General features: G+C 31.6%; 3 protein-coding genes across 4 annotated transcripts in view; 2 read left to right on the forward strand and 1 right to left on the reverse strand.

The window, feature by feature from the left end:
- Positions 1 to 11,144: 11,144 nt before the first annotated feature.
- LOC145255707 (uncharacterized) lies at positions 11,145 to 116,225 on the forward strand. Of its 2 annotated transcripts, none has more exons than XM_080114294.1 (3): positions 11,145 to 11,472; positions 103,920 to 110,168; positions 114,536 to 116,225. In XM_080114294.1, exons 2-3 carry the CDS (start codon positions 103,969 to 103,971, stop codon positions 115,101 to 115,103), a joined length of 6,768 nt encoding a protein of 2,255 aa, XP_079970420.1. In that variant the 5' UTR covers positions 11,145 to 11,472; positions 103,920 to 103,968; the 3' UTR covers positions 115,104 to 116,225. The 2 variants fall into 2 exon arrangements, with proteins under 2 accessions (XP_079970420.1, XP_079970421.1); XM_080114295.1 differs by lacking the exon at positions 11,145 to 11,472 and adding an exon at positions 67,648 to 67,766.
- On the forward strand, positions 99,849 to 100,298 carry LOC145255514 (uncharacterized). The gene has a single exon (XM_080113976.1). It carries the CDS (start codon positions 99,849 to 99,851, stop codon positions 100,296 to 100,298), a length of 450 nt encoding a protein of 149 aa, XP_079970102.1.
- A 16,268-nt stretch (positions 116,226 to 132,493) lies between the features above and the next one.
- The window catches only part of LOC145255708 (glutamate receptor U1-like), a 99,743-nt gene continuing 88,057 nt past the window's right edge, over positions 132,494 to 144,179 (reverse strand). Inside the window, exons 5-6 of the mRNA XM_080114297.1 lie at positions 135,008 to 135,762; positions 132,494 to 132,747 (exon numbers count right to left, since the gene is read on the reverse strand). Of these exons, the coding sequence (XP_079970423.1) occupies positions 132,685 to 132,747; positions 135,008 to 135,762 (818 nt within the window). The 3' untranslated portion in view covers positions 132,494 to 132,684. The remainder of the gene's footprint in view (positions 132,748 to 135,007; positions 135,763 to 144,179) is intronic.

Below are 144,179 nucleotides of genomic sequence, written 5' to 3' on the forward strand. Positions count from 1 at the left end.
TCAGATTGTTGGCGGGCCTATGATAGACTGGGTACTGAAGGGTACCGGCACTTAAGCGTCAACCACAGGTACCATTTTGTGGATCCAAGCACAGGTGCTACTACAAACAAAAATGAGTGTGGTACCTGTACACATAGCTGAGTTCATTTGGCGGCAGAAGTTTTCCAGAAATCCACTAGAAAGTCTGTTTTGCCATATTACGGAAAGTATTCCCTTTAATTGCTTAATTGTACTGTTTTCTATTTTTATAAAAATGACCCCTATGGTAAAATTTTTACATTAGGTTCACCTCCACAATTTTCTTTAAAATGACGACTGTAAAAGGTTTTTGGGTACTTGTACAGTTCAATCAAGACATTAAAAATGAAAATATCGAAAAAAAGGTTATATTGTACGTATCTGTTTTGGACTGAAGATCTCCAAAAAAAAATTTCATTTCATTTTATCGAGTAGTTTTTTTTTTCTTTTACAGCGGAAAAACATGTTTTTATGAGAGCATGTTGAAGTCAGCCAATCAGCCATTATGGAAATGCCACGGATAACTAAATGTAAAGTGCCGAGACTCCCTCCCCATCTTTATTACTAGCTTTTCTTCCTAAAAATCGAACCTTTTGCTCGGTATCATAAGAAATTGTTTCTTTGCTTTAAAAAAAAAAAACTACTCGATGAAATTAAGTGGATTTTATTTAGAATTTGTTCCATAACGGATACGTACAATATAACCTTTTTTCAATATTTTCATTTTTAATGTCTTGATTAAACTGTACAAGTACCGGTTTTCGACTATGGTGAACAAGAAAATTTCATTTAAATTTTGCAGAGATAACTAATTTGGAGACCTGTATTATGCGCTCTAATTCATTGGCTGCTATGTTTGTAAGCGTGTGCTATAAACAAATCCACTTTTCTGCGACTGGCCAGTTTTGGTACTACTACACTTTATCACTGAAAATGCAGACATCAACTATTCAGAATCTGAATTAAGAATAACTGGGGTCTACCATTAATATTGATGTGAGACTCTGGTTTTTCACTTTATGAATTTCTTTGATGTATGACTTAAAATTTTCTTGTATTCTTTGTTTTTCTTCTCCCACAAAAAACATAAGCATCTAGAGTATATTTTGGAGGTAAAAAGAATATTTGACATCTTGTTATTATTGAAACATTAGAGAAATATTTTATGGTCAAGATAGTGATGCTGTATGTCCAAAGAATAAAATTAAGCCCTTAATCCAAAAAATTGAACTTTAAAGAAAAATTAATTTTTTTATTAAATTAAATGACGATAACCCTAACCCAATCACTCTCAGATGATAATTGTTTGTAGAGTTTTGGTGAAAACATGAATATACCCAAAAAGGAAATTAAGCCATAGACCACTGAAAACCATAGTTTTAAACATTATTGTTTCATTATGTAAACAATTAAATAACAATTCTAATAAGCGTTTACGACTCTTTTGGCCAAAATTAGGTCAAAACAGTGCTTAAACCAAGTATGCCCAAATAATTAAGTTGTTGATAAATATCTTTTCATTATTTAATGAATCAAATGACAATCCAACTAGCATTCAACTATTCTTGGGTGGTAATTTTTAGCTGAAATATGGAATTTCTCCATTATATAGGCACATTGTGCATCAGAATTGTAATATACACAAAAGAGTCAATAAATTTTATCAAATATAATATAACAAGCAAAATATTTCTAATACAAATGCAGAAAATATAGAGAAAAACCGATGGATCTGGATGTATTTTTGTATGTGAGAGTCCATGTATGAATGAATAAATGTGAAAGCTTTTTTATTTATCACTATCATGTTATCAAAATGTCTTACTGCTATTCAAATTAATAATACAATGTAATATTTTAAAATGCGGAATATAGTATACAGAAAATATTAAATAACAGTTATTTACATTTCTAATCTAATTATTTTTAACCAGTAAATAATAAATTAGTATTTGCTGTTATTCATTTATAATGTCATTGTTCTAATACAACAGTAATTAAAGTTATTTAATAAAAAAGAATAAATTACTAAAACCTTTCTTGAAATATTTGTTCATTAATTTTCAAGGGAGGTAATTTGAATTAAACTAATAGCACTATGTAGATAGATATACTTACAAAACAAGCAGTTCATTGAGAAGAGAGAGGATATCAGCTTGCTTGTGTACTCTTCCTTTCTTTCCCTTTCCATCCTGTTAGCGATAGAATATTTGGTTTTTGTTTGTTTTTAATCCTGCAAACTAACGTTTCATATTTGTGTTTAAATGTTCCTTTGCAGCCTTTTCCTAAAAGGAAATAAAACTCGAGTTTCAACAGATTGATTTGTCTTTCTTTTCATTTCTTTACAGTCTTATATAAATTTGCATCAAATTTAAAAAATGTTTTAATTTATTCATATGAAAAGTTAATGTCATTACAAAAAACTCATGAATGAAATGTTTATTATCTGGAATTTTGGTTTCACTTATTTCAAGTGCAAAGCTTTACAAAGCAATAGTAAACTGACAAAGCCAACTAATAACCAAATATAAAATTGTTATTGGATAAGATCCATGTAATAAAAAGATAAAGTTTATGCAATTCCAGAATATTAAGGATTTGCACTTATTTGTGCGAACTGTAAAGTGCTAGGTTCAAGTCATATTAGGGAAATGTCAAACTAATAATTAAATGTCACATATATAATTCAAATATTCAAATATTCCAAATACTATACTTAAATTTTATTTGATATATATGTATTGTAACTATTACTTTGTGAATGTTTGGTTTGATGACTTCCTAACGAAACCTGATTGTTTTAAGTTGTTCATAAATTTGAAAGTGGTTTTAAACTTGCGATACATCTTAAATGAATATTAACACATTTCTATATATCTCCTGCTCAACAAGATAAAGGTGAATTATAGCTACATAACTTGAAAACCTATTTCATTAAATAATACTGGTCAATTGTGTCTGTGAATCTTTTTGATCCCTTTTTACATTTCAGACTAATTTTTTAATTTGAGACTGGAACTGGTATATGTATTTGCTATACTTGTTGTGTACCATAATACATACGATTTCTTCTGGAGCCATCTCAAGGGATTGGTATTGAGTAAAGAACATGCAATGGTTTTCACAGGAATCTTGTGATTAGTCATAGTATTAATAGAATATTAGTATTAAAAGCATTTTAGGATGTTTTCATTGTGATTGGTTGTAGTATTAATTTATTAATGGATGTCTTTACTTTTTATGTACAGAGCTACTCATATATGTTTTAATTTGTCTACAAGAAATTTGTAAAAGTTGAGAGTGAAGCTTAAAATGATTAGTTTTTCAATGTTGAGCTATTGTGTTAGTGTCAGATAAGTTCATAGTGCGGCATCTTAGCAAAGTTGTGGTAGTTAAGCATATATATACATATATATATATATATATATATATATATATATATATATATATATATATATATATATATACATATATATATGCTTTTCATTGTCAGGGATAGTCACCGAGGCGACATTTAAACTGAAATACTAGGTTCGTCTTACTGAAAGGCTTGGTTGAAGTGGAAGTATTCTTGATGTGGTTTTAGGTTTTAAATTTGCTATAATAAATAAGTTTTCTATTTTTACTTGGATCACGATGTATATTTTTTTTTATTAATCCTACTTATTAATATGTGTTGATTACATATACTATTTTATTATTTAGTTAATTTCATTAAAATAATCTGCCAATTCCAGTCAGACATTTGAAAATCTGGAACTTAGAAAGAATCAAAGAAAAGACATGCAAACAAAAGTTATATTATTTAATGAAATATATTAAAAAAAAAATACTGCCCAGATATAGATATTTAAAAATACATAACTTTTAGATATTTTTTCTTTATAAACTTATATTAGAAGATTATTTTCTGTTCTTTTCTGTATATATTTCCTCTATGGTATGTATTAACTCCTATGTGTACACTAGAAAACTATTGGCTGATTAAGCAATGTTTACAAAGTAAATCTGTGTATAATATTAGATATTAGAATCTAGAATAAAGCTGGCCATTGCTTATATTATGATGATCAATACGTGCTGAAATAACGTTGTTAAACATAAATGTATATTTGTGCATACATAGACTAGAGTTAACATAACATTAAACTATGCTTGTCAAGTTCCATTTTTCAATTTTTATCCCTTATCGGTTATTTTTCTGGCTAAAAATCAACACGTTCCACAGGTCTGAATACTCCATATATCAAATGTCAAGTATGTAGACCAGGAATTGACAAAGATATTTCAAGATGGAGATTTACTATAAATGCAGTGTGAAATGATATGCTATGCAATTATACACAGTGTAGAAAATATGCACAAATAAAACTGTGCATAAGAGTAGAATCAAATTAATGATCCAATAAGAAAACAGAAACAAAAAGATTAGTTGATTAATAAAAGTTCTTATTTTAAATAAGTATAAATACTGTTTAAAAGGCAATAATGTGTGTGAAAGATTATAACATATACAAAATCATAGGTGTGTGCGAACAGTAATAATGTGCATACAAACATGACTGTAAATGAAAGGTGATAATGTATGTAAGAGAAATGCGTGTGACAGGTGATAGCATACGTCTAAAAATAAATGTGAGAAAAGTGATAACACACATATATGAAAAGAATGTACAAACATACATCCAATTAGAAATGTATGTGAAAGGTGATAAGGCATGTACAAACATAAAAAATATGTGAAAGGTTATAACGCACATGCAAACAAATATATGTTAAAGGTGATAACGTATGTGTGTGAAAAGTATTAACATATGTACAAACAATATGTGTGTGAAATGTGATAACTTATATATGATTACATTGAATTATATATGAAATTGAAAGTGATAGTTTATATATACAAAGAAAAAAAGGCAATGAGAATATTTAGAATGATAAAAAATACAAGGTTATAAGACCACCTTCCTCCACCTATATGATGTGACAGATAAACAGATTTAACAGTTGAATATTTGATTTGGGCCCCCAACACTTTATTAAATCTCACCGCCTTCGAAATTTAAAAGGGTTACCTACATTTCTTGCAAATTAAGCCAGGGAATGTTATCAAACTGAAACTGGACAAAAAAGAATATATATATATATGAGAACAAAGGAGATTTATTTTTAATTTTAATATGGCTCCTTTGAAATAATTTGAAAGTTTAAAATATTTAGGGCCTCTTCTATTTGAAGTGATATAAGTTATTATTATTATCAACATGAATTATTTTAAAGGGAATATTATTTGGAAATCAACTAAAAAGCAATTTATTTTGCTTTACCTACTCATTTATGATCTATTGGGTTTAAAAATACAATATTTAAAAGAAGCTTTAAGCAATTTAATTTACCATGAAGTAAAACAATTTACATTTAATTATGTTGATTATGATGGACAGGAAGAAAGTACATAACTGAACCAGAAACGAGTAAATGATGAATACCTTGGAAGAAACCACATCTAATGTAATGGCTAAAATGTAAGTTTTAAATGGATAAGCCAAGTATTTGGCCCTTACTTATTTTCGGTCTGGTTGCATACATACTTTCTGATCATAATCAATATATGGTAGAACATGAATTATTTTAGTTGGTTACTATTTACAACTAATTAAATGCTTAAAACTTTAATTAGTAAACATTAATTTCTGGATTTGTTTTTACAATCAACAGATATATGAAAAAGTGGTCAAAAATTCAAATATATAACAAATAATGTTAGCAATGGCAAGATAAATTACTCTTCTACCTACCTGAAAAAGTTTTTAGTGTTTTTACTCGCTTTAAAACGTTTAATCGATTCGAACAACATGTAGTGTTAAACCATAGCCATGAAGTGGAAATATGGTGGCGAGCTGACACCTAAGTGTGTGAAGATTTTATAATGATTTAAAAAAAAATACAAAATACTGTTAGAAACTCAATATATGTTACTATAGGTAAAACAAAATAAATTGTTTTGGTTAGTTTTCCCAACTGTGTTTCGTTAAAAATAATTTCTGTTCTGGTTCTTATTTAGAGTGTAACAATTAAAAACAAAAATACAGAAAATAGGGACATATCTTTATGATTTACATCTGTCACTGAACGAAGATTCCAAAAATCACGTAAATTGATTAAACATTTTTTTTAACTAAAAAAATCAAATTTTATGACAACCAATCGAGAGTTGTCATGTTGTTTTAGAATGTGTTAAAATTTTAGGTTGACAACTGAATTCGATTACCAAAATTTTGTTTGTATTAAAATTGAAACCTTTTAATTGCTAAAAATCCTAAATTTTGATTTTCTTGTTAAAAAAAAAACACTACTTGATCAATTTATTTAATTTTTGGAAGGTAATATCTTCGTTTTGTGACTGGCACATAAGAAGGCAATGTAAGCTCTACATTTTCTAACCACAACAAATTCGAGTTAATTCAAAAGCATTTTTATAATGGAATAATTTTGAGTAACTTCATACCTCTTTTCATATAGATACTCCAAAAAGTTGTCAACTTGACATATTTCTGCTAATGGATACAAATACACAGTAGAATATTTAAGGCTTAAAATGGCTATCACACATGCATACATATACCTTTCTTTCTGGTCTTTTATTATCTATCTCTGTTTTCTTAACCCTCCATCTTTTCCTTTTTATTCCTATTTTTCAACACAGACCATAATCCACACCTCTATTTGATCTTCTCTACATTCAACTAAATTTTTTTCCTTTTTCCTATTTTTAACATGTGACAGAACCTCCTGATATTAATTCCCTATAACACTGAGGATATGATATTTTCATTGCAAACTTTACTTTCGTATAAGCTGTATTGCTTGATGAGGTCTCTAGTAACTAACTGACCGAAACATGTTCATGAAAGTGTAGCAACATATTACTGCTTATATAATATATATGTATATATCATATAAATACTGCTTATATATATATATATATATATATATATATATATATATATATATATATATATCATAATTTAGGAATTTAAATTTTATGATTTGAAACGGTTAAATTTCAAATATAGAATTTTTATTGTATGCAAAACAAAAAATAAAGTTTAATAAATATATTTTCTTAACCCACGAGTTTTTAATGTTTATTCATCCCCTCAGAGGAAAAATATTAGCAAATATTATAAGTTCCAATCACATGGCTTCAATTTGCAGTAGCATTGGCAAATCATCTATTGTAAAGTATTTAGAAAGCTGTTTTTGCTGCAATACGATGCTGTTTATCATTAAGCAAAGTAATGTGACGGAAGTTGTTATGATTCACAGCAAAACAATTGAGATAGCAATTGATGGTGTATTATAACCAACACTTTCTATTTGTAATGATTTCATCAAGTGTTCATCAAATGTGTTCTCATTCCTTTTTTGACATGGGAATCCAATCACATGCATAAAAGTCTTGAATAAGCATATTGTAAAAATGTATTTAATTAATAAAACCCCCATGCTTAGATATAACCATTACAACCGTGATAAAAACAATGAATAATAGAAGGTAATGAGGAATAAAAAATAAAGTAAAAAGGTTAATGACTGTGATATTAATGATAATTGATAATAATGATTTGTAATAATTATATTGATTGTTAGTGTAGAAATAGACATAACAACCAGGATAGTTAATAATTGTAATAATAGTAAGGTACCAATACCTAAAGTAAAATTTTAAAAATTAAAAAAATGCAAAAAGTAAAGAATTCTAAAAAATAAAAGATTTTCTTCCTTATCTCTTAATCTCTTTACAAATCTATGTAGGGATGGTATTGGGAGAGCGGGGATGCATAAGAAGGCAATGTAAGCTCTATATTTTCTGACCACGACAAATTCGAGTTAATTCAAAAGCATTTTCATAATGGAATAATTTTTATATAGATATTCCAAAAAGTTGTCAACTTGACATACTTCTGCTAATGGACCAAAATACACAGTAGAATGTTTAAGGGTTAAGACGGCTATCACACACACATACATATACCTTTCTTTCTGGTCTTTTATTATCTCTATCTCTGTTTTCTTAACCCTCCATCTTTTCCTTTTTATTCCTATATTTCAACACAGACCATAATCTACACCTTCTCTACATTCAACTAAATCTTATTCCTTATTCCTATTTTTAACAACATGTGACGGAACCTCCTGATATTAATTTCCTATGACACTAAAGACCTGATATTTTCATTGCAAACTTTGCTTTTGCATAAGTTGTATTGCTTATGAGGTTTCTAGTTACTAGTAATTAACTGACCAAAACATGTTCATGAATGTGTAGCAACATATTACTCCTTATATAAAAACAAATAGAAAGTATAAGTTTCCCTACTTTGGTATTGAGTACTCTTGTGTTAACCTCATTAAACTTCGTTGGTTATTTTACCTCTGGAAAATATTAACCTTGGATTATATTTATACTAGCAGTTCAGCCCGGCTTTGGTCGGGCCCTATGTACTGTCCATAACTTTATGTTAATATATATATATATATATATATATATATATATATATATATATATATATATATATATATATATTAAAAAGTGTGACTCATGTCCAGGTAACTTACATCTAAAATTCCAAGTGTTTCGACCCAAAATTGGTGGAGGAGTTTGGTAGAATCTGAAAAGGTACACTCTTTCAACTTTGACCTCTTGGCTGCTATATTTTCGCACAAAAACTAATTAAAAAGCTTGTTGCATGTCTGACTACCCTTTATATAAAATTTCAAATGTCTACACCCAAAATTGGCTGAATAGTTTGCTAGACTGCAAACGTCAAATCTTTTGAACTTTGACCTCTTGGCAGCCAATTTCTCATCCAAAATCGATTAAAAACATTGCCCTATGTCTGAATACACTTTATATAAAATCTTAAATGTTTAGACCAAAAATTGGCTGAGTAATTTGGTAGACCACAGAAGTAAAATTTTTTAAAACTTTGACTCCTATTTTGACCTCTCAAAATTTATTTTTTTGGGCTCAAATCAAATACAATGTTTGATCCATATCCAAGTAATCTACATCTAAAATTTCAAGTGTTTAAACCCAAAATTGGCAGAGGAGTTTGGTAGAGTTTTCAAAGGTCAAATCGTTAAACTTTTACCCCTTGACAGTCAAATTTCTGTCCGAAAACAAATTAAAAAAAGATTTTCCCAAATCTCAATACCCCTTATCAGTCTGTAGACTGAAAATTGACAGAGTAGCTTGGTATGGAAATGCACACGCACACACACACACACACACACACACACACACACACACACACACACACACACACACACAATTTCGCATTTATATATCTCTATATATCTATAAAAGTAAAAATGCGTGTGTGTGTGTGCGTGTGTACTCATTTCCTTACCAAATAACTGTCTATTTTTCGGTCTAGAGACTCGAGATTTGACTTAAGGAGTATTGAGATTTGGGAAAATCTTTTCAATCAGTTTTTGGTCAGAAATTTGGCTGTCAAGGGTTCAAAGTTCAATGATTTGACCTTTGAAAACTCTATCAAACTCCTCCGCCAATTTTGGGTCTAAACATTTTAAAATTTAAATGTAAGTTACTTGGATATGAATCAAACTTTTTAATTAAATTTGAGACCAAAACAATAAATGTTAAGGGATCAAAATTGGAGTCAAAGTTAAAAAAAAAAAAATTGACCTTTGCGGTCTCTACCAAATTACTCGGCCAATTTCTTGTCTAAACATTTGAAATTTTACATAAAGAGTATTCAGACATAGGGCACGCTTTTTAATCAGTTTGGGTCGAAAATTTGGCTGCCAAGGGCAAGGGGTCAAAGTTCAAAAGTTTGCGATGTCTAGCAAACTACTCAGCCAATTTTGGGTCTAAATATTTTAAATTCATACATAACGGGTATTCAGACATGCAGCAAGCATTTCAATAAGTTTTGGGGCGAAAGTTTTGCTGCCAAGAGGTCAAAGTTTAAAGAATTTACCTTTGCAGATTCTACCAAAATCCTCTGCCAATTTCGGGGCTAAACGCTTGAAATTTTAGATGTAGGTAACTTGGACATGAGTAAAAATTTGTATTTTCATTTGAGACCAAAATAATAAATGTTAAGGGGTCAAAATTGAGGTCAAAGTTTAAAATATATATATATACCCATAAATTATTTCACTTATCTTCAAGTTGTAAATAAAAATGTATATAAAATAAGTATTTATATTGTTTAAAAAAAAATGAAACCTTCTTTTTTTTTCAATAATCTTTCTATACTCCTATGAATTCGTTTTTCTTTTGTAGGTATTGATAATCATATTAAAAAGCGGGTTTTTTTCCCTATTTATTTAAAAAGAAAATACAATTTTGTTATATATGAGTTGTAGAAATGGATTCACTAGCAAAAGATCTAGCTAATTTGCATATTCTTGTAAACATTCATTTTAATTAATTCCGTATTAGTTTTTTCGGTTTTCTTATGGGATGATCATCTTTAGTTAATTATTACGTGTAATTATATTCATGCAGATATTCTACATGATTTATACTTGCATAATATTTGCGTAAAATGTTTACAGTAAACACAAAATAGTTTCCATATATATTTATGCGTACATATATATGTTCGTTTAATCTATAAAAGTAAACGTGCCTGTGTGACTGTGTGTGTAGATTTTCCCACGCAATAACTCTGTCAATTTTCAGTTTACAGACATGAAATTTGATATACAGGATACTAAGATTTGGGAAAATCTTTGTAATCTATGTTCGGACAGAAATGTGGCTGTTAAGGGGTCAAAGTTCAACGATTTGGCCTTTTTTTTTTTTTTCATAAAATAGAAAGAATTCTCTTTGTTATGGTCACCGTATCTAAAATCGAAAATAGCGAACCGGTGTTATTTTATTTATTTATTATTTTTTAAATCTGTTTTCTATATGCCCCCCCCCCCCAAGTATTAAAATTAAAATTTGTATAACTATTTTTATTTCCTCTATTTGCTTTGGTGTACTTGAAACGAAAAAAATCTTCACAGAATTAAAAAAAATCTTCACAGAATTTTAAAATAAACAAACAAACCGACTTTTCTTCATTCGGTTGAAAACTCATTCCGACTTTTCATAAAACCCCTGTGTATCAATCATAATCCGTGTTCTTAAAGATTACCGTAAAATCAATAATGTTTCATTCATCATTGTTACGATTAATTTATGTATAAAATTAATTTTTACATTTCCAGTTGATATCTTTGGTTTAATTTGACTTGTCTAGAGAAAAAGTACAAATAAATAGTAAAATAATATTTTTTCTTTCGCCTTAAATGAGATATTGTTTGAAAATTCAGTTTTACTTCAAACTACTATACGTCAAACGTGTGCAAAAAAATACACGACGCTGATTGGATAACTAGACAAACACATCCACGACGGTGTATTTTCACGTGAGTACCTTTTATTAAGTTAAATCTCGCACCACAGCCATATTGTGTGTACATTATAGTTACATTATATTTAACTTTTTACTTTGGTGATGTATTTAATTCAGCTGTGGTGAATTGTCTCTGAATTTTAATGCATCTTCATTTACGAGTGTGATCAACAAAGAGCGGTAAAAATAACAAGTGTCGGGTGGACGTGACGTCATAACGGGTGATGAAGTGAAAATCGGTCAATAATTAATCTATCATTTTTAAGTAAAAATATTTTTAAATTATATTTAGAAAAAAATGGAAACAAAAGGCAAATTTTATTATTTTTATGGAATATTATTCAAAGTTTAACATTTGTTTGTGTTTAAGTAAATAATTGTACGTTAGGTTAATGTTATTGAAAGTCTAACGTTCGTTCTCATTCTGATTGTGTAAAATTTGAAAATAATTTTATTCGAAATCAGCTCTCTGGACTGTTCGGCATTGCTCAGAAATATGTTTTACGTAATTTTTTGTTATATTTTTCTATCTTTTTATTTATTTATTTTCTTTGTTTTAAAAAACAAAAATGCCCATTATTATGATTTTTGAAAATACGATATTGAATTATTACGTTTTGTTACGTTTTAGTCATTAAATTATTAATTCAACCAAAGTTAACTAATTGAAAAACAAAACAAAAAAAATCAAAAAAAACTATAACTAATTTTTTAAAGTTAATTTTATTTTGATCTATTAAAAAAAAATCCAACTTTTGTTCAGTCTTTTAATATATGAGAATTTGCTAAGAATGTTATAGTCAGAAAATGAATTTCTATTCGACAGTTTAAATGCTTCCAAATTATTTTCAGATGTTAAAGGAGCACGAAGTTATTTATTTATCGATCAATTAATAAAAGATGCAGAAGAATATGCGACACGAAGTCGGCAGCAAACGATTTTCATATATAAGATAAATAAAATGTTATTGTTTCATTGTTTTGAATTTGTTTTTAGTATTATAAAATATACTTCATGAAACATTGATTATTTTATTTTATTTTTTAGAAAAGTATTTTTTATCTGTTTGCTGCGGAATTCGTGTCGCCTACTGCATCACAAAAATGGCTGACTTTTTAAATGAAAAAAAAAACAAAAAAAAAACGCGAAAATGGATTCTGCATTAATGAACTGCGTAATTATTTTTTAAATATGATTTTTTACATTTAATTTTCGTATTTTATGCTCTTTCATTTTTCGATATCAATAAATGATTGATAGTAAGCACACAAAAAAATATTCACATCACAAAGGAAAGTGGAGACATTAAGTGAGCACATCGTTTCATTCTGCAAAATTATAATATTAACGATTTTTTGGTGTAACATATGATCTTGCTTATAAAAATCGATTATTTTTAACATTTTAACTTTAATGGGTACCAACTATTTGTGATCAGTTTAATCTCGCATTTCAACCGGTTAAAAGTACAAAAATAATACGCCATATTATTTTGACCCTGTTCTATTTTCACTGATTTTTAAAACTTTAGTTTTAGTTTTCAGATATTTGTGCAGTATTTTTTCTTTTCTGAATTTTTAGATGAAAAGTTGTTATTCAATTTATTTGGATTCTTCAGACTATTGTTTTCATATTGAGTCATTTTCACAAATGATTCAACACGTTCCACAAGATACACCTGAAGAAAGTCGGAGGTTACATTGCTTGAAACATTATGAAAACAACACTCAAGATGAGAACAGTAGTCCAAAGAATCCAAACAATACATATTATTTCTTCTGTCCTTTATCTAGTTTTACCCTTATATTAAAAAAATGACTGAAAAATAAAATGAACAAAATGGAACAAAAATTTTATCTACACTTATGTATTAGGTTTAAAACACCTTATGTAAATTCATCAAGTATTTTTTTTTTTTTTACAAGAAAAACACATTTTAATGGCAAAATGTCTCGTCTATCATTTCCTGCTTAGATTAAGGTCAGTGGACAAAGGATAGTCATCATATATATAATAATACCAGGTAGAAATCGTTTACCAATCAAATATTATTTTATAAAACCAAAAAATAATGAGTTCTTTTAACCTAAACGGTACATGCCTAGGTGTGTCAGAAATTTCGTGAAAAATAGTGAATAATTCCACCCCATTTTTCCAAGCTTATAACTACTCGAAAAATGTAATTCGAGCCCTATTTTTTTAAAATCAAAGGAGCAAGGACCAAGGTTTCATTAACAAAAAAACAAAAAAAAACGTGTTTTTTTTTAAAAAAAGGTTTTAAACTTCGGACTTTACAGGTAAATTTCTAAAAAAAACACTATTTTTTTTGTTTTAAATTCGAATATATTATTTATTGACCATTTCTCTTCAATTTGTGATATATAACACTTTGGTGAGTAAATTAATTATTTACTTTTTAATAGACATTTCAAAATGGGAGGCGTGAATTATTCGACCCCCTGTCTTTCCAAGCTTATAACTACTCGAAATATGTAATTCAAGCCCTAATTTTTTTTTCAATTAAAGGAGCAAGGACCAAGGTTTCATTAAAAAAAAAAACGAAAGAAAAAACAAATAATGTGGTTTAAAAAAAAAAGAAAAAAGGTTTTAAACTTCGAACTTTACAGGTAAATTTCGAAAAAACACTACTTTTTTTTGTTTTAAATTTGAATATATTATTTATTGACCTTTTCTCTTCAATTTGTGATATATAAGACTTTGGTGAGTAAATTAATTATTTACTTTTTAATAGACACTTTTAAATGGGGAGGGGGGCGTGAATTAAAAAAAAACATTTGTCTAAAATATTATATTCGGTTTATTGGAAAGAGCATAAAATTTTACATTGACCCTGAAAATATCGTAAAAATAGAATCAATAGAAAAAATTTGATAGATTTTTAAAGTTTAAAAATGGAAAAATATTGAGTTCGTAAAATTCATTACTGTTTTTTTTTAAAATAAAAAAAAATATTTCTATTACTTTTAAAACAACTTTAATAGTTTATTTTGAAGTATAATCCATAAAGAAAATAAACAACCCACTTTTTAAAAGAGAAATTACGAGTTTTTTATATTTTATTCGCAGTTCGTGTTAGGGGTGTCAAAAATTCCTACAAAAATTCTGATACACCAAGTACATGCCTAATAAAGTTTTTGTAATTGAGCATATATATTTGTTTACAAAAACATACAAAAAACAATGAATGTTGCTAAATATTATTTTGAATTCTTAAACTTTTTTTATCAATTTTTATTTATTTATTTTTGGCAAACTAATTAGATATTTTGAAAATATATTTATTTACAGAAATATACAAAAAAAAACGAAAGTAAAATAAAATGTAACTATATTAAAAAAAAACACATGTTGGAAATAAAAATTAATTGATAAAAGTTTACGAATAATCAGAATTCAAAACAATATTTCATGTTTCTATAAATAAATATATATTCAAAGCATTTAGATAAATGAAATAAACACTTAAAGTTTTATAAACTGAAATACAATGCAATGCATTCATTATTTTTATATTTCTGTAAAAAATATATATTTTTTAAATATCTAAACAGTTTATCAAAATATATAACATTAACTTGAATAAAGTCATTTAAAAAAATGCGATAAAACATGTGTAATAAAAAATAAGTAAGCAGTTTTGTAAAAAGCGGGGGTATTGTTTTCATTTTGTGCTTCCATACCTCTGTTGAGAAATGCGGGCACCCTCTGGCAACGTGTTTGAAAGTTAAAGTACTGTGCTATGCTCAATTACCAAAGTTTTTGTGCAATTATAATTTTTTAATTGGAATAAAATTGTACTGTTTTAATTTGAAAATGTTACAGAGGAAAAAGAGATGAAAAAATCCAAACAAATAACTGGTATTAAAGTTAACAAAATAATTTCTTTTCGTGTTTTCAAGTCTTTTATTTGTATTTCAATTACAGATTTCGTTGAAATACTCTTACTCAGAATTAAAAAAAAAAAAAAATGGCAAGCAGACATTTTAATAGACATCTCTGAAGTTTGATAGGTTTTTGTCTTTTGGGATAAAACCATAAAAAAATATACAACTAACTGTTCCAAAAGCAATTAAATTTACTTTTCTACCTCATTAAAATAAGATGGTGAAAAAGAAAAAGTACTTGGACCTCGGAGATGTCTGTCAGATTGGAATCACTCATTTTTTTATCCAGAGTCGATTTGAACAAAACCTTTAATTGAAATTAAAACATGCAGTAATTATGTAGGTAGGTAGAAAAGTAACTTTTATTGACTTTAGTAACGATCATCTGTTGTATTTTTTTACCTATTTTTCTTGTTAAATATACTGTTCAATCAGTTTTTTCTTTTGTAACTATTTTGTTTGAAGTACCCAAAATGATTGCTTACACGTTACAAAAAAACAAAACGTTTACAATAATTACAATTTAACGAAAATAAATAAAAATGAAAAAAATAGAATATTTGTAATATATTTCAATTACAATTATAAAAATAATGCTAATTTTTATTATTTGTTAATTAATATTTGCAAAATATGAACGAAAAAAATATTGTAATATATTTCAATAAATAATTATTTGTTACTACAAAACATCAGAAAACAATTTTACAAAATCAAAATAATGTAAAAGTAAATCACAAGCATATTGTAGCTATTAGAGTTTAAATGTTCAATTTAATCAAAAGATCATTTCATTAAAATATAACTTAATAATGAATAGGAAATCAACAATGACAAAAATAAATTTGGTTTATTTGGATTACCTCATCTTGGGTGTTAGTTTTACAATGTTTTCGCCAATGTAATATTTGACCTTCTTCAAATGCATATTTTCGATCTTGTAAATTTTTGTCGACTTCAATAAAATATATGTAATTTTGAACATTAAAAGTAGTTTATTTTATTTTGATATATTTTTAAAATGTTTAAATGAATAATAACCTCAAAGGAAAAATGGCCTCAATATATAAAACAACTGACTGAGAGTAGGTTCAAAGCATTCCCTTGAATAATGGTGAGAAAAAATACATTTTCAATATTTATTAGAAAATATAGCCATATATACTTGACCTTAAGATACACAATGGAGAAACCAAGGTCATGTACAACAAATATGCTACAAAAGCTTCAGTCACAGTAAATGGTTAAAATATTAAGTTAATATCTATGTTTACCTAGAGAAGATGGTGAGAAGCAATGCTAATATCATGCCTGAAATCAAATGGCAAGTAAAGTAAATGTAAAGCTCAAAGTGTATATATTTGTATGAAAAAATAACTAGTTCTGTTAATGAATATTAGTTGGTGTCAGAATTATGGATAGAAGTTTTAGTATCTGTACCTCACATGCTACATACTCAGCCATCACATGTCCTCACCTGTCTTCTGAATCTCTAATGTGCTGGTTTCAAGTGCTAAACGATGATGCATCATTTCAGAGGTGGTGATGTGAACATGACCTTGCTAGTTGGAGGTTTTTCATGACTAAGTCATCAGCAAGGGTGCACAAGTTCTGACAAGCCTTAATGACTACATGTTCACTGCTGCTATAACAAGCTGCTGAATAGAGGAAAATTGACTTTGATGAAACTTGGAGAAAGATTGGCACCACCAGACTTGTTCAGGTCAAGATAAAATTCATGAGAATGAACAGAACATCAATGTCTATTCTAGTTCTATCTTTGTCTAGCTTAGAAAGGACAGGGTAAAGCTGATAGAAATGTTACTGATGGAATTTCACAGAAGATCCATGAAGAGATAGCATGATAATATCCAAAAGGAAAAAAAAACTTGTACATACAGGAAACTTTCAAGAGCTGCCACATGGAGTATATATATACCTGATACTTTAAGATCTGTGAGATAAGGTAGAGGCACATTGCACTAAGAAAGGACATACTCTGTTACATGAATGACAGGATTTCTTGTCAATAAGCTTATTTATACTTTTGGGCAACACCATTCCAAATCACTGTGATATAAATGTGTGCAGCAACAATCATGATGGTGTAGAATGGAAACTTCTATACGTCAATGTACTATCACAAGAAGTGATGAAATAGATATTAACATTAGCAATACCAAATAATTTTTTCTTTACATCCAAGAAACGCTAATTAAACAATGTTAAAAAGAGCATAAAAAAGTAAAATCGGTTCATTAGAACTGGAGTTATGACCATTCAAAGTGTCAGAAAATGCATGGTTCACTGGACATCTTAACTCAGTCCTATTCAAATGCATATAAGCTTGTGACTGAACATGGTAGGAAATTTGCACAATTTACAGAACGACCCATTTTTAAAAAGCTGTATCTTTAGATCTTTTGAGGATATTATGATGAAATTTGGAACACATTATCACAACACCATGATGGTTAAAATGATTGTATTTATGACCATCTAAATTGGTAACTTGCATACTAATTAGTGTATTTAAGTTTTATTTTCACGGTTTTAAGAAGAAACATCAAAAAACAGCTAAAAATGATAGGTGAAGCTTTATCATCATGTGAAGTATTTTTCTGATGGACATTTGTCATCACACCATAAAAAATCCAAGATAGCAACCAGATCATCCAAGATGGGCATTACGAGATGATCCATACAAAGTATTAACAAAATATGGCTTGTAGCATAAAGGAAAATTTATACAAATTGCAATTATAATGTTTTCAAGCACATTAAACTATGTATCATCATTAAAACTTGCAATTAAGTATTTTATTTTTATATATGACTTTGAAGGAAACATGATGACTAAAGAATATGTGAACCAAATACATTGGAGGTTTGTAACAAGCATAATCTAAAAGTACTGGGATTTGTAGGAATCAGAGGTTTTGAAGCTCATTGTACAATGAATTCCTGTTTTTCTAGTTCAGTTTTAGTAATATTTCTTGATTTTACTCTCTTTTAATCAAATCAGTTTATAAATTTTGACTCAATATATCCGGATATTGAACAGAATATTTTAAAATTTCCAGCACATTGAAAATTTTTGAAACTGAACAATTTGTGGCAAATTTTCCCATTAATTGAAGAATGTATTCATTTGACAACTTTATGATTTTTATATCCATGTTTAACTCGGTTAATTATGCAAAAATTCCACCAGCTAATACTAATATTTAAGATTTGAGAATTACCAGAATGCAAAATTTCACCCGCAACAAAATAACATGTTTCAATTTTATTCTTAGTCCTATAATTTGAAAACATTTATTTCGTTTGACCCTCTAGCATTCTAATGATATAAATATACCTTAAAAAAGGAGTTTGGTATATTTGCACAGCTACTGATAAAAAGAATAATGATTAAAAATTAAAAAAAGAAACAACAGAAAAGATTTTATCCGAAAAAAAATATACACCGGAAAGTATGTTTAAAAATCATAAAACATCTGAAAGCTTCATAGAAAATACACAAAAATTATATTTAAAATACTAATGCTGATATAAAAAAGAAAAAAAAAAGATATGCAAGAAAGATACCATGCAATTATTTTTATTGTATTTTTACACTATCTTTTGTTTATTATATTGTAAGGTGAAAGTACAAAATAGTTATAAAACACCCTCTCCATGTTAAGAATGGGTTTCTAAATAATGTTATTATTTCAGCACAGTATCTTCTCTGCATAAGTATCGAAAAAATATTTGAAATGTTATAATTAAATATTGTTTAATATTTCTAGACCTTGCCAGTAGATAATAAAAATAAATAAAAGAATAAATAAATAGTTGTAAGTCAGTTTGAAGATACACAAATGTTTTGTTATGAATATTTTGTGTGTCATGCCACAAAAAATATCGTTATTGGCATTCATCATTTCTAAAGATGCATAAAGTGTTCAATCAATTTTCTTCAAATTTTAGGACAAAAGAAATTAATATATTGGCTATTAAATACTGTTTGAACAAAGTTTTTATCTTGACTTTGACCTAGTTTTTACTACAAATCCCCAACTTTGAGATGTTCCAACTTTGACTGGAAAGACACCTGTGTTTCATACTAATTCTGTGGCAAAATACCTTTTCCTTGATCGACTAAAGAAAATGGAAAACGTCATCGACTGAAAGAACTTCTTATGTGAACAGACCCCAACTGCATAGTTGCGAAAAGTCATCTATTGCTAGCAGACATGCTATGTGTTTTTGCTATTAGTTGGATTTCAATAGCGATTTCTTGGAATATACACATCATAACAAAATATTAAAATATCATTTTAAAGAAAAATTTATTGTCAATCTAGTCATATAAGTTTTATTTTGTTGGACGTTCGAGAAGTCTACTAATTACTGATTTAAAGACTTTGTCAGATTAAGTAGCAGCGTATGTGTTGTCCAGCACTGAATAGTATGTTTTCTGGTCTTGCTATTAACATCACCTGAATTGATTGGAATGCAGAGGTGGGTAATGATTAGGCCTATGACAAGAGAATATTCTTTTCATTATTTTGACTCTTGAATATATATCAGTTAATATCTTATATGTATTTAGGTAGAGTGATATGGTTTTCGATAGATTAACTGTCTGTGTCGGATATGATAAGAATATTCTCTTGTCATAGCACTAGTAATGATGCACTAAAACTGGAAGGAGAAAAGCAGTGTTTTCTGCAATACTGTGACCAATGAGTAAGGATTATGAATGTTGTAATTTGCCATTTACAACATTCATAATCTTTCCTGATTGGCAATCATCTAGGAAAGCATAAGACTTGATGTTGAATGCAACGGAATATACTATGGGCAAATTGGTTACATAAATGAGCAAAATCAATTTTAATCTTGATCCACAGAGCAAAAAGAACATTTCTAATTGCAGGTAAAGGAAGCAACTACGTTGAGACAATAAAAACATCAGAATAAAGTTCACCATGGACAGGCTGAAAGATCCTTACATCACAAATGTTTTTCATGCTACAGTTGGTGATAAATTTGAAGCACTGCTCATACTAGATGAAGATTTAGAAGCTTCACCACCACTTTCAATATTGTCATGAAGGAAAGAGTGATTGACCTTCTTGGATAACATTGCTCAAAACTGCAACTCTAGGCTACAGATAAAACATCAAGAATGTGTGATAGAATAACATACCTGGAGCAAACAAGAGTACAAATGAAAAAAACCCCCCAGCTTATTGAAACATTTGCAAAGAGATTAGGAATGGCATGAACAAAGGTAAAAGAAAACTGGATTAAGAATGAATACATTAAAATTAAAGGCAGTATACAATAAGGCATTTCAAGTAATGAGAGACTTTGGAAGATATTTAATAGTCTGTGGCATCTAAAAAAGGAGATCATGAAATTCGTTGAAATTTGGTCATTTTAATCACAAGCAATTGTCATTAATATCAGTTTCTTTATTAAAACTATAAAACCTAGCTTTATACATTTCTAACAAATTTACTTAAAAATCGTAGTTAAAGTGCTCACACAAGAGTTAATACATTCTCTCAGTGAATGAGAGTTGTTTGGAAACTATTGGCCAATATTTTAATTCATTGTAAAAAAAGCTCAATGAATAAATGCTTGTTTCTGATATCAGTCATTATTTTCTAAACTACCTATTACATATTAAATATCTAAAAACGTGTTTAGCAATCAATAAAAAAGAATTTTTGTAGTGTCATCACAAGAGTCAATTGCTAAATGAAACTTTCACTAAATATAGAGAGATTATGTGTGTAAGTCAATGACTGGGAAGTAATGTTTATCAAAATGAGCACCCATCTTGCTTCATGTACTTAGGTTTCAAAAACATTTTAGTCAGACTGTTACCATGGTTTCTATGTTTCACTTATCATCCTACATGAAAAAGCAAAAATCTAGTTCAATTTACTCTGTAAATTCAGTATTGAAACCTTTGTTTTTTTGAAATTCAAATGCTAAATAACTCATAAATCAACAAGCAAACTTGTATCTTACCAGAGTATTTGTTAGTAATCGTTATCAAGCACTCCTCATCAACGTCAGGCTCTTTATGAATACTTAAAAATCCAGTCTCCAATTGTTAACTGACCCCCCTCCCTCTCTCTACTAAAACTGTAGAAAGTTTTTTCATAGATATCTTTCATGTAAGGCGACTATTATGGTTAGCAAACCAACCACAAACCATTCTGCATGTTCTACTTTTTATGTCAAACCACAATATAAGATTTTGGTTTATTATAGGTACAAGTCTGCATTTTAATTTTGGCATATAAACATATCAGATGTGATGCAGGTGTACACAGTAACGTTTTAAATTGTAAATCTTTATTTTGATCACTTGTGTTACTCAAAAAATTCTTTTTCGATTTGTTTGATCTCTTAAATTGCAAGTAGAAAATTATTTTTCCTAAAGTTTTTTTTTTGATAATTTAACTTCAAATTATTTAGAATTATCAAAGTACCTGTTTCCAATACAAGAGATATGATCTTTTAATTTTATAAACAAAACTTACATCTGAAATCGCTGGTTTCAAAACGATAGAACAAAAAATCATATTGTCTACATTTCTTATTTTGACCTATCTGCGATATCCTAATTTAACTTAATTAAGCAACCAATATATCACGCCTATAAAATACCTCTAGATGTCATACTTTGTCAAAATTGTAGTGTCTACACAAGAGTCAATACATTCTATACTACAATATGACAATTTTTGAAATTCGTTTAACAATTCACAGAAGTGGAAAAATTGATTTTTGAATATCAGCAGAAAGGTCTAACTTATCCAAGATTCAGATATCTGATTTTTAAGAATATAGTTGAATAAACCTTAAAATTTGAAGGAGCATTTTTTTAAAATACAGTAAAATTGATGATTTTCAAATATTAAATGCATAAACATCTTTTAAACATTTTTCCTAACATAAGGGCAGAAATTTAATTTCCAAACAATGAAAAATGCTTTAGTTGTGTAAAAGATTTTAGATCTTAGAAAGAAATAATATTCCAATCTAAAAAAACATCAGGTACATTTTTTTTTTTTTGCAAGAAGTTGCAAGCTTGGGATCAATTGTTTCTAAAACTTAGGCACTTAAGGATTTTATAAAAATTAAACATTTATCAGAATTTGATAAAGTATTTGCAAATTTATGATGAAAAACGCCATCAATGCCAATAGCCAAATTTCAAGGAAAAATACCTTTTTTTGTAAAATATTTATAGATATAACTATATAGACACTCATAGATAACTGATTATGGAAATTTTTTTTTACATCTAAATCCTTCCCTTAGTATACATAAACATCTGTATTTTCAATTTTTACAATACCAAATATGATTCCGTTGAAAGTGGTAAAAATGCTCAGATTGATGTTAAAATATTTGGTAAAAATATTAGTTCAGTTAATCAGTTAGGCATACAAAAAATTATTTCAATTATTAAATATAGTGATGCAAAGCCCTCAATAATAGTCATATGTAACAAACATTGATAAAGAATTTGTCCGAGTCTTGCACTGTTGTCATATTGAATGTACATTAACAAGAAGTGCAATCATGTTTCACATATCTTATACATTTCAACGTTTGAGTCTTTATGCTATAATTAGAAAATACTGTGATGCCATTCTTGTGAAAATTTCAAGTGTGTTCAGTCTAATTGAATATTGTTTAGGTGATGAATCAGATTTATAAGAATATGCTTATTCAAGACTTTTGTGCGTGTGATTGGATTCCCATGTCAAAAAAGGAATGAGAACACATTTGATGAACACTTGATGAAATCATTACAAATAGAAAGTGTTGGTTATAATACACCATCAGTTGCTATCTCAATTGTTTTGCTGTGAATCATGACAACGTCTGTCACATTACTTTGCTTAATGATAGACAGCATCTTATTGCAGCAAGAACAGCTTTCTAAATACTTTACAATAGATGATTTGCCAATGCTGCTGCAAATTGAAGCCATGTGATTGGAACTGAAAAAATCTCTGCAATCAGACCTGTGTTTGTTTTCTCAAATCAACCAAGAAATCACATTCTTTACTAATGTGATCAATACACTAGTTCTTTAGACAAGATAGTGTAACATATTAAAAGAGTTGTCCAATGAACAGTATTTCTTTGCCATCATACACTAAAAACTAAGATTATCATTATTAATTAGTTTGCAATATAGTCCTATCCTATTGGGTTGAATGAGAAATCTCATCCGACTTGATTATTTCTCAGTTATCAATTACTTATGGATTGACTTCTTGGTGAAAAAACCCTGCTGAATACATATTAAGTAATTAATGTTAACATGAGTCGTATTGCAGTAATGATGAGATACTTGAGTCACTTTGTATCAGATTCACTATTTTGCTATCAACTATTGACAGCTCAATCTAAATTAAGAGCAGCTGGGGTCTACCATTAATATTGATGTGAGACTCTGGTTTTTCACTTTATGAATTTCTTTGATGTATGACTTAAAATTTTCTTGCCTTCTTTATTTTTCTTCTCCCACATAAAACATAAGCATCTAGAGTATATTTTGGAGGTAAAAAGATTATTTGACATCTTGTTATTATTGAAACATTAGAGAAATATTTTATGGTCAAGATAGTGATGCTGTATGTCCAAAGAATAAAATTAAGCTCTTAATCCAAAACATTGAACTTTTAAGAAAAATTTATTTTTTTATTAAATTGAATGACGATAACCCTAACCCAATCACTCTCAGATAATAATTGTTTGTAGAGTTTTGGTGAAAACATTAATATTATTGAATATACCCAAATAACGAAATTAAGCCATAGACCATCAAAAACCATAGTTTTAAAAATTATTGTTTCATTATGTAAAGAATTAAATGACAATTCTAACAAGCGTTAACAACTCTTAGATGATAAATTTGGGCCAAAATTAGGTCAAAACAGTGCTTAAGCCAAGTATGCCCAAATAATGAAATTCGGCTGCAAACAACTGAAAATTAAGTTGTTGAGAAAATCATTATTTAACGAATCAAATGACAATCTAACTACTCTTAGGTGATAATTTTTAGCTGAAATATGGAACTTTTCCATTATTGGATGTTATAGGCACATTGTGTATACACAAAAGAGTCAATACATTTTATCAAATATGACAAACTATATATTTCTCATGTAAATGTAGAATATATAGAGCGAAACTGATGGATTTGGATGTATTTTTGTATGTGAGAGTCCACATATAAATGAATAAATGTGAAAGCTTTTTTTATTTATCACTATTATGTTATCAAAATGGCTTACTGTTATTCAAGTTAATAATACAATGTAATATTTTAAAATACTGAATATAGTACACAGAAAAGATTAAATAACAGCAATTTAAATTTCTAATCTAATTATTTTTAACCAGTACATAATAAATTAGTATTTGGTGTTATTCATTTATTATTATATTATTCCAAATATGTGCACTATTTTTGTTAATACAGCAGTAATTAAAGTGATTTAATAAAAAAATGATAAATTACTAAAACCTTTCTTAACATATTTGTTCGTTAATTTTCAAAAGAGGTAATTTAGATTAAACTAATAGCACTGGATAGATAGATATACTTACAAAACAAGCAGAGTTCATAGAGAAGAGAGAGGATAACAGCTTGGTCATGCATTCTTCCTTTCTTTCTCTTTCCATCCCGTTGGTGAAAGAACATTTTATTTTTTTTATTTGTTTTTAAATCAAACGACGTTTCATATTTGTGTTTAAATATTCCTTTGCAGCCTTTTCCTTAAAGGAAATAACTTGAGTTTCAACAGATTGATTTGTCTTTCTTTTCATTTCTTTCCAGTCTTATTTAAAATATAAATTTGCATAAAATTTACAAAATGTTTTAATTTATTCATATGAAAAGTTAATGTCATTACAAAAAACTCATGAATGAAATGTTTATTATCTGGAATTTTGGTTTCACTTATTTCAAGTGCAAAGCTTTACAAAGCAATAGTAAACTGACAAAGCCAACTAATAACCAAATATAAAATTGTTATTGGATAAGATTCATGTAATAAAAAAATAAAGTTTATGCAATTCCAGAATACTAAGTATATGCACTTATTTGTGCGAACTGTAAAGTGCTAGGTTCAAGTTATGCCAGGAAATGTCAAACTAATAATTAAATGTCACATTAATAATTCAAATATTCCAAATACTATACTTATATTTTATTTGATATATATGTATGTAACTATTACTTTGTGGGTGTTTGTTTTGTATGACTTCCTAAGGAAAGCTAGTTGTTTTAAATTGTTCATACATTGCAAAGTGGTTTCAAATTTGGCATACATTTTAAATGAACAGTAATACATTTCTATATATCTCCTGCTCAACAAGATAAGGATGAATTATAGCTACATAACTTGAAAACCTATTTCATTAAATAATACTGGTTAATTGTGTCTGTGAATCTTTTTGATCCCTTTTTACATTTCAGACTAATTTTTTAATTTGAGACTGGAACTGGTATATGTATTTGCTATACTTGTTGTGTACCATAATACATACGATTTCTTCTGGAGCCATCTCGAGGGATTGGTATTGAGTAAAGAGCATGCAATGGTTTTCACAGGAATCTTGTGATTAGTCGTAGTATTAATAGAATATTAGTATTAAAAGCATTTTAGGATGTTTTCATTGTGATTGGTTGTAGTATTAATTTATTAATGGATGTCTTTACTTTTTATGTACAGAGCTACTCATATATGTTTTAATTTGTCTACAAGAAATTTGTAAAAGTTGAGAGTGAAGCTTAAAATGATTAGTTTTTCAATGTTGGGCTATTGTGTTAGTGTCAGATAAGTTCATAGTGTGGCATCTTAGCAAAGTTGTGGTAGTTAAGCATATATATATGTTTTTTTTTTCATTGTTAGGAATAGTCACCGAGGAGACATTTAAACTGATGTCTTATCGAAAGGCTTGGTTGGCGTGGAAGAATTCTTGATGTGGTTTTAGGTTTTAAATTTGCTATAATAAATAAGTTTTCTATTCTTATCAATCTTACTTTTTAATATGTGTTCTATTTTATTATTTAGGTAATTTCAGTAAAATAATCTGCCAGTTCCAGTCAGACATTTGAAAATCTGGAATTTAGAAAGAATCAAAGAAAAGACATGCAAACAAAGTTATATTATTTAATGAAATATATCTTCAAAATAATACTGCCCAGATATAGATATTTTAATATACATAACATGTAGATATTTATTTTTATAAACTTATATTAGATTATTTTCTGTTCTTGTCATATTTCCTCTATGGTATGTATTAACTCCTATGTGTACACTAGAAAACTATTGGCTGATTAAGCAATGTTTACAAAGTAAATCTGTGTATAATATTAGAATCTAGAATAAAGCTGATACTAATGGCCATTGCTTATATGATGATGATCAATATGTGCTGTAGTAAAAATAACGTTGTTAAACATAAATGTATATTTGTGCATACATAGAGTTTACACATTACATTAAACTTTGCCTGCCAAGTTCCATTTTTCAATTTTTATCCCTTATCGGTTATTTTTATGGTTAAAAATCAACAGGTTCCACAAATATGAATACTCCATATATCAAATGTCAAGTATGTAGACCAAGAATTGACAAAGATATTTCAAGATGGAGATTTACTCTAAATGCAGTGTGAAATGATATGCTATGCAATTAATTATACACAATGTAGAAAATATGCACAAATAGAACTGTGTGTAAGAGTAGAATTAAATTAATGATCCAGTAAGAAAACAGAAAAAAAAACGATTAGTTGATTAATAAAAGTTCTTATTTTAAAGGAATTTGCAAATAAGTATAAACACAGACTGGTGTGAAAGGCGATAATGCATGCCAAAGGGATATAACTAGGGCCATGACAAAAGTATATTCTTTTTATTATTTTGACTCAAGTATATAAATCAGTTAATATCATGTTCTTATATAGAGTGATGTGGCTCTCAATTGATTAATTTTGTCTGTGTCGGATATATACTCAGGAGTGAAAACAATGATAATAGTCTATTATCATAGCCATAGTTATAACATATATGCAATCATGAGTGTGTGCAAACTGATAATGTGTGTACAAAAATAACTGTAAGTGAAAGGTGATAATGTATGTAAAAGAAATGTATGCAATAAGTGATAACATACCTTCAGAAATAAATGTGAGAAAATGATAACGTACATACACACGTATGTGAAAAGTATGTACAGAACCGAAATGTGTGATAGGTAATCCTGCCAGTTTCAATATTCCTACAAAACCCCTGTACAGAGTGTTATCAACTAGCTAGGATGTGTCACACACGGAAACACATTATCACTAGGTATGAACCAAATGGAAATAAGACATATTTAAATTTAAAAAGTGGTTCTCTGTTCCTAACTCTGCTTTAAATCTAAGTTTAACAGTAAACAATATGCAGTGATTCAAAAGATTGCATGAAATTATATGATTTATTAAATGGGGATAGTGATAAAACATGCATGACAAAACAAGAGAGAACAAATGAGATACCACCGGTTTGTGGAAATAACATAAATTCAAGATGTCCAAAAATGGGCTTGAAAATAGACAATGTTCTGGTTTTGCAGAAATAAAAAACTTTGGGAACAAAACAAGTTCAAAGTGTTATAACATGGTTTTGAAAACTGTTAATACTTCAATGTGAATTGAGAAAAGTCTCTCAAAATGAAAAGCAATTAAAAAAGTACTTATATTTTTTTAATATGAGTGCCAAAGATATTGATATTTCTTCAATAAAGAAGATGAAGTGTCCAATTATGCGATTGAGATGATCACCAGCTAGGTTTTGAGTTCAAAGACAATATATTAATTAAACATAAATGTATATTTGTGCATACATAGAGTTTACACAATTACATTAAGCTACGCCTGCCAAGTTCTATTTTTCAATTTTTATCCCTTAACGGTAACTTTTCTGGTTAAAAATCAACAGGTTCTACAAGTCTGAATACTCCATATATCAAGTTTCAAGTATGTAGACCAAAAATTGACAAAGATATTTCAAGATGGAGATTTACTCTAAATGCAGTGTGAAATACTACACCATGCAATTATACATAATTGTAATATATTAATTTAACATACAATCAGAAATGTATGTGCAAGGTGATAAGGCATGTACAAACATAAAAATATGTGAAAGGTTATAACGTACTTACAAACAAATGTATTAAAGGTGATAACGTATGTATGAATATAAATGTGTGTGAAATGTGATAACTTATATACAATCACAGATGTATGTAATATATGATAACGTACATCAAAAATAAATGTGTGTGAAAAGTGAAAACATACGTATGAACATGTCTGAAATGTAATAACGTATGTACAACACTAATATGTGAAAGGTGATAACGTATGTACACACACAAATGTGATAACTTATGTACACACACAAAGGTGATAATGTAGGCATGAGCATAAATGTGCATGAAAGGTGATAACATATGTGCAAACATATATGTATGTGAAGATACCCTTTTAAAAGAAATTTCTTGTTTTGTGTTGTGTTAATAAAAAGTAACACTTTTGGATTATTACCTGTTCTATCCAGGATATTAAGTTCTTTGGATTGTAGCTCTATCTAAGATATCAAACACTTCTGTAAGTAATGAGACTCTCAGAGCACTCTTAAAACCGATTTTATACTCCCCCTTCTAGAAAAGAAATTATTTAAGTGATCAGTGAATAAAAAAAAGCAGGAGGCTTGCAGATCGCTACTAAAAGCACTAAATATAATTAAGGATGGCTCCAGAGTACTACTAAACTGCCCTTTCTTTGTAGTTACAAACATAAAATAAATTCACACTATTTTTCTACTTCATTTCAACATGAAAAGTTTGCTAGAAATAACATCATGATGTTAAAGTTTGAGAGAGTGACATTGTGATAAACAAAGTCAAAATTTTTGTATAATATATTAAAAAAGCTGATGTTGATTACAATTCCCAGCAAAGTCTCCACCATGAAACACAAAACATATTTTTTCCATTTTTCTCTTGTTTGCTAATGAACAAAACTATCCTTTTGTTCTTTTTGTTCTACTTCCCTTTCTTTCTACATTTTTTTTTACTGGTTCAATATCATCTAATAGAAAAATATTTTCATTTTATTCTCTCTGATTTTCTCCCTTTTCCTCATACTTTGTAAATGTGCAAATGTTACATAGTTACCATTATATTACTTAAACAGGAAATAAATAGATAAATAATGCTCCCTTCCTCTTCCAAAAACTTCCATACTTTAGGAATTTATCAAATGTTAAATTATCATCTAATAAGTTTAAACCTCAATTGTGTACTCATAAGTCTAAATTAGTTGGAATAAAACATGATAAATACATCTTGCTCACACCATCCCCAGTTTCAACTTTTTCCTTTTCTTCTAAAGTAGTTTAAACATTAGTATCATATACTCATTATTATAAAATTATAAAAAATTAATCAAATCAAAGCAATGATTGCAGATCCACAAAACAGGCTCTCTCAAAAACTTGAAAATTTCACTCTCTTTCTACCTAGCCTAGAGCGACTTATATATTCAAAAATATAGTTATTTCATTAAGTAACTTGCATCTATAATTAATTAGTTGTTATAAAGCATCTGTCTAAATACACTGTATTTAAAATATTTTCAATTAAAACTTACAATTTGCAAAGTTAAGCCAAGAAAGTATTTTAGTATTGCAAGAAATTCGTAAATCTTACATACTAATTTTTAAAGTAAAATGATATTAATGGATTTGTGTTGCAAGGTTGTATCATCTGAGAAGTGTATGATCACATACACAATGCAGCTAGCACTCGTCATTGTTGTTTTGATCAATTCACATGGACATGAGACTTTTTTACAATGGAGGATTTATTAGCTTTGGGACAGAGTGACAATATGGCTACAGATATCAGAGATACATACATTAAGAGATTGCCCACTGTGATAGAGAAACGGATGGCTTTTGTTGCCATTTTATACTAAAGCTCACCTCACTTCCATTTGGAATTTTTAAGATCAGCAGTTTTTTGTAACTATTTCACTTAAGGGACTGGTAGAAAACAGACTTGAGTTCACTTTCTCGGGAATGATATCAGATCTTTAACTTTTGTTTACCTTTTAGTTGCTTAGGATATCTTTTAACTCCTGATCCTTCATTTATCCTAAGAAGTCTATTGCTCACACTCTTAACTCGAATTAAGGGTTTTCATGATGCAAAAATTAGATTTTTGTCTAAAATGAAAAACCACCTAATGTATGGTTGCTTATTTACAGTTCGCTTGGTTTCTTCTTACTTGAATATATTTCTTAGTTTACTGTTATAAATTCTGAATGTGTTCTATATATTATTCTTTTAAAGTAATTAACACATAGTTTGATCAGTTTACACCCATAGTTTAAAATGTGGTATGTTGAATACCAGAATAACCATCGACATCATGAAATCATCAGGAGCACAGATTATTTTTCCATATATTCAAAACTTTAAGGAAAGTCTTTATTTTCTTTCATGCCATCAGATATATGGCTTCACTGCAAAAACGTCATTTAAAACCATTCATGGCGACATCCTTCCATCTATTCCTCTACCATCACCTCAGACACATTGTACATAGTTTATGTACAAAACTGGAACCAACGTTCAGGAAAAATGCCATAGAATTTTAGTACTAATTGAAAAAACAAGACTATCAATAAGAGGAATATATTCGATTCATAGCTTTGAAACCAAGTGTGTCTGAGGAAATCCAATGTATATGATATAATTACATAAATTAATATATTGGTCTTTGAACTCCAAACCTAGCTGGTGGTCATTTCAATCACATAATTGAACATTTCATCTTTATTGAAAAATATCAATATCTTTGGCATCCATATTCTAAAAAGAAAATGAGTACTTTTTTAATTGCTTTTCATCTCCAGAGACTTTTCTCAATTCACATTGAAGTATTAACAGTTTTCAAAACCATGTTATAACACTTTGAACTTGTTTTGTTACCAAAGTTTTTTTATCTCTGCAAAACCAGAACATTTTTCAAGCTCATTTTTGGACATCTTGAATTTATGTTATTCCCAGAAACCGCCAGTATCTCGTTTGATCTCTCTTGTTTTGGCATGCAATCTTTTGAATCACTGTGGGTTCTTCAGCATATTGTTTATTATTATCTTTGAGACTTAAAGCAGAGCAGACAACCACTTTTTAAATTTAAATATGTCTTGTTTCCATTTGGTTCATACCTGGTGATAATGTGTTTCCATGTGTGACATTCCTAGCTAGTTAATACCACTCTGTACAGGGGTTTTGTTAGAATATTGAAACTGGCAGGATGTTGCCAGAATAAAACGATCCTGTTGCCATGGCTACACATTAGTTCATACAAGAAAAGTAACCGTGCACTTTTTACTAATGATGCTGTTATAAGTAACAACCCTAACCGCAAATGAACTGAATGATCACCAGATAGTGTTTTAAAGATATGTTCTTAAAAGCACGATTTGACTTGGACTTGCTACCTGATGCTCCAGAAGTTTGTGATCATTTCACATTAAATTCATATGTGAAAGTTAAAAATTGAAACATTAAAGTTTAAAATATTGATGTTTTTCTTTTTATCATCAACTTTTTCAGGTTGTTTATATGTAATCACCTAAAACAATTAAAATATCTTTTTTTTGTGTGTGAATTGTTGTTGGCATTGTTGTTGTTATTAAGTAATGTGGACTTTTGTATAGTCTCACAAAATCATGTCTCAGGATTGTCTGGTTCACATGGAGTCCTCCATGTTGATTACAGCTATTTTACCCCTGATACTGAGAACAGTAAAACTCAGTAGTTGTATGTAAAGTTTGGCACAAATCACACAAAGGAATGGAGCAGAGGGGACGTTACCACTACCACTGCATTGATTAGCAATTCAGCACTTTACACATCTTTTCTTGCCATATGCAGAAGTAGAGACGACAAGAGGATGACGGATCCTGACAGTGATTCCTTCTGAATTTTTACTAGAGACTTGTTAACCTGATAGCTCTGACACAACCACATTAGGGAAAGATTGAACTTTTGAAGGAATAAGGTTTATATGACCTCTTAAATAAACTTCCAAAATAATTCAGAAAAATTACAATCATAAAATAATTGATAAAATAGATTGAATTTGAATGATAGCGAAATATTATATCTACAAATTATAAACATGAATGAAATTTTTTTTGCTCTTTCAATATGGGATCTACCAAACAGTTACCAATTTTCTATGTGATCTACCAAACAGTTACTGACTTTCTATGTGATCTACCAAACAGTTACTAATGTTGTATATGATCTACCAAACAGTTACTACTTTCGTATGTGATCTACCAAATAGTTACTAATTTTCTATGTGATCTACCAAACAGTTACTACTTTCGTATGTGATCTACCAAACAGTTACTAATTTTGTATATGATCTACCAAAGAGTTAATAATTCCTTATGTGATCTACCAAACAGTTACTAATTTCGTATGTGATCTACCAAATGGTTACTAATTTTGTATATGATCTACCAAACAGTTACTAATTCCATATGTGATCTACCAAACAGTTACTAATTTTGTATGTGATCTACCAAACAGAATTCCATATGTGATCTACAAAAACAGTTACTAATTTCGTATGTGATCTACCAAACAGTTACTAATTCCATATGTGAGCTACCAAACGGTTATTAATTTTATATGTGATCTATGAATCAGTTACTAATTCCATATGTGATCTACTAAACAGTTACTAATTCCATGTGATCTACCAAACAGTTACTAATTTCGTATGTGATCTACCAAATGGTTACTAATTTTGTATGTGATCTACTAAACAGTTACTAATACCATATGTGATCTACCAAACAGTTACTAATTTCGTATGTGATCTACCAAACAGTTACTAATTTCGTATGTGATCTACCAAACAGTTACTAATTTTTATGTGATCTACCAAATGGTTACTAATTTTGTATGTGATCTACCAAATGGTTACTAATTTTGTATGTGATCTACCAAATGGTTACTAATTTTGTATGTGATCGACTAAACAGTTACTAATACCATATGTGATCGACAAAACAGTTACTAATTTCGTATGTGATCTATCAAATGGTTACTAATTTTGTATGTGATCTACCAAACAGTTACTAATTTTTGTATGTGATCGACAAAACAGTTACTAATTCCATATGTGATCTACCAAGCAGTTACTAATTTTTATGTGATCTACCAAATGGTTACTAATTTTGTATGTGATCTACCAAATGGTTACTAATTTTGTATATGATCTACTAAACAGTTACTAATACCATATGTGATCTACCAAACAGTTACTAATTTTTATGTGATCTACCAAATGGTTACTAATTTTGTATATGATCTACTAAACAGTTACTAATACCATATGTGATCTACCAAACAGTTACTAATTTTTATGTGATCTACCAAATGGTTACTAATTTTGTATGTGATCTACCAAATGGTTACTAATTTTGTATATGATCTACTAAACAGTTACTAATACCATATGTGATCTACCAAACAGTTACTAATTTTGTATGTGATCTACCAAATGGTTACTAATTTTGTATATGATCTACTAAACAGTTACTAATACCATATGTGATCTACCAAACAGTTACTAATTTCGTATGTGATCTATCAAATGGTTACTAATTTTGTATGTGATCTACCAAACAGTTACTAATTTCGTATGTGATCTACCAAACAGTTACTAATTTTTATGTGATCTACCAAATGGTTACTAATTTTGTATGTGATCTACCAAATGGTTACTAATTTTGTATGTGATCTACCAAATGGTTACTAATTTTGTATGTGATCGACTAAACAGTTACTAATACCATATGTGATCGACAAAACAGTTACTAATTTCGTATGTGATCTATCAAATGGTTACTAATTTTGTATGTGATCTACCAAACAGTTACTAATTTTTGTATGTGATCGACAAAACAGTTACTAATTCCATATGTGATCTACCAAGCAGTTACTAATTTTTATGTGATCTACCAAATGGTTACTAATTTTGTATGTGATCTACCAAATGGTTACTAATTTTGTATATGATCTACTAAACAGTTACTAATACCATATGTGATCTACCAAACAGTTACTAATTTTTATGTGATCTACCAAATGGTTACTAATTTTGTATATGATCTACTAAACAGTTACTAATACCATATGTGATCTACCAAACAGTTACTAATTTTTATGTGATCTACCAAATGGTTACTAATTTTGTATGTGATCTACCAAATGGTTACTAATTTTGTATATGATCTACTAAACAGTTACTAATACCATATGTGATCTACCAAACAGTTACTAATTTTGTATGTGATCTACCAAATGGTTACTAATTTTGTATATGATCTACTAAACAGTTACTAATACCATATGTGATCTACCAAACAGTTACTAATTTCGTATGTGATCTATCAAATGGTTACTAATTTTGTATGTGATCTACCAAACAGTTACTAATTTTTGTATGTGATCGACAAAACAGTTACTAATTTCGTATGTGATCTACCAAATGGTTACTAATTTCGTATGTGATCTACCAAATGGTTACTAATTTTGTATATGATCTACTAAACAGTTACTAATTCCATAGGTGATCTACTAAACAGTTACTAATTCCGTATGTGATCTACCAAATTGTTACTAATTTTGTATGTGATCTACTAAACAGTTACTAATTCCATAGGTGATCTACTAAACAGTTACTAATTCCGTATGTGATCTACCAAATGGTTACTAATTTTGTATATGATCTACTAAACAGTTACTAATTCCATAGGTGATCTACTAAACAGTTACTAATTCCGTATGTGATCTACCAAACAGTTACTAATTTCGTATGTGATCTACCAAACAGTTACTAATTTCGTATGTGATCTACCAAACAGTTACTAATTTTGTATGTGATCTACCAAACAGTTACTAATTTTGTATGTGATCTACCAAATGGTTACTAATTTTGTATATGATCTACTAAACAGTTACTAATTCCATATGTGATCTACTAAACAGTTACACATTCCATATGTGATCTACCAAGCAGTTACTAATTTTGTATGTGATCTACCAAATGGTTGCTAATTTTGTATGTGATCTACCAAACAGTTACTAATTTCGTATGTGATCTACCAAACAGTTACTAATTTTGTATGTGATCTACCAAATGGTTACTAATTTTGTATATGATCTACTAAACAGTTACTAATTCCATATGTGATCTACTAAACAGTTACACATTCCATATGTGATCTACCAAGCAGTTACTAATTTTGTATGTGATCTACCAAATGGTTACTAATTTTGTATGTGATCTACCAAACAGTTACTAATTTCGTATGTGATCTACCAAACAGTTACTAATTTTGTATGTGATCTACCAAATGGTTACTAATTTTGTATATGATCTACTAAACAGTTACTAATTCCATGTGATCTACTAAACAGTTACTAATTCCGTATGTGATCTACCAAACAGTTACTAATTACGTATGTGATCTACCAAACAGTTACTAATTACGTATGTGATCTACCAAACAGTTACTAATTTCGTATGTGATCTACCAAACAGTTACTACTTTTGTGTGTGATCTACCAAATAGTTACTAATTTTCTATGTGATCTACAAAACAGTTACTACTTTTGTATGTGATCTACCAAATGGTTACTAATTCCGTATGTTATCTACCCAACAGTTACTAATTTCGTATGTGATCTACCAAATGGTTACTAATTTTGTATGTGATCTACCAAATGGTTACTAATTTTGTATATGATCTACTAAACAGTTACTAATTCCATATGTGATCTACTAAACAGTTACACATTCCATATGTGATCTACCAAACAGTTACTAATTACGTATGTGATCTACCAAACAGTTACTAATTTTGCATGTGATCTACCAAACAGTTACTACTTTCGTGTGTGATCTACCAAATAGTTACTAATTTTCTATGTGATCTACAAAACAGTTACTAATTTTGTATGTGATCTACCAAATGGTTACTAATTCCGTATGTGATCTACAAAATGGTTACTAATTCCGTATGTGATCTACAAAACAGTTACTAATTTTGTATGTGATCTACCAAACAGTTACTAATTTCGTATGTGATCTACAAAATGGTTACTAATTTCGTATGTGATCTACCAAATTGTTACTAATTTCGTATGTGATCTACCGAACAGTTTCTAATTTCGTATGTGATCTACCAAACAGTTACTAATTTCGTATGTGATCTACCAAACGGTTATTAATTTCGTATGTGATCTACCAAACAGTTACTAATTTTGCATGTGATCTACCAAATGGTTACTAATTTCGTATGTAATCTACGAAATGGTTACTAATTTCGTATGTGATCTACCAAATGGTTACTAATTTCGTATGTAATCTACGAAATGGTTACTAATTTTGTATGTGATCTACCAAATGGTTACTAATTTCGTATGTGATCTACCAAATGGTTACTAATTTCGTATATGATCTACTATACAGTTACTAATTCCATATGTGATCTACTAAACAGTTACCAATTTTGTATGTGATCTACCAAACAGTTACTAATTTCGTATGTGATCTACCAAACAGTTACTAATTTCATATGTGATCTACCAAACAGTTACTAATTCCATATATGATCTACCAAACAGTTACTAATTCCATATATGATCTACCAAACAGTTACTAATTTCATATGTGATCTACCAAACAGTTACTAATTTTGTACTTGAGCTATGAAACAGTTACTAATTTCATATGTTATCTACCAAACAATTACTAATTTCATATGGGCTCTACCTTTTAACTACCCAAAACATTTGCTTGAAATATTATTTAATTTTATATTAAAATTATTATTTATTCATTAAAACATCATAGTTATTTCAAAGGTTTTCCAAAACATACAATAAGTACCCTATATAAAACATAAGAATAAATATATGCACACAAAGAAAAAATTGAAAGTGAGAGTAAATATTATATATACCAAGAAAAAAAAGCAATGAGAATATTTAGAATGATAAAAAATACAAGGTTATAAGACCACCTTCCTCCACCTATATGATGTGACAGATAAATAGATTTAGCAGTTGAATAATTGATTCAGGCCCCCAACACTTTATTAAATCTCACCGCCTTCAAAATTTAAAAGGGTTACCTACATTTCTTGCAAATTAAGCCAGGGAATGTTATCAAACTGAAACTGGACAAAAAAGAATTATATATGAAAACAAAGGAGATTTATTTTTAATTTTAATATGGCTCCTTTGAAATAATTTGAAAGTTTAAAATATTTAGGGCCTCTTCTATTTGAAGTGATATAAGTTATTATTATTGTCAACATGAATTATTTTAAAGGGAATATTATTTGGAAATCAACTAAAAAGCAATTTATTTTGCTTTACTTACCCATTTATGATCTATTGGGTTTAAAAATACAACATTTAAAAGAAGATTTAAGCAATTTAATTTACCATGAAGTAAAACAATTTACATTTAATTATGTTGATTATGATGGACAGGAAGTAAGTACATAACTGAACCAGAAACGAGTAAATTATGAATACCTTGGAAGAAACCACATCTAATTTAATGGTTAAACTGTCAGTTTTCAATGGAGAAGCCACATATTTAGCCTCACTCACTTTTGGTCCAGTTGCATACATACTTTCTCATCATAACCAATATATAGTTGAACATGAATTATTTTAGTTGGTTACTACTTACGACTAATTAAATGCTTAAAACTTTAATTAGTAAACATTAATTTCTGGATTTGTTTTTACAATCAACAGATATATGAAAAAGTCATCAAAAATTCAAATATATAACAAATAATGTTAGCAAAGGCAAGATAAATTACTCTTCTACCTACCTGAAAAAGTTTTTAGTGTTTTTACTTGCTTTAAAACGTTTAATTGATTCGAACAACATGTAGTGTTAAACCATAGTTATGAAGTGGAAATATGGTGGCGAGCCGACACCTAAGTGTGTGAAGATTTAATAATGATTTAAAAAAAAAAAAAACAAACAAAAAAAAAACATACAAAAAAATTGTTTTGGTAAGTTCTCCCAACTGTGTTTCGTTTAAAATAATTTATGTTGTGGTCCTGGTCCTTATATAGAATTCGACAATTAAAAACAAAAATACAGAAAATAGGGACATATTTACATCTGTCACTGAACGAAGATTGTAAAGATCACGTAAATTGATTAAACATTTTTTTAACTAAAAAAATCAAATTTTATGACAACCAATCGAGTTGTCATGTGTTAGAATGTGTTAAAATTCAAGGTCGACAATTGAATTCGATTACCAAAATTTTGTTTTTATTAAAATTAAAGCCTTTTTCTTGGTTAAAAAAATAATTGATCAATATATCTGATTTTTGGAATATGATATCTTCGTTTCGTGACTGGTACATAAATCATAAAGATGTTTCTGTATTTTTGTTGATTTCTTTTTTATTAAGTCAAATGTTAATAAGAACCCATGTCGCTAATTTGCTAATGAAATATATTTTTTTAACAATTAATGTTATCCCCTCCTCCATTATTTCAACAACGCAATCGCTCGAATAACGAACATGTATGTAGTAAATAATTATTGAGTATTTACACTTATTATTATTTAATTTTTTTTTAATTCTATAGTTTTTATATTTATTAGTTTTTAACAATTAATTGAATGAATTTGGATTCCCAAATCATTAAAACATGAAGTGTTTTGTTAAAAAGTACTAGCTAAAAGTATCTTAAAGTTGTGGTGAGAGGGGTAATATACATGGTAATCGTGAAGAAAGAGAGAGCCTGTTTCCTCCGTTTGACTATAGGTGGCGTTAATGTCTGTCCACCCAGTTACGGAAGCACAAAATGTATATACTGGCACCGTTGAAATAAAAATAAATGTTTAATTTTAAACATGTTTTTTTTTTGTTTGTTTGTTTTTTGCAAACATATTTAAGTTTGTTTTTTTTTTTTTTTTTCAAACATATTTACGTTTGTTTTTTTGTTGTTTTTGTTTTTGCAAACATATTTAAGTTTTATTTTTCCAAACATTTACGTTTTGTTGCTAGTTTATTTTCAAACATTTACGTTTTTTTTGTTGTTTTTTTTGCAGGCATAAACTAAATATTTTTGAAATATTTTTCTTTTAGAAAAGTTTGCTTATGCACTTATTGTACCGCGCTATTTTTTATTTTTATTTTTTTATAGTAGTTTCAAGTAATATTCAGGTTTTACAATATCCATTTTCAAATATATATATAAATACTCGCGGAAAAAGTAAAATAAGTCCAGAAAAATTAAGAAAAAAGGGTAAAACTATACAAACACCGTGACAGCGAATTAACCCTAACCCTAATCCTAACCCTAACGCTGTCACGGTGTTTGTATAATAATACCGAAAAAAGAGGGGGGGGTCAATAAAAAAAAAGATAAAAGAAAAAACGTTGACTTTTTTATTATAAGAACGTAAAAAATACTCGCGAAAAAACGGTTGTACCCATAAATATGTTTAAAAGAAAAATATAGCAAAAACATTTAATTTATGCTTGCAAAAAAAAAAAAAAAAAAAAAATATTAAAATTAAAACAAAAATAACGTAAATGTTTGAAAATAAACCAGCAACAAAACGTAAATGTTTGGAAAAATAAAACTTAAATATGTTTGCGAAAACAAAACAAAATAAAACTTAAATATGTTTGCAAAAAAACAAAAACAAAAAAAAACAACAACAACATGTTTAAAATTAAAATCTAATAAAAACATTTATTTTTATTTCAACGGTGCCATGATATACATTTTGTGCTTCCGTAACTGGGTGGACAGACATTAACGCCACCTATAGGCAAACGGAGGAAACAGGCTCTCTCTTTCTTCACGATTACCATATACATGAAGCCTTCTTCCCTCAATTCTAATAATCAAGAGATGTCTAAAGACTAAACCCAACCCTCGTCAACACGATAGTAATCTCTTTATGCTTTAACGTAGCTGAATGTAAAAAAAGAAAAAAAAAAAAAAAAAAAGAGAGGAAATAGCCGAAACGTGCCTGTTCCTGACTGCCTGCTATGACTGCGTGTGTCCATGTTACTTATCCGTATGGCTAACCGTTTTGTCCCCAACTTCGAAAATCTTATTTTTAATCACAAAACAGCAAAACCAGAAAACAAAATAATGAAATCGGCTAAATAGGATTTTATATACACTATTAGGTGCACTCACTGCACAGCAGTAACCTTTCGGGCTCCCTATACGAGCTTTACTAGTGTGCTGTTGGGTGGGCGACTGGGCGGTATCTTGCACGTTTTAAACATTTTTGGTACTTTTTTTTTTAACTGGTGATTTTTTTTTTAAAACCAATGCATTCCAAGTGAAAATATTATTACGTACTTACATGTCATGTTAAAATTAGTATAAATTCCAAAATTTACGAAAAAAAAAATCCGATCGCAGATATGCTCGACTGCTCGATTTATTTTTGACAACAACAAAAACCATCCACAATTACGTTCTGTTTAAAAATGGCGAATCCTTAATTCAAGTCAAGGGACATAAGTCAGTTTGTCATAATGAATTGGTTGCACAAAAACTCGAGAAATTGTATTTTTACTTGTAATTATTTTTCTACTGGATCATTTTACGTGACTTTTGGAATGCATATTAATTTCGCTATGACATGTAATTAAGTTTAAAAGATCACATGTTTAGCACCTATTTTTTATTCCTGAAATAAAGCAAAACAAAGTAAGAAAAACATTAAAAAATAAAATAAGCAGTTAAGTTGCTTTATTTCCGTAAACACGATTTCATTTGAAATTAATCGATTTTTTTCCGAAGCAAAACATCTATATTATCTACCTTTTTATTGATGTACTAAAAGTTACATCTTTACGTAAAGTTGTTTTAAAGAGAATAATTTATGCTTTTTGAAATAACGATTCTGCGTAATAAAACAATAAACATTCTCATGTTATGGCATGTGCTGTGTAAAAACGGAATATTTCAAGCTTGATGAACAATAAACAAGCAGTTTGTTTTTATTTAAGAATTTCAATTAGTCTCGTCTTAAGAATTGAATGGGGTGTCATCTTAATTAGAAATTGCCAAAAAACGATAACCTGATTTAATTAAATGTTCACAGATCTTGATTTAGTCGGATCGATTTATTCTTGGCTGTTTTTAATGGCAGTCTGACTCCTATTCACAAAGTGGAAATTTGTTTAAAAAAAAAAAAAAAAAATCCACTAAAACGTGAAATATTATTCCACACAACAAAATTTGAATTGTACTGCAACTGCAATTATCGAAAGATGGTAAAATAGAAAGTATCCACTTACTTCACCAAGGAAGGCTGCCGTATCTAAAATCGGAAATTGCGAACCTTTAAAAAAAAATGTCCTCAATTATTTTAGGCCGCATATACCGGTGAAATTTTAATCATTTATATATATAAAAAAAACAAAAACAATTTTAATTTTTAATAATTGTTTGTCACTTTGTGATAACATTATATTTGGTTAATAATTTGGTTAACTATTGAACAGATATTTGTAAAATGAAAACAAAAAGCAAAAAACATTTCAATTATAAAAAGGTTTGATTTTGATGGTTAAAAATATTTGGTGTTAAGATAGATTTGACAGATTGAGTTTTTTAAATATGAGGTTTTAAGCAAAAAAAAAAAATAACATTACTTGCTTAATTGTCGAAAATAGTAATATATCCAAAAATTACGAAAATTCAGCGAGTAAAAAATTATTTATTGTTAAAAGTCATTTTTACAGAAAATTGGGGCAAATTGCATTTTCCCTAGAAGATTTCACCTTGAAGATTGCCGCGGACGTAACACAGAAAAATGAACTACATTTTTTTGTTTTTAAAAACTTTCTTGTTATTTCAAATGTCTGCTAAAAATCACTCCACGATGTGACAAGCCACTTTACTACGCGCGTGCACGCGCGAACGCACGCATCATGTAAGAATAGCGTAAACGAAGGCGGTGAGATGGCACAAAATAGTGCGAGGGTTCAGGGGTTAATGTCATGCAAACGGTAAATTTGCGACGGGTTTGAATATCGGATTCGTTGTCAGCGACACCGAAAACCTAAATACACAAATGTTATTGGTCGGTGTTCTGTTGTAGTTAAAGTAAACATTTACCCAATTGGTAACGAAAGCAACATTTATTTATTTATAATAATTTATTTATTTATTGGCGGAGTTGTACAACCATCATCCCGTGCGTAATTTGTATACTAATAGTTTTTTTAGTTTTTTCACAGGATTATTGTTTGGACACTAATTAACCGGTACTTGTGCATTTAACGAACCAGACGTAACTCAGCATTTGCTCGGCTTTGTCCGGCGCATGACGTCAACAGCCGGATAAAACCGAGCGTTGGCGATAAAATAAAAACAACGCTACAACAAAATAACTGTACAATGAAATTGTTAAATGTAGAAACATAAAAAAATTAGATAAATAAAAAGCAAAAACCTACCGTTTATTTATTTTTTTAATTTTTTTTTAAATTATTATTGTTTGAAATTGTTTTCTGTTTTCAAAATAAATACATATAAAATAAGTTTTTTTTTGTTAACTTTTTTTTCTTCAATTTTTAACGTAAAAAGGGGGGGGGCAGGAACAAGGATTATTTGTACATTTTTTCGCCAGAAACAAGGATTTGTAGAAAAGTAACTTATCTTGCCTTTGATAATATTTGTTATATATTTGTTTTATATTTGTTTTTTGACAACTTTTTCGAATCTATGTGTACAGTAATACAAACCCCTGGTACTGGTCGCGGTAAGAGTTCCCTGCCGAACACCCTCAAAAAACAATAACTTCTCCCCGCGCAGCCGCAAAGGACATGTTTTAGTTGCCATAGTAACAACACTTTTTATCGACATTGTTTTACTGTTTATGAATATTGAAATAAAAGACATTACTACACATTTATTAATAATATCTCACTTTTAATCACTTTTATCGACTTTTTAAAACTTTTTTTTACTCTTTTTAAATGACAACGTTAATGTTTATGAATATTGAAATAAAACATATTACTACACATTTATTAATATCTTTTTTTTTTTTTACTGTTTATGTGTAAATTTTATCGACTTTTTCTTTTCTTATATTGAAATATTATATATATGAAATATTGAAATTATTCTTATATTGAAATAAAAGACATTACTACACATTTATTGATAATATCTTCTTTTTTTTTACTGTTTTACTGTTTGTGTCACTTTTATCGACTTTTTCTTTTCTGTTTTAAATGACTACGTTTTACTGTTTATGCGTCACTTTTATCGACTTTTTCTTTTTTAATAGCATTTTCTTAAAATGAATATTAAAATAATTTCCCAACTTTTTTCATTTCTATGTGTTTTTAGTTTTGTGTGAAACTTATTTTTCATTACAATAGTTATCGACCCCGGTTCTTTGGCTGACAAACGACATCTGTCGGCGGTTCTTGAAATTTACTTACCACAAAATGATGATAGAATAATAAATTTACTTACGTTTAATCAATGTTATTTTCTTTTTTAAATAGCATTTTCTTTTTAAATGACGACGGTTTTACTGTTTATGAATATTAAAAGAAAAATAATTACTAAACATTTATTAATAAGAAAATGGGTGCTAGTGCACTTTGCTGCACTTATGATCCGCGCTATATTTTAAATCGTATTTCTAAGCTTAAAGTTTAATGTTTTTTTATTCAATTGTAAGGTTAAAGTAGAGAATAGGTACAAAACACCCTCCCCGTGTTAAGAATGGCTTTTTAAATAATAACGTTATTTCAGCACGGATCAATAAGTGCACTAGTACCACAAAATGGTGATAGAATAATACATTTAGGGTTTGTATTACTGTACACATAGATTCGAAAAAGTTGTCAAAAAACAAATATATAACAGATAAATGTTATCAAAGGCAAGATAATTTACTTTTCTGCCAAACTGAAAAAAGTTGGGAAATTATTTTAATATTCATTTTAAGAAAATGCTATTAAAAAAGAAAAAGTCGATAAAAGTGACGCATAAACAGTAAAACGTAGTCATTTAAAACAGAAAAGAAAAAGTCGATAAAAGTGACACAAACAGTAAAACAGTAAAAAAAAAGAAGATATTATTAATAAATGTGTAGTAATGTCTTTTATTTCAATATTCAATATAAGAATAATTTCAATATTTCATATATATAATATTTCAATATAAGAAAAGAAAAAGTCGATAAAATTGACACATAAACAGTAAAAAAAAAAAGATATTAATAAATGTGTAGTAATATGTTTTATTTCAATATTCATAAACATTAACGTTGTCATTTAAAAAGAGTAAAAAAAAGTTTTAAAAAGTCGATAAAAGTGATTAAAAGTGAGATATTATTAATAAATGTGTAGTAATGTCTTTTATTTCAATATTCATAAACAGTAAAACAATGTCGATAAAAAGTGTTGTTACTATGGCAACTAAAACATGTCCTTTGCGGCTGCGCGGGGAGAAGTTATTGTTTTTTGAGGGTGTTCGGCAGGGAACTCTTACCGCGACCAGTACCAAACCCCTTTTTATTTATTAGTGGAAGGAGGGTTTCGGCCTTCCTATTTGGTACAGTGACCAAGAAACCCTCCTTTTCGGCGGGGTCGTATCCACCGAAGACCCAGACCGGTGTCACAAGTCTGCCGGCGGTTAAAAACGGACTCGTCGATTTCTACCGTATGGCCTGGGTCTCCAATCTGCCGGGGATTCCTAAGAAAATAGTCCCTGCATATATCACGCAGGAAATTTTTCCAATCCACGATTGTTTGGCGAGAACGTAACCCACATTCGCGATGGAGATTTTTTGTAGATGCCATCTCGAACGCCCATAAGTATATTATTTTTTATTATGCGATGGTTAGTCGGGATTTTGAGAAGAAGGTCCCAATCCTAATGGAGGTCCATCGACGACATTGTTACACTTCTACACCTCCAACCGTAAACGTCGGAAAGGCTTGTTCTCTTTGCAAGTACACAATCCTGGCCAAAATGTAAATAAACACCTTTTCTCTTCTGCCAACAATTTCCGTTGCTGGCAAAAGTTTAGTGCAGCCTCTGTGGTCTGGAGCTGGTCCGCAAGGTTTGTAATATTCATTATTATTTCGTCAGTTATCTTTTTAAAACTCTCTTCAAATAAGCGTTTCTTGAGTTGTGACACTCTTCCAATTGATAGCGAAATTCTCGTCTGCTTAATCGGCAACGCTCGGTTATATCCGGCTGTTGACGTCATGCGTCGGACAAAGCCGAGCAAATGCTGAGTGACGTCTGGTTCGTTAAATGCACAAGTACCAATTAACCAAATTATGAAAAAAAAAAAAAAAAAAAAAAATTGAAAAAAAAACCCAAAACATTATTTCTACATTTGAAAGGGGTGCTCACTTTTTAGTTACAACATTCTGGTAAATAGGTCGCCCATTTTGTAATCAATAGGCTAAAAACGCGAGAATACCAAACGCATAGAAAGTAAACATTACATGAACCTACCGCATTTGTAAGTTAGAAATATTTATTTTGTTTCTCAAAGAAAAAGAAAAAAATAGAAGGAAAATGATCTTTTTTTTTACTTTTTAATTTTTGGTTTTATGAAAATAAAGTTTCGAGTTTTTTTTTTAACTTAGTTTTTGGTTGATGAAAAGTGAGTTTGTGGGGTTTTTTTTGTTTTTTTTAAATAATTTATTTGTTTTTATGAAAGGTGAGTTTGTGGGCGTTTCTTTACAATAATTTATCTGTTTTTATGAAAGGTGAGTTTTTATTTTTTTAAGTATTATAAATTTTGCTAACATGCTGGAGAAATGTTTCATAATTTTCCATCCAATTGTCAATTTTCATATCGTATGCCTCCCGACACAGCCTCGTCAACATGGGACCATTTCATATCGCCCAAAGATCCACAGACATACTTGATTCGGCTTTTAAGACCAGTATGCTTCGATGCTGTTTGTGCAGACTCCGATTACAGGGTCAACAAAATTTTCAGAATGGTTGACTTTCCCGTGCACGTGCACGTAGCCACGATTTCCTAAATTGGAGTAGCTCCGCCACTAGTCCGTGTAAATTGTTGAAATTACCCGCTTCAATGTTCTGACCAAGCGGTCCGGGATTCGCTGCAAACCCCCCCCTTTTTTTTTTTGGCGGAGGTGGGGGGGTCATAATAGCCTAGGACCCATATCTGACTGGTCACTCTGCCGAATTTAGGAAAACTCGTCCCGGGAAAACTCGTCTCGGGAAAAGTCGTCTCCGGAAAACTCGTCCCCTTTCGCTAGGTAGGAAAACTGGTCCTTTATTGAATAAATGTCGATTGAACTCACATTTTATGATCGTTCTTGAAGGAGATATTGTTTTTTTTAAATAGACTATAGCCCCCATAATATTAAAAAAAAAAATATTTTTACTTGTTTAATGTTTTTTTTTTTTTTTTAAATAAAATCGATTTTCTAAGTGTCCGTTTTCTACCTAACTGGCTAAGTTCTTAGTGGTTTCACTTCTTTTAAAGCGTTTATTATGTTCATACAAAGTTAATTACAAATTTTTTTTGTTCTTATTTTAACGATGTTTTTTTTGGAGTCATAAAAACAATAATAAAAAACAAAACCAAAAAATTAAAAAACAGGGAGCGATTCGATTTTTCGTTACTTTTTTGTTTTGGTTTTTTAATCATGATAGTTTTTTGTTGTTATGTTTTTGTTTTCTCTCATACCAAATGCAAATGCACTCATGCGTTATTTAAAATTATAATTTTATCAATTATCAACATTTGTTGTCGTCCTGTCAAATTTTGCAAAAATTAACTAATAAATTAAAAATGAAATATTTTTGGCGCGAGAGATGCCATGTGCTAACAATCTCTCGTTAACTAATTTTTAATTTTAAAAAATTTTTTACTTCAAAATTCAAAATCAATCATTAAGAGAAAAGGTAATCACTAAATAAATTTATTAATGAATTTTATTGAAAACTCCGCTATCGTTTATCAAGAATCTTTTTAATTTCATTTTTTGTTGGTTGTTTTTCGGGGGAGATTTAGTTTTTACCCCCCCCCCCACTCTCTCTGTAAATTATATTTTAAAAAATATTAAAATTTATTATTTTCTTTTTAAAACCAAATCTCCCTCAGTAATTTCTTTAATTTTCTATTTTTTTTAGCGATTATCAAGACCCCTAAGATGTGATATACCGGACATTATTTCTCGTTCTCACGTAACACTCGACATGTTTTTTGTTTGTTTTCTGTTTTTTTTTTCTTTACCGAATAAACGATTCCAAATAAATTAAACAACATTGTCGGCCAGGTAGAAAAATCAATTTTACCCTTTTATAAACAACAGTAAATAAGTAAATTCTTTTTATATTAATATTAAAAAAAAAAAAAAATGCGGTCTCGTTTATGAACATAATAAACGCTCTAAAATAAGTGAAACCAATAAGAACTTAACCAGTTAGGTAGAAAACGGACACTTAGAAAATCGATTTTATTTTAAAAAAACAAAAACATTAAAAAAGTAAAAGTATTAAAAAAAATATTATGGGGGGTTATAGTCTATTTTAAAAAACAATATCTCCTTCAAGAACGATCATAAAATGTGTTTTCAATCGATATTTATTCAATAAGGGCCCAGTTTTCCTACCTAGCGAAAGGGGTCGAGTTTTCCCGACACGAGTTTTCCCGGGACGAGTTTTCCTAAATTCGTCATGGCCGGTGCCCGGAAAACTCGTCCCCGGAAAAATCTCCCCTTTTTGCTAGGTAGGAAAAGTGGTCCCTTATTGAATAAATATCGATTGAAAACACATTTTATTACCGTTCTTGAAGGAGATATTGTTTTTAAAAGAGACTATGCACCCCCATAATATTTAAAAAAAATATTTTTTAACTCTTGCTTAAAAAAATAAACTTTATCACAGAGTCAAGATATGAAAACCGAAATCAAATATTTATTAAAAAATACGGACCAAGTAAAGAATAGATACCCCGTAACAGACGACGCCGCCAGGCGCACATTTCAACTAACACCGGTGATTCGACCTTGACATTGGCACAAGCACATGGCGTCGGTTGTTTTTAAACACGTCAAATAGCAAACATGCTCGAATATTCGCCAGCAATATTTTTTTTTTAAATATATTTAGAAAACTTTTGAAGATTTAAAAGAAAAAGTATATATTTACAAAACATTTTTTTTTAAGTAAGTAACAAAACGAACGTATTTAAATAAAAGATATTTTAATAAATGGGTGTCTCTTTCTGTTTCGGATTTTTGCGACCAAGATTGATTTTTATGTATCGTGTTTTGTGGGGGTGGGGTTCTGTGTGCGTTTTTAAGACAATTAAATATTTATTTAATTATTCTTTAAAATATTAACTTCAGCGACAATTAATATATTTTTCAAATAATATTTTGAAATATTAAATTTTTACGAATATTCGCGAGCAAGATTTTTTTTTAAAATAAAAGATATTTAAATAAATGGGTGTCTTTCTGAGTGCGTTTTTTTTAAATAAAAATAAAAATAAAAATTATAAAAAGATTTCTATCCTGTAATACTACATTTCATCTTTATAAAAATAAAAGTTATAAAAAGATATGTGAATAAAATAATATATTTTTTTATCTCGATTGTTTATACTTGTGATTTTATTATGCATAAAAAATTGCCTCGGCCTAAAAGGATTTCTCTTTCACTGACCACCGACATACATCGCACTGTAAATAAATATTGAATTGTATTAAAAACGTACCAAAAAAAATGGCCAAAACCGTATAGAATGATCCTTTTTTTATAAGTTTTACTCAGTCTTTATTTGAACTTAATGGACTGTTGTTTTTTTTTTTGTTGTTTTTTTTATTTATTAACTGTTTTATTCTTTTTATCAAACAAAAATAGACTTTTATAATGAAATATATATTATGGACTGTTTTTCAAACATCGAAATTTTAAAATTAAAATTTTATTTAAAACAAAAAAAAAAGACGAGGTGTTTTTTCTTTTCGAGATATTTTTTTTCACCATTTATTACTTTGACATTTTATTCAACAATGAAATGATAAAAAAAACAAACTTTTCGTTAAATATATTTTAAAAAAATTATTATAAAATATCTATAAAGTCTATTTTTATGTCTGTAAAGGTTTGTTGAAAGTTCAAATAAAGTTTATAATTTAATTGAAAAAACAAAACAAAAAAAAACACCTCGTCTTTTTTTTTTTTTTTTTTTTTTTAAATAAAACTAACTTTAATTTTTAAATTTCGAAACAGTCCATAATATATATGTCATTATAAAAGTTCTATTTTTGTTTGATAAAAAGAATAAAATAGTTATTAAAAAGTTCTGTAAATATATTAAACACGCACTCAGAAAGACACCCATTTATTGAAATATCTTTTATTTTTAAAAAAATCTTGCTCGCGAATATTCGTAAAAATGTAATATTTAAAAATATTATTTTGAAAATATATTAATTGTCGCTGAAGTTAATGTTTTAAAGAATAAATATTGAATTGTCTTAAAAACGCACACAGAACCCCCCACCCCCACAAAACACGGTACATAAAAATCAATCTTGGTCGCAAAAATCCGAAACAGAAAGAGACACCTGTTTATTTTAATATCTTTTAAATACGTTCGTTTTGTTACTTATTTTTAAAAAATGTTTTGTAAATATATACTTTTTCTTTTAAATCTTCAAAAGTTTTCTAAATATATTTAAAAAAAAATGCTGGTGTATATTCGAGCATGTTTGCTATTTGACGTGTTTAAAAACAACCGACGCCATGTGCTTGTGCCAATGTCAAAGTCGAATCACCGGTGTTGGTTGAAATGTGCGCCTGGCGGCGTCGTCTGTTACGGGGTATCTATTCTTTACTTGGTTCAAAAATACTCTAGTTTTAACACTTTTTGTTTCATTACGAAACAAAAGTAGAGAAAGAAAACACGTATTATCAAAGAAAGCAATTATTTTATTTAGAAGAATTAATGTAGCTTAAATAATTCTTGTTATTACAAAACAATAAAAAAGAAAACACGGTCTTAAGTAATTTTGGTACCGCGCTGAAATAATAAAGTTATTATTTCGAAACCCAGGGTGGGGGGTATCGTTTAAAAGTCCTTTCAAGGGCACTTGTGCAGTACTTAAAAATATACAAAATTATTTTCTTTTGGAGGCTCGTTTTAAAACTGTATCTACCTCAGTATTTTCCTTAATTTTCGGACATTTTTTTGTTAAAAATTATTTACTAAGTAATGTCGAGTGCGACATTACTTGTTATTTCTTTTTAGCTAAATAAACTCTTTAAAATAAGTTTAAACACCAAAAACTTACAAAGCTAGGTAGAAAACGAAAACTTAGAAAATCAATTTAAATTTTTAAAACAATAAACTTTAAAAAATATTATGGGATGTGCATTATTACCTAAAAATATACAAATTTATTTTCTTTTGGAGGGGGGGGGCTCGTTTTAAAACTATATCTACGTTAATTTTTTCTTTAATTTTCTATTTTTGAGCAATTATCCTCCTAAAACATGATCCTCTTATGTCGGTCATTTTTTGTTCATAAGTAACACTCGATATTACTTTTACTTTTTTTTTTTTGACCAAATAAACTCTTTAAAATAAGTTGAAAGACCAAAAACTTTCAAAGCTAGGTAGAAAACGAAAACTTAGAAAAATTAATTTAATTTTTTTAAAACAACAGTAAACAAGTAAAAATATTAAAAAAAAAAAATATTATGGGATGTGTATTCTCTTTTAAAGACAATATCTTCTTCAAGAACGGTCATAAAATGTGTTTTCAATCGATATTTATTCAATAAGGGATCCGTTTTCCTACCTAGTAAAAGGGGAGGAGTTTTTCGGAGTCGAGTTTTCCGGAGACGAGTTTTTCTAAATTCGTCATGGCCACATGAGCAAACCTTGCTTTAAGTTATTAAATGTTTCTCATGGGCATATTCTATCGGTGTTTCTTCATTCAGTTTCTTCATTAATTCCTATCTTGGGTTTCACAAGATAGCCATAATGTCTTTATTATCACGTGTTCACAATGGAAGAAGCAAACAAAGAATAAAAAACAAAACAAAAAGGGTCGATAAAAGAGCAATAAAAAAATGATAAGTATTAACTTCCATGTTTAGAAAAAATAAAAAATGGGTAACCGATTTACCAGAACGTTGTAATTAAAAAGTGAGCACCCCTTTCAAATGTCGAAATAATGATTTTTTTTTTTTTCATTTTTTTTTTTTTTTTCATAATCTGGTTGATTAGTGCCCAATCAATGATAATCCAGTGAAAAAAAATTAAAAAAAAAAACAAAACAAAAAAAAAACCCTATAAGTATGCAAATTACGCATGGGGGGGGGGGTTGTACAACTACGCTTATTTATTTATTTATTTTTACTGTTTTAGTTATTTATTTTTTTCGTTTCATTTCATTTTCAAATTTCCGGTCTGGTCTTTAAGTTTGCTGGACACGGACAATTTTTACCGATACTGTTGGTCATAGAACGGAACGGAGTCAAGACACGGAAAAACAAACCCATGTATTTATTATAAAAAATTACTTTAGTTTTAACACTTTTTGTGTTATCATGAAAAAACAAAAAAGACTTAAAATAATAAAACAAATATTTTATTTTAAAAAATTAATTTAGTTTTGATACTTGTTTTACGACAAAACAACAACAAAAAAAGGTAAATGTGTAGTTTAGCGGCGTAAATTATTTGCTAAACAAAAATTTATAAAAACTATTTCTTTTTATATAAAACACATTACTACACCTAAAGGCTGAAATAAAACCAGAAAAAATTCATTTTATTATTTTTCATAATTTTTATTAGACTAAGTGTACGACAATCGAAGCCGCTGTCTGTATTTCTTTTAAAATTTGGCCTTTCTAAGGTTTGACAGATTGGCCTTTTTAAGGCCAAATTTGGCTTTTTTTTACGCTCGAATACAAAAAATTACAAAAAAATATGGCGACCAAAAACAGAATGAAAGAGCGTAAAAATGGACAAATTTGGCCTTAAAAAGGCCAATCTGTCAAACCCTAAAAAGGCCAAATTTTAAAAACAATATTGTGGCCTCGATTGTTGTACATTTAGTTTAATAAAGATGATGGAAAAACAATAGAAAATGATATTTTTTCGGGCTTTAATTCAGCCTTAGGATCTAATAATGTGTTTTATATGAAAATAAATAGTTTTTATAAGTTTTTGTCTGTCAAATAATTTAGGCCGCTAAACTACACATTTGCCAACACATACATGATGTTGTACCTACTTCTCACAAAATGAAAATATTATATTCCAAAGATTACATAGATTGTGAGTATAACAGGAATAACTGTCTCAACCGCCATTTTGAAAAGAAAATTAAAAAGAAAACAAGGCATATAACTCAATAGTAATTCAAATTAAATTTATATTGCAATGCCTACAAATTCCCATTAATCGTTTCAAAAATGATTTTAGGTGCATATTCAGAGTTGCACTAGCAGTGTCAGAAACCGATCTTAAGAATGCTTGAAAAAAAACTTGAATAATTCGACCTCCTATCTTTACAAGCTTATAACTACTTGAAAAATGTAATTCAAACCCTGATTTTTTTTTCAATTAAAGTAGCAAAGACCAAAATTAAAAAAAAAAAACAGGTTTAATAGCAAATTATGCAATATTTGTTTTTTTTCAATCAGTTTTCTTTAAAAAAGATTTGAATAAAATCAACGAAATTTTACTTACTTCGGTTATAAAAAATCGATATAAATTCCAAAAAAATCACTTACCTATAAAAAATACTATTGAATGTTTTTTTTTTTTTTTTTACATAGGCGTCACCACTTATCAAGGCCGATCGGTCACTCAAGGATAAGGGTTAAGGAGTGTAGAGTAGTCAAAAGGACAATATAGTAATCAATAGTAATGGAAGTTCGGTAAATTTGTTAACTTAAGTGGAACGGCTCATCAGAAACTTGTTCACGTTGGACTTGAAGACAACCATATTATAGACAGCTGGAAAGCAGGAAAACGGAAGACAATTCCACAGGCGTGCAGTTCTAAGAAAGAAGCTTTGATCATGGAATCTATGTTTAGGTTTAGGCACAGATAAAGAGTGGGGAAAATTATTGATAATGTTTTCAGCTAGTCTAGTGTTTCTTGTGAAAGTTTGGCGAGGGGGGGACCATAGATTGAAGCTCAGTCGAACACTTTCCATGAAAATAACGATAAAGCAGAGACAAACTCGCAACATCTCTTCTGTGAGGTAGAGGTTGCAGCGAAGAGAAAAGGACATCTCCCACCAGGCCACGAAGTCTATTTTGAACCCTATCAAGGCAGGACAAGTCTTTTCTAGCAGCTCCTGCCCATATGTGGCAACAGTATTCCATCCTTGGACGTATCTGGCTCTTATATAGATAGAGAATTGCATCAGCAGTGAGATATCTACTGGATCTATAGAAGGACCGACCATTTTTCCAGCGGCCTTGCCAACAGATTTGATGTACGTATTCCATTTAAGATCAGGAGTAAAGGTCAAGCCCAGAAGCCTGTCAAAACTTGAGGCCTCCCTAAGACAAGAGCCATTCATTTTAATTGATGCCAGATGGAGATCAGAACGTTGATGATGTAAAGATAGAAGCTTGGTTTTAGATGCATTAAAATTAACCAGCCATTCCTTTCCCCATTGTACAACGTGATCAAGATCAGAGGAGAGAGAATCGGAGAGAACTTGATCGTTTACTGTCTTAGATGTGCTACCATAGATGGTAGTGTCGTCAGCAAAAATGTCTACGAATGATGTAAGGATGTAATTTGGAAGATCATTAATGTAGATCAGGAAAAGAGTTGGGCCCAGGATGGACCCCTGAGGGACTCCAGCATTTATACTGTGAGCTTCTGATTTTTGCCCATCAACTACTACTCTTATGAACCTATCAGAGAGAAATGATTTAATAATTGAGAAGACATTTCCAGCTATACTATAGCTGGAGATCTGGTGAAGTAAACCTTTATGCCATACCCTATCAAAGGCCTTTGATATGTCAAGAGCAATTGCCCTAGAAAGGTTGCCTCTGTCAAGAGATTCGCTAATCCTATGAGATATAACTGTAAACACATCTGCTGTAGATCTAGCAGAACGGAAACCATATTGTGTGTCACTAAGAAGGTTATTTTTGCTGAGATGGTTGATTACTTCTCTATTTAACACAGATTCCAGCAACCTACTCATGACGCACAGGAGACTTATTGGCCTGTACTGAGAGGGGGATGAGCGATCACCTGAATTCTTAAATACAGGGCATACTGATGAGATTTTCCAGGGTGATGGGAAGCAATTTTCCTTAAGACAACGTTTAAATAGTTTTGTAAGTATGGGTGCTAGTTCTGGTTGAAGTTTTTTGAGTACTATATTTGGAATACTGTCAGGGCCGGTTGCTTTACTGAAATCAAGGTTTTTGATTAGCTTGGCAACATACAGATATTTGTATATCACATAGTGTGTTTTCTGATACAGGAGGAAATATTGGGGGTTAGCGGCCTTGGTCGCAAAAGGTAGAATTGGCTGCAAAGTTCTTGGCAAATAGTTTGGCTTTGTCTGATGCTGACGAGATTAACTCAGGTCCATTGATGATAGTTGGGATAGAGCACACGCTTCTGTTCAGGATTCTGTTTGCAATTTGCCAAAACTGGTGGAAACCAAGCCGCTGCTCAGCTACTTTGGACTTGACGGACTGAGCATACAACTCTCTTGCGTTCTTTATTACTTTCTTACAATGGTTGCTGGCAGTTCTGAAAGCGGCTTTAGTTTCCATAGTTCCATTCTTCATTGTTCAGAATTTATCCATATTTATATTTTAAATTCCATTTATTTTTTAAATAAAAGAATTTTTTAAACGACTATTTGAAAAAAGTGCGATTATGCAAGCATTTTTATGTCTTTCTTGAAAAACCGGAAATAGCGGTTTGTCCTTGTTTAGAACTACGGATGGACAGAAGGCAGTAAAAACCACACGTTCGCATTAGCCGTCTAGCCTTGTGCCTGAAGAAATATGTGTTTCCATAGTTTAAAAATAGAAATAGTCAAATTTTATTTATAAGTTTTTGCCTTAAAAAAAAAAAAACAGTCGAGGATTTTTTTTTCTTTTCTCAAAGAAATACATAAATTTTTGATTGATTATATTTTCATTTTTCTTTATCGAGTGAAATTTTTTTCTTAAATATCTAAAAAAAGAAAACATTGAATGAAATAGAAAAAATTGTCGTCAGTGTCCTTTACTTACTGGACAATATAAGCAGAGCATAGACTTCCAATTAAAAAAAAAAAAATCAACGTGTTTTTTTTAAAAAAAGGTTTTACACTTTGGACTTTGCAAGTAAATTTCAAAAAAACACTTCTTTTTTTTTGTTTTAATTTACAATATATTATTTATTGACTTTTATCTTCAATTTGTGATATATAAAACTTTGGTGAGTAAATTAAATTATTAAAATTTTAATAGACATTTAAAAATCGGAGGGGGGCGAATTACAAAAAAACGTTTGTCTAAAATATTATATTCGGTTTATTGGAAAGAGCATAAAATTTCACATTGACCCTGAAAATATCCTAAAACCAACAGAAAAATTTTGATAGATTTTTAAAATTGAAAAATTGAAAAAAAATTAACTCGTAAAATTCAATTGATTTCATTACGTAAAAAAATGGCTGTTTTTTATTAAATAAAAAAAAATATTTTTATTATTTTTTAAACGACTTTAATAGTTTATTGTGGAAGCATATTCCATATAAAAAAATAAATAACCCACTTTTAAAAGAGAAATTACGAGTTTTTTTTATATTTTATTCGCAGTTTCGTGTTAGGGGTGTTTAAAATCCCCCCTAAATTCTGACACACCTAGAGTTGCAGTTGCACTTATGGCGGCAATTAAAAGTTAAGAAAATACAGAAAAGTGAAAGATGACATTTAAAAAAATTCACATAATTTGATTAAGTAGTGTTTTTATTCAAGAAAATTTAATTTTACGACTAAACGAGTAGTGTTTTCGGTGATCATGATATAAATCTGATGAAATACATAAGAGGAAAACAAGCCAATTCGAACTGTCGAGGTCAAAGTCATCCCTATGTTCAATATAGTTTAGTAGTAAAATAGCTAAAAATTGTACTTTTTTCTTAGTATATTTTTTTACTTGATACATTTACGTAATGTTTGAAATATGACGAGTACGTACATTATAAAGATTTTTTTGTTTTAAAGTGCAATTCTGAATAAGCACCTTATTTTATATATATATATATATATATATATATATATATATATATATATATATATATATATATATATATATATAAAATTCATCAATTGACGTGATGTTTAGAATCTGAATTTTCCGTCTCGTCGCATATACGCGCAGATTTTGTTTTTTTCTATTTAGAGGAGATTCTGAACAAAAATCTCCATCCGAAGAGACAAAATAATTTTTAAATAAACATTATTTCATCATTTAACTGTCACCTATTCGTGGTGTTATTCAGTAGTTTATGACCTTATTTTTTAATGTTGAAAAATTGTTCTTAAAAGATTTTTTTTATTTTTTATTTTTTTTAATAAATAATAATTACACATACCTATGTAGTCTGATTTATGTAAATCTCAGCTTCTTATTAGTTACAAGTGTTATAATCTCATTTTTTAATAATTCCTAACACTATAAATGCAAATAAATAAATAAATAAATAAATAAATAATGACATAACAAAATGGCGTTCGTCTGATGACGTTGGCATCACGTGGTCTTGTTTCTATGGAAGACCATAAATGATATAACATTTTTTAAACCTTTTTATTATTATGACATTCTTACTTTTCTAAATTATTTACTAGCAAGAGAAACATAAACAATTGCATATAAGTAACATAAATTAGAATTCTATTTGCATTACCAAAAACATAGCGATATTAATATTAACTTAAATATTTCACTATAAGCCGCAGAACCAGATATGAAACTTGTACAGTGGGGGTCCTTTGTTAATCTTGCGATTAACCCTAAGTCCGGGTTGGCAGTACGCATATAGTGGTTGTTGTAGTTAATGGTTAGTATAGATTTTCAAAGTAAACTTTTTTGTTCATTTTATTTTCAAAAGGACACCATTTGTATTGATTTCACATTCGATTTCGCAGCAAGATTATAAACTGTGACCCAAAATGTCAACTTCGCCATATTGAATTTTTTGTCTTTTTTTAGATATTCATTTTATTTTTTTTCATAACCTTGAATGCGTTTGAGTGACCATTTTCAATTTTATATTGCCCCCTCCCGCCTACCGCTTATTCTAAGGTTTAATAAATGAAAGAACACTTTTAGTATCTATACAACATTTTTGATTGCATAATGCTGTTTGACATTGATCTACATAATTACCTTCTAGTCACGCTGACTGGATTTAGTAGTAAAAATGTTAACTGTCCTAAAACTAGCTATGGCTCGAAAATAGAGAATTATTTTATGTTAAGTCACGTGTGCAGTGCAGTGCTGCAGTAGCAGTGTCAGAAATTTCGTGAAAATAGTGAATAATTCCACCCCATCTTTCCAAGCTTATAACTCCTCGAAAAATGTAATTCAAGCCCTAATTTTTTTTTTCAATTAAAGGAGTAAGGACCAAGGTTTTATTTAAAAACAAAACAAAACAAAACAATGTGTTTTTTTTTTTTAAAAAGGTTTTAAACTTCGGACTTTACAGGTAAATTTCTAAAAAACTGATTTTTTTTTTTGTTTTAAATTTGAATATATTATTTATTGACCTTTTCTCTTCAATTTGTGATATATAAACCTATTAAACATAAATTAATTATTTACTTTTTAATAGACATTTCAAAATGAGAGGCGTAAATTATTCGACCCCCTATCTTTCTAAGCTTATAACTCCTCGAAAAATGTAATTCAAGCCCTAATTTTTTTTTCAATTAAAGGAGCAAGGACCAAGGTTTCATTAAAAAAAAAAAAAAAAGACAAAAAGAAAAAATGTGTTCTTATAAAATAAGGTTTTAAACTTCGGACTTTACAGGTAAATTTCTAAAAAACTGATTTTTTTTTTGTTTTAAATTTGAATATATTATTTATTGACCTTTTCTCTTCAATTTGTGATATATAAACCTATTAAACATAAATTAATTATTTACTTTTTAATAGACATTTCAAAATGGGGGGGGGGGGCGTGAAAATGGGGGGGCGTGAAAATGGGGGGGCGTGAATTTAAAAAAAACGTTTGTCTAAAATATTATATTCGGTTTATTGGAAAGAACATAAAATTTCACATTGACCCTGAAAATATCGTAAAAATAGAATCAATAGAAAAATTTTGATAGATTTTTAAAATTTAAAAATTTAAAAATATTGAGTTTAAAAATTGAAAAATATTGAGTTCGGAAAATTCATTACTGTTTTAAAAAAAAAATAAAAATATTTTTATTACTTTTAAAACAACTGTAATAGTTTATTTTGGAAGTATAATCCATAAAGAAAATAAATAACCCACTTTTAACAGAGAAATTACGAGATTTTTATATTGTATTCGCAGTTTCGTGTTAGGGGTGTCAAAAATTCCTACAAAAATTCTGATACTGCTAGTGCTGCAGTACTGTTATCACTGTGTTACAAAATAACAGCAACACAAGTTCTATTTGGGGCGGAGTTCAGTGGAAAGAAAGATGTAAAAACAAAAATGATTTTAGTTTCATTTTTTTAGGTAGAAAGAACGCACAGCGTAGTAATAGGTTATACAAAACCCTAGGTTAACCGAAACGAAATTCCTTCTGTCAAAAAAAAAAAAAAGAAAGAAAAATACCTATTTGACTAAGTGCCTTTTCGGTATTAGAGCGAAATTAGAAATGCTGAATTTTACGTAAAACCAGTGGTATCTACTTAATTGTTATGTCGCAGTAATGAACATATTCAAAGATTACGAAAAACGATATGGTAGCAAATTAATAATTAATAAAAACAATTTTCGGGGGCAACTAGCGAAAATTGAGTTTTGCTAAATTGGCTTATAATTTCAGAAAATTATTACGTCCCTTTCTACGAGTCGAACTCTCTTGTTTATTGTAATTTTTTTTTTTTTTTTGTAGCACAACTTAAATGTTCGGTAATTGTTTTCGTAAACTATTTTCGGCATACGTCGAATCACCATTAAAAAATCTTCCAAATCACCATTAAAAAATCCTCCGTGCATATAAAACTTAAAAATCGAATCGGAAACTCGAAAACAAAATGTAACGAACTTTTTTTTTCTCATGCGTACCGCCGTACCGATTATTATTTTAGTAAAAACGAATTACTATTTTGTTATCTTTCTTACTAAAATACAATATATTTAGTAATTCTTTTTCACTGAAAATGAAATACATAAATAACGAAAAAAGAAAAAAAATCTAATTTCTTCTTGGTCAAATAACACGATAAATAAGTAACAAACAAGAATTTTTTTCCGAACACAAAATATTTGAAAACAAAAATATTTATTGTATAAAAATGTATGCTTATATAATTGTAAAAACAAAGCCGCTTTCAGGACTGCCAGCAACCACTGTAAAAGAGTAATAAAAAACATGAGAGAGTTGTATGCTCAGTCCGTCAAGTTCAAAGTAGCTGAGCAGGGGCTGGGTTCCTACCCATTTTGGCAAATAACAAACAGGGTCCTGACTAGAAGTGTGTGCTCTATCCCAACCATCATTAATGGACCTGAACTAATCTTGTCAGCATTCCATCCATCCATAGCCCTTGAACCCCTGGAGGGGCATAGGCCATCTACAACTTTGTAGATGCTTTTGTAGCGATTGAGTTCTTTTTATGGAGTGAGGGTGCTGGCCTCACACCCAACCTTCCCAGAAGGTACATACAGCGCCTAGCCTTCCCAAATGGTCACCCATCTGGTACTGGCCAGGCTCGATGTTGCTTAACTTTGGTGATCTGGTGAGAACCGGTGTGTCAACGTGATTGTGCCATACTCTTGTCAGCATTGGACAAAGCCAAACTCTTTGCAAAAAAAAACAAACTTTGCAGCTAATTCTACCCTATGCGATCAATCCCACCCCCATATTTCCTCCTGTGTCTGAAAACATGCTATGCGACATACAAATATTTGTGCGTGATGTTGTCAAGCTAATCAAAAACCTTGATTCCAGTAAAGCAACTGACCCTGACGGCATTCCTATTATAGTGCTCAAAAAACCTCAACCAGAACTAGCTCCCATACTTACAAAGCTATTTAAGCATTGTCTTAAGGAGAATTGCTCCCCAACACCCTGGAAAATCTCATCAGTATGCCTTGTATTTAAAAATTCAAGTGATTGCCCATCTCCCTCTCAATACAGATCATTCAGTCTCCTGTGCGTCATGAGTAAGTTGCTAGACTCTGAGTTAAATAGAGAAGTAGTCAACCACCTCAGCAAAAATAACCTACTCAGTTAAATGCAATATGGTTTCCGATCTGCTAGATCTACAGCTGATGTGTTAACAGTTATATCTCATAGGATTAGCGAATCTCTCGATGGAGGCATCTTTTGAAAGGGAATTGCCTTTGACATATCAAAGACTTTTGATAGAGTGTGGCATAAAGGTCTACTCTACAAAATCTCCAGCTACGGTATAGCTGGAAACGTCTTTTCAATTATTAAGTCATTTCTCTCTGATAGGTTCATAAGAGTAGTGGTTGATGGGCAAAAATCTGAAGCTCACAGCATTAATGCTGGAGTCCCTCAGGGATCCATTTTGGGCCCAACTCTCTTCCTCATCTACATCAATGATCTCTCAAATCACATTCTAAGATCATTTGTAGACATTTATGCTGATGACACTACCATCTATGGCAACACTTCAAAGGCCATAAACAACCAAATTCTCTCTGATTCTCTTGCCTTTGATCTTGAGCTACTGGTGCAATAGGGAAATAGGTGGCTGGTTAATTTTAATGCATCTAAAACCAAACTTCTATGTTTCCATCATCAACGCTCTGATCCCCATCTGGCATCAATTGAAATGAATGGCTCTTATCTTGAGGAGGCTCCATGTTTTGCAAACTTTTGGGCTTGACCTTTATTCCTGATCTGAAATAGAACACGTACATCAAATCCGTTGCCAGGGCTGCTGGGAAAATGGTGGGATCCTTCTACTGCTCCAGTAAATATCTCACTACTGATGAAATTCTCTACATGTATAAGAGCCAAGTGCGTCCAAAGATGGAATACTGTTGTCACATCGTAGCAGGAACTGCTACAAACAGCTTATTCTGTCTTGACAGAGTTCAAATAGACTTCGTAGCCTAGTGGGGAATGTCCTTTTCTCTTTTCTGCAGCCTCTTTCCCACAGAAGAGACGTTGTGAGCCTGTCTCTGCTTTATCATTATTTTCATGGCAAGTGCTCATCTGAGCTCCAGTCTATAGCCCTCCCCCCTGGCCTGACTTTCACGAAAAACACTTGTCTAGATGAAAACACTATCAATAATTTCCCCCACTCTTTATCTATACCTAAACCTAAACGTAGATTCCATGAACAGAGCTTCTTTCTGCACGCCTGTGGAACTCTGTTCCTTTTTCCTGCTTTCCAACTAACTACAATATGGTTGTCTTCAAATCCAACGTGAACAAATTCTTGATGAGCCATCCCCTTAAGTAATCCAATTCATCAAATTTCCACTACTATCGATGACTGACATGTCCCCCTTGACCATTGTACACTCATTAACCCTTATTCTGAAGTGGCCCTCGGGCCTTGATAAATGGAGACTCCTTTGTAATAATAATAAAAAAAGAAAATATATTTTAATAAAGCAATTTCGTAATGAAAGCAACATTGAATTTTTATAAAGTAAAAAACATTAACATAATGAGCAGGTATGCATGGAAAAAAGAAAAGAACAATTTTATTTTAGTAAGAAGGATAAAACATTCTAGTAAGAAAGATAACGAAATAGTAATTCGTCCTTACTAAAATAATAACAGGAGAAATACATCTTTTCTGGTAATAAAAAAATTAAAGTTCGTTTCATTTTGTTTTCGAGTTTCCGATTCGATTTTTAAGTTTTAGATGCGCCGACGATTTTTTAACGCTGATTTGGCCAGGGTATTCCAAAACAATGTTGGAATACCCTGTCCAAATCACCGTTAAAAAATACGTCGATGTTGGAATCCAACATCGACGTATGCCCTATTTTCACGAATAATTAATTTTCTACCTTATCGTTTTTCGTAATTGTTGAATATGTTCATTATTCTGACATGACAATTAAGTAGATATCATTGGTTTTAGTTGAAATTCAAATTTCGAATTTCGATCTAATGAAGAAGCACCAAAATGACTTTTGTTGTCGACACTAATTATCGTCCTTGGCCTTTAGCTTTTGTTTTGATGTCGCACGTTATCTTTTCTGATCTCGATAAGTGGGGGAGAAATTCTTCGAGACTGAGGAAAGTGCTCCTTTATTTATGAGGGTGGGGTGGGAGGCTTTTCCCCCCGCATTAAAAACCGACTTTGTGTCTAATTCTGCCCTTATTTGGAAGCAAATAAAGATAGGAAATGTAAATAAATAGTCGACAACTTATAAAGATATTCTTTACTACCCACGAGGACGCAAGGTCTGTTTTTAATGTGGAGAAATTAAGCTACACACTAAGGGTACTGGGTTGGGACAAAAATTAAAATTACCGCATTCTAGAGGGAAAGATGAAAGTATTTGAACAGATACTACACTGAGACACTCTGTATCAAGTTGTATTAAGTTTACTTTTTAATTTCACTTAAAATTAAACGTTTCTTTTAAATGTAAATATCTTTCCATGAAACTATTTGCTAAAAATAAATTAATCCGCTTTAATTAGAAAATGTATTTATAGATATTTTTTGTAGCACATCAAGGCATCCGTAGCTAATATTGACCATGCGTGTACGCATCTTTCTCTGTGTACCTATAAATACATAGGCAGTTAACCTGGAGAGTTACTTCAATAGAATTAAACATAAACTTTCAAATGCGATACTACTACTAAGTTTTACTCATGCATTGGGCACAGTCGAAGTAAATGTCGAAAAAATATACGTGATTATTGAGAGTCCACGTATATTATTCTTATGTTTGTATGCATTCTTGTTATAAAATGTGGATAAAAGGTTTAGAAATTAATATTACAGATCAAGCTGAATTTTTGCAATTATCTTGGGAGCTAACTGCATCAATTTAACAAAAAAAAAAAAAAAAAATTCGTAAATATCAAACAAATTAAAACGGTGGATTAATTTTCCTTGTCACCGTTTAAAAAATAAGACAGAACTAATCGATAATATTTTTCAGCCGTTTTAATAGCTACTCGCTTCTGATTAATTTAAGTGCCAGAGACAAAAAGAAAACCAGAACGAAATTAACCAAAAACCTCTCTTTTTTTTTTTTTTTTTTTTTTTTTTTTTTAGTATCTAATAATTTAAAATGTGAAAATCTATACGAGTATAGATACAAGTTTAAAATCCAGCAAAAATCAATTGAATTTTCCTTATTTCATATTGCAAATAACGAATTTTTATCCAGATAATCGTGCCACGATTTTCTGTCTCTTTATTTGGGCAATCTTAAAATTGATAAATTGTGTTCAATTTGACAATGGCATCGACCCAGCGGCCTGTTAAAGAAACAAAGACAAAAACAGTAGTCTTCCTCCATTTCTCTCAACTTGTTCTAATTTCGTTCTTTTGAGAGAGAAAAAAAAACATGTTTTACATTTTTAAACAGTAAAACGCTTAATTTAATTAAACATAATTTAATATTTGAGTTGAGTTTAAATAATCTGTTTAAAATCATTGAAAGAATTTAAATTCTATACACCAGTCGGTTTTTACAATAATAATAATAATAATAATAATAATAATAAATAACCAATTTTTTGCGCAATGACACTCCTTTGTATTACTGTACACATAGATTCGAAAAAGTTGTCAAAAAACAAATATATAACAAATAAATGTTATCAAAGGCAAGATAAGTTACTTTTCTACCAAACTGAATATATTTTTTGTGTTTTTATTCAATGCCACATATTTATTCAGCTCGAAAAACATACAGTGTTTACCGATGGACAATTCAAAATGGCGGCATACTCTCTCTTAAACACGGTAAGTTCGAGAAAAGGTGTTATAAATAATAAACTAGACAAAATACTATTTAAAAAACACCGAATATATGTCAACCTATGTCACGGTAATATATATTGAGCGAATTTTTAACAGTATTTTGTCTAGTTTATTATTTATAACACCTTTTCCCGAACTTACCGTGTTTAAGAGAGAGTCGGCCACCATTTTGAATTTTCCAATACATCGGTAAACACTGCATGTTTTTCGAGCTGAATAAACATGTTACATTGAATAAAAACACGAAAATTATATCCAGTTTGGTAGAAAAGTAACTTATCTTGCCTTTGATAACATTTATTTGTTATATATTTGTTTTTGACAACTTTTTCGAATCTATGTGTACAAACCCCGAAAAGGATAATTATTCGTTAATTATTGATGTTAAATTATACCTTTTTCTTTCCAATTCTTTGCAAAGAATATTTAGTTTTCTCAAGTCGTAATGCAGAACGGCAAACATTTTTTAGCCTTGACCTGAACGTGAAACGACCCTCAAACTACAAAATAAAATCCACACTCTACTTAAGATTATATTTAAAAAATATTGTAATGTGATTGCTTATTAAACACAATATATATATATATATATATATATATATATATATATATATATATATATATATATATATATATATATATATGATGTGTGTGTGTTTTAATGTCCGTAACGTTACACGTGTTTAGTCGGTTCGTAACTGTGTTGATGATGGCATGTCTGACGTTTGCTAGGAAAACAAACTCAACCGTCTCTTTCAATTCTTTTCAGTTTATACAATTTTTTTCATTCATGGAAATGCAATCAGTAAAAAAAATTTGTTGAATTATTTTTTTCACTGAAAAAGCAACTTGACAAATAAGAATTGATTTAATGGAACATTTATCAACACAATAATGACGTGGATATCATATTTTTAATATTTCTTCTCGATCTGGAATATAGGCATATTCCCAAAATTATATCTATTAAATAATTAGATTTTTTTCTAATAGAGTAATATATTTTCAAACAAGTTTCCAGATTTGATTAAAAACAACAATAACTCAGAATATAAAAACATTGGTTAGAAAAGAATTAAGGTGACATAATTTAAAAAATATGAAATTTTTAGTAGAATTTAATCAGCAATTTTGTATTAAATAATTTGATATTTCAACTGAATTTCAACTAAACTGTTTTTTTTTCTTTACGCTGTGTTGTGTGTTTGTTTTAAACACACAACACAGGCATAACTATATTTCAAGTTTAGTTCGCCAAAAGTATGTTTCGTTCAAGATCTGTTGTTAATGTATTTTTTTTTTCATTTGTAAAGTAAAATAAAACGTCACCTTTTTTGTTTTTAGATGTTCCGTGATATTATTGTGTTAAAAAAAAACATTATTACTTAATAGAGGACTTTTTAGTCAATGTGTAATGTGTATAATAATTAAAGTTAACAGTTTAATAAAGTTAAATAATACTAAATTGAGCCATAATAATAATAATAATAATAATAATAATAATAATAATAATAATAATAATAATAATTATTATTATTATTATTATCATTATTAGTTTATTAATGGATTATTTCACATAAACTCTAAAGCTGTTAAAGAAATTAATTAGAACTATACATAATTTATTAAAGTTGCAATTATTAGTTTTTTAGTCAATGATCTCGTCTATACCTGCTTATTTTTTAATAAGTGAAAAACACGTTTTGATTTTCAACAAAATGGTCATAAAATTTCACGACTATTGATAAAATAAAAACAATATTCTTATATTTGGCTGTTTCAATTGTGCTTTAAAAAAGTATTGTTTACACACATTTTTGCAATTATATAACATGGCAATTATGAGGTGACAGATTTACACGTTTTCTTAATCGATATTGACAAATGAGGCTAACTCATTGGCTCTATTTCAGATTTATATTGTAATATTTCTGATTTATCAATAAAATGGTGACGCGGTCGAAAATAATGTTTTCTTTGGTTTAGAAACACGCATGAAAACCATAATCGAATTGACTTGACCGTTTTAAAGGCTTCAAAATTACGTTCGGGAACAAAACTTACGATGTAAACACCGTCTTCCTAATCCTCTCTTATCAATAAAAGATAACTCGCTGTGTTTTCTATATAGACGTTTGAAATTTGAAAATAGACGCATTTTTAACAAGAGAAAAACGAGAAGTGAATGTTACCAAAGGCAAGATAAATTACTCTTAAAAATAATATTGTAAAAATAAATTACTCTTCAAAATAATATTTTAAAAAATACATTACAACACAGCCAAACTTATTCAGGTAGGTAGAAAAGTAATTTATCTTGTTTTTAGTAACATTTATTTGTTTTATATTTACCCCCCCCCCTGTTTTCTTTTGTCGGCTCTGCGAATGACGATTAAGTGACATGAATAAAATACTCTTTCCGACACTACACTTCATCTTGTGTATTCTCGATCAGTGAAAGAGAAATTCTTCTAGACTGAGACAATTTAAATTCTTGTCCCAATTCAACACCCCTGTATTTTCCACACATTAAAAACTGGCCCTCTGTAGACAAGCGAAAAGAAACAAAATAGATTGTTTCAGTTTTACTCCAAATCTAATTATAATAACGAATACACCAATTAATTTGATATTTATTTATTCAACTTTTCATTGGAAATAACAATTTCACCTAATTTTACATTGTGACACTTATATTAAGACCGAGAAAATTGAAGTTCTAACGTGAAGATATCTATAATTTATTTTTGATGAATAAAATTTGTTAAAATAATATCTCAATATTTTCCTTGCAATTAAAATAAGAATTTATGTAACATAAAAATTTTTTCACAAAATAAAATTTAAAAAATGAAAAAACAAAAGTCTTAGAGAAAAGCTCATACCGGAAGAAGAATTTTTTTTTTTTGTTTAGACCAATCAGAAAGCAAAACGTCACAGATATATGTTTCATATAAATACCCACAGCTGCACTCGTTGCTATTTTCAATATGGCAGCTAACATTTGAGGTTAGTAGAATTTTTTCTATTACTACTGTGTTCGATTTATTGTTTGATTAATTATCTTTGAAATTTCATTAAATACTGTTGTTGGATTCGTTTTGTTAAATTTTGAAACGTTTTAATAACTTAGTTTGTACTTATTATCGTGTATTTCTTTTCTCGAGAATCCTGACACGAAACAATGCTCGTTTGAGATTATAATAGGACGAAGCCTGCATGCATATATATATATATATATATATATATATATATATATATATATATATATATATATATATATATATAATTTGGCATATTTTAAAAGTGGTCGTAACTTTTTAAATTTTTCGTCTAGAACTTTTCAATGTTTCGAAAAAAAATTGGATCACCCCTTCCTACTTAATATTTCTATTTTATTATGTAATGAAATAACAGGGATAAATTGTTTATAATAAAACTCGGGGGGGGGGGAGATTTTACTTTAAGCAATTTTACATGTGTTTTCTTTTTTTTTTGTTTTACAAAGTAAATAAGTATAACTACAATACTATGCATAATAAATGAGTACTTCGACAAATATTAACGCATACTTTTAGGGGAATATATATATATATATATATATATATATATATATAAGCGATAATTGTGCAGTGTTCAACTTTTTATAAATAAGATAGAAGGCGATTTTTGATAAATTAATAAAAAAAAAACAACATTTTATTAAAATTTTCAAGATTTCCAACTCTCGTTTTGTTAAAAACAATTTTTGTTGCTACTCGGACTTAGTGCAAGGGTTAAGGGACTGTATGTTTTTTTTTTCTTTTTGTAAGAGACAAATAATAAAAGCAAATAGTGTTCATTAAGAAACTGATAGAGATATTGAACTACACGCAAAAAATAAATATAAGATGTTAAATAATATAAAATTTCTCTCCCTCCAAGAAAAATCCCTTATTTTTAAAATGAAGAGTGAAAAATCAAACTCAAGTCTTTCAGAGCGCTACTGAAAGCACTAAATAAAATTAAGTATTCCCTCAGAGCAGCACTACTAAAATTAAGTTTATCCCCCTTTCTTTGTAGAGAATTGACAATAGTTAAGTAACAATAAATTAAAGCCAGAATTAGAATCTTTCAATTTTAAAAATACTGACTCTTTGTTACATGGTAACATTAAAAATCGTGTTTAATTTATGATAACATTTAATAATACAAAGTGTCATTTGACTCCTAAAGAATGGATCTTTTTTTTTTTTTTTTTTTTTCTAAATTATAAATGTTATTTTTCCATGGTTACACTAATTAATATACCAACTTTGTGGGGTTGTGTGTATTTTTCTAGTTTTAGCTGGACATGCTCTTGTTGTATTTGTTAGTGTTAAAGATTTTATCTGTCAAAGTGAAATGGAGATGTTTTGCTTGTCTAGATAACGTTTTCTTGTTTTACATTTATTTTTAATACTAGTAGTTCTAAAAAGGGGGGGGGGCTAACATGGGTATCAAATATGACAACATTTATGAGATAAATAATAAAAAGGTCTACTCTCAAACTAAAGTGGCAATTTTATAGAATTACTCTATAAAATTATCCCCTTAGTTTGAGGTGGCAGTTATTCTAAGTTTGCTTAACTTTACTTAACCGTAATATTGAGTAAAAAAAGTTTTGTTTTTTTTTGCTCCATTTGTTTATTCATAAAGAAATTATTACTCTACTTTCAAATTCTTATTTTGTTCACCCTATTGTTTTGGCACATTGGCTTTTCATTCAAAGAATTTATAATCTCTACTTGATTATAGGATTGTTGTTATATTTTAATAATCAAAATGTATGGATGCCACTTGTAATGCTGAAGCATTTTTATTGATAATTTATAAATAGATGAATCTGAATTATTTACTTTTATAATCTATTGGCAGGGCTACCAGGGTCATATAAAAAAAGAATGAAGTTGCGTTTGAATACACTTGCCATATATCTCTTCATCCAGGGCAATTCCGAACAAAACATATTACTGTTACTCTTCCTGGGCAATGTTGCCTTTTAACATACTTGCTCTATCAAAGATACGACCTCCAATAAGCCGGCATAGATTTTCCTGTATAACAAAGCACAATGACATTTTATTGTAAATACCCTTCTTAAAAAAAGGGGGAAAAATAGTGCTTACGATTTATAAAAAATGACCTGTGATTTGTGTAACTCCATTGCAAATAAAAAAAGTGGCCTCTGTTTTCAAATAAAAACCGGAAGTATTAACTTAAAGGGAAATAATAGTTTAATATGAGACTTCTGTTTTTAATCGCAACTCTTTTCAGATATTAATGATTAAAGATAAATTAAATAAAATATAAATTGAATTAAAAATAAACTAACTTAAATAAATAAATTTTATATAATATTTCTAAATAATATTATTAAAGCGATTCTGTTACAGAAAATAATTAAGATCGTGCTAATTATAAAAATAGATTTTCTTTAATGTAATATGCAAATGAGGTTACTTATTCAGTGCAGATTTTATTTGAAAAATACTGTATATAGAAATGACGCATACAATTGAATGTATAATTTCCTTTGATAGAAATAGCCTATAAAGGATTTATATATTTCTTTAATCAGGAAAGATGTACACACAGATCTCCTTTGTAAGAAATAGCCTAAAATGGATTTATATATTTCTTTGACCATGGGGAGTTGTACACATAAACACACACACACACACACACATACACAAACTCTACTACTTTATATATATAGATTAATCAGTGTTCAAATTCTTGCTTTCTTTGATAATGCAAGAAATGTGTACATTTCACACTTTTAAGACATTTGTTGATCCATATTAGATACCAGTTCGTTTACATTAAAACATTTAATTTTATTTTGATATCTAACCTACAAACTTATTTTCAATCATATTTAAAAACTTGGACTTAAATAACATTTTATCTGACAAATCAAACTTTGATTCTAACTAGCCACTTTTTATTATTACTTTACCGTGTTATTTACCCTAAACTAACAAATTTTATTACAAGTTATTAAAAATTTGGTTTCATGTTGATATTTTTAAATAAAAGAAAAAGCAGCTAAGGGTAATAACTTTTATTCTTTTAGTAAGAGTTAGCACATATTATTTTCCCATTCTTTTCGTTATAAACAAAAGCAATGATTCATTTGTAATTTGCACATCACTAGGTGATTGACCTATGTATTTTTTACTTATGTCTTGTTTCATTCTTAATTAAAAAACTGATTCCTTGTATATTGAACACAAAAATATTTATGGAAAAATATTTAATGTAATAAATCCTATGCAATGCTGGGTTGATATGGCTAATATTATAAATATGTAATAAGAAATTAAAATGTGAACTCACTTGTTTTTTTTTTTTTTAATTATTTCCATCATATCTTCGTTCATGAAATATTGAATATTTCAATGTGGAAGCATTTGCTATCATGAATCATGGAATGTACTCATTTCAATGTTAATGTATTTATTTGTATCATGAAGATTTTATTTTGATTTATATCACCAAACGTCGGGTATTTACAATGGTAAATCATCAGTTTTATCACAAAACTGATCGATTTAAATGTGAAACTTTTTATATAGATCATAAAATATTGATGTTTTGGCCCATTAATTATTAGTATGAAAGCAATTGTCATATGAATAATAAAAATATGTCAATTTTTATATTTATGAATTTGCATCACAAAATATAGTGATACATTTATATATTGAAGATGTCTCTTTCAAATTGTTCATAATTCCATTTTCACTTATGGTAAATTTCATCTTTTTCCTATTTTCACATTTTTACTTTAATATTTCAGGAGAAAATTGTAATGCAATATGTTATAAATTATTAAAACATATACATATAAAAGAAATAAACATATTGAACTTAAAAAATATATTAACAGTAAAGAACGTTTTAATTAAATATATTTTACAACAAGCAAATACCTAACTTGTATCAAACGAGATAGACTAGCATTATAGTAGAAGAATATTTAACCAGCTTTAACCAAAAAATGCGATTCTGCTTTTTATGTGATTATATGTAAGAATAAACGAACTGCTTTGTTATTTGTTTTCAATTTTATAACATTTTGCTCAGTATAACAACTTATTTATTTGCAATTTTATTTGATAATATTGTTCTAAATAAATAATAGTTTTACGTATATTATCATCTTATTACAATAATTAAAATATACTAAATTTTTATTCAGTTTATGATTAATGGGGATGATTCAAGTTAAAACAATTTTTAATTAAAACAAAGCACGATTAAGATGTTTCTGTGTTCATTACTCAAATGTATATTTATGAGAATCAAATTTATGAACAAAAGTTGAAGAAAGAATATTTTAGTTAAGATTTGTTAAAGAATACTTATTCCAACTAGGAAGATTGTTAAAATGGAGACATTTTTCAATGATTTTAACTGCTGCATCAGCTTATAGCATTAATAAAAACAAATGACTATATTATTCAATCTTTTTAAGGTTTCAGATAAACATATATATATGTTTAAAGTAAAATATTCAACTATTGATTTCTTAAAATTACTTGTATATCATAAAGTAGGTAAAATAATTTATTTCAAATAACTAATTAAAATATTTTTCAATACTATAAGTGGTTGATTATTAGTCATGAAGAATAACTTTCTAATGATGTATACAAATATGATGGTGATACGCACAATTTTCTTTTCTTTTCCTATTTTCACTGCAAAATAATCTTGAAAAATGTTGGATTGCATTCCATTTTATTTCAAAATGCCTTTAAAAAACAATTCTTCATGAATGATTTCTGTTATGTAATTTGTTAGTTTTTTAATAACAATTTCTAAGATACATCAAACTTTAATTGCTATGTAGTTTTTGTCTACTTGTACAGTCTGATTACAAATTAAAACAGACAACATATTTTATTATAAATTTAGAAAAACAAGCAGAAAAAAATTTGAGATTATTTCATCATCTATAATGTAAATCTCACCTGTCTGTTTAAAAGCATGTATGTATATATGTTTGCATGTCTGCCTAAAACTTTTGACAGAGGCGACGGGTTTTCATGAGATCAGTATCGTTTTGAAGCTCAACCCTTCAGACAACAAATATTAAAAAATTGGCTAAAAACATTAATTCCTTCACCTTCAATTGGGCACTTTTCAACAAGGAATGGTCGCTTTTTTTACCAATATTTTTGAAAGTCATCTCCTCTTTTCGATTGACTAGCCTTAATTTAAACCTTCACCACTTCCAGTTTGGTGATGGACGCAATGGCAAAGACGTTTTTTTTTTTTCACATACTTTTCTTCCTTTGTGATTCAGGTTCAAGTTTGCCTACTACCACTTTTTTTTTTTGCTCAACACACACCTCCAAACAAATGGGCAATGCTGGGCATGTCAAAAATATTACTGCTTTGCTTCTTATGTTAAAGAGAGGAAGGGGGAGAGAGGGATGTCAATCCAAAAGAGACATTATTATTGGTTCTTTACTATCAATATTTGTAGGCTTATAAATTACAAAATAATATTAAGAATGGGCAATATAAGAGTTACTTTTCTTTAATATGATGTTTAAAATTACTTCCTTTTAACTGTCCAAACTAACTCATCTTTGTATTAAAAAAATAAACTATTCACACTTTTTGTTATGTGTGCCAGCTTCTCATCTTTAGATAATTTTCATAGATTATACTTATGTTTCTTCCATTATTTACTAATTTATTGGTCATTTTTTTTACATTAACAAAACAGGAAAAGTACAACACACTTCAAATTTTGATTAAAACAAAACTCTTTTTTGTAAGTAGTAAATAAATGAAATGATAAAGATTTTTAGAATTTAATTATATAATGAATTGATATTTATATCATATTTTATTCATGTTTAAAGAAATATAAGACTTTAATAAGACTTTTAAGGATATTTATTTAATCCTAGATACTAAAAGTTAAATATTCAAATTCGAGTATAGTATTATAATTAGAAGGTGCATAAAGAAAAGTGATGAATGAAAAAAAAGTAAAATCTCCATTATACAAATAGTTTAGAATCCTTAGAAATTATTTTATTAAAGAGAAAAATGTGGGTTGATTTGTGATCTTAAAAATATATGGGATTTATAAATATGAACAATTTTTTTAATATTACTCAATATATATATTCATTTTATCTCAAACTTAAAGTTGGATGTTTTATAAATGACTTCCAATTTTTCCATGCTTATTGCCATTTTGTTTGTGTTTCCTGCCAGTCAGGACCTCATCAATCGATCCTCTCCATGTCTTAAGCAGCCTATTACATAGCTTTAGACTATTGATGTCAATGGAACATTTCGATTGACTCATGGAAGTCAGAGTGAGAACGGCAATTTTGTCCAATCAATGTGCTGTTTTTGATATTGACCATGTTTGACAGTGATATGAATAGTACAGGTTGGATGTGAATGTTGTATAGTGCCAATCTCATATGATGAGATCCCTGCATTTTGTAAAATTGTTAAGATTCCTGAAAACTCTCCATGTAGTAAATTTACATCCGACCAGAATAAATAATGTTAATTTATTAACTCTTCCAACATCTGCAACAACTTCTTTACATAGGAAGCAGATTTTGACAGATGCAGCAAATAAAATTAGCTGGATTTATTGCATATAGCACTGGCAAATTGGTGCACCTTTTGTGATACTACTTGTTGCATATTCTTCATTTGATGGAATTTGAGCCAGCTTCAAGCTTAGAGATGTTGTATAGGTATTTGCCTTGTGGAATCGATACATGCTTGTCATATTAACCCTGAAGTGAACCCTTTCAATTGCTGATTTTCATCAATCAAATGCTGTACTAGATATTAAAATTTGTATTTCCAATTAATTTTATAAATTACATACTTTATCTGGGTCAGCATTTTGCTTACTGAGAAAAGGAGTGAAATTTTGACTCATAAAATAGTACTCCTACCATTACTCATTAGGAATTAATGAATTCTTAATAACATAACATAAAATAGTATTCCTACCATTACTCATTAGGAATTAATGAATTCTTAATAACATAACATAAAATAGTATTCCTACCATTACTCATTAGGAATTAATGAATTCTTAATAACATAACATAAAATAGTATTCCTACCATTACTCATTAGGAATTAATGAATTCTTAATAACATAACATAAAATAGTATTCCTACCATTACTCATTAGGAATTAATGAATTCTTAATAACATAACATAAAATAGTATTCCTACCATTACTCATTAGGAATTAATGAATTCTTAATAACATAACATAAAATAGTATTCCTACCATTACTCATTAGGAATTAATGAATTCTTAATAACATAACATAAAATAGTATTCCTACCATTACTCATTAGGAATTAATGAATTCTTAATAACATAACATAAAATAGTATTCCTACCATTACTCATTAGGAATTAATGAATTCTTAATAACATAACATAACATAACATAAAATAGTATTCCTACCATTACTCATTAGGAATTAATGAATTCTTAATAACATAACATAACATAAAATAGTATTCCTACCATTACTCATTAGGAATTAATGAATTCTTAATAACATGCATTTTTCTTAGTGCACTTCACCTCTGCATTAAATATATTTTACAATGATAAAAAATAATAAATTGAATAATAAATTGAATAATAAAAAAAAATTTATTCAATAAAGAAAGAAATTTAGATTTCGAACAAAACTTATTCTGTGCTAAACTTGTCCTCGAGTCATGTGGTAGCTGACCGAAACAAAACTTATTATTTTTATTAACTAACTTAAATGTAAATCCTTGAACATAAGGTTTCAGCGTAAAATACAATTAAATTTTAAAACGGTTACAAATTCAAATTGATCATAATGCATTTCAGATTCTTTGTAAACAAGTCATGTTAATAATTTTAAAAGAATGCTGAAGCATTTAAATTGTTGAATAGAAATGTTTATAACAATTTTTGCTCAATTAATAATTTACTGACTGAAAAATACCATAATAATTAGATTTCAGACTGAGAATCATATTAAAAAGTAATAATTTAATTGGAAAAAAAAAACAGCACAATTTAAACAAAAAAAAAAGTATTGAAAAGTAAAGCAAAATTATAGACTCATGGGCAACACCTGCTATGTAAAGCTATTGTATACTTGGCCAACGTCATAATTTCTGTATTTTTGCAGATTATAAAAGAAATAAAAGTAAAATGAAACAATTTCTGTAAGATTATAATTTAAAATATTAAAATTCATTTTAGAACAAATTCAAGTAAAAATACTGGGTGAGGTTTGAACTCACAACTATGGCATGCTAATCGATTGAGCTATTGAACCAATTGTTTTTCTCATAGTCAAGATAGTAAAAAAAGAACAAGACTAGCTTCCCTTTCATTTATATTAGTGAATTGAAAAATGTCTTAATTTTTTTTCTAATGTGTAGAGTAAGAGTACATTTGAATTAGGGAGTGAAAATTTCTCCCTCTCATTTTATTCATGACTAAAATAAATCTTGATCAGGATTAAAATTTAAATAAAGGAAAAATATTGGGACGAGAATGGGAATAGAAAAATGAAAGGTAGCATGTAGGAAAAGACACAGTTGAAAGGAGTAGTAATTAATGGTATAATAAGAGAGGAAGGTTTTAGAAAGTAAACAGTGGAATGTGTACGTAGAATATTTAATTTTAAATGCTAAAGGAACTCTGCATATTCAAAAACAAAAATAAAATCTAAAAACATCCAACCCAAACTCATCTTTACACAGCACTATCCAAATATACTTTCAAATCTATCAATTTAATTGGCTTACAATTTTAAACAAATAAAAAGCAATGACACTACTCCAATCACACAATCTAGCATTTACACAATCCTTAGTAATAACTACAGCAAAGTATACATCAGTGATACTCTGTTTCCCCCCGAAAGGAATGGATAAGCACAACGGAGCTATAAAACTAAGTAACACTAATGCATTGATCTCACGCATGTTAATTTAAAACCACAATTTTATACATGAAAAGAACAATAAAAGTCAGAAAAAGTGTGAGTAAACTAAAGTAGTATCTGGATCATACATCATATTGCATAAAGTATTATGCAATGTAATGTTGATAACTTAACCTTTATCTGATCATGTTGAAATCTTTTATGATACATCAACTCCATACATAATATTTTGAAAAATCAGAAATTTCGACCATAGCCAAACATTTCAAGGTCAAGATCATATAAGATTTTAGACATCATTGGTTACAACATGAGCCAACTAGCAAGCTTCTATGATGAACAAGGTATCATTCATTACCAAAATATTCAAAATAGAATCAGTTCTTAGATAACGACTGATATTTTGATCTAGTTTGATGGTTGGTCAAGCAATGCGAATATAAGCAAAGTGACAAACTTAGCACAAAGGAAGACCAAGTAAAAATCTTTGATAATCTAACTTTCACACAAAAGTAAATACAGATCATAATTTAAAAACATCCTATGTAAAAACAAACAAAATATAGATTAAATACTGGGGATCTTTCAAAAAGCTCTTCTGTCTTGTAAAAACCTATTTCTCCCATTACTTTTAGATGTTACATACACTAGAATTTATTAGTCCAACATCTTTTCTGACTTCTTAGGCACATGGTCTAACATCTTTTCTGACTGTTCAGGCAGATGGTCTAACATTTTTTGTGACTGTCAGTGCAGATGGTTGAACATCTTTTGTGACTGTTTAGGCAGATGGTTGAACATCTTTTGTGACTGTTTAGGCAGATGGTTGTACATCTTTTGTGACTGTTTAGGCAGATGGTTGAACATCTTTTGTGACTGTTTAGGCAGATGGTTGAACATCTTTTGTAACTGTTTAGGCAGATGGTTGAACATCTTTTGTGACTTTAGGCAGATGGTTGAACATCTTTTGTGACTTTAGGCAGATGGTTGAACATCTTTTGTGACTTTAGGCAGATGGTTGAACATCTTTTGTGACTTTAGGCAGATGGTTGAAAATCTTTTGTGACTTTAGGCAGATGGTTGAAAATCTTTTGTGACTTTAGGCAGATGGTTGAAAATCTTTTGTGACTTTAGGCAGATGGTTGAACATCTTTTGTGACTGTGTATGCAGATGGTTTAACATCTTTTGTGACTGTGTATGCAGATGGTTTAACATGTATTGTGACTGTGTATGCAGATGGTTTAACATGTATTGTGACTGTGTATGCAGATGGTTTAGCATGTATTGTGACTGTGTATGCAGATGGTTTAACATGTATTGTGACTGTGTATGCAGATGGTTTAACATGTATTGTGACTGTGTATGCAGATGGTTTAACATGTATTGTGACTGTATGCAGATGGTTTAACATGTATTGTGACTGTGTATGCAGATGGTTTAACATGTATTGTGACTGTGTATGCAGATGGTTTAACATCTTTTGTGACTATGTATGCAGATGGTTTAACATGTATTGTGACTGTGTATGCAGATGGTTTAACATGTATTGTGACTATGTATGCAGATAGTTTAACATGTATTGTGACTGTGTATGCAGATGGTTTAACATGTATTGTGACTGTGTATGCAGATGGTTGAACATGTATTGTGACTGTGTATGCAGATGGTTGAACATGTATTGTGACTGTGTATGCAGATGGTTTAACATGTATTGTGACTGTGTATGCAGATGGTTTAACATGTATTGTGACTGTGTATGCAAATTGTTTAACATGTATTGTGACTGTGTATACAGATGGTTTAACATGTATTGTGACTGTGTATGCAGATGGTTTAACATGTATTGTGACTGTGTATGCAGATGGTTTAACATGTATTGTGACTGTGTATGCCGATGGTTTAACATGTATTGTGACTGTGTATGCCGATGGTTTAACATGTATTGTGACTGTGTATGCAGATGGTTTAACATGTATTGTGACTGTGTATGCAGATGGTTTAACATGTATTGTGACTGTGTATGCAGATGGTTTAACATGTATTGTGACTGTGTATGCAGATGGTTTAACATGTATTGTGACTGTGTATGCAGATGGTTTAACATCTTTTGTGACTGTGTATGCAGATGGTTTAACATGTATTGTGACTGTGTATGCAGATGGTTTAACATGTATTGTGACTGTGTATGCAGATGGTTTAACATGTATTGTGACTGTGTATGCAGATGGTTTAACATGTATTGTGACTATGTATGCAGATGGTCTAACATCTTTTCTACCAGTTTATGCAGATGGTCTAACATCTTTTCTGCCAGTTTATGCAGATGGTCTAACATCTTTTCTGCCAGTTTATGCAGATGGTCTAACATCTTTTCTGCCAGTTTATGCAGATGGTCATACATCTTTTCTGCCAGTTTATGCAGATGGTCATACATCTTTTCTGCCAGTTTATGCAGATGATCATACATCTTTTCTGCCATTTTATGCAGATGGTCTAACGTCTTTTCTGCCATTTTATGCAGATGGTCTAACGTCTTTTCTGCCATTTTATGCAGATGGTCTAACGTCTTTTCTGCCAGTTTATGCAGATGGTCTAACGTCTTTTCTGCCAGTTTATGCAGATGGTCTAACATCTTTTTTGCCAGTTTATGCAGATGGTCTAACGTCTTTTCTGCCAGTTTATGCAGATGGTCTAACGTCTTTTCTGCCAGTTTATGCAGATGGTCTAACGTCTTTTCTGCCAGTTTAGGCAGATGATCATACATCTTTTCTGCCAGTTTATGCAGATGATCATACATCTTTTCTGCCAGTTTATGCAGATGGTCTAACGTCTTTTCTGCCATTTTATGCAGATGGTCTAACATCTTATCTGCCAGTTTATGCAGATGGTTATACATCTTTTCTGCCAGTTTATGCAGCTGGTCTAACATCTTTTCTGCCGGTTTATGCAGATGGTTATACATCTTTTCTGCCAGTTTATGCAGCTGGTCTAACATCTTTTCTGCCAGATTATGCAGATGGTCTAACATCTTTTCTGCCAGTTTACGCAGATGGTCTAACATCTCTTCTGCCAGTTTACGCAGATTGTCTTACATCTTTTCTGCCAGTTTATGCAGATGGTCTAACATCTTTTCTGCCAGTTTATGCAGATGGTCTAACATCTTTTCTGCCAGTTTATGCAGATGGTCTAACATCTTTTCTGCCAGTTTATGCAGATGGTCTTACATCTTTTCTGCCAGTTTATGCAGATGGTCTAACATCGTTTCTGCCATTTTATGCAGATGGTCTAACATCTTTTCTGCCATTTTATGCAGATGGTCTAACGTCTTTTCTGCCATTTTATGCAGATGGTCTAACATCTTTTCTGCCAGTTTATGCAGATTGTCTAACATCTTTTCTTACTCTTTGTGCACGTGGTTTAACATCATTGACCTTTTCTTAGAGATGGATTAACATTTTTTTGGACTCTTTGTGCAGATGGACTAACATCTTTTTTGACTGTATAGACAGATGGTCCAACATCTTTTCCACCATATTAAGCAGATGGTCCAACATCTTTTCTGCCATATTAAGCAGATGGTCCAACATCGTTTCCGCCATATTAAGCAGATGGTCCAACATCGTTTCCGCCGATTCAGGCAGATGGTCCAACATCTTTTCTGCCAGTTTAGGTCAAAAGTCTTTTGTGACTCTTTGTGCAGATGGTTTAACATCTTTTTTGACTTTTTAGGCAGATGGTCTAACCTCTTTTCTGACTCGTTGAGCAGATGGGCGAACATCTTTTCTGACGATTTTTGCATATGGTTGAACATTTTTTCTAACGATTTTTGCAGATGGTCGAACATCTTTTGTGACTCTTTGTGCAGATGATTGAACATTTTTTTCTGACTCGTTGTGCAGATGGACTAACATTTTTTCCACCAGATTAGTCAGATGGTCCAATAACTTTTCTGCCAGTGCAGGCAGATGGTTCAACATCTTTTCTGCATCTTTGTGCAGATGGTTTAACATGTTTTCTGCGTCTTTGTGCAGATCGGTTTAACATGTTTTCTGCGTCTTTGTGCAGATGGTTTAACATCTTTTCTGCGTCTTTGTGTAAATTGTTTAACATCTTTTCTGCGTATTAGTGTAGATGGTTTAACATCTTTTCTGCCTCTTTGTGCAGATTATTGAACATCTTTTCTGCCTCTTTGTGCAGATGATTGAACATCTTTTCTGCCTCTTTGTGCAGATTGTGGACATGGTTGAACATCTTTTCTGGCTCTTTGTGGACATAGTTAAACATCTTTTCGGGCTTTTTATGGACATGGTTGAACAACTTTTTTGACTCTTTGTGCAGATGGACTAACATTTTTTCTGACTTATCATGCAGATGGACTAACATCTTTTTTGAGTATATAATTGCAGATGGTCCAACATCTTTACCGCCAGTTTAGGCAGTGGTCCAACATCTTTTCTACCAGTTAGGCAGATGGTCCAACATCTGTTTTGACTCTTTGTGCAGATGGTCCAGCATCTTTTCTCACTCTTTGTGCAGATGGTCTAACATCTTTTCCAACTCTTTGTGCAGATGGTCTAACATCTTTTCCAACTCTTTGTGCAGATGGTCTAACATCTTTTCCGACTCTTTGTGCAAATGGTCTAACATCTTTTCCGACTCTTTGTGCAAATGGTCTAACATTTTTTCCGACTCTTTGTGCAAATGGTCTAACATCTTTTCCGACTCTTTGTGCAAATGGTCTAACATCTTTTCCGACTCTTTGTGCAAATGGTCTAACATCTTTTCCGACTCTTTGTGCAAATGGTCTAACATCTTTTCCGACTCTTTGTGCAAATGGTCTAACATCTTTTCCGACTCTTTGTGCAAATGGTCTAACATCTTTTCCGACTCTTTGTGCAAATGGTCTAACATCTTTTCCGACTCTTTGTGCAAATGGTCTAACATCTTTTCCGACTCTTTGTGCAAATGGTCTAACATCTTTTCCGACTCTTTGTGCAAATGGTCTAACATCTTTTCCGACTCTTAGTGCAGATGGTCTGAAATCTTTTCTGACTCTTAGTGCAAATGGTCTGAGATCTTTTCTGACTCTTAGTACAGATGGTCTGACATCTTTTCTGACTCTTAGTGCAAATGGTCTGACATCTTTTCTGACTCTTAGTGCAGATGTTCTGACATCTTTTCTGAGTGCAGATGGTCTGTCATCTTTTCTGACTCTTTGTGAAATCTCAGGTACATGTGGTGAAGCATTCTTTCTTCCTGTTTATCCAGATGGTCTACCATTCTTTCTGCCTGTTTATGCAGATGGTCTACAATTCTTTCTTCCTGTTCATGCAGATGGTCTACCATTCTTTCTTCCTGTTTATGCAGATGGTCTACCATTCTTTCTGCCTGTTTATGCAGATGGTCTACCATTCTCTCTGCCTGTTTATCCAGATGGTCTACCATTCTTTCTGCCTGTTTATGCAGATGGTCTACCATTCTTTCTTCCTGTTTATGCAGATGGTCTACCATTCTTTCTTCCTGTTTATGCAGATGGTCTACCATTCTTTCTTCGTGTTTATGCAGATGGTCTACCATTCTTTCTGCGTGTTTATGCAGATGGTCTACCATTCTTTCTTCGTGTTTATGCAGATGGTCTACCATTCTTTCTGCCTGTTTATCCAGATGGTCTACCATTCTTTCTTCCTGTTAATGTAGATGGTCTACCATTCTTTCTTCCTGTTAATGTAGATGGTCTACCATTCTTTCTTCCTGTTAATGTAGATGGTCTACCATTCTTTCTTCCTGTTAATGTAGATGGTCTACCATTCTTTCTTCCTGTTAATGTAGATGGTCTACCATTCTTTCTTCCTGTTAATGTAGATGGTCTACCATTCTTTCTTCCTGTTAATGTAGATGGTCTACCATTCTTTCTTCCTGTTAATGTAGATGGTCTACCATTCTTTCTTCCTGTTAATGTAGATGGTCTACCATTCTTTCTTCCTGTTAATGTAGATGGTCTACCATTCTTTCTTCCTGTTAATGTAGATGGTCTACCATTCTTTCTTCCTGTTAATGTAGATGGTCTACCATTCTTTCTTCCTGTTAATGTAGATGGTCTACCATTCTTTCTTCCTGTTAATGTAGATGGTCTACCATTCTTTCTTCCTGTTAATGTAGATGGTCTACCATTCTTTCTTCCTGTTAATGTAGATGGTCTACCATTCTTTCTTCCTGTTAATGTAGATGGTCTACCATTCTTTCTTCCTGTTAATGTAGATGGTCTACCATTCTTTCTTCCTGTTAATGTAGATGGTCTACCATTCTTTCTTCCTGTTAATGTAGATGGTCTACCATTCTTTCTTCCTGTTAATGTAGATGGTCTACCATTCTTTCTTCCTGTTAATGTAGATGGTCTACCATTCTTTCTTCCTGTTAATGTAGATGGTCTACCATTCTTTCTTCCTGTTAATGTAGATGGTCTACCATTCTTTCTTCCTGTTAATGTAGATGGTCTACCATTCTTTCTTCCTGTTAATGTAGATGGTCTACCATTCTTTCTTCCTGTTAATGTAGATGGTCTACCATTCTTTCTTCCTGTTAATGTAGATGGTCTACCATTCTTTCTTCCTGTTAATGTAGATGGTCTACCATTCTTTCTTCCTGTTAATGTAGATGGTCTACCATTCTTTCTTCCTGTTAATGTAGATGGTCTACCATTCTTTCTTCCTGTTAATGTAGATGGTCTACCATTCTTTCTTCCTGTTAATGTAGATGGTCTACCATTCTTTCTTCCTGTTAATGTAGATGGTCTACCATTCTTTCTTCCTGTTAATGTAGATGGTCTACCATTCTTTCTTCCTGTTAATGTAGATGGTCTACCATTCTTTCTTCCTGTTAATGTAGATGGTCTACCATTCTTTCTTCCTGTTAATGTAGATGGTCTACCATTCTTTCTTCCTGTTAATGTAGATGGTCTACCATTCTTTCTTCCTGTTAATGTAGATGGTCTACCATTCTTTCTTCCTGTTAATGTAGATGGTCTACCATTCTTTCTTCCTGTTAATGTAGATGGTCTACCATTCTTTCTTCCTGTTAATGTAGATGGTCTACCATTCTTTCTTCCTGTTAATGTAGATGGTCTACCATTCTTTCTTCCTGTTAATGTAGATGGTCTACCATTCTTTCTTCCTGTTAATGTAGATGGTCTACCATTCTTTCTTCCTGTTAATGTAGATGGTCTACCATTCTTTCTTCCTGTTAATGTAGATGGTCTACCATTCTTTCTTCCTGTTAATGTAGATGGTCTACCATTCTTTCTTCCTGTTAATGTAGATGGTCCTACCATTCTTTCTTCCTGTTAATGTAGATGGCCTACCATTCTTTCTTCCTGTTAATGTAGATGGCCTACCATTCTTTCTTCCTGTTAATGTAGATGGCCTACCATTCTTTCTTCCTGTTAATGTAGATGGCCTACCATTCTTTCTTCCTGTTAATGTAGATGGCCTACCATTCTTTCTTCCTGTTAATGTAGATGGCCTACCATTCTTTCTTCCTGTTAATGTAGATGGCCTACCATTCTTTCTTCCTGTTAATGTAGATGGCCTACCATTCTTTCTTCCTGTTAATGTAGATGGCCTACCATTCTTTCTTCCTGTTAATGTAGATGGCCTACCATTCTTTCTTCCTGTTAATGTAGATGGCCTACCATTCTTTCTTCCTGTTAATGTAGATGGCCTACCATTCTTTCTTCCTGTTAATGTAGATGGCCTACCATTCTTTCTTCCTGTTAATGTAGATGGCCTACCATTCTTTCTTCCTGTTAATGTAGATGGCCTACCATTCTTTCTTCCTGTTAATGTAGATGGCCTACCATTCTTTCTTCCTGTTAATGTAGATGGCCTACCATTCTTTCTTCCTGTTAATGTAGATGGCCTACCATTCTTTCTTCCTGTTAATGTAGATGGCCTACCATTCTTTCTTCCTGTTAATGTAGATGGCCTACCATTCTTTCTTCCTGTTAATGTAGATGGCCTACCATTCTTTCTTCCTGTTAATGTAGATGGCCTACCATTCTTTCTTCCTGTTAATGTAGATGGCCTACCATTCTTTCTTCCTGTTAATGTAGATGGCCTACCATTCTTTCTTCCTGTTAATGTAGATGGCCTACCATTCTTTCTTCCTGTTAATGTAGATGGCCTACCATTCTTTCTTCCTGTTAATGTAGATGGCCTACCATTCTTTCTTCCTGTTAATGTAGATGGCCTACCATTCTTTCTTCCTGTTAATGTAGATGGCCTACCATTCTTTCTTCCTGTTAATGTAGATGGCCTACCATTCTTTCTTCCTGTTAATGTAGATGGCCTACCATTCTTTCTTCCTGTTAATGTAGATGGCCTACCATTCTTTCTTCCTGTTAATGTAGATGGCCTACCATTCTTTCTTCCTGTTAATGTAGATGGCCTACCATTCTTTCTTCCTGTTAATGTAGATGGCCTACCATTCTTTCTTCCTGTTAATGTAGATGGCCTACCATTCTTTCTTCCTGTTAATGTAGATGGCCTACCATTCTTTCTTCCTGTTAATGTAGATGGCCTACCATTCTTTCTTCCTGTTAATGTAGATGGCCTACCATTCTTTCTTCCTGTTAATGTAGATGGCCTACCATTCTTTCTTCCTGTTAATGTAGATGGCCTACCATTCTTTCTTCCTGTTAATGTAGATGGCCTACCATTCTTTCTTCCTGTTAATGTAGATGGCCTACCATTCTTTCTTCCTGTTAATGTAGATGGCCTACCATTCTTTCTTCCTGTTAATGTAGATGGCCTACCATTCTTTCTTCCTGTTAATGTAGATGGCCTACCATTCTTTCTTCCTGTTAATGTAGATGGCCTACCATTCTTTCTTCCTGTTAATGTAGATGGCCTACCATTCTTTCTTCCTGTTAATGTAGATGGCCTACCATTCTTTCTTCCTGTTAATGTAGATGGCCTACCATTCTTTCTTCCTGTTAATGTAGATGGCCTACCATTCTTTCTTCCTGTTAATGTAGATGGCCTACCATTCTTTCTTCCTGTTAATGTAGATGGCCTACCATTCTTTCTTCCTGTTAATGTAGATGGCCTACCATTCTTTCTTCCTGTTAATGTAGATGGCCTACCATTCTTTCTTCCTGTTAATGTAGATGGCCTACCATTCTTTCTTCCTGTTAATGTAGATGGCCTACCATTCTTTCTTCCTGTTAATGTAGATGGCCTACCATTCTTTCTTCCTGTTAATGTAGATGGCCTACCATTCTTTCTTCCTGTTAATGTAGATGGCCTACCATTCTTTCTTCCTGTTAATGTAGATGGCCTACCATTCTTTCTTCCTGTTAATGTAGATGGCCTACCATTCTTTCTTCCTGTTAATGTAGATGGCCTACCATTCTTTCTTCCTGTTAATGTAGATGGCCTACCATTCTTTCTTCCTGTTAATGTAGATGGCCTACCATTCTTTCTTCCTGTTAATGTAGATGGCCTACCATTCTTTCTTCCTGTTAATGTAGATGGCCTACCATTCTTTCTTCCTGTTAATGTAGATGGCCTACCATTCTTTCTTCCTGTTAATGTAGATGGCCTACCATTCTTTCTTCCTGTTAATGTAGTGTAGATGGTCTACCATTCTTTCTTCCTGTTAATGTAGTGTAGATGGTCTACCATTCTTTCTTCCTGTTAATGTAGTGTAGATGGTCTACCATTCTTTCTTCCTGTTAATGTAGTGTAGATGGTCTACCATTCTTTCTTCCTGTTAATGTAGTGTAGATGGTCTACCATTCTTTCTTCCTGTTAATGTAGTGTAGATGGTCTACCATTCTTTCTTCCTGTTAATGTAGTGTAGATGGTCTACCATTCTTTCTTCCTGTTAATGTAGTGTAGATGGTCTACCATTCTTTCTTCCTGTTAATGTAGTGTAGATGGTCTACCATTCTTTCTTCCTGTTAATGTAGTGTAGATGGTCTACCATTCTTTCTTCCTGTTAATGTAGTGTAGATGGTCTACCATTCTTTCTTCCTGTTAATGTAGTGTAGATGGTCTACCATTCTTTCTTCCTGTTAATGTAGTGTAGATGGTCTACCATTCTTTCTTCCTGTTAATGTAGTGTAGATGGTCTACCATTCTTTCTTCCTGTTAATGTAGTGTAGATGGTCTACCATTCTTTCTTCCTGTTAATGTAGTGTAGATGGTCTACCATTCTTTCTTCCTGTTAATGTAGTGTAGATGGTCTACCATTCTTTCTTCCTGTTAATGTAGTGTAGATGGTCTACCATTCTTTCTTCCTGCTTATGCAGAGTGTCTAACATCTTATACTGCTTATGCAGAGTGTCTAACATCTTATACTGCTTATGCAGAGTGTCTAACATCTTATACTGCTTATGCAGAGTGTCTAACATCTTATACTGCTTATGCAGAGTGTCTAACATCTTATACTGCTTATGCAGAGTGTCTAACATCTTATACTGCTTATGCAGAGTGTCTAACATCTTATACTGCTTATGCAGAGTGTCTAACATCTTATACTGCTTATGCAGAGTGTCTAACATCTTATACTGCTTATGCAGAGTGTCTAACATCTTATACTGCTTATGCAGAGTGTCTAACATCTTATACTGCTTATGCAGAGTGTCTAACATCTTATACTGCTTATGCAGAGTGTCTAACATCTTATACTGCTTATGCAGAGTGTCTAACATCTTATACTGCTTATGCAGAGTGTCTAACATCTTATACTGCTTATGCAGAGTGTCTAACATCTTATACTGCTTATGCAGAGTGTCTAACATCTTATACTGCTTATGCAGAGTGTCTAACATCTTATACTGCTTATGCAGAGTGTCTAACATCTTATACTGCTTATGCAGAGTGTCTAACATCTTATACTGCTTATGCAGAGTGTCTAACATCTTATACTGCTTATGCAGAGTGTCTAACATCTTATACTGCTTATGCAGAGTGTCTAACATCTTATACTGCTTATGCAGAGTGTCTAACATCTTATACTGCTTATGCAGAGTGTCTAACATCTTATACTGCTTATGCAGAGTGTCTAACATCTTATACTGCTTATGCAGAGTGTCTAACATCTTATACTGCTTATGCAGATGGTCTAACATCTTATACTGCTTATGCAGATGGTCTAACATCTTATACTGCTTATGCAGATGGTCTAACATCTTATACTGCTTATGCAGATGGTCTAACATCTTATACTGCTTATGCAGATGGTCTAACATCTTATACTGCTTATGCAGATGGTCTAACATCTTATACTGCTTATGCAGATGGTCTAACATCTTATACTGCTTATGCAGATGGTCTAACATCTTATACTGCTTATGCAGATGGTCTAACATCTTATACTGCTTATGCAGATGGTCTAACATCTTTGGTTACTGTTTATGCATATGGTCTAACATCTTTGGTTACTGTTTATGGAAATAGTGTAACATCTTTGGTTACTGTTTATGGAAATAGTGTAACATCTTTGGTTACTGTTTATGTAAATAGCGTAACATCTTTGGTTACTGTTTATGTAAATAGCGTAACATCTTTGGTTACTGTTTATGTAAATAGCGTAACATCTTTGGTTACTGTTTATGTAAATAGCGTAACATCTTTGGTTACTGTTTATGTAAATAGCGTAACATCTTTGGTTACTGTTTATGTAAATAGCGTAACATCTTTGGTTACTGTTTATGTAAATAGCGTAACATCTTTTGTGGCTTTTTAGGTATTTGGTCTTGCATCTTTTTTGTCTCTTCAAGTATGTGGTCTTGCATCTTTTTTGAATCTTTAGGTATGTGGTCTGACATCTTTTCTCACTCTTTAATATTGGTGGTATGATTTATAGTAATCGTTAATCGTAAGAATCGTGGATTTTTGGAGGTATCAGAATCGCATCGTTAAAAAATATCTTAGATTTAGGATTCTTTCATTACAATTCTCTTATATTTTTAAGTTGAACTCTTTGTTTGCTCTGAAAAATTTATGATAAAAACGTCATAGAACTTTTCATAACATATTTAATATGATGGACAAGAATTTTATTAACTACTTTAAAGATAATCTGTATTTATGTTAATGAGTTTCGAAATTTCTTTGAAGTTTTTCTTTCTTTAATTCTTTAAATTAAAAAAAAACTTTTTTTTTACTTTCAGCTTAACTTGCTTTTACATTTCGTTTTTTAGTAGTAAATGCTTCTGTACATTAAAAACCGACCTTGTGTCTAACTCTGCCCTCGTGGGGCGGCAAGTAAATTAGGAAGTAACATGGCGGCTGAAAAACGTTTTTCGACCACCGTAAAAGCATTACAATGCGTTTAAACCCTGAAGAATTTCCGCCTTGCACACTTGTTGTTCTAAGTTAACTAGCCACTACTTGGGTTTCAAACTAAAAAAAAAAAGAAAAAAAAAACGCGCTTTAAAATAGTAAAAACACTAAAGCTTTTTTCGTCTTGGAAGGGAGGTTTCAGGCGCCCTTATTATCCTAAAGAACCAGCTATGTAAACACTTTGCAATATTTATAATCAATTTTTATTTAAAATTAAGACATTATTTTTCTAAAATATTTTGTTTATATATGTTTGTAACGATGTTACCTGCCTGGGCACTGCAAATTCACCCTGCTACAGGCTAAGGGTTGGGTGGGGTGTTCAACATGGGGTATGATAAATTTATATTTTTCTCCCAAAGTCTGGAATATGTTTATTGCTGATATGATAAACAGAAAAGAGAAGTGGACATGGTGACGAGAGGTCTGCTCTGTTAGCTGGAAAAGATTGTCATAAAGTCACCTGGTCTGGTTAATCGTCAGACTACCAAGTGAGCAGGAAACGAAACTTGGAAAATTCGAGAGTTAGCTGATAAGTTAGTTTGGACAGATAAATAAATAAATTGAACATTGGGAGATAATACAGTTTCTTGGAGAGAAAGGGTGATAGGAGAATTGAAGAGAGATATGGGTGTGAAAGATAAAGAAGAAATTCACAAGAAAAGAAAAAGAATATAAAATAATGGGAAAGAGAAAGAAGGGGTTCAGAGGAAAAGAGCAAGAAGTAATTTTCAAATGACAGAGGGGGAAGAAACCAATTTAATAAAAACGATTGTCTTTTTAGAAATAGCCCTTTTTTACTGGCTAGCATCGAGACGTCCACATCGCTCTCGCCCCGCCTGGGGGGAGGGGTAGAAATCCCAATAAGAACTAATTTGAAAAGCTCTTCTTCTAAGCTGGAGAATTAACCAGATGAACTTAAGTTATACAACCTGCATCACGAAACTCAGATCAAAGAACTCGACTTTAAACAAGTGTAAAATGATTTATAAATAATTATTTTGTTTGGTTTATACGAAAATGAACCAGAGTTTTTCTTTGTTTCTCGATTGCCGGCCTGAATGAAGATGCAGTTTATTTCAGCTATGCCCTGACACCAGATGATGAAAAAGATAGATCGGATCCAGCACGAAGCCAGAGTGATGGCCGAAGTTGACAATGTTGCCACACAGACTAAGGGTCATGCACATTTTGCATGCCCTGAGCAGCAGAGAAATATTTTCCAGTGACCAGTGACAGTCTGATCACCCTTGAGGGGCCCACCACTAGGCAAGTAAGAATGTAGCCCTGCTGGGTTGCATCTATGGTCCTGTGAGCCAGGAGCGACGAGCACTGCCAGGAGTACATCATAAGTATGCTCCCGTGAACCAGGATAGCAATGGATACGGTTCCCGGCGAAAGGGGGTAGGGTTATATGTTTACATTTTGTTTTTAAGAAAAATTAAGAAATTAATTTAAAAAATATTGTTTATGTCCATCTTCATTCAAAAGGGTTACTTTTCGGTAGATTCACCGGTTGTTAACCTACATTTTCCGAATGTCAGAACTTACTTATCTAAGCTTGACCGATTTTTGTTATGATTTTTTTTTTTTTGGAGTTTATGTAATTATTAACAGGAAAATTGGTGAAAGTCAAAATGGAATCCGCGCTATTTTTAAATATTATTTTTAAGTTTAATTAAAGTTTTACGAACCCGTTTCTTATTATTGTTTTTGTATTCTTTTGTTATTTTTATTTATTTATTTTTTTTTTTGCTGGATTCAACAAACAAACAAAATGAAAGCAAAGCAAAAAAAAAGAAAAAAATTTGGTGCTTATGCACTTATGTTACCATTATTTTTTTTTAATGGTTTAAGTGCCTTGCCCAATGTTTGAAGAGTTTCTAATTGTTTTTTAAAGGAAAATTGGTGAAAGTCAAAATTAACACTTGTGGCGATAAACAAAAAGCTTTAGCGTGTACATACCTCTCATGGAATGTCGTAGATCGAAACACAGTGAAATATTCTTTGGTACTAGTGCACTTATTGATCGCGCTATTTTTAAATAGTACTTTCAAGTTTAAAGTTTTAGGATACCTGTTCTTATTAAATTGTTAGGTGAAAGTACAGAATAGGTTCACAACACTCTCCCATACCCATATTAAGAATGGCTTTCTAAATAATGTCATTATTTCAGCATGGCTCAATAAGTGTATGAGCACCTTTTATTTTCTTGAATAAAATAAAAACTACTCAACGAAAATACTACTGTTTTTGTTTTAATAATTATTTTTTATTCAAAAATAAATAATAATTTTTATTCAAAAATAAAAAAAAAAGTTTCAATTATTCAAAACATGTTTTTGCCAAAACTTATTGGGATTTTTTTTTAATTACCATATTTTTCATGAACATGCTCTAAAAATGCTTCAAAATTATCTAATATTTTTCATGAACATGCTCTAAAAATGTTTCAAAATTATCTAATATTTTTCATGAACATGCTCTAAAAATGTTTCAAAATTATCTAATATTTTTCATGAACATGCTCTAAAAATGTTTCAAAATTATCTAATATTTTTCATGAACATGCTCTAAAAATGTTTCAAAATTATCTAATATTTTTCATGAACATGCTCTAAAAATATTTCAAAATTATCTAATATTTTTCATGAACATGCTCTAAAATTTTTTCAAAATTATCTAATATTTTTTCACTTTTTATGTTATAAGCCTCTCTATACACGGCCTCATCAACATGAGGCCATTTCATGTCTCCTACTGATCCTGATATGTATTTCAGTCTTCTTTTAATGAGACCAGACGGCTTCAATATTATTAGTGCAAACATTAATAAGTGGATCCACAAAATTTTCTGAATGGTTTACAGTCCCGTGAACATAATTAAACTTGAAAATAATATTTAAGAATAGCGCAGATTCCATTTTGACTTTCACCAATTTTCCTGTTAATAATTCTATAAACTCCAGCAAAAAAAAATATATATCCACTCCCAAAAAACAGATAAATCATAATAACAAAAATCATGCGCAAATTTCAAGCCAAAATAAATAAAAAAAACTAGGTCACACACGCAAAAATTCTTTCCTTGTAAAAATAATAACTTCTCCCTCTGTCGAAAAATGTACATCGGAGCCGATGCATATTTTGCTACAGGGATAGCATTCGTGTACGTCCGCCCTTTTTCTTTATATTTTTAATATATAAAATAACTCTTGAAATTGATTGTTCTTAATTTCATGGTGCATGTTTAATTCGTGGTTAAAATATTTGTTTTGACTTTTATCTTCAATGAAAGAAATTTTACGAAAAAAAATCAAATCGTTTTTGAAATTCCTTATTTGTGTTTCCATTTTTTCGCTGTACCAAATTTTTTTGCGACACAAAAACTTTCGATTATATAATGGTATATTTCAAAACAACAATTCCACGAGAATCGGAATCATACTTTCCTGAAATTGGAATTGGAAAAAATTTAGGAATCGTCCCAACACTACTCTTTAGGTACACGGTCTTGCATCTGTTCTGACTCTTAAGTTTCATGGACTAACGTCTTTGATTACTGATTGTTTTTAATATTAACTTTTATTGTATTTTGTATTGAAGTAATTTATTTAATCGCTGAGAATTATATATAATTAACAAAAATAGAAAGTTCCGGTAAAGATTTTTTTTACAAGTAAAATCCATATTAATGATATTAAGATATTAAACAAATGGTCAACTAGGTATATAAGATTATTACTTCATCCAATTACACCCAATGAAATTTGACATTCTCTCTTTTTCTTATATATATATTTTTATTTGTTAATAAAGTGATAACGTATATATCTTAGATGCGGAGTGAGGGAAATGACTCAATATTACATGTGATTACGTGTTTAACTGATCCATTCATTTGGCTTCAGATTGGGCATTTATTTACCTAATCCTTTAGATTATCACATTCAAGGCATCATGTCTGATTTCTATCTCCCCTTTTCTCATTCCTATCCTGTCCCACCATGGTATACTCAAATACATATGACTGGGTTTTTATGAAAATACTGATTGTGTCTATTATTTGGGTAAATATATCCATATAACACATTTGATTCTTCAATTAATATTTTTACTTCAGTCCTTACTTTATATACAGATCCGTTTTGTTTTTTAAGTTGGATTTTCATGTTATCGTAAGTTAGCATATTAATAGTAGCTCTTGCTTACTGTTCTTGATAGAGGTGGGATAAATTTGCTGATTTTAGTAAACGAAAACTTAGCATGTTTTCGGACATCTCCTTTTCATAGCTGCTACAATAAAGCAAGATCCTATCAAACTCATTGCGATAGGCTACAATTGAAAACCTTTTTTGCCTTTCATAAATTAAAAAAATTTCTACAGTTTCAAGTGCTGACTCTTATATTAGGTATCATCAATCCAATCAAGGACAGTATTTGTTTTTAACATCTTCACTATTAATGGAATCTATTCTTAGTTTAAATACATCATTCTTTGTGAGTGTACTCGTAAAGATATTGCTGATCCTTATTTGTTTGTTCTAGTAGATGAACTCAGTTGTGATCAGTTTTTTAATTCTCATAATTGTTCTCCGTGAATATAAAAGACATTTTAATATTACTAGATGTCATTTGTTTGAAGTTAATACAGATCAAACAAATGAAATTATGTCAAACCCCCCAAACTTTTGTTTTTCCTAATTAAATGTATTAAGTTGTTTAAACAAATAATGTCCAAAAATAATTTTTAAAAAAACCCAAAAAACAAAATTAAATGTAGCAATTCAAACAAATTTTGGTATGAATTTAAAGCAATCGTTTCTTTTTCAAAATTTTATTAACAAACTTCTGTTTATTTCTTCAGTATATTAGAATAATTCAAAATTTTATACTTGGCTATTAACTGTTAGTAAATACTATTACCCCTCGACATTTACTGCTTTATATGCTTCTCAACCTGTGCAACTAGCATTAAATAGTCTCCACTGTTATTATTCAAGGGAACTAACTCCTGTCATTGGAAATTAGCATTATAACTATACTTTTCCTTATCTGCTGGTCTTTCTCTCCTTTTTCTGTTGCTTTCTTCCCCACTATAACATTCCTTCTTAATTCCTTTTTGAATTAACCCACCTTTATGATGCCCCTCACTACTTGACCTTTCACCAACCATTTTTTTCATGGCACCAGCGTTTTAATTACTACCAAGTTAACTTTCCTTCAACTGTGACATATTCTTTCACTGTGCCTCTCTCATCTACAACTTTTTTTATATTTAAGTATTTTTAAATGTTGATCACTCCATGTGCCACATGTAAGTCAGCACATGTTCTCTCACAGCTCAATAATATACTTTTACATCCAACATGGGTTTAGCTGTTTTAATTGTACAAGTCATGCAGCTTAACATTTGACATGTACTGATTGTTTCAAGAAAACCAGATCTGAAAGCCACCTAAGAAAAATTTATTGAGCAAATTTGGAATTCATCCAATAAATTTCTTTGACTCTAATTTATAATGATTGATTTATAATGATTGATTTATAATGATTGATTTATAATGATAATGTATTTCTGTCTCATATACTCTATGTATATGATTTATCAATGTTGTTATAGCATTATTTGAAGCTTGAAAAATGAACAGCATTCCCACAGTAGTTACTGGATTATCAGCAATGCACATGGCTTCATTCATTGCTCTCCAACCAACTATTGATGAATCAATTTTCTCATTACATATTCTTGACGCCAACCAAATCAATTTTTTTGCTTCTCTTTATCTTTTCCTTCAAGCCATTTCAGTTCTATTTTTTACAAGTGCATGATAGTGATGGACTGTGTCCAGTTAGCAGGAGAAACCAAAGATACAATGAAATAATTTTCCAGAACTTATCAAGTGATTATTTTGTAACTACATCATATGGCAATGTGATGGTGGCTAAGTGGTTAATGACACAAACTAAAAACCTGGGTTTGCCAAGTTTGAATCCTGTTCATTCATCAAATCCGTTCTTGACCTTGTATCTAAATTCCTGAAGAGTAGGTAAATAAAATAACTACACTGTATGGCATAAAATGACTTAGAAAGTTGATTTGGAATAAGACAAATAATATCAATGGAATTGTCAAGTGTTCGGATTGTCTGTAAAGAATCTCATTTAATTGAGCATGATTTCTGAACGTCTGTATTCTCAATCCTCTGTTATGTTATGTGTTCTCTCTGCCACGCCAATATTTGTAAAATATATTTTTTTAGTTTATTTTTTTTCCAGTACATCAATGTTTCACACAAAAATTGGATCATTCACTTTTTCATGATATTCAGCATGTAGACATTTTCCACAATTCTTGATAAAGGATGTTTTGTGTTATTAATTCTTTTAACTGCATTAATTCTGCATGGAGGAAATCCCAATTGAACGTGTGACTTATTCAAGTGCAAATCAATATTATGATACTACATACAAAAATACATACAAATCAATGTCTTGGCCAAAGCTTGATACTATTATCATTGATTTCATCAATAAGATTATCTCTCTCGCAAACTATTTGGAATGTGTGTGTCGGCCGACACTAACCCTATTCGGGTTTAACCGGCTTCCTCCAAAGGAGGAAGTTTCATGGGAGTATGAAATTCACAAGCGGTCTCCAGTCACATATATATTACCATTAGGGAAGATGATGACATTAGGTTTTTGCAACTCTTGCAGGTAGGTGTCGACGTCCTCCTACATACAATGCCTGGAATTCCCAAATTGGTCACCCATTTTAGTACTAACCAGGCTCAATGTTGCTTAACTTTGATGATCTGATGGGAACCGGTGTATCAGTGTGATTATGCCATATATTACCTATATTTGGAATGACTTGTGAAACATGTTCTTGTCTTTGAATGGAATGATCTAAATTTTTGATGAGATCGTTTCTTGTGTTTCTGAATTTTTAAAATAAGAATTGATATGGTTAGTAGAATTGAGCCTGGTTAGTACTAAAATGAGTGACCAATTTGGGAATTCCAGGCACTGTATGTAGGAGGACGTCGACACCTACCTGCAAGAGTTGCAAAAACCTAATGTCATCATCTTCCCTAATGGTAATTGATATGTATGTTGTCTCATGATTTTATGCTCACAATGTCAATCTAACCTGTAACTTTTTTCACATGTATCTTGTCCAACTCTGGAATCTATACAGAATTTCAAACGTATGAAGTAAAATTCAATTCTAAGTGACACTCTTTTAGAGATTAGAGGTTCAATCCCCAGTGCAAGTAATACTGTGAATGTAAACTTCTATCCAGTCATGGCTGACGGAATGAGAGCATACTACCCCCATGGACTAAATAAAAGGTTCCATTCAAAATTCTGTACAGATTCCCCAAGTTTGATAGAAAGATTTCTCGATTCAACTAGATATCTCTAAATAAGGTTGAAAGTTACATCGTTTGAAATGTGAAAATAACATTCAAGATAAGAACATAATCTGAATAATCCAAATGATACGCATCTTTTTATTTTTTATATGTATATATTTTTTATATGTAGCATTTTTGGATAATTATCATTTTTGGTTTCTAAATCTGAAGATAAGCAATCATGTTAATGAATTTTTGTACTTAGCTTTGATAGAATGTAGTTAGACTTCTACCCAGGGTATATTATTGACACAATATTTGAAAGTGGTTATACGAATTCTGCCTTTGAACTAATTATTTTAATTGTCCAGTCCCTCTTGAATTAAATCAAACCCAAAACATTTAAGCCACTTCCATAGTCTGTGAAAGGTGAGGTTTTTTATTGTTTTTTCTGTCCCACCAAATCTATGCACCATTATATCCAGAAAGCTAAATTTTTAGCTCATAACTCCATAGTTCTTGTTTCCAAAAACAATTTTTTTTTTTTTTATCCAAGAAAATTTTTGGCAAAATTAAACTAAACAACAATATGACATGGTTTGTGAAGAGAGATTGGCCATGATCATTTCTTATAAAAACTTCTCATAAATTCTATTGAAACAAGGTATTATTCTTACCTATCATATCCAAACTTTTGGTGATGTTTTTTAAAACAACTCCGAGATTTATGTTAATGTTGCAACATTGCAGTTCTTGGTGAGAATTTGTGTTTTCTTTTAAGTCTGGTCAAATTCTCATGCCAAACTGTTTAAACGTTTTTATAATGGACTATTGTAGATTCAGGGATAACTGAGTTGAAATAGTGCTTTAACTATTTCCCAACTTGTTTTGAATCACTGCTAAGTTCTTCTCTCTTTCTCATGGTATTGTTAATGGATGCATGTGTAATCGTGTTATGTGTAATCGTGTTATGTGTAATCGTGTTGCAAATATATTTGATGTATGCGTGCCAGTTATGTAGCCAGGTAGAGATGCAGTGCAAACCAATGAAAATGATTCCCTCTTGTTTGAAACAATTCACTTAGTGAATCTATATGGAATGCTGATTTCTAATACAATGACTGAACAACCAAAAATGCACGGAGAGAAGAATTCAAAATATCTTACACATCACTGTAATTTTGTAAATATATAAATATGCTTTGCTTATTAACCATGTTTTATCTATTTTATTCAGAATAGTGCTGCAACTATTCCTCAACTTGTTTCAAGCCAACATCAAGCACCTTGATAGTTCTCATCGTGTTGCTAATGACAATGCTGACATTCTATGCACCACATGTTGTCCCTTGCAGAAATTATTCTACTGAATAAATTGTGTAGAAAATTGTCATCGATGAATTACTTGCACTCAGACAAATCAATCAATTTCAAACATTATTTTCTACTGTATGAATAATTTTATGTTTGCTTTTCACTTGTCAAATTTGTCATATTTAACTTACTGTTCTGAAAATTTGCTTTTATATTGCATGTCTTAAAGACAGTCTTATAAATGTATAGAACAGCCTAAGGTCATACAGGTATTGAGAAGTGGCTAAAATTAATTCTACAGATAATTTTGTCTTTGACTGTATATAAATCTTCAATATGAAAACCTTAAAAAATATTTAAAAAAAAAAGACGGTTGGTTGTTTTTGTTTTACGGCATATCAACTTTTTTCAGGTTATTTAATACCGAATCTAGTTATATTGAGGAACGATTTTTAATGGAGTATATTTGTTTTTTAAGTCGGATTCTATTTAGCCCATAGTTGGGACTCTAACAAGTACTACCACTCCGGGTCAGAGTGGACCTGGGAGCAATGGAAATTAAAGGGTGGCTCCACACTTCACAAAGCCCACAAGCTGGAGCCTTACCATCGGATATAGTTTAAGGTCATATCCAGGACCAAAGAAATACGGAATCATAGTTTTGATAATTGTCGAAACATATGCATGGAAATATTGTTATTGTACATATTTGTATATATTTAACCTATTGTTCTGAAAGTCGAGTTATATCTTTTTGTGTGTGTCTATTAATATAGAAAAAACTTAGAATTATATGGACATCACATATTGAGAAATTAATAAAAATGTTAATTGATGGTTGTATGGATAATCTTGATGTTGACATATATAAGTTGAAATGCGATTATTGATTTAAATGGGAGGTGAACAAAAATGTATATGTTTAATAATATATACCTATCTTCATTTGTTTAAGTGTTATCACCTTCCATTCCCATTTAAAAAAGAGCATTTCCAGTTGTCAAAGATGAAATGCAGCAGATTATTTGCTGATATTCTATTTGAATAATTTACATCTTAATCATTTTAAAATAAATTGTTCCAAAATCAAATATCATGAACAAACTTATTGTTATTGACTAATATGGCCTTTAAAAACGACTCATTGCATTATTTTAATTTTAATCAATTTTTTTCTGATTATAAATGAAACATTTTTTAAAAGAAAAACTTTTTATTTATTTCCAAAATATTTTACTGACAAAAAAGAATTTGTATTAGATTTATATTGTTATAATTTTAAATGAAAAAAAAAAAAATAATTTTAAATATTTAACTAATAGCGACAATGGCTTTTATGAATGTAGAAAGATGTTTTCATTATTATGAACTACTAGTGTTACTTGGGGCCATAAACGAAAAAACACAAACAATAGAACAGGTTAAAAAGTGTGTATGACATCTTTATTTTAAAACTTCTACTTCTCTATTTCTATCGGTCTCTAGTTTTATCTCCTCTACCAACCATTTCTTTCTCTATCACATGTTCATTTCCAACTTTTTTAATGTATTGAAAAGTAATGATAAAAATGTTGGAAATTCTCCTCAATTTTCTGTTTTAAAGCTTCTGGTATGTCGGTAGGGCCACGAATTTGCCAATAACAACCCCATGCTGAAGGAATGCCCCCCCAAAAAAAAAACTATGGATGGCAACCCGTAATGACTAAGGATAGGATCCTGGTGGTTAAACTGTCCGTAACTTGGTAACTTGCAACAATCTAATTAAGCTTTTACTTTGACTGGATGGGCAGTCGGTGATGCCTGATTAAATCAATCAGCTGGTCATGTTATGCCCTAGTATCTCTAAGTTCATCCCCAACTGTATTATTCAATTTGGTTCTTAAGTTCAAAACTTTTTTCTCCTTTTTTTATTTTCCTCCTGTCATATTATTAACATCGTTCATTGTTTTGCATGCTTTTAACAATTCTTTTCTTTTGTTACAGCCTATATACCTGTACTTCTTGATGAATAAAGCCTTGTTCACAGGTTATCATTTGCCTTCTGTATTGTCCTCACTACAATTTATTCATCAAGAAATCTGATTTAAAATGGACCAGTTCTTGAAGCCACAGCGTTTTGATGATAGCCCTTCTGCGCCCGATTCTTCAAACCATTGGACACATTGGCTGCGCACATTTAACAATTTCCTAAACGCAATCAACTACCAATCCACTGCCAAACCAAATGTCCTTATTAACTATATTTCCCACCCAGTACACAAACTAATTGCAAATTGTGACTCTTATGAAGCTGCCATCTCAAAACTCCGATCTCTTTTTGTAAAGCCCTCAAATATCGTACATTCTAGGCATCTTCTGGCAACTGCAAAGCAGGAACCGGGTGAAACTATTGGTGATTTCTTGCAGAAACTGGACTCACTAACCGCCAATTGTCGCTTCGAGGCAGTAACTGCAGAAAAATACTGTGATCAAGCAGTTCACGACGCCCTCATAACAGGTATCCATTCTCTGGCAATCCGGCAAAGACTCTTAGAGTGAACACTTACATTAAAAGATGGCTCTGACTTAGCCCATTCGCTAGAAATAGCCCAAAGACAAGCCGAATCTTATATCAACCTCACACCATGTGGTGCCACCGCTGAACCTTCAGTATCTGGTGAAGTTCCTGTTACTTCAGAAAACCTCTCTGCTGCGACTGGAGAGAAGTGCTTCTTCTGTGGTAATCGTAATGCAGTTTGTAATAATTGTGGCAGGAAGGGGCATTTTCAGTTAGTCTGTAGATCAAGCCACGTCCCTAGAAAAGTAACCTCGGCCTGCGAACCATCAATCGCATCCATAGTAACTGCTGCATCACCCGATTGCTTATCAAAAGTTATAATCAAACTTTCCGTGAATGAGATAATCCTAGAAGCCCTTGTGGATACTGGTAGCTCAGAAAGCTATATATCATCAAACATTATCCATAAATATGGCTGGCCAAAGCAAACATCCTGCAGGAAGATATCAATGGCGTCCACAGACTTGTCAAGCAACACTTTAGGTCACTGCTATGTGACATTATCATATGAAGGATCTATCCACGTTTTAAGCTTTCAGTCCTCTCTTCCCTCTGCTCAGACGTCTTACTTGGACATGACTTTCTCAAACTACATTCCAAAGTAGAAATACCCTTCGGAGGTCATAGAGATCTCTTCACCATATGTGCTGTAATGGCGTCCCGCCTTATTTCCCCACCATTATTTGAACATTTAGCACCTGCTTGCAAGTCCATTGCTACAAAATCCAGAAGACACTCACCGATCAATCAACAGTTCATTCAAGCTGAAATTCAAAATCTAAAAGACAATGTTATCGAACCCTCTCGCTCTCCCTGGAGAGCACAGGTACTAGTAACCACTAACGACAGACACAAGAAGTGCCTTGTCATCGATTACAGCCAGACCATCAATCAGTTCACTTACCTTGATGCTTACCCTTTACCAAGAATCGATGATCTAGTCCACAAAATTGCTTGTTATTCCGTCTTTACTTCCCTTGACTTACGGAATGCGTATCGTCAGATACCGATACTAGGAGAGGAGAAGAAATTCACAGCCTTCGAAGCCTGTGGGAACGTATACCAATTCTGCCGCATTCCATTCGGTGTAACAAACGACGTATCATGCTTCCAATGGTCTATAGACAACCTAATAAAACAGGAGAAGATCACCAACACTTTCACATACGTCGATAACATCATTATATGTGGTCGTACTATGAAAGAACATGATGAAAATCTTAATCAATTCTTAGATGTTGCCAGGAAACACAAAATAAGTTTCAACGAGAACAAAAGCATTATATGAACAGAGAAAATCACCCTCTTAGGGTATGAAGTCTCATTGGGAGTTGTAAAGCCAGACCCTGAACGCTTTCGGGCTTTAAGACATCTACCTTTACCGCAAGATGTGAATACACAGCAGCGGGTCGTTGGTATTATGCTCAATGGATTCCTCGCTTCTCAGACAAAATTTGACGTTTAGCACAAAATCGAGTCTTCCCTCTACCAGAATCTTGCTCAACTGATTTTTCCAACCTCAAAGAAGAACACTAACACGTTTCCCTTACAACAATCAATCACAGCATACCCCTTACTGTAGAAATCAATGCCTCTGACATTGCTCTGGCTGCCACTCTGAATCAGAATGGACGTTCAGTTGCTTTCTTTTCTGAACAACACAACTCTTCTGTTGAAAAAGAAGCACATGCCATCATCGAGACAGTGCGTAAATGGCGTCACTACCTTACTGGTTCCGTCTTTAAGCTTATTAAGGACAACGTTCCGTGGCATTCATGTATGACCAGAAACATTCAAGCAAAATAAAAAAACAAGAAGGTGGAACGCTGGAGAATAGAACTATCGGCACTCACATTTGACGTAATCTATTGCCCTGAGAAAGAGGATGCAGCCGCGGACACACTTTCTCAAGCGGTTTGTTCCTCGACTCACCCAACAGGCCTTCGAGACCTACACGTTTCATTGTGTCATCCAGGTATAACACGAATGTCTCATTTTGTACGCCTGCATAATCTTCCTTATTCCATCGATGATATTCGACGAACTATTGGGAACTGTGCAGTTTGTGCAGAATTAAAACCGAGATTTTTCCATCCCACCAATTTCAAGCTTATCAAAACGACTCAACGCTTAAGTGTTGATTTTAAGGGCTCATTGCCATCTAACAGTCAAAATAAATATCTATTGACAATCATTGACGAATATTCGCACTCACCCTTTTGCCTTTCTATGTCGAGATATGACCTCACAAACAATTATAAATTGTTTCTGTCAACTATTTTCACTGTTTGGCATGCCTTCCCTCATTCCTCTCAGCGGAACTAACAGACTTTCTGCATAAGAAGGGAGTAGCAACAAGCCGCATAACCGCCTATAACCCACAGGGAAATGGCCAGGTGGAACGACTGAACGCGACCCTATGGAAAACAATATCACTAGCATTGAGGTCGAAAAAGTTGCCAATTTTTTATTAAGAAACAGTTCTACACGATGCCTTACACTCCATCCCTTCCTTACTGTGTACAACTATTAATGCTACACCTCACGAGAGGATATTCCAGTTGAACCGTAAATCAATATCTGGCACCTCTCTTCCCAGTTGGCTTTTAAATCCAGGTTCGGTCCTGATGAAACTTAACGTATGGTTATCTAAGTACGAGCTATTTGTCAACGAAGTCAAGTTGCTGGAATGCAACTCTCAATATGCCCATGTTAGACTCCCAACTGGAAGAGAGGAAACAGTGTCGCTGCGACAACTTGCCCCAAAGCCGCAAGATACACTGCCACACACTAATGACGGTACTATGTCACAGGAAGTTGAACCTCTACAACCAGATACCTCGTTAGAACCTTGCATATCTGAAGAATTTCAGGAAATTTCATTCGCTGATATAGTGCCCGATAAAAACCCATCAGAACTTATTTGTAAGCAACAATATGTCTACCTCTACCAGCTGAGAAAGAGATGCTTAAACTTGAACTTTTGCGTATCATTCCATAACCCCACTCTGAACATTTTCCACCCGGGGTGAATGCCATATTATTAACATTGTTCATTGTTTTGCATGCTTTTAACAATTCTTTCCTTTTGTTACAGCGTATATACCTGTACTTCTTGATGAATAAAGCCTTGTTCACAGGTTATCATTCACCTTTCGTGTTGTCCTCACTACACCTCCCTAATATATACTAGAAGAGTCAATTTTGTTGGCAACAAAAATTACTGCTGCCGAAAAGTAATGTTTTCTGAGAATATAAAATAATTTTTATTTTGCCTATAGAATTCCATCTGACAACTTTATGCCATAACTCTCTTTCCAAATATATATATATGTGTGTGTGAATAACGAGACTTATATTTGTTTTAATGTATTCCTTGGCAAGGGTGAGTTTTATATACCCCCCACACTTAATAATAAATTGAATCTGTATTTGTTTTAATGTATTCTCAGGCAACACTAGTTTCTTGTCTTTTCCTTCTCCATCAAGCAAATACCATGTGGTAAATGTAATGAACTTGCTCTATCTAGTAAATAACTGGATGTATTGCACCATAAACTTATTTATTACTATTGAAATTTTTCTTTTTTTTCCTTTTTCAGAAAATTAATGATTGAAGCTGTTATCGATTGGATATTTTAGCTGAGAAGAATGAAGCCAAAAAAGCCTGTCAAGTTGGTTGTATCTACTAAGATGTTTGTTTCCCCAAAATCTCCAAAGAAAAAAGATTCTCATAACACAATCCAAGAAAACCCCAAGAAAAAAGGAACAAAAAAATCAAATGTTAGTCCAAAGAAAATTCTCAAGAAAACTCCCAAGAAATCACCCAATCTTCTGTCAAAGACAGCTTGTCCAGATAATGAACTTTCAAAATCTACTGCAAAATCTACTGCAAAATCTACTTCAAAATCTACTGCAAAATCTACTTTGAAATCTACTGCAAAATCTACCGCAAAATCTACTGCTAAATCCACTGTAAAGTCACCTTCAAAATCCACTGTAAAGTCACCTTCAAAATCCACTGTAAAGTCACCTTCAAAATCTACTATAAAATCACTTTTAAAATCACCTACAAAAGTTGCAAAATCACCCGCAAAAACACCAACCAAAACAAAAACAGTCAAAGCTACTGAAAAAAATCTTAATAGTCCCTCTTTCAAAATCAGCTTTGTTACAGGTAAACAGAAAGACATTAATTGGTCAGAGTTGGGTGTTCAGCGATGCACAGGCTGCAATTTCACTACCAATGAGGACAATACATTTGCAGCCCACACCTCTTTATGTCGGCCATTTAATGAACGCAAAGTAAAATCGCCATCAACATCACCAAACAAAAAAAATCAAACCCCCAAATCAGATGCTTTGATTAATTTTGAAGATACATCTATTTGTAATTCTGGAAAGTTGGAAAAGCGAGCAGTGATTCAAGAACCCTATCTTGAGGGTAGCACTCCAGCACAGACTGTCTTCCTGTTTAGGTGTTATCATTGTCGATCATATTTTGTTAACATACAAACGTTGAAAGATCACCACCGTGTGAATCATGGGAACAAAAATCTCACAGTTAGTCTTGTTCCATTCACTGATGATGAAGCAGCAGAAGACATTAGCAAAAAGATAATTGTCGATGGCAGTCGTATTGTACCACAAGTTAATCAGGGAATGGAAACGTTATCTGTGGCGGGCGCTGCATGCCCAACATTGACCATTGAGTCTCATGCAGAGTCAAATCCCAGCCGTAATATTACCATAGCTAACTTTGTCCCACCACGATCTGCCAACAGTACAATTACAACATCACCATCAACATTGGTCTCTTCTCAACTTCTTTCAAAGACAGTTTCTTCAGAAACGGCCACTCTAATGAATAATCCATTACGAGATGTATGCTTTCAAGTCATGCCGCCTGTTGGTGCAGAAATTAAAAGTACCGCAAAATCTACTCAAAAAGAAACAGGAGATAAGTCAAAATCTCCAGGTTCAGAAAATTTAGCAAGTCGACTACAATTAGTATCCACGCCAGCTGTTTCTTCCGCTGCAAATCAAGCAACTAACAAAATGGTTGTCTTGAATTTGATTCATAAGTATCAATCGGTTCCTTATAATCCTGTGCAAATTGAGATCCCTGCCGGTTCAAATTTGGGTGCACAGCACCTTTACAAAACACAAAATCTGAACATTGCCAAATCTGGTGCTAAAGTTGTGAAAACCAGTCCAGAAAGTGTAAACACTCCCACAAAAATCAAAACGATTTTACCGAAAAGCATGTTGATGGGTATTCACTCAACACCATCTTTGATTAATTCACCTCATGTACCCCAGATTCAGAAATTAGGTCCTGGTCCTGGGGTCAAAGTTATCAACACTACACAAAAGTTAATCCAATTTACAGATGTGCAGTCTACAAATACTTGTGGAATTACTTCGCCCCTGAGTCCAACAAAACAGAAGAACCGTAAGATTATATTGTTTCCTTTGACATCAAATGCCAGCAGCAGCAGCAGCAGTTGTAGCTTGGTTACACAAGGAACTTCTCTGACAGCAACCCCTATTGGTACTTCTATAAATACTAGTGCTGTTGTTACATGTGCTACCATGACATCCTCTTCAATAGCCACACCCTTTTCTGGTTCGCTCACTGGACCCAATTTACAAACATCAATGTCTCCTGTCTTAATCTCCCCTATCTCAACTAATGTGGTTTCAAGTGCAGCACCTGTTTGGATATTGCCACCACAAACTACTTTCAGTTCCATAGATTCTAAACTGACATCAAGTCCAGTACAAAAGATACTCTCTAAGCCACCTCAGCTTTTAAAGACTATTCATGTTGCCTCAACGATATCCCCAACAAGGATGACACAGTCCTCTTCAATAAATGTCTGCATGACTACACAAACAGTGACCACTGTAGCAGCAAGCAGTCCGTTATCAGCCAGCAAAGTCACAAGTACAAACCGCCCTCTTCAAAACCAAATGGTAACCATCACGCCAGTGAGTGAAGCTGTACCCACTCCTATAGGTAAATCCTTGCTGGAAAAAGTCACCATAGTCAAATCAAATACAAGCAAGCCTGTAACCACACCAGAAAAATTGTCAGATTCATCACCTGTAAAACAGGATAAACCAATCGAGGGTAATAGTAAGTCTCCAATCAAGAAAACCAATAACTCAGTTGACACTACTTCTGCAGAAAGTAAAAATAATTCAAAATCAATACAATGTGTTTTGCCTCCAAACAACAAAAGAAAACTTGCTGATCCGCCAGAATCGTCAAGTACAGTATCACCCAAAAAGAAATCTAACATTTGTTCCCAAACCTCCATATCAAACAGTACAAATTTAAAAAGTTCCCCATCGTTATCCACATCCACATCCACATCTACTTCTACATCTACTTCTACAGATAAAGCAAATGACTTTACTGTTGCCCTTCTTGCCAAAAAGAAAGTTCCACTTTCAACTGCTTCTACCTCGACTATAAAGTCATTGAGCAAACCTGGAACTCCAGGTGCTTACCCTTTGGTAATTGTTAGAAAATCTGTCGGTTCAAATAAGCTTGTTGTCCACACAATGGTCAGTACAAACAAGTTATTCAAGGTCCAGGATGCAGACTTCCTAAAGTGTTCATTGTGTGCAAATAAGATCGGCATGAATCGGATCAAGAGTCATCTATACTGGCATTTTCATGTTGAGAACCGTAATTCTGCTCAATGTTCAGTAGACTCTCCGTGCAATTACTGCTCCGTTATCGATTATGTGGTCTCTACAATCCCTAAAAATAAGCAGTCTGAGAAAGATGAGAATATTTCTGGTCAAGTGAGCCAGAAACTTCCTACGGAGAATGTGGAAGGGAAAAGTGATAACACAAAATCACAGGATAATGTATCTGTGAAGGCGTCTGATAATGTTGATTCTAAATCTTTGAAATCAAAAATATCCTCCACATCTCCCTTGCCAGCTAAAGATAACATTAAAGAGAAAAAGAAAGAATCATCGGTTCTAGAAGTGAGCAAAAATGATCAGAAACAAACGGAAGAAATTCCTGTAGAAAAACAACAACCAAGTTCGACAGAAATTACGCTGCCAAGAGACAAAGAACCTATTACCAATGAAAATGCTATTGCTGAGAGCCCTGATGTGGATGTTGAAAAAGTCAGTGAAACTGAAAATCCCAAAACGGTTGAGAAATCTCCAAATAAAATTGCTAAGGTTTACAAAGAGGAAAGTCCGAATCAGGTGGAAAAGAACACAATTTACAAGGGAAATTTCTACATTTGTGGATTTAAAGACTGCACATATTCAAGCGAAGGCATGGAAGAATTTAAAAGTCATCAGGAGAACGATCATCATGATGCAGATGGCTACTCTTGTGTCCACTGTCAACTGGAATGCCTCGACTCTGACTTACTGCTTCATCACATGGAGACTCATCTGTGCGGTGACATGTTCATTCTTTATCGTTGCGCTTTCCCCCAATGCAATTTTGGGACCAACTTGATGAAGTCTTTTGGTGAACACAACCTCGAAGCACATTCAACACGCTCCAAGTTTTCCTGTTACTACTGTAATGCTCATTTCGAAGGTTGTGCCGCCCTACAGAAACATCTCCGAACCAACTTACTCAAATACGTACATTGCCCACATTGCTCTGTACGGAATGGGATGCGAGATACAATCCTGTCTCACATCAAAACCAACCATCCAGATAAACCGAGACGCATTTTTGTTACTGGTCAGATGGTTTGTGAACAGAAACGTAAAGTGATAAATGGAACTATTGTCATAAATTCTGAATCCGACTGCTCGGATATTGACAGTGACTGTATGATTGTTGATGATGACATTCTTGATAGGCACCTTATAAAGCAAAACACTGCCAATATTGGCGACTTATTTGAAAAAGCTTCGAAACAAGTAAAAGTTATTTCCAATAAACAAGGCACGAGAAGTGATGATGACTGCATAATAATTGATAAAAATTTACAGAACAAGCAGAAATCTCTTGGAGTGCTTGATAAGAATTCTGAGAGAGTACTATCACCAAGAAAGACAAATATTTCTACCAAAGATAATATCATGGTTCAGGATTCTGATCCAAAATTAATGTCAGATTTGACAGAACCTGCTTCTCTGAAAACTAATGAAAGTATCGTATCGAAACAGAGTGGCAATTTATCAGAAACATCGGTATTAAACAGCACCAAATCCTCGCAGGAGAGAAGCATTTCTAAAGATTCAACACACCTTACATCAACAAATACAGATAAGGATGGTGTAGAGTCCGAGGAAGGCAGCATATATCTAAAAGTGAAGAAAGTCACACACACTTACTCAAGGCAAAAAGAGAATCGTTTAAGCTTGACGCCTGGAGATAAAGAAGCGAGTAATGAAAAGTTTCTTAAAGACGGTGCTGATGAAAGAGATTCTGGCACGTTAACGAGGGTTAGCAAGCGGAGAATTTTGATCCGAAACAGTAGGTCCCGTGGCAAAGTAGATATCGGGACATCTGGGTTGGATTCCATTATCAATCCGCTTTATTTAGCAGTTGACAACGAGGTGCATTGTCGGATTTGCACGTTCAAGTGCGTCCCTCTAATAAAAATGCACTCTCACATTTTATTCATGCATCTGCATGTCTTTTTATATGAATGCAACTTGTGTCACAAGAAAGGCTCATGCAAAGTAGAAATGATAAAACATTGTGAATATCACGGTATTAAAAAAAAAGGCTTCACTGTTCTTCCTGAGCCAGACTGGGAACAGGTATTACGAAGTTGTCAACCCGCTGCCTGCAAATCAACTAACCTCAAGTCACCTGTGACTGAGTCAACAGATTTAAAAACAAAGTTGGACAAAACAGAAAATTTGTTATCCTCGAAAACTCTGAAAAAATCCCTTGACATATTAAAACCGGTTGGTAGTCCAGTGACATCACACTCTTCTTTATCGTCTAACATGAAAATTTCAACTAATGAAGATCGCAACATCTTTAGTCTGTTTTCGTTTGATCTGCACGAAAATGAAAAGTCACAGTATATCCCATTAAATAAGAACAGAACTAAACCTAGTTTTTCTAGCAAACTGTTTTCAGTACCCAGTTCTGAGAAAACTCCAGTTAAAAGTGTGTCCGATGGGAAATCGCAAGTACGAATCCCAACTCCTGAGAGGCAAGATGAAATTAGTGTTTGTAAAGAACGGTACATGCGCAAACTACATTTGATATCTACATCAGAGGTTTCTAATTGCAAGCAAAAGAATAAAAATCTTTCTCCAGCTACATTGGTTCGGCTGTCAAAATGTCCAAATGTTCCCCTTTGGAGACTACGTAACTGGCGGACTGCTCGTGTAAGAAATCCATTGGGCAGGGCATCTAAGTCTTCTCTACCAAAGCCATCCAAAAAGACAATGGAAAGGTTGAAAAACCCCAAAATTTTATGCAAAAAAGTTTTGGCTAAAAAATCAAAACTTAAGATAAAAACGCTTCGGAGGACCAGATCAAGCTATGGCGGTCACTTGTTGAGATCAGCTTCCAAAGGATGTTACAGTCCAAGAACTTTAAGAAGCAAATTGGAAACAAAAAAAACTTTATTAAAGACACCAGAAAAATCTGTTGTACAAAAACGCCCTCAAAATCTGAAAACCCCTTCCCCTTCACTACGCACTAAGTCTACTTCCCCAGCCAACTCTAAACCAACAGTTAGTCGACAGTTGGCTGTAAGTTTGAAAAAGGACAAACCTAATCCTAAAAAACTTCTGAAAAAAGCTTCTGTGAAAACTGTTACAAAAAAGAAAAACTTTGCCATTTCCCGTCAGCGTTCATTAAAGAAAGCTTTAACTCAAACTGCAAGGTAAGATTTTCTTTTTATTTTGTATTTTACCAAAATGATATAATTTGGCATAAAATAACCCAAAAAGAGTCAATGGATAAAATAGATATGAAGCACTCTAGGCAGTGAACAAAAGGACACATTTTTGTCTTAACACCCCATTTTAATTTTGAGCTTTTATGAAAACAAATCTATGTTCCTATAAATTTTTTTTTTTTTTGTGTATTGATATTCATATTAAAAACCTTTTTTCTATTTATTTAAAAGGAAGATACAACTTTGTTATATATGATTTGTGGAATTGCATTCATCTGCCAAAGATCTAGCTAATTTGCATATTTTCTTAAACACTCATTTTAATTAATTCCCTATAAATTTTTTCAGTTTTCTTATGGGATAATAATCTTTAATTAACTATTACGTGTAATTATATTCATGCAGATATTCTACATGATTTATACCTGCATAATATTTGTGTAAAAACATTATAGTAAACACGAACCTCTTTCTATATATATTTATGTATACTTATATATATTTGTTTAAAAAATTTTGCCTACCAAACTCCTCTGTCAGTTTTTGGTCTACAAACATGAAACTTAATATATAGAGTATTCAAACCCATGCATAACTATATTTGAGTTTTAGCCGGGGAAAATCGTTGCAAAAGTGAAAATTAAAAAAAAAAATGGAATTTGCCAGGTGAAGGTCGAACAGTGGCATTATAAATATGCATGTGTAACGTAATAGCTATTGGTTCATGTTTTAATTTTTAGCCTTACAGCAAACATGTCTTCATAGTTGATGCATTAACGTCAAAGGAAAAAGTAAATCGTAAGCTAAACGTTTTGGTTTTGATTCTCAGTGGTAGCATACAAGTCATTTTTGTTTTTACTTTTTAAATCATTGCTATATATGTGAGTCCAATATAATAATACAAAATCTGCATTAATCTAAATATCACATTTAAACGTATTTTACGATTGCATAATGCCAGGTGGCCTGCTAGTATATATATATATATATATATATATATATATATATATATATTATGGAAATCACTCTAAACAAGGTGTGAAGCCACTTGATGTAAGGAGCCCAAGAACAAAAGATAATTATCACAAAGACAGAAGATGCCTATTGATCTTAATCTTGAAAGGACCAAAGCTATAGTGAAGAGGAAAACTGTTAGTTGAAAGAAAGTTCATCAAGCTAGCGATTTTTGGAAAGAAGCTCCTGGAATAGGAAGTTGCACTACAATTGCATTTAATTGATATGATATATATGCACATTCGTAAATTTGCCTTTGCGTTCGGTTAATTTACAGTTTTTTTTTTTATTCATGCAAAAATGTCTAAATAAATAAATGAAGCAAATATTTGAAACTAAAGAAAAAAACAAAATTTGTACCCCCCCCCCCCCCAATTTTTTTTTTTAAATATAAGATTTGCTTGTTATAATTTATCCTAAGTGATAATCAAAATTCAAAAGTAAAAAAAAAAATTGGTGTTAGAATGTATTCTTTTAGTCCTTCAAATACATTAGGTCCATAATCCAAAAAAAGAATTGTAGTGGAATACTTTTCCTACTAATTAGCAAAGGTTCAACCTCCCCCCCCCCCCCCCAAATATTACTCTCAGAATGATTAGCTTAAAAACTAAGATTCGTATTTGTTTTTTAATACATAAAATAATATTAAATCGATTTTAAAAAAATTTTTCTAAATCTTTTTCTCTGAGGAAATATTCGTTTAATTGAAAATTCATAAAAAAATAAGAATTCACCAAAAAGATTTAACTGAAATTAAATAGCAGGATGGTTGGAAGATTATTAAAAATCATACATTGGGGTGGAGTGGGTTTTTTTTTTTTTTTTTTTATTAAGGAAATAAGAGTTTCTACTAGTTATTTGTTCAATCTTTACTGTTTTATGGTTAGTAAAAACAGCAAATTGATCAACCATAATTGAAGGTGACCGAAAACTTGTCTTTTCATTGGCTACTAGACCAAGATGTAGTAGAGGGTGCCACACCTTTCCCAGAATTACTCTACTTACCCTTGATCTTCACCTTCTCATGCTGAGTGTTTAACAAGGGGACAACAAGCACCATTTTTCTGGGTCTTTAGTGTGGTCCATACAGAGAATTTTGAACCCTGCCAAAAAGAAACATTTTTTTAAGTAAAGTTTTTATGACCAAATGTCTATTTTCTTTTCTAATTATCATAAAAAAAGTATATAATGTTTTTTTTTATGTTATTACATTATGTTAATTTATTTAAATTTATTAAGATTAAACATTTATCCAATTTTTAAAAGAACATCTTTTACTTACATAAAATTTGATTTCGGGTATTGACATCATATAACTACTTCTTTAGTAATGTGTACTCTACCTAGTCATGTTTTTTTTCTAATGGCTGGATATGTATATACGACTGCCACACCTATATACATATACAACATTTGGTATTCCCAAATGGTCACCCATCTGGTACTGACCCAGCTCAATGTCACTTAATTTTGTTGATACAACGATAATCAGTATGGCAATATGATTAGTCCATATTTATAATGACTACAAAGAAAAGCTAGTGGGAGATCAGATTCTTGTAAAGAGAAAAATTGTTAAAACTTGTTAAAGTGGAAAGTCACATTTTTTATTTATTTATTTTTTTAAGCAAAAAAAAAAAAAAATATCCTTCCGACTTATGTGAGATTTGAAATCAGGTATGACGTGTAAAAAAAAATCTTGATTTTTAATGTTTTAATATTGTAAAATCTACTCCCATATTAATGTGTACTCTGCCTATTCCTTTTTTATCAACCAATCACATATGAACAAATTTCCAAAACATAACTTTTTAATGTTAGCACTACATGCTTTGAACCAACCAGGGACTCTTGAAGACTGATTTTTTTTTTTCATCATTGAATCATATTTTAACAGCACCCACCAATAGACAGTGTCCAAAAAATAATCTCTGATCTAATAAATCTTATGCTATCTACCAAGCTACAGCCCCTGTCCCATCGCAGTAATTTTGAATCCATATGCTTGGTGTAAAACAAGTATTTCCATTGAAATACTTGTACAGGGTGAACGATAAAAGTGTCACCCTAAAGAAAAAAAAAACATTACAGATTTATTTTAAAACTTTTATTAAAAAATCAATTCAGATAACTTGATTATGTAGTAGAGTTGACATCTATTCAATGTAGCTGCATTCAGCCTCAATCATTGCCTCAATATGGGTTCACAACTGGGAGCATGTCTTTTTCAAAAGTGCTTGCAGGAGCTAAACAAATACTCAGTGATAGCGGCAATCAGGCTGGCTTTGGTGTTGTGGGAAATCATGTTGGTAATGTTCTCAACGTATGACCAAACGAAGTAGTCCAGTGGATTCAGGTCCGGGAAGGAGGGGGGTGGTAATGAGAGAAGAGTACAAAGTCGTAACACTCCTTCTGAAGCCAAGCATTGATCCCTTTGGATTTGTGGGCTGGTGCTGAGTCCTTCTGCATCAGGGGATCACCACACTCTTCAGCACATCCAGGTACACTTTGGTGTTAATTTTCAAGCTGACTTTGAAAATGTGAGGTGGTATGATGTGGCCTTCATTTGAAACCACACTAAAGATCATAACTGTGGCTGGAAACTTTGTTTTCATCACCCTGGGCACATCCCTGTTATTCGTGGCAATCCAGCGATTTATTTTGAGGGTGCTGGAAATGGTCCTGTTTTTATAACTTGGATCGGTAGAAAACATGAGTTGTATAGTGGCGCATCTCTAATCTCGCTCTTGAACATTGTGTCACTTTCTGACATGATAGAAGGCTCCTATTGCTCTTGGGATTTGTACACAACTGGCCAACTAGTAGATGGTTTGCAACAAAAAAGAAAACTGACGACAATTTTATTGCTCCACTTTGTGCCCCCTTGACATAAATACCTCCAATTAACTTGTCAATCAGCAAATTCCAACCCCTTCACTGTAGAGGTCCCCAAATGCCAAAAGATTTTACTCCTCTAATAGCTTCTTTCCTCAAACTACTAGCCTTGGAAATTCCCTGTTTTTTTGACTGTACCAATATGCAGAAATTTAAAGGTAATATAATCAAACATCGAGTTACCCAACTCCACATGAGGATACCCCTATAAATTTGTGCTTTAATTCACAGTAGACTTTATGATAATATACCTTGTTTGAGGTGAATAAAAGAAAAAAAAGATGACCATATTTGGAGTTCATGATTTTCTCCACATTTTATAATAAAGCAATAAAAATGCACCTGGTTTAAGTAAAGTTTCTGTACAAATTTTTGATTTAATTCTTTCAGTTTTGATTATTTGGCTAACCCTAACCCTGACATATTTTTTTTTTTTTTCATAGGAAAAAATCTACTTGGACGAAACATCGAATGCAATCGAGAAAAAAACAGCTGAACAAAAATCGGGCACTTAAAATATCGTCATCACAAAAGTCCGACATCAAAAAGTCCTTGCCAGGAGAAACCATAAAAAAGAATTGTTTATTTTTCAGCTGCTCCTGGTGCCAATTCAAAGTTACTGATCGTGAACATTTCCAACGCCATATCTCATTACACAACTTCTTTCCGCAAGGCTGTAAAATGCATTGTCCATATTGTTCTTACACAACACCAAATGCTCTTGTGCTTGAGAAACACATTCCAATGCACGTGGACAAACACCCGTATGGTTGTCGTCACTGTGGCTTCTCTGCTAAAACAAAGATGATCGTTCTACGACATTGCAAACGTAGCCATCCAGAGATTCCTATCAAGCTAGTTAATCGCAGTACATCTACGCAAAAGCTAAAGCCATCATGGCCTGTTGTTTCTTTCAGTCCAAAAGTGAGGGTAAAAAAATGTTCCATCAAAGTCGATCGCTATATTTGCCCAAAGTTAGACAAGAGCAAACATTCAGAGACAAAGAAGTGACTAACTCGTTCTTCAGTAATTAATGCAAAACAAATTTTTCGACTTTTTAAATGAAAAATTGAACATTTACTTCCAATTAGGTCATCATGCAAAATGAGATTGAAACTGCTTCACAAAGACTAAACTTTTCAAAATGTTCTCGCATGGCATATGAATACATGTATTTGCGGGATTGTTTTTTTATTCTTGATCAAAGCATATCTGTTGTTTCATATGGTATGAAGCTGTTTTATTTTTGCTTCATTTCTTTTCAACCTTATCAAATCTCTTATCCTTTGAATAAATTTAATGTGGATGAAGTGGGGTGGGGTGCTATTGAGTTAGTAGTATGAAGGGTGCTTTTTTTTTTATTTCAAAAGACTGATCTTAACCTAAAACGTTTATTTTCTGTTAAACTTTTGAATTTTCATGAGCAGATATGAACCAAAACTTTCCACATAAGCTCCATTATTGATCAGTTCTCTTTCTTTCTCACATATATATATATATATATATATATACACGCACACACACACATAATATGAACATATGTATATTTACGGGAGGAGGCCTGATGAGGCCGGATCTCTAAATGGGGTGCAGCTGAAACATGTATGCACATGTGTAGCCAATAGTTTTTGTATAAACATACTATATACACATAAACACACACATTTATATATATTCTCAAATGTGAATCTTGTCATTTTAACAAACCCAGTTGTTTGCATTGACTCAGTTTCACTTGAAACAACTTTCCTTCCTGATCCTATGATTTCAACAGACATTGAATTCCCATCAGGTGGCAAGCAATTTGGGTGCAATCTTGATTTTTCCACCCATTTTGCAACTTTACGTGACATCTGAACATGCGCTTTTCTTTTAAAGTTGACCTTTCAAAGGTCACCAATAAAAATTTTTTTTGTACATGTGTCTATGTAAATTATTTGCTGTTCATTTTTATCTTTCATCCTGTGAATATATTTTAACAAAATGAGAACAATGTAAAGAGACAGAAAATGAAAGCTATATAAAAATGTTTCGATGTAAATACTCCAAGTTATTACTGCTGAAATGGTCAATCGGTGAAGAAAACAAAAGCTTCTTTTTTTTATAAATAATAAAAGATCCGGTTAATGTTAACTTTAAATATATTTTTCATCCTACTGCATGACTGTTGTGCTCAATGTCTCAGGTGGCAGTTCTTTTCAGAATCCATTTTAAAACTATTATTGTTTGTTATGCTTCTCTAGGCTCCTCCCTTTTCAACTCTTCTGAAAAAAAAAAAAAAAAAAAAAGTTAAGTAAAAACAAAAAATGTAGATCAATGAAACCACTGATAAATTATCAATATACTAGGGATGTGATTTCTCTGCTTTTTAGCAGAATTAAATTTTTTTTGTTTTTTAACTCTGAAGAAACAAATTTCTGCTTAGATTACAAGAGCCTTTCTAGAATGTGTTCTTTGCTTTTTCGTTGAAATTTCCATCAGTTCACTATTTTGATACCTCATCATAATACAGCTTCCTATTTCAATAGCTCCTTCCCCAAAGCTTGTAGAACTCTCTTCTAGTGATGGGACGATTCCAATATTTTTCCTTATTCCAATACAATTACTAATTCCGTTCTAAATTCTTGATTCTGATACAATTACTGGTTACAATTCTTTTTAAATATACTTGTTTTGTGTGTGTGTGTGTGTGTGTGTGTGTGTGTGTGTGTGTGTGTGTGTGTGTGTGTGTGGAAAGGGATTACCGCAAACACCCATGTAATATGTGCATATATTTTTGCAGATGTAAGAATACACTTATGGGTGTGACCTATAGATTTTAATTTTATTCGTTTTTTAAATTAATACGAGCCGTGGAAAATTAAGTTTTAAGCAAAAATGAAAAAAGAATCTTTTTGTGCATCAGAAAATAGGCACAAATTTTTTATTCCAAACTGATTCTGATACCTGATACATTTTTTTTTTTTTTTTTCAATTCTAATTAATTGTCCCAACACTACTCTTTTCTTCCTGTTTTCCTTTTACATATCTTTGTTATTTTTTGGGTTTTTTTTTCCAGACTGAAGTCAATAGACATCTGTTTGTGATAATCATCTTCTGTTCTTTTTAGTTTCTTACATCTTACTGGAATGATTTCCATTAAAACAAAAAATGGTTACAGAAACCAAAGATTAGTTATGTACTTCCATTCTAAGATGTAACCAAAAATAAAATTTTGGATGAATCTGGTTATCTTTTATTTTATCCAAAGCTCACAGAGCACACTCAGTCCTGTTAGTTTTAATAGTTGGCAACTAGAATATTGACAGGACTCTCCACTCTTTACTTACAAAGAGAAGCTCTCAAGACTAAGTCTATTCTCACTTGAACTGGATTCCCTAAAAAGATTGATATGCCATAGAACCGACAAACAAAATGACCACTTGGCCTTCGGAACAAAGTGTAGTATCTGTTCTAATATTACACTTCATCTTTTCTGTCTTCAATAAGTGAAGGTGAAATCTTTTCAGACTGAGGCTACTTTTTTTGCCACAATCCAGAATGACTCTTTATTTTGGGGAGTTTGATTTGCTGTATATGAGAAACTGACCTTGCACCTAATTCTTTCCTTGGGGGAACATAAATAGATACAAAAGAGAAACAATGAAAAGAGATCGTTTTTGTTCCTATCCAGAATACTCCTTTGAAGTGGAAATTGAATCTTCTCACATTGAAAATTGACCTTATGTCTAATTTACCCCGATGGGGAGTCAAGTAGATAAACAAGCAAAACTGTTGGTTCGTGTGTCCGTTTTCATTTCCATCATTCTTTATTGCTTTTATCAAAAACCATCTTTTGCGGGCATTTTTCACCCTGCTATTGGCTTATGTTTCTCTTTTCTTTGTCTAAAAGAAAAATGTATTTATATTCTTTATTAAGCTAGATCCAAAATTATTGATTTTTTTGGCATATTTCAGGATTTTTATCACAAAGATGCAAAATTTGTGCAATGTCTCACCTTTACGCGTTATGAAAGTTCAAGTCCTATTCACTTTATTTGATTATCCCGAATATCATAAGCAAAAAGATGCGTTACTAATTCTTGATTAGTTTTTCTCATGCTCCTCTTTCTTAAGTAAACAATATAGTTACCTGCATTTTATAGCAGTTCACCCTTCACAATATCTAAATAATGCATATTTATAAAGTAGGATTTGTTTTCAATTCAATAAAAAGTACTTGTACAGAAGTTGAGCCAAACAAAATCGACTTTTGCCAAAACGGATTTATGTGAACAACTGGAAGACATTAGAACTGTCATCAAACAGTCAAACTTTAAAAAATGAAAAGAAAACCTCATCTTTTTTTTTTATCATAGGAAGGAGATTTATTTTAGATGATACAACTATACTTCGCCTCCCGAGACTAAACTAACCCTAACTTAAGATTTTTAGGTTTAGCCATTTATAAAAAACACAAAATTTTCACTTTTTTTTTTTTTAATCCAAAGTGATGGAGCAGGTCTGTTTAAAGGCCACATTGGCCAAAATAGATAACTTTGTTTTGTTAGACTATTTTATACAAGAAAAGCTAATCAACATTAATTTTGTGATAATATTACACTATTAATGTGGTATATGCTTCTGTATAAAAATTGGAAACTACATAAGATACTTGCTTGCGTTTCTTACATTTTTTTCATTAAATTTCTTTTCAATTCATTTTTACTTTCATTTTTTTTTTTTCAAATTTTTTAATAATTTTTTATTTGTTTATTCTTTTTTAAAATTCATTGTTTCATTTAGTTTTTCATTCATTTTCCTTCATTATTTTTCATTTTCTTTTAATTTTTTCATTCACTTCCTTCATTTTTTTTTATCTTGCAATTTTTTATTCACTTAGTTTCATGTTTTTTTTGTTCATTTGTTTTCATTAATTTTTCATTCATTTCTTTTCATTTTTTCATTCTGTTTTTGTTTTTCTTTTTCTTTCACTCATTTTCCTTATTTTGTTTTCATTTATTTTAATGTTATTATCTACTAATTTGGAAAGAAATAATGTTTATTTGTTCTTCAAAACGTCAACATATTTTCAAAATTTTAGTTGACACTAACTCCTTATTTTATTTATCCACATTACTTGAAGCAAGAGATGCTTAATGCCTAGTCTCACCTGTACTTAATTCCTAACTTTACCTTTTTTTAACTGGCATTGTTTGATACATCTATAATGAAGCAAAGGTTGCTTAATCTCCAATCACATCTCTTCTGAACAAATACTGCTTGATGAGTCTATTTGTTCCATTTGATTGCAAATGTGAAAACAAAGATAATGACTGATGTTATCAAACTTTTGCATTTAAGTAAAAACTAGCAGAAGTACCTGGCATTGCCCGAGGCCATAAATAATTAAATAGATAATGTTAAATAGTGTGTGTTACATCTTTATATTAAAACTTCTCTCTCCCTCTCTGTCCCCTTTTCTATCCCACTCTGCCCCATTTTCCATTCTTCTCTCCAAGCCACTCTTTCTCCTCTGTTCAACCCTTTTGTTTTAATGTGTTGAAAACATACATAATGTATTTCATTTACTGGAGTTATCTCCTTTAAATCTAATACAACTCATATAATCTTATTTATTGTATATATAGAAATTCTTGATCTTGTGTAATTCTGTTCTCATCACTTACTTTGACAATAATATGAAGAGAAATTGTGTTGATAATGAAAATAGTTTAAAGAGATTTAAATGTAATACTGTAATTTACATTTATTGTTTCCGGACAACTCCAAGTAGAACAAAAGATTTTGTTACCCTTAAATATATTATTAAATGAGAGGGGTAACATATTTTATCCGAGAACAAATTAATTGGCATTATCAACATCATTTCTCTTCATATTTTGATTTTAATCATATTTTTGGCAATGCTGTGATGGCCTCCTTACCAAATATAATTCTGCAGTAAGTGAGGCAAGATAACAGAAACCTTTGTTTTGCTCAGTGTTATCAGGGGGCAATAAAATTGTCATTATTATTACTATATTATAATTGGTAAGTGAGTGGTGGTGTAACATATTTGGAGGACTGTGTGTTTGTGGAACCCTTGTTTCAGCAGTAGTAGAACTACAATAACAGTAGAGAAACAATCTCAAAAGTATTCAATGTTTATTGGTTGAAATACTGATTGGTCAATTTTATCAGAACACTGGCGATTGGAGTAGACACCAAAATTTAACCAATTAGAAAGTTACTCTTGGAGCCAAGCACCTACTGGCACTGATTACAAAAGCGAGAACCCAAGTACAGTTGCCAATTAGACTCCTCAAAACCTTTACCAGTCAACATGATGTTTATCAACTAATACAGACTCTTTGCTCTTGGTCAGTAGGCCATAGTTTCTTAGTTTCTTGGTAGATATAGTCATGAACTACTAAATATACTGACAGCTTATAAACTTACAAGTTTATACACAGGAATGAAACACTTTCTTCGTTTATACCTTTTGAATGCTTCTAGGTTTTGGTTCTTCAAACAAGTCATAAATTTGATATATTCATGTATGGATAGATTTTGTCAATTACTTTTGACTCTGACAGTGATCCATTGCACATTCCCTTTGAAAAGTTTGCATATGAAATGAACATAATCTATTTTCCGGTGTGATCAAAATTGATCTGCAAATCCTTTGTCTTTCTACAACTCTAGTTAAGGAAGGTTAAAAGACTGAGGAGGCAGAGAGTACCATCCAGATCTTCCGCTTTCTTCAATTGTTAGCCAAACCAAAGACGCTGGCCATCTGCTTGAAAGTAACATGATTTCATCAACTTCCGCTTTTAGGTAACTTCTTACCTTTAGGGCTTCACTCAAACTTTTCATCTAACCCCCCCCCCTCACTATCTAACACCCTTAGAGGAATGTGTATTCAGTTATCCAATCTCTAAAACGTAAGAAAGTAACAAGGAATTAAATTTGTAGAGTAACTGCTACTACTACCATTTGTTAATGTCTCTTGGTTAGTTTTTCACATGTGTTATAGTTTCTGCAATTCACTTATTTCTATGTCTACTCTTCTATTCTTTAACACAACGATTTTCAATATGGCTGCCAGCATTTTATAGAAATCCACTCTACTGTCAAAGTTGAATGTCCAAGAGGACAAGACTGTTTTAATTGACATATACTAAGATATGATTTTTTCAGGTTATGATGTAAAATACAATGTTTTTCCAGACCTTGGTTACGGTATTTGCCCTGCCTTGCAGTGTTATTTATGTTATTTTATTATATACATGTGTATTATATACTGTATTGTATTTTGTTACTAATTTTAATGCCATATCCCGGGATTCTACTATATGCGAGTCACACTAACATGTGATCTTAGCAAGGCAAGTATTTCTTCCAATGTAACACATAAAAAAAGAATGTATAAAAAAAAACGATTTAGTTATAGAACTGCAGGAAAGTGTTAATATAAGTAAAATGAATTTGTTTATATTCTTTTATTTTTTTTTACGTATATTCACTCCAAACAAAGCGCATTAGGTTTACTTTGAATTAAGGGCCAGATTTATAGGACATTCTAAGTGAAGAAGTGTGTAGGAAGATATTTGTTCACATTACATTTTAATTTCTGCATGTCGGTACAATCAGAAACAACAGGAAGCAAGGAGGGAATCCCAAAGGTAAGTAAAGTATAAAGAACTATCAGAGAAGAAATCTTTATGGTATTTGAGAAACTCTACTGTAAAAGGGTTGCATTTTGCTGATTGTTGAAGGTATTTATATTGAAGTGTAAGGGATCAAGGGGCAATAACTCTGTATTACAAAATTACTGTCACTAAATTGTTGGACTTGAATAGATTGGTATTTGATGTGAGATGTTTGTCAGAGTTAAGCATTCTATAGCTGCATCACTATCTATATTCATCTGACTGGCTTTGGTTAAGATGAAGAAGAAAAGACAAACATCTCTATAATTTATATAAACTTTAACAGCTTCATTAACACTGAATAGGAACTAGAAGGAGTTAGTAACGGCAGAATACAAAACAGGTTGATTTGGTTGGCATGTATTGCTATAGCAATAGAATTGAATCTTGGTCTTTTAGCCTCAGTCTTTAGTCTTGAAGGAGAATTTATACCTCACCTCTTATTAAGTCATAGCAAGAAGTAAGAAAGACAATATGATATCTTGGTACACCTGACGTCTCGAGGAACTGTTTGTAAAGCATGCTAAATAAGCTCGGATGAAAACAGATGAAAAAGTGCACAATGATAATGTATCATCACGTAAGTCTGAAAACGTCTGTGTTATCTGACCAAACCACATAACAATCAATACGTGGATGCTTACACTTTAGTACAAAAGGAAGTGGATCGTAATCATGCAACTGCTACAGAATTATAGGCAAATAGTTTTATTGATAAAGACGTTGGTTGAGATATTTTAATATGAATTCTACCTAGCAGTTGCGAGTTCAATCCTTGGTGAAGGATCTTAACAAACGTTAATTGATATGAAATATCTAAAAAGAGATGAGAGTGTTGGTATTTATTTTCATTACCTTCACCATTCTGTAAAGGAAATCATATAAATTAAACTTAATAGTATGGGGCACCACTAATATGTGATGTAAATCCCATTGGGGAGCTTTAGAACAACACTGAGATAGCTAATCATTCCTGGGTGACGCCAGATAACCCGAGGATTTAAAATAGAGAATATAAATATATATATTTTATTTCATGTCAAAATAGATATTGTTTGAAACCAGAGAAATATATTTTGCACTTAAGTTGATGACAGGAACTTGAAGCATAACATTGTCTGGCCTTGTGAACTCAAAGTCGGATGTCAGAACTGACATCTGACCTTGGCGGTTGTGAGAATTACTCAGATTCCAGATTCTGGAATTGCACACACGAAAAAACCTGAAGCTTTTCAATTTTGTGGCTAAATCTAGTTGGCTGGGGAAATTTCCACCCCATCCACATACTTCACTATATATATATATATCCAACTGTCGCGCACAAATTAGTTAGAACAGAGAAGAGTTTTTCGAGACATTGCTTTTTGATTTCGGGGAGAACAGATCGTATAGAGACCGCCGTTCCCTGAGGACCTGACCCTTCTTCTGCTTCCTCATCCACCTGTCTAACGCTGCCTGTGAAGAGATTTTGAAAAACTTACTAAGAACTGAATGATATTTGTAAAAACATTTGTACATAAGTTTGTGAATTTAACTCTGTACACAAGTTTGTTTTTCTTCCTGCCTGTGGCTTCGATATTCGCTTTCAGCATACAGGATTCAATGTAACAACCCTCAGAGAAGACTAGACGACACGAGCCGAGATTTCCAGATAAATAGGGGTTCTAACCAGGGGTTACAGTTTGGTTGCCGTTTGACCAGGATTGACCTTGGGCTACCATGGAAGAAAAGAAAAATACGAAGTTGGGATTGCGTTATAATCTTACACTATGGTGGCCGCGACAAGGATATTGACCCGAAAAAAGGGTGAGACTTAATATTTCTCGGAAGAAAAGAGAGACAGACAAATGGGACATTTGAAAAACAAAAGGAAGGAGACAGAGCTGAAAAATATAGAAAAAAAAACGCCTGGAAAAAGCCAGAAAAAAATTTGCACGCGTGAAAAGGACATTTAAAAAAAAAAAAACTTTAAACAGACGAAACGCCCGTTTGTAAAAAAAAAAATTTAAAAAACGTTTGCACATTTTGAAAAAAAGAGGGAAAACGTGGAGAGAAAAAGAAACGCCGGTTGAAAAAGAAAAAAAACGTTTGAACATTTTGAAAAAAAAGAAGGAAAATGTAGAGAAAGAAAGAGATACTTTTTGACAGATTCAACAAGTGCGCGCCACGAAGCGACAAGAAAGAAGAGAGAGAGAAAAAGACGTAACACATTCGAGGTAAGCAAGCCCTTTTCTTTCTGTCGTCTGTGCAAATTGGCCTAGAGAGAGTGAGAGCGTGGTTTTGCTGTTTCTGTGAAATTAATTAGTCGTGCGTGCTTCCAATCCATAGCAGTGATATCAGCGAGTTAATGGAAGAGAGGGGGTAATTGTTGCAGATACAAACGAAAGTTGTTTTAAAAACCGGACCAATCGCTGTTGCATGGACGTTTTCCTTGCTGTGATTGAGTTATATATTTTTTTGTTGAATTAAAAGGCTTAAGAGAGAAGGAAGAGAAAGTTTTATTGTTTTTTAATGCTAAAACACTTGATTGTAATCCAATTGACGCTTAAATGAAGCTTATATATTTTTTCTTTATTGAATTAAAAGCTTGAAAGAAAAAAAAGAGAGAAAGTGGAAAAAGTTTTTATTGTTTTAGCTTAAATTTTTTTGGTGATTGAACAATTGTTTTTTGTTATTATTCTTTTGGTGTTTGCGATTTTCCTTTTTGTGAAGTTATTTGATATTGCATATATTTGAATATTTGAGTATTATAAGGACGTAGAGAGAAAATCCATAATGATGATGAGATAAATAAGTCCTTGCAAGAATGTCTAGTTAAGATGTAAGAAGGAATTCTTAATTGCGATCCCAGCGTAAAAGGAGGTCGTGTGGATGCAGGCATTATAACAACAAGGAGGGGTCACGTCTGGAACGGTGGTGATGGTGGCAGAGGTCAGGGTGGAATTAACTTTTTACGATGAAGCCTTAGCAGCCCTCTCGATGATGTCAAGAGACAACTCGACAGCCCAGAGAAATTCCTGCAGGGCCGGAAGACTGACTTGATTCTGGTTGATGTCACCAGGGGTCAACGACAAAGGGTTTGAATGACCTTGAATGACATGTGGTCAAGATTAAATGGGAACTGTGAGAGAATACCTGCCTCTTGGGGAGTGAAAAATCGGAAATAGGATGATATGTGGTCCCATGACCCACCCGATGTGAGACTAGAAGGAAAAATGAGTACCCTACCTCGAGAATAGCTTAATACAAGGGTAGAGAGTTGTTCCCTTATTTTAAAGTGACTATTCGTTCAGTTCTGTTGAGAGCAGGTTGGCTTTGATGATAATGATTTATGACTGTAATTGCATTACAATTTTAAATTGTGAAAGAAGAATTCCGATGTTGAATTTAGAAGAAAAAAGTTTGTTTTTGTTTTTTTGAAAAAAACAAAAAACGAGAATACTATTTTAAGCAGTTCATGAACCTTGACGAAACATGTTAGCTGGATATCGGCTGCATATTTATGTAGCGATATTGAATGCTGTTGTGAGAATTAAACTGTTCAGAGTTGTGTTTTTATGTGTTCAAACGAGAATAATTGGAAATATTAAATTTTGAGAGTTGAATTAATTTTTGTGAAAAAATTATTTTTGTTACCTCAGTCTGGAGGGATTTCACTTATTAAACTGAACAAATTTTAGTTGAGTTCAGTTGAGAATAATTAGAAGCATTCCTTCCGGCGATTGAACTGACTTTTGGAGGAATTTGAATTTTGCCTCAGTCAGGAAGGATTTCTTAAATTGTGAAATAAGGGTCAAAGAGGCCGCAAAACTGAATGAAAATAATTGGAAATAATTATTAGCATCACTGAGTGAAGTGTGTCACACTCAATTGTGCGCAAAAAGGGATTTATATTTTTTTAGATGGATTTTTCCATTGCGAGTAAATCATGTGCGTGATGTTCGCACCTAGAGATATTAATTGAAAAAAAAAGACAGAGATTCTTGTGCGATAGCGAGGCGTTAACTGAGTCTCCTTACAAATTTTAGTAATTAAATTTTTGTAATTAGTTGGAATGGATTCCGGAACATTTCAACTGGACTGTTAGGATAGGTAGTGAATTGTGGTTGACCAGCCCTTTGTGTTACTCAGTGTGTCTGGACAGGGCCCACTCGGGCACATTCTTGGGTGAGGCGCAGGGGGCGTGGTTAACATTTTATAATTTTTTATATGTGTTTGAATTATTGAACCAGGTTCGATAAATCAAGGAATCGTGTTTTCTTAGAGGCGGGAGGATGGCACCTCCGACCTTCAGATCCCTGTGGTAAATTAGGGATATGGAAAAATGGTGAGGACTCAATCGAGTTCCTTTTATTGGTGTGGTGACCGGGGACGGTTTTGTTGACGAAGTGCTCTAATCGATGATGCCTATTTTGCATGATCTGCTGACGCAGTCCTGCTGAGAAATCGATGCGGATGAAGGGTTTCTTAGCCATTGAGAAATTGTTTTGCTTGATGCATGACGGTGTTGGTCGGACGCAGTTGTTCTTTAATTCTTTGAGTCACCTACAAGTAGTTATTGGTATGAACGTATTCTTTTTTGTCAGTGACCTTTGTACCACATCTTATAACTAGTGACATAAAAATGTTTTTGTGGTCAATGATCTTGCGTGATGATTATATGTGCGTTGCTATTGATATAGCAAGTTCTTTCTTATATCAGAACCTTTGACGATATACGGCACAACTGAGGAATGAACCTTGGGAAATTATTCTTATTTTTGTTGATGTTATTGGCCGACCATGATCGCCTTCTTTCTTAGGCGGAGTATCCACACACACGGTGTTACTATGGGAAGAGGGTCCCTGGTGATTTATTTGTGCTTTCAATTTTGTTATCTCGTTGTTCCATTTTTGGTGATGCGTCGTCAATTGGGAGTGGTCGTGCTTCTTTCAATGCTTTATTGTTGGGCAGCTACCACAGTTGTTAACTGCAACTGGCACCATACGTTGTTCTTGATGTATCAGTTGGACGATTGAGTCGCTGATCGATCCATTTCTTCCTGTCGTTGTAGGGATGAGAACGATCATGGTATTGCTCCTATTAGGACTGCTGTGGACATCTACTATGCTGCTTGTGAGAAGGGGTGCCATTTTCAGAAAAACTAGTGAGGTAATAATCACCCAATCGAACCGACTGGTAACTCTAGTGAATAATTTGCGGCCTTATAAGGAATCAATTAGCAGCCATAGAAGAGGGATTGAGCAGTTTGATATATTAAGGAGAAATTTAGTCAGTACCTATGAACAGGTGGGGAAATATATGCAGATATTGGGTCCCTTAGAGGATGAGACGAGCATTTTGAGGTGCTGGTGGACTGATCAAAAGAACCATTATCAAAGATTTAGGAACCTGGAACGCAGGCCTAAGATGCGGTTATACCAATAATAGGCAAAGCCTTAGAGGCATTATTTGGATTGATTACAGAAGAGCATCTCGAGTTAATAAGGACCCAAATAGGGCAGTTAGAGCAAGGGCAGAAGACGTTAACACAAGTTACAAAGGAGGGGTTATCAATACTAAATATCACGAGAGTAGAAGTGCAGGAAAATAGGGAAAGTCTTAATGATATAATCAGTCAATTTGAAATTTTGTGGAATGTGTCTAGTCCAATTGAGACTGAGTTTTTAAGAGGAGAAGCCTTTTTACAGAGATATTTACAGTTAATGCATATGCTGCGATGGGTACAATGCACCGAGCAGTCATTGGTTGGATGGACCACTCATATAGGGGCCCAGTTGGACGTCCTAGCATTAGGACATTTTTCCCCTAGTGTAATAAGTCCGGATCAGCTGCGAAATGTGTTAGAAGATATAAGGCAAAAATTACCATCGTGCCTACAACTTCCAGTTAACCCCGAGGAAGGATTGTGAAAATATTATAACACTCTGGGGTGTAGTGCGAGGTTACAAGCTGAAAGAATATTAGTATTTGTATCTATACCCCTCTGGGATCGAGGAACTAAATACAAGGTTTATCAAGTTATTACTCCACCCTTTCCATATCCACTTGACACACCCAAGTTAGGGTTGGTAGCCAGTTATAGAGTGGAGTCCGAATATGTAGAGATAGATTTATGCTGTTGAATCAGCGAGAGGCAGGAATATGCCGAAATAATGGTCTTGGAATTTGCCGGTCACAGAGTTCGTTGTATGTCACTGGAGATCAGGAGTTGTGTGTGTTGGGATTATTTCAGAGGGATGAGAGAGTAATAAATAGCGTCTGCAAGGTGGAGGTGGCAAGTGAAGGTCTTTTGCCACTGGCTATAAGAGTAGCTGAAGACGAGTAGATTTGAGTAAATTACAGGTCCAACTAAACGGTCTGGAGATTACAGAAGCTACGGATAGGCTTCATAACCTATAGGATAGGCTTCATAGGTTACAAGTGCGTGAAGAGAGCAAATATGGGAAGAGAGCAAGGTGACGAGCATCTCGGGACTGATTGCACAGATGGCGGGAGAGACCCTGGTTTGAAACTGCCTGTGATTCTGGAAAATACGGCTGCTGGTGCTGACGAAAACGAAGTGCAACCCAGAGACTTCCCTGATGCTGAACTCCAAAGGAACTGAAGACGACTTGAAGATCTTCTTTTCTTTTTTTTTTTTTTTTCTTTTCTCTCTGTTTTACCTAAAATTCTTGCAAGGCGCTGAGCTGAGAACCATCGAAAGAAAATCTCAACAATACCTTGAATGGCCATCTATTGAGGTGAGAAGAAGTCCTCAGTGAAGAAATTCTTACAAGATGCTTATGAAAGAAGACTTGAACTGTGAAATAAAAAGTGAAGGTTCAACTACAACTGCTTAAGGTGAGAAAGATTCCCCTAGCTCAATAAAAAGCGGGTCCTTTGAGAACCCTGATTAGGGCTGCATACACTTTATTACAAGACTGATATTTTACATTTTGATTTTGATATTTTATTACAAGACTTAATAGCAGCGAAGTGAAAAAAAAACTTATAAATTGTGACTGGCACTCTGTGAAAAAAAATAAAATTGAACTACGATTGAATTGATGAAAAGAAAATGGAAAAAGGGGAATAACTCTTGTAAAAGCCTTGAAAAAAAATCGAGTAATTTTATTTTGGAAAAAAAGGGACAAAACTTTTAACCAAGGGAAGTAACTCTTATGAGCTAATTGATGAACTTAATGCAATTTATTGAGTGACCATTTTTAAATGATGATTATCTTATTTTTGAATTATTAATGTGAATTGAAAAAAAAGGAATATACAAACAAAGAAAACAAACTTGCATGTGAAAAAAAAAAAAAAGAAACTGTATTAGCCCTTACGAACTTTGAACTTTTACATTTTGATGATCTTACGAACTTTTTTGAATTGACTTTTTTATGGACTTTTGAATGAAAAAGGGAGAGAACCCTGATTAAAGGGTGGATATGGGATTGTGTATATGTTACTTTTTTTGACGGGTAAATTGAGGATGGAGAGAGGGGGCCGTGAAAAAAATCTGACGGCAAACTGTGAAAAGGGATGGAGCGGTAAGTTGAGAAATTAGACTCCATTGGTTCTACGAAGCAATATAGTCTAATGGGGACGAATATGACGTAATCCTCATTGGAGAGCTTTAGAACAATGCTGAGACAGCTGATCATTCCCAAGTGACGCCAGATAACCCGAGGATTTAAAATAGAGAATATAAATATATGTATTTTATTTCATGTCAAAATAGATATTGTTTGAAACCAGAGAAATATATTTTGCACTTAAGTTGATGACAGGAACTTGAAGCATAACATTGTCTGGCCCTGGTGAACTCAAAGTCCGATGTCAGTCGTGAGAATTACTCAGATTCCAGATTCTGGAATTGCACACACGAAAAACCTGAAGCTTTTCGATTTCGTGGTGGAATCTAATTGGCTGGGCAAATTTCCACCCCATCCACATACTTCACTATATATACGACTGTCGCGCGAAAATTAGTTAGAACAGAGAAGAGTTTTTCGAGAGATTGCTTTTTGATTTCGGGGAGAACAGATCGTATAGAGACTGCCGTTCCCTGAGGACCTGACCTTCTTTCTACTTCCTCATCCACCCGTCTAACGCTGCCTGTGAAGAAATTTGAGATTTTGAAAAACTTACTAAGAACTGAATGATATTTGTAAAAACATTTGTACATAAGTTTGTGAAAATTAACTCTGTAGACTAGAGTACACGAGTTTGTTTTTCTTCCTGCCTGCGGCTTTGATATTCGCTTTCAGCATACAGGATTCAATGTAACAACCCTCAGAGAAGACTAGACGACAGGAGCCGAGATTTCCAGATAAATAGGGGTCCTATCCAGCTTCTTCATTAGGAGGGGTTACAAATAGTCGTCTCTACCATACACAGTAGGCTTCGAATCTGAAACAAAGTTCCTTTATATTCATTCATGTGGGATCCTGTTCGACATGGTGAACACTCGTTCTCTCTCAGCAAGTAGTTTAGGTCTCTTTGACCAAAGGGAAATAACCCACTGATGTCTTTAGCAACTGGTGTCATTCTCCTTTGTTTTTCCCTACAATAATATAATGTATGGATGCATGCATCGTCATAATTATAATAGACCATAATATAGTTTGACTATCTAGATATATTATTAGATGAAAATAGAAAATATCAAAGTTTCACATAAAAATACCTTTTATTTATGCAGTGCTGGAAAGGAATTAAAACGGATAAAAATCAATTTTATAAAGAGTAGCATGCACCTTCATAGGAAAGCCAACGAAATGTCTTGTTCAGATTGTGTTTTAACTTCACCTGCTTAAGTCGGAAAGACAGATTTGTAATTGCTATAATAAATAGATCAACACATTATTGTGTTCCTATACCAAGATCTCTGATTGGCTGATGGGCATTTCAATCAGCAGTACACCTATCTATTAGCAACAAAAATAGTTCATAAAAGTATGTGTCTGCTACAAGAACAATTGCTATCTGAGGAGATTAAGCAAAACTTTTCAGTTTAAACTATCTGAGAGGTTTACTACCTGACGGAATGGTTAACTGTAGGTATAGACCGATTCATACCCTCAAAAAAGTTCCAGCAAAAACCTAACAGCCAGCCATGGTTCTCCCCAGAATGTGTTGCTGCCATTGCGCTCAAAAATCACTTTTTCCATTGCTTCCAACGTAATAGATGTACTGAGACTAAAGCCGCTTTTAGGACTGCCAGCAACCACTGTAAGAATGTAATAAAGAAGGCAAGAGAGTTGTATGTTAAGTCCGTTAAGTCCAAAGTAGCATCAGACAAAGCCAAACTCTTTGCCAAGAACTTTGCAGCTAATTCTACCCTTTACGACCAAGGGCACAAACCCCTAGTATTTCCTTGTATATCAGAAAACATGCTATGTGACATACAAATATCTGTATGTGATGTTGCCAAGCTAATCAAAAACTTTGATTCCAATAAAGCAACCAGCCCTGAGGGCATTCCAATTATAGTACTCAAAAAGATTCAACCGGAACTAGCGCCCATACTTACAAAGTTATTTAAGTGTTGTCTTAAGGTAAAATGCTTCCCAACACCTTAGAAAATCTCATCAGTATGCCCTGTATTTAAGAACTCAGGTGATCGCTCATCTCCCTCTCAGTATAGACCAATAAGTTTCCTATGCATCATGAGTAAGTTGCTGGAATCTGTACTAAATAAAGAGGTAGTCAACCATCTAAGCAAAAAGAACCTTCTTAGTGACATGCAATATGGTTTCCATTCTGCTAGATCTACAGCAGACGTGCTTACAGTTATATCTCATAGGATTAGCGAATACCTTGACAGAGGTTCTTCTCTAGGGCAATTGCTCTTGACATATCAAACGCCTTTGATAAGGTATGGCATAAAGGTTTACTTCACAAGATTTCCAGTCATGGTATAGCTGGAAATATCTTCTCAACTATTAAATCATTTCTCTCTGTTCTTAAGAGTAGTGGTTGATGAGCAGAAATCAGAGGCTTTCAGTATTAATGCTGGAGTCCCTCAGTGGTCCATCTTGGGAAATGTGGAAAAAAGTGGCTGCTTACTTTTAATGCTAAAAGCAGCTTATCCTGTCTTGACAGAGTTCAAAATAGACTTCGTAGCTTAGCTTTTCTCTTCCCTGCAACCTTTTTCCCACAGAAAAGACGTGGCGAGCCTGTCTCTGCTTTATCGTTATTTTCATGGCATCTGAACTTCAATCTATGGTCCCCAGATTTTCACAAAAAACACTCGTCTAGCCAGAACGACTATCAACAATTTCCCAAACTCTTTATCTGTGCCTACACCTAAACGTAGATTCCATGAACAGGGTTTCTTTCTTAGAACTGCTCGTCTGTGGAACTCTATTCCATTTGCCTGCTTTCCAGCTGACTACAATCTGATTGTCTTCAAGTCCAACATAAACAAGTTCTTATTGAACCATCCCTCTAAGTAATCCAATGTACAAAGTTCCCACTAATGTTTACTATGCTAAAATCACAATGACTAATGTAATTAACCCTTATCCTCAAGTGGCTTCTGGGCCTTGATAAGTGGTGACCCCCATGTAAAAAAAAAAAAAACTACCCAGAGTTATAAAAATAAAAACAACAAAGAAACAAATAAATGAATTTCAAAGCATTAAAAATATGTTCTGAATCAAAACATTACAGAAGAAATGAACATTTCTTTATAAATTGAGACACTGGAAGCGTTCTTGTAACATTCTTCTTTATTTCTTGTGACACCAGAGAACATGTCTGAGAATATTTGTGTTAGAATTTCTTCCAACAAAATGTTCTTTCTTTTTGGATTTTGATTTTTAGGTCACCATATTTTTACTTGGTTTCCATGGCTATGGTTTCAAGTTATTTTTGTCAGCTTCCTATTCATTGGTGTCAGCTTCGTCTAATTCTCATTTTCAAAATTATCGTTCAGTTTGTGTCCATCTTCGCTTGATGATGATCCACGCTAAAGTGAAATGAAAGAAAGAAAGTCATCAATTAAGAAAGATCATTATATTTCTGGCAGGTTGTGAGAGGATAAGCAATTTGAGTACAAAAAATCTAAGTCAACAGAGATGGATGACAACTCAGATGTGGAGAAAGTATTTATTGATGGCAAAGCTATTGAAGTTGTTGAGAAGTTTTGTTACCTTGGTGATACCATTAGAACACAGGGTGGATCAGGTGCTAGTGTGATTGCAAGAATTGGGAGTTTTTGTTTTTTGTCTGCCTGATTATCCATATAAATATATGTTTATATGAATACATATTTATTAATTCTAGAGACACTAATGACTAATAACTAATGACTGACTTACTACGATACCCTCAATTCTATTGCCTGCTACCATAGAACCTACAATGAGTCTGACAAGTGAAAAACCCATAAATCTCCCACCCATCTCACAAACATGTTGCAAAAACAACCCACAAATGACGCATACCTATATCCAAACAACACAGGTTAAAACGCCTTGTCTCCACCAAGGCAACCCCAAAGCAAAACAAAACAAAATGCAAAGATATTAACACCATAAACATACACACTCATAAAATGGGAGCATTTCTGCTAATGATTAATTTGTAGAAGTAAGGATGAATAGAACGACAAAATCAGCACCCCACCAACTGTAATCCAAATATTATTTTCAGAAAATCAATGATTTCATCAGTTTCATAATTCACTGTCAATCATTTGGAAAAATAAAATGTTTGTATTTTTCATGTAATTTTTTCACTAAGAATGAATTATTTCCATCCAAATGTGAATTCTATTTAATCATTAGCAAATAATTGTTTTAGTTTAATTTTTTCAATGAATAAATTTGCAGTGTAATCAATGAATTTAATTGACTTTTTCACACTTAAAATGCACTTTCAGCTTTTTTTTAAAGGAATTAATTTAATTTATCGTTATGACATGTTTAAGAATAAATTGAGACATCATGCAAAAAAAAAAAAAATAAATAAAATTGACACAGTAGGCAGTTCATAGTAAAAAATGAAGTTTTGAACGACATTTTACAAAAGTTTTATTTCAAATTCTAATGAAAAACACTGACGTCAGCAGTTATTCTCCAGATTAACTCTCCCCATGTAATGGCTTTTTGAATTTAGGTTGATTTTATTTTAAAAAAATGCTGGATTAATTTGTGTCAATTTTGGTGAACTATATGTTTTTTTTTTACCTAGTAGGTAAGTACACAATATATTTTTTTGCAATTTTCTTGTTTAGGCATTGGGGTCGATCTGGAAAACTACCATGTTTATATTTGGTCTTATAAAACTAGAAATAAAGGGAAAATATTATAAAATTATTTGTTCAATCTAACATGAAAACATGAAATCGTTTTGATGTCTTTCATACATTTTTGAAATTCAATAAATATTTTTATTTACACATCAAAAGAGGTTTTTTACATAACTAAATATTTTTTAGATAATTCGGCAGTTTTTAGTAAAAAGTAAGCAATTCTTTTTATTTATTCATTATCTCTAGACTTTAATTTAATAATTATCTTTGAGATAGTTCCAGACAACCGATAATTATCTTTCCAGAGAATTTTAAAATTAGTTTATTTAAACATGAATTTTCACTAAATTATTTTTTTAGCGGCTGTGATAATAATTTTTATTCTGAATTCCATTTCACATATATATATACATTTTTTATTCTAAATTTTATTTCACGTGTAAATATACATTTTTTATTCTAAATTTTATTTCACATGTAAAAATACATTTTTTATTCTAAATTTCATTTCATATGTAAATATTCATTTTTATTCTAAATTTTATTTCATGTGTAAAAATACATTTTTTTCATTTAGAAAGTAACTTTAGGCTTTTATCTTCCAAACACAATCAAAATTTAAACGAAAGCGAGTAAAAAAAATTAATGTTAAGCTGCTTTTAATAATTGTAGTCCATATAAACCATAACCATTATTTGCACGTACCTCATATTCAACATATTTTTGTATTCCTCTCTACATGTTTCGGGACATGAATGAAACTGTATGCATAACATTGATTCAAATCATAGATAAAGTTTGTGCTTCAAACTTGATCAACTATTTTCTTCAAATCTAGCTAGGTCCATTCCTCATACAACAAGTTTCTCACTCATCTACAATAATTTTGGCAATAATTCCGCAAAATGAAGATAGAATGTGTGTCAAGAGGTGAAAATAAACAAAGAATGAAATGTAAATGAGAAGCACTTACCTTTGTTGCTTTTCTGGCCCAAAAAATCTCTACGGCCAAAACACTTGCAGACACCAAGATACCAACGAGCAATATAACCAGTGGCCCAGCTATCAAACGGGACGCTGAAGCACCAAACCAGTTTGAGACAGGTGCCTTTTCCATTCTATTATAATATCTCCTTTCCCTTAAAAAATCCTTTTGATCAGAGTTCTTGAAACATTCACCAGACTTCCACTTGGAATGAATCCGGTCAATAACACCCTGCTCCTTCAATTTCAGAATAGCATAGTTAAGTTGTGCCATTAGTGCAGAATCCTTTTTTGTCACAAGAGAATAACTGTGCTTATAAATATCCTCGCCGACCAGCATCAAGTCACATGGATATCTGCTGACTGCGTATTCGGCTGGTGCACCTTCCATGATGAATGCATAACGTCCATTCGAAGCACGTACCTTCTTCAACCCTTCTGAAGTACTCAACATCATATTGTTCTTAGAATTAACCATGTACTTGTAGATGCGTTGTTCAGTTATCTGGTCGGAATTCTTGAAATAATTGAATATGTTTGAAGAGTTCACAGTGCCATACTGAACTTCCGTTTGGCGAGACATCTCGTCATATGTATAAAATGGGAGTGTAACCGTCCAGTTGAAGTTCGACTGCAGCTCTCCAATCATGCATGCGAAGTACATTACTAATGTTAAAAGGCTAAAGATCCACCAGGAAACACTCATAATTCGACCAGAATATGAGCGAGGATAATGTTGATATCCTAGGGACAAAAAAAAAAAAAAGAAGAAAATTTAAAGTGTTCTCATCGAAATATGCAATTACTGTTCTCATCTTTGATATTAATTTCATGTTTCGGCCAATATACCCTTCTTCAGGGGCGTATTGTTAAACTTGAAAATTTTTATGTTAAACTCAGGAATCTGCATGAAATTTCTAATCGAAATCTTTTTTTAATCCATGGAGGTAAACTGTTCTCATTCTATCAGACATGACCAGGTATAAGTTTAAAGTTAGGCTAGAAGAAGTCCGAAAGTCATAATATGTGCAGATAATGAGACGTCAGGTATGGTCGACCACACATGGAGGGAAAAAAGAAATTATTTACCTTTATGGGATGAAGTAAAACTTATAGATAAAGAAGAACGGTAGAAAGTAAAGCTAATAAAAAAAAGCAGCATATACGTTGGGCAATAATGGCTTTGTAAGTAGAACTTGTATAGAATTTAATACAATAGAAGAACCGATAATTATAAATAGTAGATTCAAACACTAGTTAAAAAAATTACAATAGTAACACTACACACAAAGAAGGTCAAAGATTTTATCGGCCAAAACATTGTAAGAATAACTTCCAAAAAATCCAAATTATTAGTCAAAAGTTTTAAAGCTTAATACTCATGTAACAGTAGTATTTTTTGATTAAATAAAGTATTATTTGGGTTAATAATAATAATTTGCGGTTATATTTATCATTTAAGTTGTATTTGAAAAGAAATAAGTTAACCTTAAAAAAAAAAAAATTGGTGCTTGTAGATTATAATTTGATTTTTTAAAAATGCATTTTAAATGAAAACACTATTACGTACTGACATGTTATGTCGAAATAAGTAAAAGTTCCAAAAATTACGAAAAATGAGCAAGTTAAAGATCTGTTAAACCTATGTTTTAAAAAAAAAAAAAATTCTCCATCTGCCATTTTCTAATTTCAAATAGTGGAAGTAAACTGGGTGCTTCTTCATTATTAGAACGAAATTTGAAAATCAAAATATTGAATTTCAAGTAAAAATAAAAATGATATCTACTTAATTGTCATGTCACAGTAATGAATATATCCAAAAATTATGAAAAATGATCAGCTGGAAAATGAATTATTAATGAAAACAGTTTTCAAAGACAATTAATGAAAATTTTCAAAGTTTTCAGAAAATAATTACCTCCTTTGTTACAATTCGAACTCTTCTGTTTATTGGTTTTAGCAAAACTCAATTTTCGCTAATTTTCTTCAAAAATTATTTTCATTAATAATTAATTTTCTACCTTATTGCTTTTTGAAATTTTTGGATATGTTCATGACAAAGAAGTAGACATTATTTTTTATTTGAAATTTAGTAGTTCGGTTTTTGAATTTCATTCTTATAAGGAAGAAGCACTGTTATGTGAGAAATTCCATAACCAACGAGATGGATTCTGGCATGTAAAATTAGACGAAGTCAGCAGTCACTTAACAACATTTGCTACACCATACGGTAGGTTCCGGTGGAAGGTTTTACCTTTCGGTATTTCTCCAGCTCCAGAGATATTTCAAAATACCCTTTTTAACAATGTGTCCGATTTGGAGGGGGTGGTTAACAAAGCGGATGATCTTCTGGTGATTGGGAAGGGTAAAACGATGGAAGAAGTAACAATTGATCATGACCTAAAACTCAGGAAACTGTTGCAGAGATGTTGTGATCGCGGGATGCGATTGAATGCTGGAAAATTGAACTTACGACAAACGTCTATATCTTTCCTGGGACACATAATAACCAGTGATGGTTTACTTCCTGATCCTGGGAAGGTAAGAGCCATAAATAAGATGCCGTGTCCAGCAGATGTGAAAGGAGTGCAACGATTGGTTGGATTTGTGAATTACCTGGCAAAATTTCTACCACACATATCTGATGTGATGGCCCCAATTCGAAATTTAGTGAAGGCAGATGTGCCATGGACATGGTCCCAAATCCATGAAGAGGCTTTTGGGAAAATTAAAGAGTTAGTGAGTGAGGCACCAGTGTTGAGGTACTATGACCCATACAAATCTTTGGTCATCCAATGCGATGCAAGTGAGAAGGGCATGGGGGCTGCACTACTACAAGAAAGTCAACCCCTAGCCTATACCAGCCATGCACTGACCGACACAGAAACTCGGTATGCACAGATTGAAAAGGAACTACTAGCAGTAGTCTACGCATGTGAACGGTTTCATCAATATACGTTTGGTCGACAAATAACAGTGCTAACCGATCATAAGCCACTGGAGGCGATTATGAAAAAAGAATTGGTGAAATGCCCAAAACGACTTCAAAACATGCTGATGCGACTACAGGCTTACGATGCTACAGTTCTGTACCATCCAGGTAAGAAAATGTTCCTTGCAGACACGCTATCAAGAGCATACATTTATGCATTGAGCAGTGAAGATATGGACGATGAAGATGATGTCAAGGAAGCAGAATATATTCCTGTAACAGAGAGAAGGCTGCTTGAACTGCGCTCAGCCACGAAGGAAGACAGAAGCATGCAGCAGTTACAGCAAGTAATTCTGGAAGGATGGTCAGAAGAAAAAATACATCTTGACCCAGAGGTGAGACCATATTTTAACATGCGGAATGAAATGACGGTGCAAGATGGTTTAATTTTCAGAGGAAACCGGGTAGTGGTTCCACTGACACAGTGGGCGGTGTTGAAAGAAAAGCTGCATTCCACACACCTGGGAGTAGAAGGATGTTGCAGAAGAGCAAGAGAATGCCTGTATTGGCCAAATATGAACAGTGGCATCAAAGACTATGTGTCAAAGTGCCCCACATGTAGAAAATATGAAGTGGCCAACCCGACAGAACCATTAATTGTCCATGAAGTTCCTGACAGACCCTGGGCGAAAGTGGGAGTAGATCTCTTTAAGTTTGCAGATAGAGACTATCTGTGCACAGTTGATTATATGAGCAACTTCTGGGAAATCGATCATCTTCTCAATACACAAACAAAGACAGTGATAACTAAACTTAAACACCATTTTGCACGACATGGAATACCAGATCAGGTCGTAACTGATAATGGGCCTCAGTTTAGTAGCCAGAAATTTTCTACCTTTGCAAAAAAGTGGTGTTTTACACATACACCTGTCAGTCCATACAATAGCAAGGCAAATGGCAAAGTGGAATCTGCGGTAAAGATGGCAAAGAACCTTTTCCGGAAAGCGATGGACGATAAGGCTGATCCATACCTAGCAATGTTGGATCACAGGAATACGCCAGCCAAAGGTCTCTTATCACCAGCTCAGAAGCTGATGTCAAGGAGAACAAAAACACTTCTCCCAACCAGGGAGGATTTACTCAAGCCAGAATTTCCCAAAAATCTGAGAAAATCAGTGAAGCAAGACCGCAGGAGGCAAGAACATTCTTTCAACCACAAAGTAAAACCACTTAAACCATTGTATCCTGGAGATGTAGTACGGATGAAACCACACATAAATGGTCAAAAAGAGTGGAGGAAAGCTGTTGTATGGAAGAGACTGGATGAGCGATCATACCATGTAAAAGTGGATGGGGACTTATATCGACGGAATAGAGTAGATTTGAAGAAAACTGCAGAGACACCCCCACTCACATCAGGAATACACCAGCCATATGAAGTGCAGAGCGAGTTACCCAAGAATACAGGGCAGAGTACAGAAGAGATATGTAACTCAGAACCACCTCAATATGAAGGTGAAATAAGAGAAAACCTCAACTCAACTCCATCCCCAACAAAACCAAGTCCGGAAAGGTTGCGGACAACACGGTCAGGAAGAATAATAAGAGATCCTGTGAGATTCAAGGATTTCACAACATAAGTGAAAGGGCAGAATAATCCCTGTTAGGTAGGAGGGTAGTCAGCCCAAGGAATGCCTAGATCACTGTGGTTTGTAGACTGCTTTAATTCTTATCAGACTTTTTGTTGTGTTTTTTTTTATGTCTGTCTTTATCTTCTGTTTTTATTATTGAGAAAAGGGAAGATGTTGCATGAGGGACTGAACAAGAGTTTTCACCAGCTGGAGTTACGCCCCCTTACCGGTGTACTCATGTTTGTCAGATGTAAATAAAGACGCCATTTTTTATAGAAGCTGATCTGTCGTTATGTCTTATTCAATCTATTGACATCCTCGATAATGACACACATCCTTTTCTAAGTATTGTTCTTATCTGATTCATCAACTTATTTTCCATCATTTTAAACATACCTCCTTCTTCCCAATACCTCAGTGTTACCTTTTCAATTACTCTTGCATGACCATCCAATCTGCTCTCAGGTTACATTCCATGGAAAACTTGTGCTCTTCCTTGTTCCACTTTCTTTTCACACCAACATATCTCTTTGCCGATTTCTTACCAGTGTAATAATTGACTTTTTTGATTTGAGTAAATTCAATACTCCAGTGACAGAAGTGTTGCCTGGTTGAACTTCTGACTCGGAAGGTTCAATGTCCTGCACGAAAGGTGAAGTCCTCCCCAGATTCAATTCATTTGAATTTGTTTTCATCAAAAGAATGAGTTGTATTTTTAGAAGTTCCTTCCTTGGTATTTTTATCGAGACACTATCTCTAAGTGATTGCCAATCAATGCTAAAGAGTGCTTCATCTATCTATAGAACTTGGTTAAACCCACCAGATGTCAAACTGGTACTTCCTTAACACGAGGGCTGAGTTTATAGTTTCAACCAATCAGTATTTTTATCGAGACACAAGCTCTAGAAAGATTGTTGGCCAAGACTCAAAACTCTTTGTACCCAAAACCCATACAAACACCAAGTATCCTTGACAACCACGACGACGGCGATGCACACATTTAAACATATTTATACATAAATAAAAATAAACAAATCGATCACATATGATATACCTGAATAGAGACTCTCTGTTTATCATTTTATCATAATTATTATGATTATTATTAGAATCATTATTATTATTATTATTATTATTATTATTATTATTATTATTATTATTTTTATTAGAATTCCACTAACATTTAATATAAATTGGGTATAAAAGTTATATTCTAGCAAAGAAAGAAAATGACGGATATATATATATATATATATATATATATATATATATATATATATATATATATATATATATATATATAATACAGGCATGCATATTAAAATGGAAATAAATGGAACATTGAAAAATATCCGGGTCACCAGTTAGTAAGTATTAACTAAAACGTAAACAGTTTTTTGAATGAAAAATTGTCAAAAAACGAAATTTTATAACAAAACATTGTAAAAATAAAAAATGCTATTTCAGTTAGTGGACGTTCATTTATGCAAGTTCTAGTTTGGGTTAAAAATTTGTGTTAGTAGTGCTTAGAAACGTGTAGATCAATATAATCATAGTATGAAGAATATGCATATGTAATATACGTACATGAGTATTTATCAGTGTGGCATTAAGTATGTGTGTTGGTTTACCTCGTTCTTGTTAGTGCATATATTGATGTAAGTAGCAATTCGTTTCTATTCACATGACTCTCACAAGTAGGTAAGAATACATACGGCAAATGAAGAAGGCTTGTATGTGAGTCATTGAAGATGTTTTTCCAACTTGCCTCACCCAGTCAAAGGCACAGGGAAGTGGTTGCTGAGCATATGCTCTTGGGGTTTTGTTTGAGGTGTGGTCGTTTGGATAAATCTCTTTGTAGCTTTTGCGTATTTGTTTTATAGAAAATTTTAAGTTTGTATGGTTTATTGCTTTTACATAGATGTGTTACTTTTGGGGTCTGAAACAATTTTCATTGTCTGAAAATACTTTGAGTTAACATATTCCTGTGAAAACTTACTTGCCTTTAGAAGTTAAAAGAAAAGTTAATTCCAAACAAAGCGGAGAAAGAAAGAATGTAGCAATTAGAACCATTTGCTTTTTAGCTTTTGTCAAATCTCTTAACAAAATACATATTTATAAAAAAAATGCATTTTACCACAACCAAAGACACCCATAATAGTTCCTATATTTCTGACAATATTGAGCTTGTTTCAGGTATTTTAAAACTTTCTTGACTGGAAAATTTCGTTTTAATTAATTTTTTATTGTGTTTATTAGTATGGTCTTATTTTATTGTCTTTACCGTTTTTTGGTATATTTGTAGATTTACGCCTTCTGCCATACTAGGCACCGCCAAAAATGGCCGAAAAATCAAGTTGTTGTTTTTAAAACGAAATTACATTTATTAAAATCCATTATTTCTGAGTAATTTTTTTTTCCAGAAAGATAAAACCCTGAATTTTATCATATAGAAAGCAGAATAATGTAAAACTTTTTCTACTATTTTTAATTAAATTTTAAATGTTAAATTTTCCCCAAAAGTTAACAATTGACATTTTTTGTCTTGCACAAAAAACGTACATAAATATTTAAAAAAAAAAAAAAAAAAAAAAAGGCTTTTGAAATAATTTATTTATTTATTTGTTGTTTAACTAAGATTTAGGATGATTTTCTATGAGAATATGCAAAAATATTATAATATAAGTACCTGGATTTCAAATAATTCCACTTATTCATATAGGCAACCAGTTACTTCGCGTCGATCTAGAGTACTCTAGATCGACACTGTTTACGTTTGAATTCGATAAAAAGCAAACTATGGAAGACCAAACAGGCCAAAAAAACTTATTTTTCAGTAACGAAAATTTCAATGTATTATTAACGCTGAGGCTGGCCAGTACCAGATGGGTGACCATTTGTATGAGTTTGGTTTTTAATGTGTATGTGTGTGGGGGCCAGGCTCCCCAAAATTGGGGGAGGAGCAATTTAAAGCAGAATAAAAAAAAATTATTTCAGGGCGTTTGGTCCACCGTAGTCGAAAGGCGGCAAACGTTTTCAAACGGGATCGAAAAAATGATGTTATTTTTAACACAAAGGGCACAATATTTATCAAATTTTTTTTTTTTGTATCGATTCTTCAAAGCATGCCCTGTTTAATAATGGTCATGCATTATTCGGCTCGCTAAAAAAAAAATTGTTAATTTATATATCAAAGATTTTAAAATGGCTTTTTTCGTATAAATATTAAAAAATTTTTTTTTCGTTTTGCTTAACTTAATTAATTATTTTACTGAACATATTCACCGAATTTTACACTTCAAAACTCAAAAGCGGGATAATTAAACACAATCGAAGTTCTGATATTCAGACGTCAAAATAAGGTTGCAAACAATTTTCTTTTTTTTAAATTCTATATTTCTGTCCCTTACAACAACACAATATGTTGTGTTCAGTTTCAGATGATTATTTTAAGCATATTTGTACCCCTTAAAAACAAGGGGGGGGGTTGTAAGTAAAAATATATATATATATATAAATATCGTTTATGAAAAATAAGTACACTGTTATAAAGTTCATTCTTCTCTTAATAATCGCTGAAAATTTCGTATTGATCGGATAATTAACTGATTTTTGGTAGATTTTTAAAAAGACGGTCCGTCAAAAAGTACTTACCTGCCCACCCACCCCAGTTTTGGCGGTGCCTATGCTATACTCACCCACCAAAAGGAAAAAAAGACAAGGTTCTGCTTCTTTGAAGTGATTATATTTAGCGACTACATGAAAATTAACTAATTTGCATCTTCCTTTGAAAAACAAGCATTTATTAATTACTTATTCATTTTTATCACTTATTCATTTTAATGAATTATTTATTCATATTTTTATCACTTATCATTAATTAATTACTTATTCATTTTTATCATGTATCCATTATTAATTAATTACTTAATCATTTTTATCACTTATTATTATTAATTAATCAATTATTCATTTTTATCACTTATTCATTATTAATTAATTACTTATTCATTTGTATCCTATATTCATTATTAATTAATTACTTACTCATTTGTATCCTATATTAATTATTAATTAATTACTTATTCATTTGTATCACTTATTATTATTAATCAATCACTTATTCAATATTAATTAATTAATAATTCATTTGTATCACTTATTCATTATTAATTAATTCGTTATTCATTTGTGTCATTTATTATTGTTAATTAATTACTTATTCATTTGTATCATATTATTATTAATTAATAACTTATTCATTTGCATCACTTATTTATTATTAATTAATTAGTTATTCATTTGTGTCATTTATTATTATTAACTAATTACTTATTCATTTGTATCAGTATTATTATTAATTAATTATTTATTCATTTGTAGCACTTACTCATTATTAATTAATTATTTATTCATTTGCATCACTCATTCATTATTAATTAATTATTTATTCATTTTTATCAATTATTCATTATTAATTAATTAATTATTCACTTGTATCACTTATTAATTATAAATTAATTCCTAATTTATTTGTATAACTTATTATTATTAAATAATTACTTAATCATTTATATCACTTATTCGTTATTAAT

The sequence above is a fragment of the Euprymna scolopes genome, chromosome 31, assembly GCF_053919585.1.
Source record: "Euprymna scolopes isolate OS-2025 chromosome 31, ASM5391958v1, whole genome shotgun sequence".
Classification (NCBI taxonomy): Eukaryota; Metazoa; Mollusca; class Cephalopoda; order Sepiida; family Sepiolidae; genus Euprymna; species Euprymna scolopes.

Coding starts and splice junctions, on each gene's coding strand:
- LOC145255514 (XM_080113976.1), top strand. CDS start 99,849: ATGGACCAGTTCTTGAAGCCACAGCGTTTTGATGATAGCCCTTCTGCG.
- LOC145255707 (XM_080114294.1), top strand. CDS start 103,969: ATGAAGCCAAAAAAGCCTGTCAAGTTGGTTGTATCTACTAAGATGTTT. Junction 110,169..114,535: donor GCTTTAACTCAAACTGCAAG/GTAAGATTTTCT, acceptor TTTTTTTCATAG/GAAAAAATCTACTTGGACGA.